At 43.6% G+C, this 121896-nt stretch overlaps 1 protein-coding gene, 1 long non-coding RNA gene and 1 other non-coding gene across 34 annotated transcripts; 2 read left to right on the top strand and 1 right to left on the bottom strand.

Annotated features, from left to right (window-relative positions):
* The first annotated feature begins 370 nt into the window (after window positions 1–370).
* LOC110509593 (formin-binding protein 1) lies at window positions 371–102540 on the top strand. Of its 29 annotated transcripts, none has more exons than XM_036967611.1 (19): window positions 371–659; window positions 40387–40502; window positions 48082–48138; window positions 48295–48442; window positions 68120–68182; window positions 69743–69847; window positions 76880–77008; window positions 77601–77747; window positions 79447–79650; window positions 82169–82357; window positions 90428–90436; window positions 91121–91135; window positions 91425–91460; window positions 94648–94757; window positions 95146–95278; window positions 95624–95754; window positions 95869–96041; window positions 96240–96398; window positions 98379–102540. In XM_036967611.1, exons 1-19 carry the CDS (start codon window positions 636–638, stop codon window positions 98384–98386), a joined length of 1956 nt encoding a protein of 651 aa, XP_036823506.1. In that variant the 5' UTR covers window positions 371–635; the 3' UTR covers window positions 98387–102540. The 29 variants fall into 29 exon arrangements, with proteins under 29 accessions (XP_036823506.1, XP_036823514.1, XP_036823497.1 ...); XM_036967619.1 differs by lacking the exon at window positions 371–659 and adding an exon at window positions 8270–8384 and having other exon boundaries at window positions 82262–82357; XM_036967602.1 differs by lacking the exon at window positions 371–659 and adding an exon at window positions 8270–8384.
* On the bottom strand, window positions 100849–106059 carry LOC118945282. 4 transcript variants are annotated; one of them, XR_005040402.1, is made up of 4 exons: window positions 105846–106059; window positions 103695–104182; window positions 102945–103590; window positions 100849–102215 (listed from the first exon to the last, which is right to left on the bottom strand). It is a non-coding gene; the product is annotated as an uncharacterized LOC118945282 (long non-coding RNA). The 4 variants fall into 4 exon arrangements; XR_005040403.1 differs by having other exon boundaries at window positions 102945–103165; window positions 103478–104182; window positions 105846–106057; XR_005040401.1 differs by having other exon boundaries at window positions 102945–103165; window positions 105846–106053.
* A 704-nt stretch (window positions 106060–106763) lies between these two features.
* On the top strand, window positions 106764–106891 carry LOC118945710. Its single transcript, XR_005040825.1, has one exon. It is a non-coding gene; the product is annotated as a U6atac minor spliceosomal RNA (small nuclear RNA).
* The last annotated feature ends 15005 nt before the right edge of the window (window positions 106892–121896 follow it).

The following is a 121896-nucleotide window of genomic DNA, read 5'->3' as shown; positions in this document are numbered from 1 at the left end:
ATAATATGACATGGCCCATTATTAATAGGATGATTTGTTATTAGCGTTACTCCATGTGTGTTAGCGTTAGCGTTACTCCATGGTTAATTAATTCAAAACACGGACGGTTGAGGAGCAAATCGGTGGCAGTCACCGCAGTGTAAAAATACATATCATAATGTGATTATCAATTGTCACACGAATCAATCCAATTCAATTCAAGGGGCTTTATTGGCATGGGAAACATGTGTTAACACTGCCAAAGCAAGTGAGGTAGATAATATACAAAAGTTATACACACACACACACACACACACACAACTACGTAAACTCTCGTGCGTTTTTCCTGAGTGCACGCGCCTCCGCCGCTGTCATTGCTGTTCCCGCCCTCAGCACGGAACAGCAGCACCACATTCTCCGTTTGAAGATTATGCTGCGGCTTCTGGCCATTTTGTAGAAGGCAGAATGAGGAGGTGAAGAAGAAAAAAATAACGCACTAGGAGGGAAGGACAAATTCGGAGGGCGCTCACGAAGAGACAGTCAGCCTGAAAGCAAGATAAAAAAAAAGATATAGATATATATACCCGCCTCAGTGGTTTACCATCGGTACACCCCGTCTGAATCGTGGATTATTACGAGGAAAGCGCATTGGAACCATGAGCTGGGGGTCAGAGCTATGGGTAAGTACCAGCGCAGATAACGGTCTATCAGTGGCTATCAATAGTAGGAAATATCCCGAAGACTGCTTGCAAACCAAGCCTGAATGTTTATTAGCTACATTGCAACAACTGCTATAAAAGCCATACCATCTTTCCCAGTAGTCAATCAGCTCATTCCAACGAAGGCGAATTGAAATTGATCATGTTCCCTGCCTTGACTGACATGTAGCCTAGGCTATTGTATAGATGTGGTCAATATGTCCAGTTCTAACTGAGGCAGTTAGGTTTTCCAGACCGCTGTGCATGTGGCTGTTGTAGATTGTACATCATAATGATGATCTTCACTGAGCTATTTCACAATGCATCCAATTCAACACAATTCAACATAACACTAACATGCGTATCTGAAACACACCCCTTTCTTCGGGTTTCCAGGCAGTGCTTCGGCTATTTCACCGCTATTCCATTCCTGACCATATGAATTGGTCTCTCTTGTTATGAGAAAGCTGAACACACTGTAATAGCCTACATATTGACACGGACTACACATTATTCTATGTAAATTAATGTTTGGTGGATGTGGGGTACCTGTAAACTCTGAAAATATGAGTTTGCCTACATTGTGTGAATATTTAACAAAAAAAGAGCAGCAGGTATATGATGGATTCTTATCAGTGCTTATGGATTTTGTTTTAGATTTAAGCGGCCTACACATTTCCTATATATGGTTTGTCTTGGCAACAGAGGAGAGTCTGAGTTGACGGTTGGAAGTTGAACAGGATATACCAGGGCTGCGGTTTCTCAGAACCGACACTGACACAACTCACTCACTCACTGGGCTGTATGACAGTTAGTTCTCCTCTCATGTCTCACACATAGAACCAACAATCAAGCAAGCACCATAATCAAAACTGGTTGTGCAATGCTGGATCGTCAAAACTCACTTGATTTAGCGAAACCAAACCGTGTGATTGCCCTCTGTTCAACTTTATTTTAAATAAAGAGGAGGAGGAAGAGGGTGAGGAAGTCAAATAGAAGTAGGGGGAAGAGCTGAATACCACTGCAAATTCCACAGCTATGATCCCACATTTCATCCACCCACTCATGTGCCCTGATACCAGAATTTGAAGAAAAATGTAAGCTGTAAGTTGACCTACAACAGACATCAATCCCTGTATAATAGCCTTGAAGAAAGGCTCTCACTTATTTCAGCTTGTCTGCTTTTGGTGCCCAAAAGAAAGCAACTTAATTCTATATTCGAAGAGGTGCTTCAGATGTGATGGATTCCAAGATACAGGCCTACAACAGACCACACACACAAAACCCAAATCCCACATAATGTGTCATAAACTCCGGCATGAGAATGAAGAAGATTACAGGACTGCCACAGCTATTTTTACGGAGCCCTAATAAGCAGTCACAGCCTGTGGAATTCCTCTTGTTTGCCTTTTGTTTCAGAAGTTGTTGTTGTGCTGTAAAATGAGACACTGGTTCCAAAGTTACAGTGTGGGATGCCATGAGAACCTGCTTGATTGCCTGTTGCGTACTTCACATCTGAAACATGCTTCAATTTCAGTGATAGGAACAAGTGGGAAATCTTGTGTGTGCTAAGTTCCCTGCCTCCTACAGATGAAGTCAGTTTTAGCAGATGGAGAAACAGCGGGGTCTGGAGATGGTTAAATCTGGTACGTGTTTCTCCTCATGAGAGAGACGGAGGTAGAGAGAGAGGTGGGGAGAAGGAGAGGGCTACAAACGGGTCAGTTCTCCTGAATTCTTCTCCAATAATTTCCCTGGTCCAAGTTTATGGAGAACACTTAGTGCTTCTGAGGCCTCGTATTTGTGCCATGACATCAGCCCTATTTTTCTTACTACAGTTTAGTCATTTAGCAGACTGACGCTCTTATCCAGAGCATCCTACAGGAGAAATTAGGGTCAAGTAACTTGCTCAAGGGCACATCAACAGATTTCTCACCTAGTCGGCTCAGGGATTCGAACCAGCGACCTTTCGTTACAGGTCCAACGCTCTTAACCGCTAGCTTATTGCCGAACCAAGATGCAGTGCTCTGCTGGCCAGATAATGGTGATAGATAATTGCCCCAGGGTGTTCCAAAACGCTTTCCTGTCTGCTTTCTTTCAGAAAAGCATACAGTGGTAGTGTTCACAGTGGAGGTGGACCGTTTGCAAATAATGCATTGCAACTAGATGCTCAGTGCTTTGATGGGGCTGAATAAGAACCAGACACTCTTTAAACATTTTTTTTTACAACCAAACAGACTTCTACAGGTGTGAGCTGGGGATGTACTGTAGTGTAACAGTATAAGTTTAGACCGTCCCCTCGCCCATACCCGGGCGCAAACCAGGGACTCTCTGCACACATCAACAACAGTCACCCACGAAGCATCGTTACCCATCGCTCCACAAAAGCCACGGCCCTTGCAGAGCAAGGGGAACCACTACTTCAAGGTCTCAGAGCAAGTGACGTCACCGATTGAAACGCTATTTAGCGCTAACTAGCTAGCCATTTCACATCCGTTACCCTCACCCCCCTTTTGACCTCCTCCTTTTCTGCAGCAACCAGTGATCCGGGTCACGGCACCAATGTAACAGTATAAGTTTAGACCGTCCCCTCGCCCATACCCGGGCGCAAACCAGGGACTCTCTGCACACATCAACAACAGTCACCCACAAAGCATCGTTACCCATCGCTCCACAAAAGCCGCGGCCCTTGCAGAGCAAGGGGAACCACTGCTTCAAGGTCTCAGAGCAAGTGACGTCACCGATTGAAACGCTATTTAGCGCTAACACCGCTAACTAGCTAGCCATTTCACATCCGTTACAGTAGCCTAGTAGTAGTAAAGCTGCTAGTGTGTTTGGTGTCCCTTGCTGTCATGCAAAACCCAATTTAAGATTGGGGTAGGCACTGTCTTCACCCTTTGTCCTGTGGTGACATCTCTATGCTGTCATTTGTAGAACAAGTGAAGAGTTTATTTCCAAAACGCTATATGCACCAATTTTTCACAGCTCTTTCTTTCTTCTGAAATGATTGCTTATGGGTACCCTCATGTGTGTTTAAAATATTAGTGTTCTAGGATTTTTCATTCATAGATTTTAGATACAAAACACTATGTCAATTGTTTATCTAGAATGGAATGTTCATATCCTGTATATTTGATTGTGATATGTGGTTGTCTCACCTAGCTATTTTAAGATGAATGCCCTTAGTGTACGTCGCTCTGGATAAGAGCGTCTGTTAAATGACTGAAATGTCAAATGTAAATAAATGTTTTACATACATATCTCATATTACTGTAGTGAATAAAAACATTTTTTTTCTAAATATTGATGTCACAAATGCATTATTTATACATTTCGTTATAAAATGTTTTGTCATTTGTTACATTTGATTTTATAAAACCTAGCAGTGCTACTTATATCTCTGAGAGTGAGGCGGATATATAGCATTTAGCAAAAAAAAACATCATTATTTGTCTCTCGAAATTAAACCATCAAGTGATAGATTTTAAACATTTAACAACCCCATGCCATGATTAGATAGTGGGGAAAATACACCAATCTCTTTCATAATTTCTTTAAAACAATAAAATATTAATTCACCAGCATTTCTGAAAATTATTATATAGCGTTTTGGAATGAAACTCTTCAAGTGCATCTTAACTTACGTTTGTAGGCCTATGGAATGGTGTGTTGCCCCATGGGTCTTATCAAGCTCAGCTCGTGGTGTTTTCGGCCTGAGCACACACAGAGAGTGAGGAAGTGATATTTCAGGAAGTGAAGTCAGTGTCACAGTTAACAAGCCGTGTTTCTCAACCACTAGAGAAGAACATCACTGGAGAGAGTTATAGACCAAGTGGACAGACTTCTTGTGATGTGACGCTCTCAGATGCTTCTGCTGGTCTTGAAAAGAAAAGGCAGGGAAAGACCAGGTTACCCGTCGTTAGAGAGAGAATGTTCCATTTAGGTAGTAATGGTACAGTTTTGGTTAGTTGCTCTTTTCTGTTTAATTGAAAATCGTTCTTAGTTACTATCTGTTTTCAACTCTGGCTTCATTGTAACAAAGCAGCAGCTCCCCAATGCTTTTTTTGGAGTGGTTGTGAGAGAGAATTTGACACACAACTGTGGTCAACAAGAGTTGCTGTAGGCCTATGTGGTCATTCAACTTATTTATGTTTCTCATCAAACAGATACCTTTGGTGAGGTACTTGTGTGTGTGTCTGCGTGTGCGAGCCTTTGCGAGTGAATAATACCAGTAATAGGCTACCGATGGGCTGACATAACAGGCTTAGAGTTATTGCATTCCATATGAGTAGAATCACTTGTGGTAGTGTATCGCCTACCCCCACGTAATGATACTGGGGATGAATCTTGTCATGTCTAAATGAAAAGGAATAGGTCCATGGCCGCATTCCTTCAGCTAGTAGTGATGTCGTCCATAGGCTACTCCTACACTGCACACAGCCTTCCACTGAGGTAAAGGGAGTCTCAGTTAGACAGTTTATTGGAAAATCCATTCGGGTTCTCTCTCTCCTCTTGCATGAGGTTGACTTCAGAAATAATCTGATTTCTATTGACCTGCAGACAGGCATTTTCCACTTGACACAGAGAGCAGAAAGTTCTGAACAGTGTAGACCGAACTCAGAAGTGACTCGGTAAATCTAACTCGCATTCTATTGGCTCTTAGTTCTTTTGGACAAATCCTTTCTCTTGGCCTTGCAGCTCCGAATTCAGTGTTCTTATATAGTAGGCCTAGCTGTCGTTCCTCATTGTTATAATTGATGATGCAAAATTACATTCAAATAAATAGGCAGATTACTCCTACCTGTTCACTAGGTTTGTTTTGTTTTTGTTATGAATACCTTTTCTCGGAGCTAGTACTAAATATAGGCCCACTGGTGCCATATTTAATATGTCATGTGTAGGCCTAATCTCTGTGGATCATTCTCTGGTCCAGAGGGCATGTAGTCTCTCCTGAGGTGTCTGTGTCCCTCTTGTAACCCATCAGGAGGTATGAACACTGGACCTCTCCCTGCCTCTCTCTCTCTCTCTTTGTTTGCATAAGTTGAGTAAGGAAACCAGTATCTTGTGTATGCACAGCTTTAGTCTCACCGAGCACCCCCTCTCTCTTCCTTCTCTGAAGCTCTGCTGCGTACAAATGCTGCTATTGACGGAGAAAGTCAAGGGTGGTGAACCGTGATTGGTTCGCAGTGGGGACCGGGCCAGGAAAACATTTTGTAACTACAGAAGCACTGAACTCTACACTGTAACACATTGCAGCAAGTTTGTTACAGTTACCGACTGTAATTCTATATTACAGTACAGTACTGTAAAAAGCAATGCATCATGGGGGCTCAATGGCATTCAGTTACACTGCTGTAGAATTACAATGAAACCTTGATAGAGGCTATATTTGTTGCCCCCTTACAGTACCATACTGTTTTGTTTTGTATTTTTGAATCTAAAAACATTTTCCCGTAAGTCTACAGTATTTTCCTGGCTATTGTGCTGCCAGTAATTTACTGTAATTCAGTACCACCCCCACAGAATACAGTACCATACTGTAATTTTGGAACACTTGGTATTGTTGTGGCTCATCAACACATTTGGAGGCGTGCCTTCTAAGAGGCTATACTTGTTGCACCCGTTCGTGAGAGTGCTGTACCAATTGACGTGATATGTGGTAGTAGTTCTACCTATTAATATTAGGACCCAAACAACATCTCATGACCATCGGGGTGGTAGGGTATCCTAGTGGTTAGAGCGTTGGACTAGTAACTGGATGGTTGCAAGTTCAAATCCCCGAGCTGACAAGGTACAAATCTGTCGTTCTGCCCCTGAACAGGCAGTTAACCCACTGTTCCTAGGCCGTCATTGAAAATAAGAATGTGTTCTTAACCGACTTGCTTAGTTAAATAAAGATAAAAAATAAAAATCTCTCAATTTCTAAATGTAGGTGTGTAAGATCTTCACTGAACTAATTCTGCTTTGGCTCTGGGAGTGTTTCCTTTGTTTAGACTATATGTAATTATGTATTACAGCATACCAATTAATAGTTGGTGTTTTATATCACTTGCACTTGTAGAGACCTTAACAAAGGCTTCTAAATTGGCAGTGAGTGCAGGACAAAACCAATCAAAAGGACATGGCTAAACACTCAACCATTAAAGGTTTGATACTTGCTGCCACTCTGATCTATATGCATTATTTTATTTAAGTTACTATTTTCTACATTGTAGAATAATAGTGAAGACCTCAAAACTATGAAATAACAAAGATGGAATCATGTAGTAACCAAAAAAAGTGTTAAACAAATCACAATATATTTTATATTTGAGGTTCTTCAAAGTAGCCACCCTTTGCCTTGATGACAGCTTTGCACACTCTTGGCATTTTCTCAACCAACTTCATGAGGTAGTCACCTGGAATGCATTTCAATTAACAGGTGTGCCTTGTTAAAAGTTAATTTGTGGAATTTCTTTCCTTCGTAATGCGTTCGAGCCAATCAGTTGTGTTGTGACAATGTAGGGGTGGTATACAGATGATAGCCCTATTTGGTAAAAGACCAAGTCCATATTATGTCAAGAATAAGTCAAATAAGCAAAGGGAAACGACAGTCCAGCATTACTTTAAGACATAAAGGTCAGTCAATTTGGAACATTTCAGTGCAGTCGCAAAAACCATCAAGCACTATGATGAAACTACCCATAACATTTATCTAAAACAGGCTATAGGCTACATGTGCACCACCAAGTCAGAACAGTAGGCTAAGTTATGAAGGGGAAAGGGACAAAATTATTAGGGTGAGGCACATGGGCTACTAACAGCTTACTACACAACATACACTCAGTATTACTTTCTTAGCTACAGTGTGCATATCTCCCTGGCATATTACATCATTTATACAGCAGCATGCAAGACATTTTTGAAATCACTATTATGCTGTGGTCACTTGAACAGGAAGATGGCGCGGCGGTCCTTCTTGTGGGCAAATTTGGTCATAAAATGGTGTCATCAAAGCCTGGCATTCTCTGGATGTATGCTGCTTTCACGACAACTGGGAACAAGGTTGAATCCTGACATCAGTGATCTTCAGGTCGGAGCTCTGCTCCACCTGCCCCGAGCGACGGATCGCCACTCAGCATGGCAACATTCCATGACAGAGGGAAGCCTAATCATTTACGTTCCTATAATCTTAACAAAGCTCTTAATTCAGTTACGCTAGAGGGATCATAGCAAGTAGACCGTACACATACTACACAGTACACTGCTCAAATCCCGGCTCTGAAAGGGAAGAACGTTTTCGGGGTTATTACTTTAACAAGTTCAACACTCCGTTTAGTTTTTCACTTCTCATAGGAGTTTGGCCAGGGTTAGCATGAGAAGGAGACAGACAAACACACACAGACATACAGTACCAGTCAAAAGGTTGAACTATTTGAACTATTTGTACTATTTTCTACATTGTCGAATAATAGCGAAGACCTCAAAACGACGAAATATCACATATGGAATCACGCAGTAACCAAAAAAGTGTTGGAGATTCTTCAAAGTAGCCACCCTTTGCCTTAATGACAGCTTTGAGTAGGTGTGTCCAAACGTTTCACTGACGCTGTAGATACTCTCACTTATACTCACACATTCCCATACACACATTGAGGCAGCTCTCACTCTCTCATTGACCGGCCGATGGAATCAGGGAGGGCGACACTGCTCAGAGAGCAGCAACTGAAAGTGAGTTTTTTTTGTTGGCTCAACCACAACTCCACAACAAGAAATTGAACACATTTCTGTGCCAGTCTTGGCCCTTAATAGCTGCATGTTTAGCTGACAGGTTCGATGGGGACAGCAGCAGCGGGGGAGTAGAGGGAGGAATGTTAGCCTGGGTCTAGTGGTTTAATTGTAGCCACATGCCTGTCTGTTGGCCCGACACCCGTTAATTTAATAAAAAAGGGGAAAGTGGTTTGTCGGGGACTCGAGGAGGCCCTTTGAAAGTACCTCAAGTTGCTTTTCTCTCACACTGTTTTAGTGTAGTGTAGTGGAGGGTTCCAGACTGCAGCCACAGGGCAGGGCTGGAGTCCCAGACTCACTGAGATTAATCTAAACCTCATGGGCTTTGTTTGTTTGACTGGCGCTCATGCATCGATAGTTGTAATAGATACAGACAATGCCGAGCTCTTGTTAGATAAGTACTGAGTACAGTACTGGGCTGTGAATGGCCTAGGGTTTTAAAGTTTGAGATGTGGCTTTCCTCTCTAGTTTCCTGAGTTCCTTCTCCTCCGCTGTTCCGATCCACACCTCTGGTCTGGCCCTGGATTCCCCCAGGGTCCCTGTCCCTTGCAATGTACCCCATGCTGTTCACTTGACATTCAGGTCACTTCCAGGGCTGAAACCCAAGCCTGCTTGTTTCCTCTCAGTGAGAGAGTCTTAATGGAAAAATCCACCCTCATTCCTTTAATTTACAGTGTTAAATAACACTCATTTTTGAGAACAATATTCTTTGTGAACAAATGTTTAATTTTGGCATTATAATAAAGTTGGTAGCAACATGTAAAATCATTGTGGCTCAAGTTCACTACAAAATCCACAATGCAATGTTCTCTCTATGGGCTGGATAGCTAGCTATCTAGCAAATGTAGCTACACTACATGACGAAAAGTATGTGGACACCTGCTCATCGAAAATCTCATTACAAAATAATGGCCATTAATATGGACTTGGTCCTGTCTTTGCTGCTATAACAACCTCTACTGTTCTGGGAAGGATTTCCACTAGATGTTGGAACATGCTGCAGGGACTTCCTTCTATTCAGCCACAAGAGCATTAGTGAGGCCAGTCAAGTTCTTCCACAGTTACAGTTGACCAGGGCAGCGGTAGCAGGGCAGAAATTTGCCGAACTGACTTGTTGGAAAGGTGGCATCCTATGACAGTGCCACATTGAAAGTCACTGAGTTCTTCAGTAAGGCCATTCTACTGCTGATTTTCTATGGAGATTGCATGGCTGTGTGCACGCGATTGGTCGACAGTCTGCTGGGGGGAGGGGGTGTGTGATACGCTCCTTCATTCATTGGATTCCTATCTCCTTTCTATAATATCTCTGGCAACTGCACCATGATATGCACCCTGGGCTAAAGAGGCAGACAAATAGGAGAAATGTGCTAGAGCCTCCGTTAAATTAAACATTTCTCGAGGTAGGAATTTCGTAAAAACATGATCAATGGCTCATTCGAGAGCAATATTAACATTCCTAATGGGTGAACCTTTCCTTTAATGAAGTGGGAGGTCAGGGGACTGGGACCCTAGTGGGGGAGATAGGCCCAATGTCCCCTTTCCCTGTTGGGACAGAGGGGGTCCCATACTCCTCTTCCTCCTCCTCCTTTTCCTCCCTCTTTTCACAACTCCTTCACCCACCTGCCGAGTGGCAGTGTTATTAATGTCTCCCCCTCCCCCTAACTCCCTCTCTGACCCTCAAGGACGCCTGAATAGGTTCACCGCCTGAATAGGTTCACCTCTAATTCTTCCACATGACTCCAAGGATGGAAGGAGGGACAAAGGAGAAAGAGCTCAGGAGCATTGAAAGAGATAAGGAGAACCAATTTTCTCCACAGGGGAGGAGGAGGAGGAGGAGAGAAGGAGAAGAGTGAAGGGTGAAGGGGAGAAGGAAAGAGCGAAGGCATTAAAGGGTGTGCTGTGTTTTAGGGAAATAAGGGAAAGTGTGAGAAAGACAGGGAGAGAGATGTAGGGATATGCAGATTTTCTCCAGGCATGATAGCAGTAGCCTAATGATTTGCATGATATGATGTGTTGCTTTTCACATTGCTTCTGCCTTTCTGTCATTGTGTGGTTTCACGGGATGTGCCTCCTCAGTTTCTCAGTCTCTTTCCCTAAAGGGAACTGCTCTCCTGAAACCGGTAGCCAAATCAACGACAGGCTACACTAAAAGTAAACTTTCATTTAACTAGGCAAGTCAGTTAAGAACAAATTCTTATTTACCATGACGGTCGACACCAGCCAAACGACGCTGGGCCAATTGTGCACTGCCCTATTGGACTCCCAATCACGGCCGGTTGTGATACAGCCTGGATTTGAACCAGAGTGTCTGTAGTGATGCTTCTAGCACTGAGATGCAATGCCTTAGACCGCTGTGCCACTCAAGAGCTCCACAGGGGAGGAGGAGGAGGAGGAGATAAGGAGAAGAGTGAAACGTTAAGGGGGAGAAGGAAACTACTCAACCACATTTTCAATGACAAATAGCAGAACCTTGGCTCTATGATTCAAATGGGTTCTGTTTAATCTGGTTTAGTCTACCACACACACTAAGCTTGTTTAGGACAGGTGACGGAGTGTCTGGTCTCCCCCCACTCTCCCCTACTACTGTTGGGGACATGATTTTGTGTGGCTCCCATCCCTGTGTTCCTATGGGAAGGACTGAGGTCTTCCTTCTCACTGTGCTGTAGGACCTGTAATCGTCAGGAGACGTCTCTGTCTTTGTAACCCTCTCATCAACACCGTGAGAGAACACGAGTGGAGCCTAATCACAGTAGCCCTGGCCACCTGTGTGAATCACCTGTGTGAATCAGTGTGTCACCTGAACCTGGTCCCACCCCCCCCCCCCCCCCCTCTCCGCACCTAATGCTGTCTGCTATTTGATCCACAGTAAACAATAATGGGGAACAAATGACTGTCATTTGTCATGTTTTGTGTCGGCTCCCTGCATACCTTGCTGTGCCAGAGAAGACAAAACGCAATGATCGCTCTCTTCCTTAACTTGTCACACACATCTCAAGGCTCATGAAACAACAACTCAGATTGTAAATTAGCTACTGTATGTAGCCCAATCAAAACCTTAGATCCAGTCCAGTTAAGTTTTTGGCTAATGGTCTCCTTTAAATGGTTATCTTACTGTACTTTCAGTAGGGGATGAAAAGAAAACACGTCTTGATTAATGCATTATATCCTGATATTTTCACTTGCATTTCATAGTTGGGGTGAGTTGAAGATAGGTGTAGGCCGGACTATGTGCTTATTAATAGCTTGCACATCTCTCGAGTCAAGTGGGTGTGCTCTACAGTCAGTGTTTTGTCTGTGACTGTTTGAAGCTACAGGCTTCAATAGTTAAAATTAAATTGAAACATTCACCACAGGTTTCCACAGTTTAATCAGTGATGTAGGCCTACACACGATGAGCCTAGATCACAAGCGCAGAGAGAGAAGTCCGAACAAGTGAGTGCTACCAATGTTTCTCTGAAGCAGAAGTCGACCCTGGGCCTCCCTCATGCAGATTATTGGCTCTTGCACCACACATGTTGCTTAGCAACCTAAAACATGAACTGAATAAATATTTATCTGGTTTGAGATTGACTCTTGAGATGCAGGCAAGAAGAAAACACAAACAAACCAAGATGTTGTTGACTTCACCGTTGATAGAAAGTTGAGATGAACAGATTTTTGGGAACAATATAAAATATAAATCTAGCAATTTCTTCTTGCAAACGGTGTATGTTTGCTTGTCATATGAGAACAGGATTTCCTCCAATGTTCCAACTCATCTCTGCGTCAGACCACAGAATGTCTGTTCTCTCTCTCTCTCTCTCTCTCTCTCTCTCTCTCTCTCTCTCCCCCTCTCTCTCTCCCCCTCTCTCTCGGGTGGGGCAATGTGGAGGAACTAGCCCCAGCCCTATCCCCATGGGTAACGGTTTGTGACACGTGCCAGACGGGTCCCCTCTGTTCTCTCCGTCCCCTGTCTGACAATGATGATGTCACAGTGTGTGCCCCACTTGCCAGGTCCCGGGTTAAACTCATCCATTTAGTGATGATGACCCAGGATATCTATGTTTCCCCCAGGCCTAATGTGTGGTCTGTGGTGGAGTATATCTGCTGCTCTGGGTCAAGATATCTGACATGATAGATCTATGCTCATGTTGGAAACATTCGATTGCTCTTGCCTTGAGTGATGAGAGGCAAAACAGGCCTAGACTTTTTACTCGAGATCTCATATCCAAAATGAACTTAACCTGCACTGTATCTAGGCAATAATGGTGCGTGGTTGTTTATAAAGAGGATTGATCTGTAGCTAGTGCAGCCGTCATGGTTGATCACTCCTGACTCGTCATTGATTTTGCTCTCTCTCAGGGCAAAGGCAAATGACTGGCTGATGATTGCATCAGTCAGTTCTAGTGTGTCGTGCATCCAACAAGGACGATCGCCGCAAGGTCGACCTATCCTATCTCATGCTGTCAGATGCTCTGATGGAGGACTTCTTCTTTGGAAGACAGAGAGACCGCATCACCATCCTCTCACTAATGTAGTCAAATGGTCATGCAAGTACTAGAGGTCGACCGATTAATCGGTATGGCCGATTTAATTAGGGCCGATTTCAAGTTTTCATAACAATCGGAAATCTGTATTTTTTTTATACCTTTATTTTTAACTAGGCAAGTCAGTTAAGAACACATTCTTATTTTCAATGACGGCCTGGGAACGGTGGGTTATCTGCCTTGTTCAGGGGCAGAACGACAGATTTTCACCTTGTCAGCTCGGGGGATTCAATATTGCAACCTTACAGTTAACTAGTCCAACGCAATAACGACCTGCCTCTCTCTCGTTGCACTCCACAAGGAGACTGACTGTTAAGCGAATGCAGTAAGCCAAGGTAAGTTGCTAGCTAGCATTAAACTTATCTTATAAAAAACAATCAATCATAATCACTAGTTAACTACACATGGTTGATGATATTACTAGATATTATCTAGCGTGTCCTGCGTTACATATAATCTGACTGAGCATACAAGCATACAAGTATCTAAGTATCTGACTAAGCGGTGGTAGGCAGAAGCAGGTGCGTAAACATTCATTCAAACAGCACTTTCGTGCGTTTTGCCAGCAGCTCTTTGTTGTGCGTCAAGCATTGTGCTGTTTATGACTTCAAGCCTATCAACTCCTGAGATGAGGCTGGTGTAACCGAAGTGAAATGGCTAGCTAGTTAGCGCGCGCTAATAGCGTTTCAAACGTCACTCACTCTGAGCCTTGGGGTGGTTGTTTCCCTTGCTCTGCATGGGCAACGCTGCTTCGATGGTGGCTGTTGTCGTTGTGTTGCTGGTTTGAGCCCAGGGAGGAGCGAGGAGAGGGACGGAAGCTATACTGTTACACTGGCAATACTAAAGTGCCTATAAGAACATCCAATAGTCAAAGGTTAATGAGATACAAATGGTATAGAGGGAAATAGTCCTATAATTCCTATAATAACTACAACCTGTTAATATTGAAGACTCATGTTAAAAGGAACCACCAGCTTTCATATGTTCTCATGTTCTGAGCAAGGAACTGAAACATTAGTGTACTTACATAGTACATATTGCACTTTTACTTTCTTCTCCAACACTTTGTTTTTGCATTATTTAAACCAAATTGAACATGTGTCATTATTTACTTGAGGATAAATTGATTTTATTGATGTATTATATTAAGTTAAAATAAGTGTTCATTCAGTATTGTTGTAATTGTCATTATTATTATTTTTTTTAAATAAATCGTCCGATTAATCGGTATCTGCTTTTTTGGTCCTCCAATAATCGGTATCGGCGTTGAAAAATCATAATCGGTCGACCTCTAGTAAGTACCATACGTTTCAGTAATGTTTAATTTTTCTCCTGTCCAAATACTGAAAGGATGACGTGCCACTTTCCTTTTTCGCTTCACCTGGCTAACACGAGGAAGAAAACCGCCTCCCAGGTCTAGTAGGCATAGCTCCATGTTTCTTCCTCGTAGAACTTTGCATTATTTCCTCTTATGACATGAACAGTGTGCCTCTCGGCCTGTCTGTTTTCTTATATCTCCGCCATCAGGTATTCAAATCGTTCCTGTTTTTCAATCACCGTGGGACAGCAGTTCATTATGCCAGGTGTTGTGTGGATTTTTTTTTATTTTCAAAAGGAAACAGGTCCATTGATTGGTCCCCTGGGTAGAAGTAACTGTTGTTTCTTTGGAGAGGAAACAGACCTTTTGAAACAGGAAGTTGTTGCGATACCCTGATAGTTCTCCATCGTTTTGCACAGAGTCCTGCATTGAGTCCTACCTTGCAGTGTAGACTATGTGTCTATAAATGTATTGTGAAGGATGTTAGGAAAACAGAGAGAGAATCAAACTGGCCACAGTATAATATGACAAATCCGTCCACCACGTTGTCCTCCCTATCCAGTGATACAAAATGCAGGGAAGTGGTCCGAAAGCTATTGACAAACCTCCAGAAACAAATTAGTCTCAGGGACCAGATCGAGAGGGTATGCCACAAGTCACTCTCAACAGACGTGTTTGTAAAGGGCTCTACGGCTGGCAAGCATGCAGCGTTCCACTGATTTCACAGTAGAGATCCCCCCCCTTTTATTTTGTCTTTTCAATTCCAACTGCACGGATTGTTGTTGAAAAATATGACCCGTAACCTAAAGCAACAAATGCATACAAGAAAATTAAAGTAGAAAAATAGAAGTCGTAACAACAAAAACAATAAAACGTTAGATTTTTGGGGGGGAGATAATATGCAGACCAGATGTGCTTACACAGTACATGAAAGAGCGAGGACTCTGTGCTTTGGAAGGCAGGTACTTTTAATGGCCGTTTGATGTCAAGTGATTTTGATGATTTAACTGATTGGCCCAGGCCTATCTCTTGTGTCAGTTAAATGAGTATGTATCTCACTGGCTGCTAGCCTAAGTAGCGGAGTAAGAATGAACTATAGCCTTTTAGGCAGATCCAGCCTACATTGCTTCACTCGCTCACTCAGTCACTCACTCACTCACTCACTCACTCACTCACTCACTCACTCACTCACTCACTCACTCACTCACTCACTCAAACTGTCATGGATCTAATCCTCTGAAGAACCGAAGAGATCGTGTGGTTCAGGGGGTTCACTAACAGCAATGCAGGGATTCTTTTTGTTTTGTGAGGCGAGTCTGAATGTTGGTGAGGACATTCTAACGCTTGTCTCCTCAAATCCGTAAATTCATCACATTAACTTTCAATTGCTGAATCAAAACTAATATCCAGATGTTTGTCCATGTTAGATTGTACAGCAATGTAGAAGCCACCCCATCTCCCCAAAGTGCAGTCTCTGTAACCCCATGTGGCCCTAAGCTTTCATGTCATCGTCACTGCAGAACATCTTTGCTCTTCCATCCATAGCAGACTAATTAACCAGTATGTCCCCGACAACATCCATTCCCCCAGAAGGACCATCTGCAAGGGCATACCATTTCATCACCGTCCACAGGCACATTCTCAGTCCGGGTGATAGATCTGTGAAGTGTCATACCTTCTATTTTCGGGTTTGAAATGAGAGGAAGGTGCATAAGTAGGCTGACGTGTCTCTCTCTCTCTCTCTCTCTCTCTCTCTCTCTCTTACGTAAAACCTGGTTCTCATTTCCACAATGGCCTACTTTGATACGTACTCATGCATGCAGCTCGCCTCCGACTAGCCCCATGGAGGTACAGTAGAGTTGGACCACACAAACATAATGGAATCTTATCCCTCACTCCACATACCCACCATGCCTCAAACCATATATGGATAGACACGGTGTACTGCCAGATCATCCAAAAGAACTTGCCAGAGTGACAGCCAGGAGCCAGAGCAGTAGACGCAACCAAAACAGCATTCCTTTATTTGGTGGTTTAGGAAATATCTCTAATCACAACTGACTAAATGACTAATAAAATAGAAATGTCTCCAGTCCAGACTGCATGAAACCCTCTCTGATGATTGGAGAGAGAGAGAAAGGGTCACTTCACAAAAGGCTTTACGGTTGTTTCCTACTTCACACAGAGTATGTCTATACTGCCCCATCTCGACACTTTAACCTTTACGGCCAAATTGTTGCCCTTGCCATTTCTGTCTGTGTTTATGTCTGTACAGACCATGAGGTCACGGCCTTTCCGGGCCTCTACGTGATGTAGAGAGAGGTACTATGTCATTAGTCAAAGATTTATGTACGATGTTGGAGTGTTGACTAAACGAAAACACGGGAACAGACACCATACACTGTTGTGTTTACCTGGAGGGTGCGTGCCTGCTTAAAAGACATGCGGTACAGGCAATCTGAGCCCCCCAAAATAGAGCGTTGGGTGTATAGTGGCTGGCAGGAGGTTGTGTTGAGGTGGATTCCTACTTGGGGGTGATGTGATCCTCCCCCTTGTGGTGTGAACTGACCCTGCTGGTCTTCCTGGACTGCGATATGAAGCAGTGCTAACTAAGATTGGGAGGGCCACGGTAAAACGAGAAGCCCTTCTACTAGAGTTACACTACCCTCCTTCCTTTAGCCTTCAGTGAAAGGCTATGGGCTATTTATGAACAGAGGTCTTTGGTGAGTCGTTCCGTGTCATTTCAGCAAGCCATGACACCCACCATCTCAGATTGTTCTGAAATTGTTTCTGGAGTTAGAAACAGGTACGATTGGCATTCCTGAACAATTATTTTGTAGAAATGTAATTGTATCTCAGCTAAACTAATTGATTGCACCCAAATTGATCATTTCTTTCAATAAATATGGTATCCAACATCCAATTTGGACCAAACTTCTTCTTACCAATGAGAAAGACATGAGAAATCTTTCTTTTTTTAAGCCACCCACGGAACCCACACCCATGCCAACCCCACCCCGACAACCAGTATACAGTATCATCAGTTCTCTATGTTTGACAAGTAGTAGGAAGCTGCAGCCTGAAGTATTGCTTACATAGCCCATACTATGTAACGTATTCCCTGTGAATCTAGTGATGTTTCCCCCCCCCCCCTGTTCAGAGCAATTAGTTATTGAAGCCGGTTGCATTATTTACCGTAAAGTAGTGTGAAAGTAACAGGTTCTGACCAATAGATGCCGCTGTTCATGCTATACCAGCACACTTGTTTATCCATTTTTGCATGTCTCTTGTGTTTATTAAATAGATCACAACATTTCCTTTGCAACTTTGGGTAGAAACCAATAGATTTGGCTCATGATGACAATAAATTGTGTGGTCATGCTCACAATTCTAGGCAGTCCTCCAAAGCAAATGTTTTGTTTAATGTTTTTCTGTAATATTCATATTTGGAAAAACTCACAGGATGGTTTTTCAATACCGTCAATACCAATAACTATTTATTAGATTTTTTTAAATGTCATTTATAGATTTGAATATCTGTAGCTACTTTTGAAGTAAATACCTGCAGTCACCTTGTGCAGTACGTTAGGAGATGAAGAACATTGCGCTCTTCATTTCATCCGTCACATTATTATGTAGCTTATGGTCGTCCCCAGTCACGTGGTGTTTGTTTACACGCAAAAGAGACCAACGAAAAGAGACCGGCGCCTTTTGTCACTCACTGTCGTGCAGAGTGTACCAGGTGATCTAATTACAGTATGGAATGCCAAAATAAATGTTTGCCAGCTAGATATCTTATAACTAACTATCTGGTCCCTGAGACTAATGTGTTTCTGGAGGTGTGTCAATAACTGTCTGAAATGTGCTAGATGCTCTGCAATTGTGCATTTGGTTTTCTAATTTAGTAGCTAGTTAGCTATCTAGCTAAGTGGTGAGCATCTTCAAAATGTTTGCAATACACTCGTTAGCATTTATGTTGCTCTCTCTATGGAGTCCTTAGTACACTATAACGTAAACTCACCCCATTCCGTACAAATGTGCGCAACCGCAACATTCAAATGAGGCTACAAAGAAAACTAATGGGACTGTAGCGACTGTGTTGACTTCAAAACCGGGGGTGTGAACTAGGTTTCCATTCAAGCGTTGATCGACATGGTAAGGGCTCTATAGTATTGGATAAAAGTTGAAAAAACGGACCCTCCGTTACGTCATGTCGTAACGTACAGCACGCATAAAGCAACTATTTCTGTCTTACAATCTCTCTCCACCAGGTGTAGAACTTCCCTCATCATTTAAAAACAAGAAATGGACAGAAATGGGGTAAGGGGGGACACCTAGTCATTTTTTGCGTCATCATTGCATGCCATCATCATTCTCAAAGCCGCTGTTCAAATTCGACACAAACCTTCAAATAGCTATGTAATGACACATTATATAAACTCTTTATAGTGTTTTATTTACATCTTAGAGGCGATAAGGTGATAAGTTGGACAGAATGAGTGAAACAAAGCAATTTTTCACACAACATCTCTCCTTCTCACTATCACGCATTAGTTTCGCTTCCCCACCCTCCATTTAAAAAAAAGACCCGACAGGGCTCATTGTCTTCTTGAATTATGCAGAAAAGGGCAGCGTTTAGGTCATGTAATTGATTCTGTTGGAAAGGGGAGAAATTGTGCTTTACAATGGTATTGACATTACAGTTGATCTGGAAGTATTACGTTTTTGGGGCGCTAAAATAAGGCGTTGTACAAAAGTGAGTGAGTTTACGTTATATACAAGAGTATGTGGACACCCCTTCAAATTAGTGGATTTGGTTATTTCAGTCACACCCATTGCTGATAGGTGTATAAAATCAAGTGCACAGCCATGCAATATCCATAGCAAAAACATTGGCAGTTGAATGGCTTTACTGAAGAGCTCAGTGACTTTCAACGTAGCACCCTCAGGATGCCACCTTTCCAACAAGTCAGTTCGTCAAATTTCTGCCCTGCTAGAGCTGCCCCGGTAGAGCTGCCCCGGTCAACTGTAAGTCGTGTTAATGTGAACTGGAAACGTCTAGGAGCAACAACAGCTCAGCTGCGAAATGGTAGGCCACACAAGCTCACAGAATGCGATCACCAGGTGTTGAAGCGCGTAGCGCCCACTACCGAGTTCCAAACTGCCTCTGGAAGCAATGTCAACACAATAACTGTTTTCGTCGGGAGCTTCATGAAATGGGTTTCCATGGCCGAGCAGCCACACACAAGCCTAAGTGCTATGCCAAGCGTCAACTGCAGTGGTGTAAAGCTCTCTGCCATTAAACTCTGGAGCAGTGGAAATGCGTTCTCTGGAGTGATGAATCACGCTTCACCATCTGGCAGTCCGACGGACAAATCTGGGATTGGTGGATGCCAAGAGAACGCTACCTTCTTGAATGCATAGTGCCAACTATAAAAGTTTGTTGGAGGAGGAATAATGGTCAGGGGCTGTTTTTCATGGTTTGCGCTATGCCCCTTAGTTCCTGTGAAGGGAAATATTAACGCTACAGCATTCAATGACATTCTAGAAGATTCTGTGCTTCCAACTTTGTGACAGTTTGGGGAAGGCCCTGTCCTGTTTCAGCATGACAATGCCCTCGTGCACAAAGCGAGGTCCATACAGAAATGGTTTGTCGAGATCGGTATGGAAGAACTAGACTGGCCTGCACAGAGCCCTGACCTCAACCCCATCGAACACCTTTGGTATGAATTGGGACTACTAGCCAGGCCTAATTGACTACTAGCCAGGCCTAATTGCCCAACATCAGTGCCCAACCTCATTAATGTTATTTTGGCTGAAGGGAAGCAAGTCCCCACAGCAATGTTACAAAATCTAAAGCTTTCCCAGAAGAGTGGAGGCTGTTATAGCAGCAAAGGGGGGACCAACTCCATATTAATGTCCATGATTTTGGAATGAGATATTCGACAAGCAGTTGTACACATACTTTTGGTCATGTAGTGTACTTGTTAGCATTTTGTTAGCATTCTGGTAAGTTCTTTTTTTGGGGCTTTGAATATTAGTTTATTTTTAAATAAATACCTGCAGTCAACTTGTGCACTAGGTAATAGATAAAGCAGATCGCATTCATAATTTCGCCCCTTAGATAATTTTTCATTATGAAGCTTTTTCATCATGAAGCTTTTCCGGTACTAGTTTCCCAAAACAGGTTTGAGCCAGTCACTTGTGTTTGTTTACAAAGAAGCACAACAGGCAAAGTGGGAGCTTCGTGAGGTGAGTCACTCCTGCAGCTCAATTTAAGTGCGGTGATCAATTTACACTTGTATGAAATTCACTACTGTTTGCCATCTATATATCTTAGAACTATTGAATTATAACTGCACATTCTCTCCAGCTGGGTTTTGCAAACTAAGTGGCTAACAATAGCTTGCAAGATCAAGCTTCTTAGTAACAGCAGCAGAGACACTCCCCTCCTGGAATAAATACATGTTAATCTAACTGCAGTGTCCAATTAACAGTAGCTATTACAGTGAAAAAATACCATGCTATTGTTTGAGGAGAGTGCACAACAACAAAACATTTTTTACCACGGCAACTGGTTTGATACATTCACCTATGAAGGTAAATGAAGTACTTACATTCAGTAATCTTGCTCTGATTTGTCATCCTGAGGGTCCCAGATGTAGGCATAGTTTTGTTTTGATAAAATAATTGTTTATATTCAAATGTAGAAACTGGGTTCTACAGTTTGAACCACTGCTGTCTCCGGCCATCTAGATGTGTGAAGGTTAGTGTATTTTCCTGTAGGGAAGCTAATTATTCATCATGTATGACATTCCTGGGGTGTGTAAAATTACATTTTTTATTATCATAGCATTTTTGTATGTTCCATATAGTTATGTACTTCAAAATGTATCAATTGACCAATTCGGCACATCTTTTAAAAAGGTATTTACTTTTATTTCACCTTTATTTAACCAGGCAGGCTAGTTGAGAACAAGTTTTCACTTTCAACTGCGACCTGGCCAAGATAAAGCAAAGCAGTGCGACACAAACAACAGCACAGAGTTACACATGGAATAAACAAAACATACAGTCAATTCACAATAGAAAAAAGTCTATATACAGTGTGTGCAAATGAGGTAAGATAAGGGAGGTAAGGCAATAACTAAGGCCATAGTGGCAAAATAATTACAATTTAGCAATTACACATTGGAGTGATAGACGTGCAGAAGATGAATGCGCAAGTTGTGATACTGGGTTGCAAAGGAGCAACAACAACAAAAATAAGAGTATGGGGATGAGATAGTTGGATGGGCTATTTACAGATGGGCTATTTACAGATGGGCTATGTACAGGTGCAGTGATCTGTGAGCTGCTCTGACAGCTGCTGCTTAAAGTTAATGAGGGAGATAGGAGTCTCCAGCTTCAGTGATTTTTGCAATTTGTTCCAGTCATTGGCAGCAGAGAACTGGAAGAAAAGGCGGCCAAAGTAGGAATTGGCTTTGGGGGTGACCAGTGAAATATACCTGCTGGAGCACGTGCTACGGGTGGGTGCTGCTATGGTGACCAGTGAGCTGAGATGAGGCGGGGCTTTAGATGAGGCGGGGCTTTAGATGAGGCAAAGACTTATAGATGACCTGGAGCCAGTGGGTTTGGCGACGAATATGAAGCGAGGGCCAGCCAACGAGAGCATACAGATCACAGTGGTGGGTAGTATATGGGGCTTTGGTGACAAAATGAATGGCACTGTGATAGACTGCATCCAATTTGCTGAGTAGAGTGTTGGGGAATATTTTGTAAATATACAGAGAAATATAGTATACAGAGAAAAGTATACAGAGAAAAGAGTCGGCCCGAGAATTGAACCCTGTGGCACCCCTATAGAGAGGTCCGGACAAAATGATCGGTGATCTGTTTGTTAACTTGGCTTTCGAAGACCTTAGAAAGGCAGGGTAGGATAGATATAGGTCTGTAGCAGTTTGGGTCTAGAGTGTCTCCCCCTTTGAAGAGGGGGATGACCACAGCAGCTTTCCAATCCTTTGGGATCTCAGACGATACGAAAGAGAGGTTGAACAGGCTAGTAATAGGGGTTGCAACAATTTCAGCGGATAATTTTAGAAAGAGAGGTTCCAGATTGTCTAGTCCTGCTGATTTGTAGGGGTCCAGATTTTGCAGCTCTTTCAGAACATCAGCTATCTGGATTAGGTTGAAGGAGAAATGGGGGAGGATTGGACAAGTTGCTGTGGGGGTGCAGGCCTGTTGACCAGGGCAGAGGTGGCCAAGTGGAAAGCATGGCCAGATGTAGAAAAATGCTTATTGAAATTCTCAATTATCGTGGATTTATTGGTGGTGCTCTTGTTTTCTAGCCTCAGTGCAGTGGTCAGCTGGGAGGAGCTGCTCTTATTCTTCATGGACTTTAGTGTCCCAGATCTTTTTGGATTTGTGCTGCAGGATGCAAATGTCTGTTTGAAAAAGCTAGCCTTTGCTTTCCTAACTGCCTGTTTATATTGGTTCCTAACTTCCCTGAAAATGTGCATATCACGGGGGCTATTCGATGCTAATGCAGCACGCTACAGGTTGTTTTTGTGCTGGTTAAGGGCAGTCAGGTCTGGAGTGAACCACAGGCTTTATCTGTTCCTGGTTGTACATTTTTTTAATGGGGCATGCTTATTTAAGATGGTGAGCAAAGCACTTTTAAAGAATAACCAGGCATCTTCTACTGACGGAATGAGTTCAATGTCTTTCCAGGCTACCCGGGTCAGGTCGATTAGAAAGGCCTGCTCGCTGAAGTGTTTTAGGGAGCGTTTGACAGTGATGAGGGGTGGTCGTTTGACCGCAGACCCATTACAGATGCAATCAATGAGGCAGTGATCGCTGAGATCCTAGTTGAAGACAGCAGAGGTGTATTTGGAGGGTAGGTTGGTTAGGATGATATCGATGAGGGTGCCTGTGTCTACGGATTTGGGGTTGTACCTGGTAGGTTCATTGATAATTTGTGTGAGATTGAGGGCATTCAAGCTTAGATTGTAGTATGCCCGGGGTGTTAAGCATGTCCCAGTTTAGGTCACCTAACAGCACGAGCTCTGAAGATAGATGGGGGCAATCAATCCCCATATGGTGTTCAGGGCACAGCTGGGGGCAGAAGGTGGTCTATAGCAAGCGGCAACGGTGAGAGACTTGTTTCTGGAAAGTTGGATTTTTAAAAGTAGAGCTCATATTGTTTGGGAAAACTCCTGGCAGACTTATTATGTAGTGATGTAATTCTTCACTGGATTTGTCTGAAACTCTGCACACACACTGATGCCATCTGGTGGCCAAAATCTAAATTACACCTATACTCCTATCTGAATGTATGGCCTTTCTCTTGCATTTCAAAGACGATACCAAAACAAAATGAAACTGCATGTTTTTTTGTTTGTATTATCTTTTACCAGATCTATTGTGTTATATTCTCCTACATTAGTTTCACATCAACACAAACTTCAAAGTGTTTCCTTTCAAATGGTATCAAGAATATGCATATCCTTGCTTCAGGTCCTGAGCTACAGGCAGTTAGATTTGGGTATGTCATTTTAGGCGGAAATATAAAAAAAGGGTCCGATCTTTTTTAACAGAATAACCACCATTCAGGAGGATACAGACAGATCAAGGTGCTATCTCAAACCTAAAAGGGTTCTTCAGCTGTCCCCATAGGAGTACTCGTTGAATAACCCTTTTTGGTTCCAGGTAGAGGGTTCTACATGACCCTTTTGGAACCCTTTTTTCTAACAATGTATGCTTAGATATGCAGAAAAATAAACATATTTTTGACATAGAACTAAGCATAATGACTATGGCTCATGTTTGCTGGAAATAGCCATCCTCACATCCTTTATGCCCCCTCAGATTTTGGGGGCGCATGACACCCCTGCACGTTACGATAGCTTATAACTGAAATGCTCTGAAGAGTTTCCCTTGCTTGCTGTGGTCTGGATCTGCATAAGCCTAGTGTTGGTGGCCTTGGAGAGGGATTGAGTCTTGCGTCTGAAATGGCAGCCTAGTATCTACTGTACTTAGTGCACTACTTTTGACCACTACTATGGTCTGAAGTAGTGCACTACATAGGGAATATGGTGCCAATTTGGATTCAACCACAGTGCTATCTCTGGACAGCTGGTCCTCTGGGCAGGGGTGCCATTGTCGTGACATTACATTTACTGTTAACTGCTCGCCCTTGCCCATTAAACACGCCGATGCTCAGCGTGAGTGCTAGTCTGCGGCAGGGCATGGAGGCTGCCAGTTGGCTGTATGTTTGGGACTTAAGGTTGATTCGTTGATGTAAAGTAGTAGGACCACTAGCTAGCATGGTAAGGCCTACAGTAACAACAACACAGGGCCTGCACTGTGCAGCTGGGAAGATGTGGACTAATCGGAATCACCCTTCCATGTCACCCAGCCACCCAATGTTATCAAGGTCTAGCACAGGGTTGGGCAACTTCTATCCTCGTGGGCCGGAGTGGTGTCACACTTTTTCCCCCCCATCCCTAGAAAATACAGCTGTTAAACTAATTGCGTTCTAAACTGAAGATCCTGATTCGATTATTGGAGTCGGGTGTGTATGCTGGGGCTGGGGCAAAAGTGTGACACCAATCAGGCCCTGAGGACTGGAGTTGCCCATCCCTGGTTCCAGACCAGATCAGATCCTGAACAGAGACCCTCTAGAGCAGAGGTGTTCAACTCTTACCCTACAAGGTCCAGAGCCTGCTGATTTTCTTTTCGACCTGATAATGAATTGCACCCACCGGGTGTCCCAGATCTAAATCAGAGGTCCATAGTTGAGTTTGAGGGCTCTAGAGTATTGGAAAGCTGTATGGGTTCCAATTTCCTTATACAGTATGGATGTGTTCCAATTCCCTAATATATTATACCAGCAAGAGCCTATAAGCCTATAGTTCAGTATGCTTTAGGCTATATGTTTTTCCACCCACTCTTCATCTGCATAGCTCTATCACATGGTTGGTTAAATCCTAGAAATCTCTCTTTATTTTCACCGTTTGCCTTTTATTCTAGACAAAATGTGATTATGTAAGAAATAAGACTTTGATCTCTTTCAAAAATAACAAACTCTGAAAAACAGCTCTAAGAACAATGGCTGACGTGTGTTCATTGGCCCGGTGTAGTAATCTCAGAGAGAACAGTGACATTTGATTGGGCGGTGGGGTAGCGGGGGGGTCGGGGTGAGGCGAAAGGGTTTGTAATCAGATTAATAACCACGTCAAAACCAGGTTTCTACTGAGTCATGTCATGAGTCGTGGGCATTCTGGGTAAAGGCTGGTAATGTTCTAGACTGGTTAGATTGGTTCTGGAAGTCTCTCTTCATCCTTGGTTTCTATCTTTGTCCCTTTTGGTTCTTTCATCCTTTTTTTGTTAGAATCTTTGGTCTGTTGGAGTTATTGTTGTGATCTACAAAGGCCATCTTGGTCAGAACGTGTATTATTTTCCTCCATTGTGTTTTTTCACCTTCTGAAATGGATTAAAGTCCTTGTCTGCCCTATACCATTCTCCTAAATTGGTGTGCAATGACCATGAGCATGTTGCGCAGGCGGAGTGAGTTCTTTGGACTCCTGGACACTGTGTGCTCGCCCAAAACAGACACGATGAAAACGGATGTGCTGAGAAGGGCCTCGGCGCCGAACCCGGGGATGGGTGCAGGGACGGGGTTGAGCCATGAGACCCAGCAGCTGACCCCGTCTGAGGAGTATCTGCAGACCCTACTGCAGATGAAGATTACCAGCTCTGTGAGTGTACATCAGTAACTGGTGATTCTATCCTCATCTTCAACATTACGCACCTGAGCGCCACAGTCTGTACAATACCGTTAGTAGGAATTTAATCTGCAATGCATTAATTAAAAAAAAATACATGATACAGTATCTGAAGGAACCTTACTTGGTTTAAATTAAATGTTGGCTATGTAACACTAGCACAAATCTACTGTCACTTGGTGTCAGTTGAACTTCGGAGCTCAGGGACAGGGCGTTTATTTGTCACATGGCGGCGGTTAGCCTAGTGGTTCGAGCGTTGCCAGTAACCGGAAGGTTGCTGGATCGAATCCCCGAGCTGACAAGGAATAAATATGTTGTTCTGAGCAAGGCAATTAACCCACTTTTCCCTGGGTGCCGTGGATGTTGATTAAGGCAGCCCCCCGCACCTCTCTGATTCAGAGGGGGTTGGGTTAAATGTGGAAGACACATTTCAGTTGAATACAATCAGTTGGACAACTGACAAGGACTTTCCCTGATGAGCAAAGCCTAAATGATTTCTGCTGTAAAGGCCTCAATGAATGAGTCATTACCACCCTTCCAGTTACAGTGACTCACAGCCAGGGATCTAAATCAACATGTTTTAATTGGTAGCACTGGTGCTCCTAACTAAAACAAGGCAACAATAAACATGTTGTCTCCCACGATTTAGGCAGCAACCCCCCCGCCCCAATTTGTGACAATTATTCAAACAATTAAGTATTTTTTTCCCTCGCCGGAAATCCGCACTGATAGCTCACAATGGATGGGACGTCAGAGAACGGACTCGACTGCTTGATAGAGAGATGCATTGAAGTTTTCAGTTATTACTATAGCGCCTCCCTTTCGCCAATCAGTGTAATTTTGTGAATGTCGGATCTCCGTGGCGAGACACATCATTCACCCAAGTTTCGTCAAAATAGGGCCAGTGGTGTCTGAGGTATCGTGTGTAACTAACGCACGGCGATAGATTCATAGTCCCACCCATTGCCAACGTTAATACATTGTTAGCTGCATCTGTATAGAATTACAGTGCCTGTAGATAGTCGACACACTCTTTCAAAATGTTCACCATTTGTGAATGGGCGGAGCTTCTAGATCCTTATGGGGAACTTATTTCTCATGAGGAGATGCATATATGTACAGTGGCTGGCGAAAGTATTCACCCCCCCCCCCCGGCATTTTTCCTATTTTGTTCCCTTACAACCTGGAATTAAAATAGATGTTTTGGGGGGAGTTTGTATCATTTGATTTACACAACATGCAACATTTTTTTTTTTATTGTGAAACAAACAAGAAATAAGACAACAAAAACTGAAAACATGAGCGTGCATAACTATTCACCCCCCCATTTTTGCCCATTCTTCAAGGAAAAACAGCAATTTTGAAGTCAGACCACAGATTCTCAATTGGATTGAGGTCTGGGCTTTGACTAGGCCACTCCAAGACTTTTAAGTGTTTCCCCTTAAACCACTCAAGTGTTGCTTTAGCAGTATGCTTAGGGTCATTGTCCTGCTGGAAGGTGAACCTCCGTCCCAGTCTCAAATCTCTGGAAGGCTGAAACAGGTTTTCATCTAGAATTTCCCTGTATTTAGCACCTTCCATCAATTCTGACCAGTTTCCCAGTCTCTGCCGATGAAGAACATCCCCATAGCATGATGCTGCTACCACCATGCTTCACTGTTCTCGGGGTGATGAGAGGTGTTAGGTTTGCAACAGACATAGCATTTTCCTTGATGCCAAAAAATATAAAGTTTAGTCTCATCTGACCAGAGTACCTTCTTCCATATGTTTTGGGAGTCTCCCACATGCCTTTTGGCAAACACCAAATGTGTTTGTTTCTTTTTTTTCTGGACACTCTTTCATAAAGCCCAGCTCTGTGGAGTGTACAGCTTAAAGTGGTCCTATGGACAGATGCTCCAATCTCTGCTGTGGAGCTTTGCAGCTCGTTCAGGGTTATCATTGGTCTCTTTGTTGCCTCTCTGGTTAATGCCTCTCTGGTGGGCGGCCCTATCTTGGCTGGTTTGTTGTGGTTCCATATTCTTTAAAAAATGTTAGGATGGATTTAATGGTGCTCCGTGGGAGGTTAAAAGTTTCAGATATTTTTTATAAACCAACCCTGATCTGAACTTCTCCACAACTTTGTCCCTGACCTGTTTAGAGAGCTCCTTGGTCTTCATGGTGCCGCTAGCTTGGTGGGCCTTACAGAACAGCTGTATATATACTGAGATCATGTGACACTTAGATTGCACACAGGTGGACTTTATTTAACTAATTATGTGACTTCTGAAGGTAATTGGTTGCACCAGATCTTATTTAGGGGCTTCATAGCAAAGGGGGTGAATACATATGCACGGACCAGTAAAACAATTTTTGGGAAACAAGTAATTTCACTTCACTAATTTGGACTATTTTGTGTATGTCCATTACATGAAATCCAAATATAAATCCATTTAAATTACTGGTTGTAATGCAACAAAAATAGGAAAAACACGAAGGGGGGTGAATACTTTTGCAAGGCACTGTACAAAATGTCATGACTGTAGCTCAAAAGGGACAGGATATATGCTTGTTCAAAGTTCGGTGGGGAACAAAAAAAATGCAGGAAATATAAGGAGCCGAGCTTATAGGTCCTTAAGAGGGTTGAATGTTTTTCCAGTATTTTACAGATGTTCCATCCCAAGAATAAATCACTGTTCTCTCGGGAAACCTGGTATTTCCCACCAAAACCGGAAGTCATTGAAAAGCATTATAAAGCATATAAAGTACATTCGGAAAGTATTCAGACTCCTTAACTCTTTCCACATTGTGTTAAGGTACAGCCTTATTCTAAAATTGATGCAATAGTTTGTTTTCCTCATCAATCTACACACAATACCCCATAACAACAAAGTGTAAACAGGTTTTTAGAAATGTTTGCAAATGTATAAAACATGTAAAACAGAAATACCTCACTTACAAAGTACCCTTTGCTATGAGAGTCGAAATTGAGCTCAGGTGCATCCTGTTTTCATTGATCATCCTTAAGATGTTTCTACAACTTGATTGGAGTCCACCTGTGCTAAATTCAGATTGGACATGATTTGGAAAGGCACACACCTGTCTATATAGGTCCCACAGTTGACAGTGCATGTCAGTGCAAAAACCAAGCCAGACGGAAGCCGCTCCTCAGTGAAAGGTCCGCTTGGAGTTTGCCAAATGGCACCTAAAGGACATTCAGCCCTAGTCCTTATGGGAAACATGTTGCTTAAGAGGAGATGCAAATACTGTATGCACAAAATGTCATGACTGTAGCTTGTTCAAAGTCTGGAATTTTAGTTGATTACTATAGCCTATAGGAAGGAGGTGAAATCTAGTTTTTTTGTTTATTATAAAAAGCTAAAATGTTGATACAAATACCTGCAAGCTGAGATCTACTGCTCAGATTTATTTTAAAGATGATTTAAAAATCTTAAGCCTATGCAACAATAACCTATTCAAAACAGTGATATTTCAAAACTTAAGGTTTATGATCACACCGGTAATAGATCAGTTGTTGTATTGCTTGTGAGGCACAGCTGAGTGGGCATAAACTTTTTTTATTTTATTTCAATTTACTGACGATGCCTGCATCTGATGATCAGTCTTAGTGGAGGGAGGGAGGGAGCAGCCCTCTGCTCTCTCACCGTCCGCTGAGACTGACCATGACCAAAAAGGGGACACCGTCTTCCAGCTGATGGCGAAACTTGAGTCACTCCGCATTATTTTGGCCTCATCCACAAATTCATGTTACTCCTATGACCAGAGAAAGTGAAGTATTTCCACTAAAAATAACAATGCAAGCCTTTTGATACACTCGTTCATTGCAGCTGCAGTGCTGGTTGAAGTGGAAGAAGGGAGAATCTCGTTTTATGGCGTATAAAAGTGTTGAATAAAAAGGGGGTTGACAGAGCTGAATGAAAACGTAAACATGAACAACTCACTCATAAAAACAGCAGCTCTTTGCTGTATTCGTCGACAGTCTCTCTTTTAAACGTTTGGAACTCTCACAGTATCCATTTTGCTGTCCTCTCGAGGAAGCTGCAGACACTGTAATCGTAGGGCCATCTGATTGACGAGCCTTAGGCCTATAGGTGCACTATAGGTGCCTGCGGGGTATGGCACTCGGAGGCAGCAGTACAGCAAAGCCTAGTCATAACAACAATTTATTTTTCTTCTCCCCTAGTCATATTGATGCTCCCAAAATAAAATTCCAATTAGCACAGCTAAATATTTAGGAGCATATGCGACCACAATGGCCTCACTTTAGAGCCCTGCTAACAGCAGAACGCACACACGTGTGGACAGACACCACGACTAGCCACGGTCATGTTGCTATAAATATGTGCGTGGCATGCAAACAACAGCACTAACACACATGCTGATGTCAGCACACTCAGACAGCTCCGTTTATGCAAAAAAAGGAGGTGTGTGTATACATATTTTTAGAGGGCCGCTTTGAATACTTTATCAACAGCTCAACTGGGTGGAGTAAAACTCTCCGACAGCTGAAACAAAAGTATGCTTATATGAGGCTAAATATTAAGGGAGAACTTACATTCTAAACGCCATATAGGCTTTTTATATTGCATGGGGAAGATCAGAGCTGGTTTTAGTCAGGGTGATGTGGAGTCATTGCTTGTGGTTCAGAACAGGCTGAAACGGCCACATCAAGAGAAGGGAAGGAAGGGAGAGGTCTAGGTTAATGATTACAGTCTTGTGTAAAGTCATTGTTTAGGGGGGAGTAGGGCAGGGGGGCAGTGGGGTTGAAGGGGGCACTTAAGGTGCTTTTGTGCCTTTTTAGTTCAGCAAGGCAAATGTTTGTGGTGATACTCACTGTCCAGTGGAGAGCTGTGTGTGTGTGTGTATGTGTATTTCTGTGTGGTGTGTGTGTCCCTTTGTGTGTGTGTGTGTCTGTCCCCTCCGCCTAGGGGTTACTGAGTCCTCCAGTGGAGATTATTATTCCTACCCAGTCCAATGGACAAAGCCTCTGTGTGCTCGGGACCCAGGTCGGCATCTCCCACTAAATATTTGCCCTGGTGGTCAGACGCCCAATACTCGTGAGACACACTGGAGTAGCCTAATGCATTGATAGGGCCGGGAGGAAACAAAACAACTATTTTGCAGAGTACAACTCTCCTCTCTGCTCTACTGTGCCTTTGTGTTGAGGTCAGACAGAGAGAGAGAGAGAGAGGGGAGATTGTTATATGTCATGACATTTGTTGGTTGTTTAGAATAGGAAAACTACTGAGCAATCATACATTTTCCTCTATGCTGCTGTAGTTTATTAGACAGGCAAGGACTAGAACTTCTGTCGGTGCATGTGGACTTGTTAGCACCAATTGGATATTCATCACAAAGAGCTAATGACCGATTGGGCGGCGGCGGCGGCGGCGGCGGGGGGGGGGGGGGCTTTTACACAACCAACCAACCGATCAGGGATTTATTGTTCATCAGAGTTTCTCGTTGAGAGATATTCTTAGGAAGACCTAATTGAAACCCCCCTTTCACCTCCCACTCTTGTGAAGTAGATATGACATACAGAGATCAAAGATAATGCCGTATTAGGAAAGTACTTTGTCCCTGTTAGCTAAACAACGGTGATGCTGATGACCGTTTGCTCTGTATGTTTAGTTTAAATAAGGAGTTGTAAGGACCACAAGTCCTAAGGACTTTAGGCTACATCATATGACTCGGTGCGTAGGTCCAGTAGTTCGGTATCTCAGCAACAAAAAGATAAATGCTAAGATCAGGATCGGATTCCTGATTATTATCCTGGTCTGTTATTTAGAAGAAACCAAATCACCCTAATTGCGCTACTGTTAATACTACGTGATACTTTTCAGTGGAATTACTTATTCCTCGTGACAAGGGCCGGGAGTTTGTCTCTGACCATGTGAACTGACCAGGAAAACCTCTGGGCCGTAGTTAGGCCTATAGCCAATCCATTTTTCCTTGTCAGGTCATGTGATCAGGAAAGTCTCCTCTGAGCCCTACTCATAACATCTGGTCCACACTTCTGTCCTACGACACACTTCTATTCTATTCTACTGTGATGTAAAGGATCTCTGACCGAGACAATGACTTTTGTGCCCTCATTAGTTATAGTCACATTGTCTATCCTGTCTATCCGCCCAGCAGAACATCTGTCCCCTCTGTCTCTCTGTGTCACCTCTGTTGGGACATCTGGTGTCCCCCTCTCTCTCTCTCCACGTGTGTCCTGTGGTATGACTATTATTTCTGGAGGAACAGTGGGAGACGATGCTACTTCTGAATGTTAATGTTTTCTGTCTGCATGATATTATGGGGCTCCAGAGTGGCGCAGCGGTCTAAGGCACTGCATCTCAGTGCTAGAGGCATCACTACAGACACCTTGGTTTGAATCCAGGCTGTATCACAACTTGCCGTGATTGGGAGTCCCATAGGGTGGTGCATAATTGGCCCAGCGTCATCCGGGTTTGGCCACTGTAGGCCGTCATTGTAAATTGTAAAATAAGAATTTGTTCTTAACTGACTTGCCTAGTTGAATAAAATAAAAATAAATTATTACTGGTGGTATTCATATTTTTTTTTATATAACTATGTAAATCAGTTATTAACAAATTCTTATTTACAATGACAGCCTCTATATATATATATATAGTAGAAATAAATAAAAACCCTTGAATGAGCAGGTGTATCCGGTACTGTGTGTGTATATATATATATACATTGTAGAACAGTCAACACATCAAAACTATGAATTAACATATAGAATCATGTAGTAACCAAAAAATAGTGTTAAACAAAACATTAGTTATTCTTCAAAGTAGCCACCCTTTGCCTTGATGACATGACGTGTTTGAAAGCATGGTGTTTTGTAGACTCACTCCCATTTATGACATTTCTGTGACTATGCGATAATAAGCTACCTATGTGTAGGCCTATCTTTAGCACCTGGTTGGTGCGTGTGTGTGTGCGTGTGTTTGTGTGCATGTATGTGTGTGTGTGTGTGCGTGCGTGTGTGCGTGCGTGCGTCCTTAAGATTTTGTGACCCACAGAAACATGTAGGTCCATGACTCTTGCTCACTTGGACAACTACTTAACAGGCTATTAGATAGCGTTCTCTTATTTCAGCTGACCTGTTCAACCTTAAACACAGACCCCTCTCCCCTCTCTCTCTCTCTTTCTAATGGCCTATTGAATGCCTCTTCCCACTGGGCACAGCTTTCCATTTATTGAGAACACTGACCTGTAAAGAAGGGTTGGAGGTAGTTGGTTGTGGATGGGCAGGCTACAACATTTGGATTGTAACTTATGATAAGGTATGAGACAGACTAGTCCTAGCCTGTAATGATCAGCAGGGTTTTTGAGTCTGAACGGTCTACTACAGTCTTTCATTGGTATGAAAGGAAAACAGCAAACCACCAACCTAGAGTTAGGTGCCAATAAAATAATGGGAATCGCAATCTAAAAAGCTTATAGAGGAGGTTTCTCTAGATCTGGCTTCCTTGTGTCCTCTCTCCCGTCAAGAAGAGAGGGCGCCGTGTCAAACGTTTCATCAGAAGTTGTTGTCTTCTTCCAAGGCCTGTCGTGGTGAATCATCCTATGTTGGAGCTTACGGGGCCGTTATTATACACGTCTTGTCTCTGGGAGATTGCGGCTCTTTGGTGTTCTGTTCTGAACAGAGATTAAACAGAAGCAACAACAGCAGTCTCTCTGGAGAGTTGAGCTGTCAAGGGAGGGAGGGAGGGAGGGAGGGAGGGAGGGAGGGAGGGAGGGAGGGAGGGAGGTTTGAGGGGGAGAGAGAGAGCCTTCCAAAATATTTGGCAGTAGTCAATGATTTACAGACCCTATCTAAGTGTTGTTGACCACCTTCGGGGGCCAGCATAATGGGGGCATTGTTACCCTCTGTAGTTGAAAAAAAAGTGTAGAAACTAGCCAGGTTATTGCCTAGGGGGCTTTATGCAAAGTCATTGCATTATTTTTCAGTGCCAACAGAAGTTATATTTTACCTTTCATTCTGTGTTAGATTACAGTAAGGGGCTAAGGAGAGAGGAGAAGGAAGAGGATGAGAAGAAGGAAGAGAGAGAGAGAGTGATACAGAAGGGTAGCAGAGAGAGAAGCCTGGATAATACCAGGCGTGACACAGAAGGGTAGCAGAGAGAGAGAAGCCTGGATAATACCAGGCATGACACAGAAGGGTAGCAGAGAGAGCGAAGCCTGGATAATAACAGGCTTGACACAGAAGGGTAGCAGAGAGAGAGAAGCCTGGATAATACCAGGCATGACACAGAAGGGTAGCAGAGAGAGAGAAGCCTGGATAATAACAGGCTTGACACAGAAGGGTAGCAGAGAGAGAGAAGCCTGGATAATAACAGGCTTGACACAGAAGGGTAGCAGAGAGAGAGAAGCCTGGATAATACCAGGCATGACACAGAAGGGTAGCAGAGAGAGAGAAGCCTGGATAATAACAGGCTTGACACAGAAGGGTAGCAGAGAGAGAAGCCTGGATAATACCAGGCATGACACAGAAGGGTAGCAGAGAGAGAGAAGCCTGGATAATAACAGGCTTGACACAGAAGGGTAGCAGATAGAGAGAAGCCTGGATAATAACAGGCTTGACACAGAAGGGTACCAGAGAGAGAAGCCTGGATAATACCAGGCGTGACACAGAAGGGTAGCAGAGAGAGAAGCCTGGTGCACTCTGAAGCTTCATCATGTATTAGCAGCCCTGGAGAGATGACCAAACCAAACTATGGGATTAAATATAAAATCAGATTGCATTCCCCTGCATGCTAATGCTTGTCAACTGGCCTACCTACACAGAGCCATATAGTAGTATAGAGATATATAGGTAAGCAAAGGCCTATATAGGTAGGCATAGGCCTTAAACAAAATCCTTTGCTAAGCTACTTTACCACAAACAAGCACATCTTTGTGCATTATTGTAACATACTGTATAGCATTAGCCTCCTTTGTTGTTCATTTCAAGCCTTCGCACATCTCATGGAGGAGTGGGGTGATATAGCCTACAGTACGGTATATTGATTTGACTAAATATAATTAAATGGGCCGATCCGATGTGCAGTACAATAGTGAATCGGATAAGGCCTGAAACAACAAGTGTAGGAACGGCTGTGCCTGTCCCAGATCGCTGTGGAAATGAGGTCAGAGGTTACAGCTGATACAGAAGTGGGGCACGAGCAGGGGGCCATGGGATAGGAGGGGGTGAGAGGAAAGAATGAATGGAGGGGATCAGAGGAGGGGGTGAGAGGAGAGAGAGGGACTGCGCCCCATAGTCAGGATGTTTTCCTCGGGAATGAAACAATGGGACAGCGTGAGGGGTTTTGAACACGAAGGCAGATGCCGACAGGGAATTTCTATAGATTTCAGATTCAGAAATAGATTGAAACAATGAAGATGGAGTGTCTCATGAAGCCGAGCGCACAAGTTTCTGATGAGCGAGACTACAAATGCTGTGACTGTCTGGTCCCCTGCCTCTTCCGGATTGTCTAAACACATTGTTTTGACGTGTCAAGGCAGTAGAGAATTGTGGTGATGGTTTTCTGTGATATCAGAGTGCACCTTTGACACAGATTCCTATACTCTCTGTCGTTTTCCTTGATATATTGTTCTGATATGCAGTGTTATTCATAATTTATTAGCACTTTTTCCGCCTGTGGGAATCGCCTGGCCAAGGTGTTTTTTTTCTCCCTTTCTAGTGGAAAGCCATTCGCTCCCTTTCTTCTCTCTCCTTTTTCTGAGATCTCTCTCTTTATGCGGTAGAACGTGTCTTCTTGGTCGTGTATTCAGACCACGTGTCACCATTGTGACACATCTTTTCCCAGAAGTGTCCCCCACTGTCCTGCCTTGGGTTGTCCAGCTAATGAATGAGGGGATGTCGGTCATCTGCATTATCTTTCATCAAAGTTACCCCTCCCTTTTTCTCCAGTCCAGTCCCTCTCAACCCATCCTTTTCTTTCTTCTCCACCTCTTTTACGCCCCTCCATCCCCCCCCCCCCCCCTCTCTGAATCATTCCTCCTCTGACATCCCACTGAGTTCATCTCACGCCTGACGGAGCATTTAGCTTGCATGCTCCCAGGCTACGGCTGGCCGCAGATGCAGAGTGTGTGTAGGAGGAGTGTGTGTATGTGTGTCTCAGTACTGTATCCCTCTCTCTTGCTCCGGGACCCCTTCCCTTCGTTCTCTCAGACACACCAGGGTAGATTTTGGTCTCCTTGGTGAAAATAGGGGATAGGAATAGTGCGCTTGACCCTTCGAATGGTCACTGGACTTCCTTGGTAACCCTTTCTGTGTACTTTCAATGGGACTGGATACCGTCAGTATTTTCTGGAGAATGATACCCTTTCCAACCGAACCACAGTGAGGCTTGACTGGCTGTTCCACTCTGGGCAGAGGAGAGTTGGACCTTGGTTGGATTTTGACGTTGGACAAGGGTGGATCCCCCCCCCCCCCTGCGACTATAGGATACCATGCTGCCTCAACTGCCTCAACTAAGAAGGGTAATGTGACTTAGCCTACGTATTTTGGGTCAAATAATACACTGGCAAGATATGCATTGGATCCCAGAGGGTCGAACTTGAAACATGAATTTCCAAAGTGGTCCTCCTACTTCTGTGGAGGGATGCGTGTGTGAGTGGGGGGGATGTTTGTGCGTGTTAGTGCGCGGCATGTTTGGATGCAGTGGGGGTGTGGAGAAGTTCCGTATTATAGCACATTTTAATTTGGAGGACGCTCATTATGTGGTTGTATGGTGAGATCCTGTCGAGTGGCTGCTATCCAGTGTTTTAATTAACCAAACCCTGTGAGGAGATCTGCTGAATCTATTTGGCACAGAGGCTGGCAATGAGTGGCGAGCACCGCTTCAGGGACGAAGGGATGAAGAAGGGAGCAGAGAGAGAGAGTGAGAAAGAAAGAGGAGAGCATGCTGCAGAGAGTGCGTGAGAGAGGGGGGAGTGAGGGATAAAGACAAAGAAAGAAAGAATATGATATGAGAGGAAGCTACACGGGCATGTCTTTTTATTTCAATAGAATAGCCAAATGTTTTATAATTCTCTTCACATGAGTGTTCACACTGAGGGATGTTCGTGTGTAAACCTTCAACCGAGTACGTATATGCCTGCTACATCAGGTTAGTGCGGGGAAGGGAGAGAAGATGGATGGAGAGGGATAGAGAGCAGTTGTTTCGCAAGCTATCTCTTCCTGAAAATCCATGATCTAAGTGATTGATAGCTGCTATTCTGCAGTCATAAAAGTATGCCTTGTTTACTTTGAAGAACTACTAAAATAGTGATTGTGTCAGACAGCATAGGCGGCAGCTCTATGGAGATGAGATGATAACTTGAAATGAAATAATAAAGTCGTCAAATTAAACACATTTTAATATACACTTCAACTGATGTATTTTTAAAAAGTAAAGCAATGTGAATAAATAAGCAGTAATGGGAAGTCACGACCATCATGGGACTTTTATTAATTGTTTTTTTATTTTAATTTTTTTGCAGCATTTTGCAACCCGCATAATGCATAGCGTTTACAAAAATAGTGAAGACTGAAATCGAAACTTGATTATTTGTTAATAATTTAACCCGAAACTGAACCAACCTAAAAAAAGCACTATTCGCTCAGCACTAATGATAGCCTACAGAAAAAAATAACTGTCCCCCAAAATCAAGCCCATATACTAAACTGCAGAACCCACATCCACTTCCTGTGGCAATGAGCTAGCTAGCTGTAGCAGGCTGGCTGCGTAAAACGATGGATTAAAGCAGCACAAAAGACACCCCCACTAAGAACACTGTATTGCTGACTGGGACGGTAGCTCGGTCGACAGTTGGGGAATATCCTGCACCGAGGGATTCTGCTTTGGTTGAGGTGGACTACAGATGATGGGGGACTGTTGGAGCTATACCAAGGTGAATTTGTTACTGTCAATACTGTAAGTGGACGGTAGCTGTAGAGAAGCATGATTGCGCAATGTTTTGTGGTGCACTGGAGTGTGTTATCCTCTACTACAGTAGGGATGTTTTTTTGTAAGCTACACACAAAAAATGTCAAACATCTAAATACTACCAGATGGGGGTTATTTGGCTTATAACTGTTGTTGAACCCTTTTTGGTGATACAGTAGAACCCTTTTTTGAAGGTTCAGTAAAGAACCATCCTCATAAGGTTCTAAATGGTGCTATAAGGAACCCTTTCCTAAGGTTCTATAAAGCGCCATTAAAAAAGGTTATGTATAGTGGCCGAGTGGCGCAGTGGTCTAAGGCAGTGCTAGCTGTGCCACTACAGATGCTGGTTCGAGTCCAGGCGCTGTTGCAGATGGCCATGACCGGGAAACCTATGGGGTGGCACACAATTGGCCCGGCGTCGTACGGGTTAGGCGATGTCTCAGCAATGTCGCCCGGGTTAGGGGAGGGTTTGGCTGGCCGGTTAGTCCTTGTCCTCTAGCGACTCCTAGTGACTCCGGGCCGGGGTGTACGGTGTTTCCTCTGACACATTGGTGTGGCTGGCTTCCGGGTTAAGCTGGGTTGTGTTTCAGAGGACACATGGCTCTTGCTTGACCTTTGCTTCTCCTGAGTCCGTACTAAAGGTTCTATATAGCACCAAAAAAGGGTTCCGCTATGGGTACAAATCTTTTTGGGGCTCTCTAGAACCATTTTTTTGGAATGACACCCTTACTCACTGTTGCACAAAAAGAACTAGGAGCAAACCACGCCCCAAAATATTCGAATGAGCTGCCTCCCCAGCATTTTAATTATCACTAAAAGAGCGGAGGATCATTTTGTGAACTGCAAAGAACCATTGAAGAGCTCAAATGGTTCTTTGAGTCATTATGAGTCATTATGGTTCCACGTAGAACCATCACCCTTCCAAAGGACTCTTGAGGAACTCACATAGTTTGGTGTGTATGTTCTTCTTGTATAGGGGCTACCCTGTTTGTATGGTATTTAGATGTTTTCCTGCCACGTGGTGATTTTGCTGATTTTCGCTTTAATAACATCATCAACTTTTTCTCTATTCTACACATACTTAGGCTATATGACAGAGGAGAGATGTTGCATGAAAAGGATTTGTGTGACTATCATGTACCTCATGCTTCCTGTTCAACTCCAAGGTACAGATGAGTACAGTTAGGTTGAATAACTGAACGAATCTATGAAGAATTTACAAGGCCATTGTGGGTTAGCCTTTCACAAGACACTGTCACTGGCCATAGTCATGCATTTCACTGTAGGCTAAAAGTAGCCTACAGTGAAAGTCATTTTACTTGGAAGTGAAGAGGAGGCTGAATGTGTTTTTGTAAATGGTGGGGTCAAGGAGTTCGTCAGTGGAGGTGTTTCTGCTTGTAACCACTAGTGTACAGCAATACTACGGGGCGCCAGTATCTCATTTAAGAGACTAGGAGGACCATGGATGTCGTACCCACACTATTAGCTGTTTAGAAGAAGAAAGAAAACCAAAACCCCACAACGGCACCCAATACATGAATTACACATATCAGACAGTCTATAAAGTAAGTCAAGCGTTGTGTCTGATTGGTGGCTTTGGCTGGTAAAAACAGTCTCTTTGGAATCGGTACCGCTAGCTCCAAGAAGTACCAGACCCATAAGACTTTTACTAACAGACAAACAACACTAAGTTAGAAAGGCTAGCTAGACCCACTGTTCAATTAAGTGACCTCAACTCTTTCTGTTTTACCCCGTTGCCTTATTAGACGGCAGGTGTGCCAAATAGACTTGGATAACAAGTTAAGTGGCAGCAGCAACGCGAGAGAGTAGGTCTAATTGTCGACTGTAAAACCCTTGGCCTTTTGAGAAGGGAAAATATTAGCACAAACAGTGTTGCCGTGAGTAATTTTGTGTAGGCAAGGTACAGCCATTATAATGGGGCGGCAGGGTAGCCTAGTGGTTAGAGCGTTGGACTAGTAACCGGAAGGTTGCGAGTTCAAACCCCCGAGCTGACAAGGTACTGTCGTTCTGCCCCTGAACAGGCAGTTGTTCCCAGGCCGTCATTGAAAATAAGAATTTGTTCTTAACTGGCTTGCCTGGTTAAATAAAGGTAAAAAAAATAATGGATACCTGGAACTGTTAAACCTCTTGACATTTCAAAGCTGCTGCCGCGTTATCAACACGCATGGAAAAGGTCATGTAGTCAACTTTTGGTCCTTGGCAACTACTGTACTGAGGTTTGTGTCACTGCAAGATGGCTGCCCTTAACCAAATCTCAGAATGCTGCGTCAAAAACGTTAGAACTGTATTGGGATGTTATATTCATTCTTGCATCGTTCTCTCTCTCTCTCTCTCCTCTGTTTACAGGATCAGTTTGATAACTTGGAGAAGCATACACAGTCGGGCATCGAGTTTGTGGAGAGGTACACCAAATTCGTCAAAGAGCGATCGGAGATTGAAATCAACTATGCAAAGCAGATTAAGTGAGTTCTGCTTCTTTATTGCCCAGTTATGACCTTAGTCTAGGCCTCTGTCTAGATGTTTCACGGGTGAATGAAATGGATAGTACTCTTTAATAATGTAATCATTTCAGTCTCAGCCTTCTTCAGCGTACAGAGTATATAATGATTATAACATATAAGATATTTCACTGCCATTAAAAACAAACATGTCATGCTTCCGCACAGGCAAAGTCAATGACAGTTTGACGGTGTTCATCTCATTCAGCCTGCAGTGAGCACATCACTACTGTGTTGGTTTTAGTGAGGTCGTATCAGAGAGCCTGGCAGACTCAGCGATGTTAGCTTTAGTCAGGTGGGGGGCTAAATAAACAGAAAAGGGATGCCTGGAGCGGTAGTCTCTCGCTTTCTTTCTTTCCATCTCTCTCTCTCTCTCTAGCTGTCTGTTTCTCTCTCGGTCTCTCTTTCTTTGTTTCTCTCTGCGTCTCACTCTCTCATTTCTCTCTCTCTCTCTCTCCCTCTGGCACGATAGTGTTTTTCTCTCGCTGTTTTCCGCTGGAGGCGAGAAGAAGTAAGGTGGGGGGCGGGTTGGGGGCATGTGTTGCCATAGTAACGCGGTATCATCATTATCAACCCCAGCCAGCGCTGACCCACATTTATTTTTTTCCAAACACGGGGGAGTGTCAGTCGTTTAGTCCCGCCCCCCTTTTAAACCTGCGCTCTTCCTCCCCTCAAATTCCATCAAACCACATTTTGGGATTTGGTTCCCCAGGAAGGAGGGTAGGGGTGAGGGGATATTCTTCCTAAGTCCTCTTACACCCCAACAACAAGCAGCAGGGATCTTCCCCCCAAATCCCTTATCTCGTTCCCTAGAGAGGGCCCATAAGAGGGCTAAACACTCTAAGTACTGACTACTGACCAACCCCCATCCAGCACCCCTCCTCTGCACCCCTAACCCCACCTCCTTCTCTTTCTAGATAAATCTTCCTTTACCAAGGAGATAATAGAACTATTAGTTCCTCACTCTCTGTTTGCATGCATAGCGCACACACACGCATGTTCGTACACACACACACACACACACACACACACCACATGCCCTAATTAGTTTCCATCTGTGTCGGACTTTGGTATCTGAGAGATAATATTATAATAACACAGAGATAATATTTTATGGAGCGATTTCAGTGCCAACTTGCCTACACCGCCATGTGTATGGCGTCGTGTGGACGAGCAGTTTGCTGATGTCATCGTTGTGAACAGAGTGCCCCATGGTGGTGGTGGGGTTATGATATGGGCAGGCATAAGCTATGAACAATGAACACAATTGCATTTTATCGAAGACAATTTGAATGCACAGAGATACCGTGGCGAGATCCTGAGGCCTATTGTTGTGCATTCATCCGCCACCATCACCTCGTGTTTCAGCATGATAACGCACGGCCCTATGTCGCAAGGATCTGTACACAATTCCTGGAAGCTGAACATGTTCCAGTTCTTCCATGGCCTTCATACTCACCAGACATGTCATCCATTGAGCATGTTTGGGATGCTCTGGATTGACGTCTACGACAGAGTGTTCCAGTTCCCGCCAATATCCAGCAACTTTGCACAGCCATTGAAGACGAGTGGGACAACATTCCACAGGCCACAGGTTTTCTGATCCACGCCCGTACCTTTAAAAAAAAAAGTATCTGTTCCAAAGATGCAAATCTGTATTCCCAGTCATGTGAAATCAATAGATTGGGGCCTAATGAATTTTTTTAAATTAACTGATTGACTTTATATAAACTGTAAAAAATCTTAGAAAATATTGCATTTTGCGTAAATATAGTTTTGTTCAGTATAGTTGAAATGCCCTGTCATAGCCCTTCTAGGGATAGCCTCTCCACTCTCCACTCCCTGGCTTTTGTGACTGACTGGGTTAGAACCCGTTCTCCTGCGTGTCACAAGACTGAGTTAGCCCACTTAGTTAAAGCCTATAAAGATAAGTTCATGTAAAGGACGACACAATGCTTGCTTAACGAGTACCCCTTCCCCCTGATTTTAGCTCATACCGAGACGCAAACTCAGGACCTCTGCCTCGCAAACACGTGACCGCTCACCTGAAGCACTCCAACCCACCGCGCTATTGAAAATTGTGCAAGGAGCGACACTTCAGGCTGATAAGTGAGTTTCACAGATCCCTATCTGCTACATTCACCTCCTTAACTCACTCCACAGCGACCCCAGCGGTTGAACCAGCGCTACTGTAGAGTCCAGTGGCACCATTGCAATGGACGTCACGCTGCCTGCTTAGCGAATACCGCTTCCCCCTGATTCAGCTCATATGGAGACTCGAACTTAGGACTTCTGCCTCGAAAACACATGTGACCGCCCTCCTGAAGCATTTCAACCCATCGTGCTATTTTTAAAAAAAAGGCCTACTTCAAATTGCGCAAGGGCCGATACTTTGAAATGATCTGCTACACTAATACAAGTCTTCGAAATCCAGCAAGGTGACTTGGCGTGGTTTGGAGATCCATGCTTATGTGATGAGAACCTTGCCTGAGACCTGAAGACGTGTTAGTTTGACATGTGTTTGTTTGTGTTAGACATAGTCTAGTTTCAAGCAGGGCAGACTGGCCACCTGGTATTTCGTGCAAATGCCAGATGGACTGGTACATTTTTTCGCCCATTGGGCCTGTCTAGCATGTTTTGGCTAAGTTATTTGGCTAATAATGGGGGCCGCATGGAAAAGAATGGGCCGGTGTGTTCAAAATGCCAGGGCTAGGTTTTGGTCCCAGTCTGCCCCTGGTTTCAAGTCTACAGCAAGGGTAGTCATTATAAGATTAACATTTGACTCGGTTGAGACTGTGTTAGCCTGTTGAGCTAAAGCCTAGGCTAAAGCCTAGCCATTGGTCCTGTGACTTGGATGGATCTCTTCAAATAGGTCAAAGGAGGGTGAAGTGTAACACAGGTGGTTCTGTGACCACGCTCGTGTGATAAGAAAGTTGCATTTTCTAGTGCACAGGAGACCTGTGTTATAACCCAGTCAGTCAAACTAACACGTCTTCATGTCTCAGCCAAGGTTGTTCATTACATGGCCTCGCGGGCAGTCTGATCCCACGAGCTTACATGAACGGTTCGCTACACGCGTTAATCAGTCTGGTATTTACGAGGTTACTCATCACATGGATGGATCACCAAACCGCCTCTGTTGCACTCATTAATTGGAGTGCAACAGATCCTTCTGCTTCTGTTTGCCACAGAAAGTGTTGTGGCTGTGCAGTAGGCCTGATTTCGAACCCAGTCAGTTATATTGGTGTCGTGATCTCTGAGTATGAGGTCAAAGAGGGGTGAAATGTAACCCGAGACTTGACGACTTGTGTTAGCTTCCTGGACTAATCCCTATGGGCTTCGTCTAAGTGGGCTAACACAGTCCTGTGACATGCAGGAGACCGGGTTTCTCACCCAGACGACCTACTGCTATCACAGAAAAATATGATTTGCAAGTGACAGAATAGATAGCCCTGTTTCTAAAGCTTTCAACAAGGTTATTCTGTTTTTTTTTTTTTTGACACAATGTGCATCATTGTATGTGCATCTTTGGACTAATTAGTCTCCAACCAATCAATTTAGCTCGTTAAAGCAGATCAAATGTACCTGGATCACTCCTAGATCTAATAAACGCTAATGAAATTGGCCCTTGGATCATCCGCCCCTCGTCACACCTCTATGCTGGAGGAAGTTAGATTTATAGATTTTTTTCTTCTCCTCGCTCTCTTTCCTGCCTCTCTTCTCCCCCGTATGTGTCTCTTTTTCCTCTCCTCCCTCTCTTGAACCTTTTTTGAGGTTTTTCCCCCTCGCTGCTGCAATTCTGCTGTAGCTTGACCTTGTCCGTGTGAGTTCTGATAGAGCTGCGATGTCTGTTGGATCTTTGATAGATCTGTTCTATGGTCTCTGGGCCTCTGGGCATTTTTGGGGGGGTATGATGTTTGTGCGGACAGTCTGTGCGTTAACCTCATAGTCATTGTATAATTTCAAATCCAAAGTGCTGGAGTACAGAGCCAAAACAACAACAAAATGGTCACTGTATTTAAACCGTGCATGATATAGTGTGTAGACAGGCGGCATGGCTGGCTGCACAATACACGGTGCACAGTACCATTAGACCTACCATTTCACCAAACCAAACAGCATGCGCTGGTATAATCTAGGTTAAATCCTCCTCCACTGTACCGAATGGATAAACACGCACAATGTTTCATTATAGTACAGAAGGCTACAGTGCATTACGTTTCCTCCCCCAAGCACAGTAACACACATTGGCATAATCCACAGTACAGTAGAGTACAGTAGGCTGAGGACTATCATTGTGCATACTACTAAGAAGAATGGGGGTGTGGGTGTTACAAACACACTGTCTAGAGAAAACGACACCGTATCACCCAATATGGGGCACACACACACGCGCACACACACACACACACACACACACTGGTCTAATCCTTGTTAAGTCCTATGAGCACCCCTGTCTGTCTGTGTGTTGGTTAAATACTCTATGGAGGAGGAGGAGGAAAGCCAAATGCATTTTGAAATGACATCTGGCCATGAGAGACAGGCAGGGTAAAAGCAAGAGAGAAAATGAAGAAGAGCGGGGGAAGAGATAGATCTGCCTGGCAACAGAGCAGACACCAGGGGAGAGTAGTAGGGGGTTGTGGTGGAGAGAGAGAGAGATAGAGAGAGAGTGACAGTGAACGAGCAGACATGCTGTAGTGTTTTTACCACATCCATGATTCGTTCATTCTTTTTTTTTTTTTAACACATCACATGCGTGGTATTTCAATGCTAGTACTGCCGAGGAGGAACACGTGCATGTCTCATTGGCAGAGTTAGGCCCACATGGTAGCCTAATAATGACCTTTGCTACTGTCAATGGCCATTACAGTTGTTGTACCAGTATTATTAATATTGCCTCTATTATATTGCCGCAGTAGCTTAGTCGTTGAAGAGGCAGCAGTCGTTTCGTATCCCCCCCCCCCCCCCCCCCCCCCCGCCATTGACCATTAATATTAATGACCACGTCGTCGCAGGGGTTCTGTTGATATTCTAGTGTTTCTATTGACCTTCATTGTGCTCACCATGTGCGACCTGACCTCCATTCCCCAAATGAGAGGGTTAATGGTCCAAACATCAGCATAGTAAACAGCACACCATGCATGAGTGAGAAGGCCTAGCTACAATATAGCAGGGTCCAAACACACCAGGAAAGTCGTGAAGAGGGCACGCCAAGAGAGCATCCTGACCGGTTGCATCACCGCCTGGTATGGCATATGCTCGGCATTCGGCTGTGGGGCGGCTGCAGAGGGTAGTGCGTACGGCCCAGTACATCACTGCGGCCAAGCGTCCTGCCATCGCAGGACCTATGTACTAGGCGGTGTCAGAGGATGGCCCCCAAAAAATTGTCAAAGACCCAAGACATAGACTGTTCTCTCTGCTACCGCACGGCAAGCGCTATCAGAGCGCCAAGTCTAGGTCCAAAAGGCCCTTTAACAGCTTCTAACCCCCAAGCCATAAGAGTGCTGAACAATTCATCAAATGGCCACCCGGACTATTTACATTGACCCCCCTCTCTTTGTTTTTACACTGCTGCTACTCGCTGTTTATTATCTATGCAGTCACTTTACACCTACCTACATGTACATATTACCTCGACTAACCTGTACCCCCTGTATATAGCCTCGTTATTTTATTGTGTTCGTTTTTATAAATGTTTTTACTTTAGTTTATTTAGTAAATATTTTCTTAACTCTGTTTCTTCAACTGCATTGTTGGTTAAGGGCTTGTAAAGTAAGCATTTCACGGTATATTCTACACCTGTTTACTCGGCGCATGTGACAAATAACATTTGATTTGATCTACGCTCTTTACAAGGAGCACATGTGCTCCGAAGTTGAAAGATGTAGGTAGCAGGGTCCAAACACACCAGGAAAGTCGTGAAGAGGGAGAGAGCATCCTGACCAGTTGCATCATCGCCTGGTATGGCAACTGCTCGGCATTCGGCTGTAAGGCGGCTGCAGAGGGTAGTGCGTATTTTGGAGCACAATTTTTTATTTTTTTTTAAGTAATAAAGATAGAATTCCTTCATTTTTCGAGGTGTACTGGTGCTCCTAAATAAAATAAAAAGTTCCAGGTGGCACAGCCAAATATTTTGGTGCGTATGCGAGTAAAATGGTGGCATAATGGAGCCCTGATATGACTCACCATTCGCTGCCTGGCTGCCATGCAGCACGCCTCATTGCTTCCTGATTCGCTCTGCATCTGTCTGCTGAAGTCTTATTGGCTTGTGTGGTGTGTTGCCGTTTCTAGGTGGATTCTTCTAATTGGTTTACCTGTTTTTATTGGCTGTCTGGTAGAGTCTACTGTACATACACTGAGTGTACAAAACACCTGCTCTTTCCATGACAATGACTGACCAGGTGAATCCAGGTGAAATCGATGATCTCTTCTTGATGTCACTTGTTACATCCACTTCAATCATTGTAGATGAAGGGGAGGAGACAGGTTAAATAAGTTTTTTTTTAGGCCTTGAGACAATTGAGACATGGATTGTGTATGTGTGCCATTCAGAGGGGGAATGGACAAGACAAAATAAGTGCCTTTTGAACGGTGTATGGTAGTAGGTGCTAGGCGCACCGGTTTGAGTGTGTCAAGAATTGCAAAACTTCTGGGTTTTTCTTGCTCAACAGTTTCCTGTGTGTATCAAGAATAGTCCACCACCCAAAGGACCTCCAGAAAACTTGAAACAACTGTGGGAAGTATTGGAGTCAACATGGGCCAGCATCCCTGTGAAAACCTTGTAGAGTCCATGCCGCGATGAATTGAGGCTGTTCTGAGGGCAAAATGGGCTGCAACTCAATATTAGGAAGGTGTTCCTAATGTTTTGTACACTCAGTGTAGATTGAGTAACCTACTGTGTGTGCGTGCATGTGACTGTTATTAAACTGTGTGACATATAGCAGGTACAGAGCGATAACCAGAAATAGGTAAGGAGTTGAGCCGACTATCGCTAGCAAACAGAGAGAGAGAGAGAGGCTGACAGAGAGAAAGAGACAGGGGAAATGAAGGAGACAGAGTGAGGGTTAAAGAGAGAAAGGAAGGAAGGAAGCGAGAGAGACAGAGATTTTGTCCTGGCCAGGTCACGTGGTCTGGAAAATCTTCTGGCCCTAACCATAACCCCACCCCCCCCTTTTCAGCATTTTACTAGTGCTGGCCTGTTCTATTCTACTCACTCGTCTCATGCATCTTCTTGGTGACTGATTGTGTGTTCGCGCTCCCGAGGCCATAAGCATTATTACTGGAAGAGGGGGATGGAGGATGGATGTGGGGAGGGGGGCGATGGCATAAAGCACTCTGGCAGATTGAACAGTAGTGGATGATCCATTGGCACAGTGACATGGACATCAGTAATGGAGGAGGCATTAGGGTATGTTCAGCCCGCCTGCTGTCCTATTGTATCAACCCAATTGGATAGTATACACATGCTTAAAATAGTAAAAAGAATCCAACATATTGTTACCCAGTACTGAAATAACAGACTACGGTTCTTCTCTCCTCACAGGAATCTATCAAAGAAGTATCAACCCAAGAAGAACTCAAAAGAGGAGGAGGAGAACAAGTGAGTTTGAGACTTTGCAATGCGACCATTGCAAATCATTGATGTTTATTTTTTCTTCAATGAATGACACGACTTGAGCATGTTGTCATGACCCATCAATTGCTGTGTCAGCCCCTCCTCCTCTGACATCTCTTTTTGTGACCTCTGACCTGTCAGGTACACGTCATGCCGGGCCTTCCTGTCGACACTGAATGAGCTGAACGACTACGCAGGTCAGCACGAAGTCATCGCTGAGAACCTGACCTCTCAGATCATCACAGAACTCTTGCGGTACCTCACGGAACTCAAGGCCGAGAGGAAATCGGTGAGACCACACTTCCTGTTTATATTCTGATGCCCTCCATGTACTGTATATTATTTTCTATTCTGTTCGACTCTATTATTTTATACGGTATGTGATATCTATCTTCTATTTATTTATACCCATCCATTGATCCATCCATCCATCCATCTCTCTGTTCTGTCTCTCAGTAGACTGGTCTGTCTCTCAGTAGACTGGTCTGTCTCTCAGTAGACTGGTCTGTCTCTCAATAGACTGTCGGTCAGTGAAGAGGCGACTCCGGGATGTTGACCTTCTAGGCAGTGTTGAAAAGAAAAATCCATATCTCAGACTGGTCAATAAAAATAAAAGATTAAGATGGGCAAAAGAACACAGACACTGGACAGATATATGCCTTTTTCTTTGCAACTCTGCCTAGAAGGCTAGCATCCCGGAGTCGCCTCTTCACTGTTGACGTTGAGACTGGTGTTTTGCGGATACTATTTAATGAAGCTGCCAGTTGAGGACTTGTGAGGCGTCTGTTTCTCAAACTAGACACTCTACTGTACTTGTCGTCTTGCTCAGTTGTGCACCGGGGCCTCCCACTCCTCTTTCTATTCTGGTTAGTGCCAGTTTGTGCTGTTCTGTGAAGGGAGTAGTACACAGCGTCGTACAAGATCTTCAGTTTCTTGGCAATTTGTCGCATGGAATAGCCTTAATTTTTCAGAACAAGAATAGACTGACGAATTTCAGTCTAAAAAAAGGCCAGTTTTATTGCTTCTTTAATCAGGACAACAGTTTTCAGCTGCGCTAACATAATAGCAAAAGGGTTTTCTAATGATCAATTAGCCATTTAAAATGATAAACTTGGATTAGCTCACACAATGTGCCATTGGAACACAGGAGTGACGGTTGCTGATAATGTGCCTTGTGCCTAAAGTGACTTGTGTTCCATTATTAAAGTGACCAGTGATTCTATGTCTATAAGGCAGCAGCCTCTAAGGTGCCTGGTTGAGTAACCGGGTGGTACCCGGCTAGTGATGGCTATTTAACAGTCTGATGGTCTTGAGATAGAAGCTGTTTTTCAGATGTCCTTGATGATCTTTTTGGCCTTCCTGTGACATTGGGTGCTGTAGGTGTCCTGGAGGGCAGTCAGTGTGCCAGTGTGATGGGTTGGGCAGACCGCACCACCCTCTGGAGAGCCCTGCAGTTGCGGGTTGTGCAGTTGCCGTACCATGCGGTGATACATCCCGACAGGATGCTCTCAATTGTGCATTTATAGAAGTTTGTGAGGGTCTTAGGGGCCAAGACAAATTTCTTCAGCCTCCTGAGGTTGATGAGGCGCTGTTGCGCCTCCTTCACCACACTGTGTGGGTGAACCATTTCATATTGTCAGTGATACAGTGGGGCAAAAAAGTATTTAGTCAGCCACCAATTGTGCAAGTTCTCCCACTTAAAAAGATGAGCGAGGCCTGTAATTGTCATCATAGATACACTTCAACTATGACAGACAAAACGAGAAAAAAAATTCCAGAAAATCACATTGTCTGATTTTTTATGAATTTATTTGCAAATTATGGTGGAAAATAAGTATTTGGTCAATAACAGAAGTTTATCTCAATGCTTTGTTATATACCTTTTGTTGGCAATGACAGAGGTCAAACGTTTTCTGTAAGTCTTCACAAGGTTTTCACACACTGTTGCTGGTATTTTGGCCCATTCCTCCATGCAGATCTCCTCTAGAGCAGTGATGTTTTGGGCTGTTGCTGGGCAACACGGACTTTCAACTCCCTCCAAAAATGTTCTATGGGGTTGAGATCTGGAGACTGGCTAGGCCACTCCAGGACCTTGAAATGCTTCTTACGAAGCCACTCCTTCGTTGCCCGGGCGGTGTGTTTGGGATGATTGTCATGCTGAAAGACCCAGCCACGTTTCATCTTCAATGCCCTTGCTGATGGTAGGAGGTTTTCACTCAAAATCTCACGATACATGGCCCCATTCATTCTTTCCTTTACACGGATCAGTCGTCCTGGTCCCTTTGCAGAAAAACAGCCCCAAAGCATTATGTTTCCACCCCCATGCTTCACAGTAGGTATGATGTTCTTTGGATGCAACTCAGCATTCTTTGTCCTCCAAACACGACAAGTTGAGTTTTTACCAAAAAGTTATATTTTGGTTTCATCTGACCATATGACATTCTCCCAATCTTCTTCTGGATCATCCAAATGCTCTCTAGCAAACTTCAGTCGGTCCTGGACATGTACTGGCTTAAGCAGGGGGACACGTCTGGCACTGCAGGATTTGAGTCCCTGGCGGCGTAGTGTGTTACTGATGGTAGGCTTTGTTACTTTGGTCCCAGCTCTCTGCAGGTCATTCACTAGGTCCCCCCGTGTGGTTCTGGGATTTTTGCTCACCGTTCTTGTGATCATTTGACCCCACGGGGTGAGATCTTGCGTGGAGCCCCAGATCGAGGGAGATTATCAGTGGTCTTGTATGTCTTCCATTTCCTAATAATTGCTCCCACAGTTGATTTCTTCAAACCAAGCTGCTTACCTATTGCAGATTCAGTCTTCCCAGCCTGGTGCAGGTCTACAATTTTGTTTCTGGTGTCCTTTGACAGCTCTTTGGTCTTGGCCATAGTGGAGTTTGGAGTGTGACTGTTTGAGGTTGTGGACAGGTGTCTTTTATACTGATAACAAGTTCAAACAGGTGCCATTAATACAGGTAACGAGTGGAGGACAGAGGAGCCTCTTAAAGAAGAAGTTCCAGGTCTGTGAGAGCCAGAAATCTTGCTTGTTTGTAGGTGACCAAATACTTATTTTCCACCATAATTTGCAAATAAATTCATTCAAATGTGATTTTCTGGATTTTTTTTCTCATTTTGTCTGTCATAGTTGAAGTGTACCTATGATGACAATTACAGGCCTCTCATCTTTTTAAGTGGGAGAACTTGCACAATTGGTGGCTGACTAATTGGTGGCTGACTAAATACTTTTTTGCCCCACTGTATGTAGGCCGAGGACCTTGAAGCTTTTTACCTTCTCCACTGCTGTCCCCTCGATGTGGACAGAGGCGTGCTGCCTCTGCTGTTTCCTGAAGCCCACGATCAGCTCCTTCATTTTGTTGACGTTGAGCGAGAGGTTATTTGCCTGGCACCACTCCGCCAAGGCCCTCATCTCTTCCCTGTAGGCTGTCACGTCATTGTTGCTAATCAGGCCTACTACCGTTGTGTCGTCTGCAAACTTGATGATTGAGTTGAAGGAGTGTGTGGCCATGTAGTCATGGGTGAACAGAGAGTACAGGAGAGGGCTGAGCACGCACCCTTGTGGAGCCCCTGTGTTGAGGATCAGTGAAGTGGAGGTGTTGTTTCCTACCTTCACCACCTGAGGGCAACGGTTCACCATCTATGCATGGTTTCTGGTTTGGGTAGGTTTTAATAGTCAACATGCCTTATACACTTCCTGTTGAACTCAGTCACTGTGTCCATGTATATGTCAATGTTAATCTCAGAGGCTACCCAGAACATATCCCAGTCAGCATGATCAAAGTAAACTTGAAGCATGGATTCCGATTGGTCAGATCAGTGTTGAGTAGATCTTAGCACAGGTACTTCCTGCTGGAGTTTCAGCCTATAGGAAGGGAGGAGCAAAATGGAGTCGTGATCTGATTGGCCGAAGGGAGGGCGGCGGAGGGCTTTGTAAGCATCCCGTAAGGGGGAGTTACATTGGTCGAGTGTTTTAGCAGCGTAGGTACTACAGCCAATGTGTTATAGAACTTCGGTAGTATTTTCCTCAAATTTGCATTGTTAAAATCCCCAGCTACAATAAATTCAGGCCTCAGGATATGTGGCTTCCAGTTTGCACAAAGTCCAGTGTATTTCCTTGAGGGCCGTCGTGGTATCGGCTTGAGGGGGAATATACACTGCTATGTCTATAACCGAAGAGAATTCTCTTGGGAGGTAATACGGTCAGCATTTGATCGTGAGGTATTCTAGGTCAGGTGAACAAAAGTACTTTAGTTTCTGTATGTTATCACAATCACACCATGACTAGTTAATCATGAAACATACACCAAAGGCTTTCTTCTTCCCGGAGAGTTCTTTATGCCTGTCTGTGCGATGTACTGAGAACCCAGCTGACAGTTTTTCCGGAGAGAGCCATGATTCCGTGAAATAGAGTATGTTACAGATGTCTCTCTGGAAGGATATCCTCGCCTTGAGCTTGTCTACTTTATTGTCCAGAGACTGGACATTACGGAATAATATACTCGGAAGTGGTGGATGGTGTGCACGCCTCCTGAGTCGGAATAGAAATCCACTCCGAATACCTCAGCCTCTGGGATAAGTTCAATTGCCCTGGGGGGTATAGACAAAGGATCCAATTCGGGAAAGTTGTATTCCTGGTCGTAATGCTGGTGAGTTACCGCCGCTCTGATATCGAAAAGTTATTTCCAGCTGTATGTAATAACACAAAAAAACATTCTGGGCTAATAATGTAAGATATAACACACAAAAAAACGAAATACTGCAAAGTTGCTTTGGAGCTAGAAGCAGGGCTGCCGTGTCTGTTGGCGCCATATCGGGTTGTCTATTGGTCTATGTTTGCGGTCAGTCTTGCTCTTCTACACTACTTACCCATAACCATACAGTTTATTTTATAGACAGTAAAACTTTCAAGCTTTATCCAGAAACCCAGACACACTTGCCCACAGGAAAGAGAGAGAGCGAGGCCTATCCCGTCCGCTTGCCCTATTCTGTACACTGAGGTCATAGTTGTGTCAAGATACTGTAGATACACCGCCCAAAGACTGGCCATTGGGCCAACACATGACTCTATGGGTGTGTCCCAAATGGCACCCTATTCCCTATATAGGGCACTACTTTTGACCAAACAGAATAGGTACCATTGGGGTTGCAGCCTATGACTTATATGGAACAAATCTTAGACTCATCTATCATTTAGAGGATATTTTTCTCTTATAAACTCCCTTTTAACACACTTGTCCTTCCCATTGTAAACATGCATTAACACAGTAGTAATATCTTAGTTAGGATTCAAGGAAAACAAAATAGAGGCCACCTTTTAGACATTAGTTTTGGTCAGAGGCAAGGAGAAACTACTCAACTAGAAAAAGAGCAGTTTGTCAGAAAAACTGTCACGGCCCATCATGTCACGGAAGCTCTGCTAGGGAATAATTCAGAGTTAAAAACTGTAAAGAGCTGCAGGGCGTCAGTGGCTGACATGACCTTTCCCACTGACCTCTCTAAGCATGTGTCTACACACCACACAGTCAAGGACAAGACACTGTATGCCCTCCCTCTTGAGCTTCCCTTAAAAGACCACAGCAGGAAAACAAGGAACCCCGAAGGACTATTGATTCAGCCATTTTTTTCCTAAAGCTCAGTTAGAACAACATAGAGATTGCGAACACAGAGATGGGGATTTCCAGGGGGCTCTTCTAAATGTCTCTTGAGTTTGTTTGAAGAGGAATCCTCAGGCCCTCAGGGTTTGCCCTGGTCTGTAGGCTTTGGGTCTGGTTTGGTCTAGCCGGGCTTGGCTCGGCCTGGGTCTGGCCTCAGGTCTGGGTCTCTGTCTGTCTATTGTCTTGTGTTTGGCCCCGCTCCCAAAGGATTGGCCCTCATGCACTAGAAATGTTCCCCTCAGACTGCCTGCAGGATGCTATTGCAACCAACCGGCACACTCGCGCACACCCTCCTTTTCCGCCTCCTCCGTCTCTCTGCTTTTCCCAGGGCAGTTTGCTCTCTTTTCTTATTCACCTCTCTTTTTTCCAGTCTTTAATTACATTTCTTACACTTACACACTCGTCACCTGGTAGTCCGTCATCCATCTTCCTGCTCAATTTAATAACGTTTGGCTACAATCACAATGTTGCCTTGAGGACTGCCAGCTAGCCTCGTATCTAACTCTAAACCAACAAATGCCCACATCCAGCGATAGTAGCCTCTCTTGTAAGCCAACATTGAAGGGGCTTTTCAAAAACATGGTTTTAAGGACAGTAAATTGTTTTTATCTGCATGATAGAGATGACTGATGTAACGTCTGCTTCCAAGTCACACTCTCAAATACATAGATCCCCTGAACTCAGCTCACTTTCCAGCTCACACTCTCAAACACATACAGTTGAAGTCGGAAGTTTACATACACTTAGGTTGGAGTCGTTAAAACTTGTTTTTCAACCATTCCACAAATTTCTTGTTAACAAACTATAGTTTTGGCAAGTCGGTTAGGACATCTACTTTGAGCATGACACAAGTCATTTTTCCAACAATTGTTTACAGACAGATTATTTCACTTATAATTCACTGTATCACAATTCCAGTGGGTCAGAAGTTTACATACACTAAGTTGACTGTGCCTTTAAACAGCTTGGAAAATTCCAGAAAATTATGTCATGGCTTTAGAAGCTTCTGATAGGCTAATTGACATCATTTGAGTCAATTGGAGGTGTGCCTGAGGATGTATTTCAAGGCCTACCTTCAAACTCAGTGCCTCTTTGCTTGACATCATGGGAAAATCAAAAGAAATCAGCCAAGACCTCAGAATAAATGGGAGACATCCACAAGTCTGGTTCATCCTTGGGAGCAATTTCCAAATGCCTGAAGGTACAAACAATAGTAAGCAAGTATAAACACCATGGGGACCACACAGCTGTCATACCCCTAAGGAAGGAGATGCGTTCTGTCTCCTAGAGATGAACGTACTTTGGTGCGAAAAGTGCAAATCAATGCCAGAACAACAGCAAAGGACCTTGTGAAGATTCTAGAGGAAACAGACACAAAAGTATCTATATCCACAGTAAAACGAGTCCTATATCGACACAACCTGAAAGGCCGCACGGGGAAAGGTAGGTCTAACGACACCAGGGGAATCCCTAGCTTTAACGCGAGCCCACGATCCATGAAATTCCCAGCTGCGCCTGAATCGACTAGCGCCTTATGCTGTAGAGAGGGGAAAAAGCCAGGGAAAGAAGTCAACACATACAGTACATATGACCGACAGGAAGCTCTGGGTGAGTCTGGTGCTTACTCACCTGGGGTGATCGAGTAGTGCTTCGCCTGCCCTCCCGACTCCCAGACGAGTTCCTCCAGCACCGGTCGGCCGTGTGCCCTGGTGCAGGAGGACACTCCTCCTCCGGTCCCCCTCGAAGCCGCCCCTCCTAATTCCATAGGGATAGGGGCAGGAGGGCTGGGAAGTGGAAACGACAGGACCTGATCCGAACGCCCGCGGGCAGCCAGCAGGTTGTCGAGACGGATAGCCAAGTCAATGAGTTCATCCAGTGTGAAGGTGGTGTCCCGACATGCCAGCTCCCTGCGGACGTCCTCCCTGAGACTGCAGCGGAAATGATCTATCAAGGCCCTGTCATTTCACCCTGCTCCTGCGGCCAAGGTCCTGAACTCCAGGGCAAAGTCCTGTATGCTCCTCGTCTCCTGACGCAGGTGGAACAGCCGTTCACCCGCCGCCCGACCCTCTGGTGGATGGTCAAACACAGCTCGGAATCAGCGGGTGAACTCTGGGTAATTATCCCTCGCCGAGTCCGGGCCATTCCACACTGCGTTGGCCCACTCGAGGGCTCGCCCAGTCAAACAGGAGACGAGGGCGCTCACGCTCTCCTCTCCGGAGAGAGCAGGACGCACGGTAGCCAGGTACAGTTCCAGTTGGAGTAGGAAACCCTGGCACCCAGCCGCCGTTCCGTCATACTCCCGTGGGAGCGTCAGCCGAAGAGCCCCGGAGCCAGATGTGGTTGCAGGAACAGGAGGTGCTGAAGGAGGGGGTGCTGGAGATGAGGTGGGAAGGCCTCTCCTCTCCCATCGATCCATCCTCTCCATCATTTGGTCCATGGCCGAACCAATCCTGTGAAGCACGCTGGTGTGATGGAGGACCCTCTCCTCCATCGATGGGAGAGGAGACGCGGCTGCTCCTGCTGATTCCATTATTCCGGTGCGGGATTCTGTCACAAAATACTAGGAGTGGTGGGTGGAATCAGCCCGAACAGGCAGGGGAGCCAACTTCGGCGGAAGTCATGACAACCTGACTCCGTTACACCAGCTCTGTCAGGAGGAATGGGCCAAAATTCACCCAACTTATTGTGGGAAGCGTGTGGAAGGCTACCTGAAATGTTTGACCCAAGTTAAACAATTTAAAGGCAATGCTACCAAATACTGGGTGAATGTAAACTTCTGACCCACTGGAAATGTGATGAAAGAAATAAAAGCTGAAATAAATCAACTATTATTCTGACATTTCACAATCTTAAAATAAAGTGGTGAACCTAACTGACCTAAGACAGGGAATTTCTACTATGATTAACTGTCAGGAATTGTAAAAAACTGAGTGTAAATGTATTTGGCCAGAGTGTATGTAAACTTCCTACTTCAACTGCAGATCCCCTGAACGCAGCTCACTCTCCAGATCCCAATCACCTGAATTCTGATCACCTGTTCACACACCTGTATATCATTTACACACACTATTCAGTTCAGTTCCTTTGCACCCCATCATTGTGAGGTATTGTTTTTTTTTTGTTACACGTTCTATTCAGAGCTCTGTTTATATCCATATTAGTCCTCACGTGTATCATAGTTCTTCTCCTCACTAACAACGACTGCCTGTCGTCAACCTCTTGCCTGATCTCAGAGACTACGTTATTAGCCCTTTTCCCTGCCTGTACTGTCGCCTTTTTGGAGCCCCTGTGTATGACCTTCTGCCTCTCCCCGGACCCAACTACCTGCCTCCTCCTGTGGTCCTTTGCAAATAAACACCTGCTGCACCCTGCGCTTGAAGCCAGCACTCTGTCTCCCATCGTATTCATTCCAACTGACTCTGTTCTCCAGTATTCAGCTATATTTTCTTATTATTCCCTCTGTAACTAACCCTAAGTCAGTCAAACCCTGGTTTATTGGCCCATAGAGACACTGTTTGGGGCTCGATTCTGGCCCTTTGTTCAATGTTGTCCTTATTTCCTTATTGGTAAGAATACCACAGCATTTGGAAGTGGTTGTTTGTTGTGCTACCAGGTTGTTAGCCTGTTTGTGGAGTGCTGTAACCTGGTGGTCAGTCTGTTTTTAGCTCTGTCTAGCAGCCAACTTCCTCGTCGTTGTCATGCCAAACACGCAGCAGAAACCGACTGGAACAGGTTGTTGTACAGAGCACCTGTGTTGTGACGGTGTTGTTGAAAATAGAACGTTATGTCTGTGCATGTCGATAACACGCGAAGCCCGAGAGCTACACATGCTTATTCATAATTTATGAGCGTATCTGTTTACTAGTTTGCTTGTAGTAACATAGCATTGGCTATATGAAGCATCAGAAGAAGCAGTCTAGAATAGAAATAGGTGGCCTTCTTCAGAGAGACCCTCTACGCTAAGCGTGTGGCCCAGAGTAAGTAGCCTAATATGTATAGATACTGGACTGTTATTTAGCAGTGGGAGAATGGGAGTAAGTTCTGCCTCTCTTTTAATCTTTTGGACACATGCAAGCATTAACACAGTCATCAGTATCTACTGTAGCCATTTGTTTTGCTGTAGAAACAGACCGATATCTGCAGACATAGACAGACAGAGGGATTATAGGATGGCTGAGTCAGTCTTGTCTACGGATGTCCCTTCTGGGGGCTTACAGTGGCCTACTGGCCTTTCAGTGGGACAGCACAGCGCAGGTGTAATCGATCTACAGCACAGAATGATAGGAGCATTAAATGAATACCTTAACCTCCATTAATTCCACAGTTATGGAGCTGGGTTTTGGACTGGAACCCCCCACCTCCTCTCCCCTCTCCCTCCCTGCCTCCCTCCCCCTCCTCTTCATCCTCCTTCTCCTTCCATTTCTCCCTGTTAGAACCCTCAGAAAGCCCAGCTCTGGGGGACAGGGGGAGGTGGGGAGGTGGGGAAGGGGGCAGATGATGTGAGAGGGGGGTCAGTCCTCCTCCTTCCCAGATGCTTCTGAGCTTACGGTATATGGCAGTCTCTCTGCTGGGAGTCAGGCCAGGTGGGTCTGGTTTATGGAAGTGGCTGTATCCCTCTTTTTGGTCTTAGTGCTGTAGTAGGCCCCTAGAGGTAAGAAGAGTCACTGCCGCCTGAAAGTAGGTGCTGCACACATACACATTTTTACATACAATTAGGCTAAATACATACATTGAAATATGTGTTCATTGAGTCATGTGGGAGATTTGAGTGACACATTAACATTAATGCTGCCATAAAAACACAGCACAGTCCATATCCAAGGGTGGATGAGGCTAGCCAGATGACAACACATGGTGTGTATAGAGCAGGCAGGGTTAATATGTGATGAGACGGCTAAGTCTCTGAGGCCTTAGTACAGTTGCTGAGTTTATGCTGAGGAATCATTAAGATGGTCACTCAGCAACAACACACAGCCTGCCCTGAGTAGCAGACCTGGGTTTAAATACTATTTCAGGTATTTCAATTAGTCTTCAATACATTTCAAAACAGGTTTATTCAGGTAGCCTTTATTTGAGAAAAACAAGTAGTTGAGTATTAGAATGCATTTGGAAAAACACTTGGAAAGTATTTTAAAATAGTAAAATGCTCTGACTCAAACATATCCCATACGTTTAACCCAGGTATTTGAAAATAGTATTTTAAACCGTTTTTGAAAAATACATTCAAGTACAATTTGGTTGACTTTTTTTTATTTTGTATTTTTTAAAATAAATAACCATTCAAAGGCTCAAATAAAAGTACTTCTTTTGGGCTGTGTATTTGAAAATACTCAATACACAGAACAAAGTATTTAAATAACAAATACTCAAATACACATGTATTTGAACACAGGTCTGCTGACTGTCCTCTATGGACCTCCATGCCCTGCCCCGCTCAGAAGGCTTTAGCTGCATGCTGTAGAAGGGCCTGGAAAGACCTCGTAACGTTAATCGCTGTTAAACGCTGTCGAGAGCATCTGGGATTGCTGATTAGTTGGACTACTTGTAGATGTCATGATGGGCGTCTGAATGGTATTTTCATGTATTTCTGTGTCGTTATATGAAGTAAACATGCTGGCAGTAGCGCTGGGATTAGATGATTAGTAAGTACGCTTGTAGAGGTCTTGATAATGGGTCTCTGATGATTTTATCAAATTAATTGCCTGATCTGTTTAGGCCTATTTTGAAAAAAACAACAACATTGCTCTAGCAGTGTGTTTGAGGATTAGGATTAGGTTGCCCAGAAGTTCTAACCAGACCACAATGTGACAACTGTCCACGTCGGCCATCAAATATAAACAAAACCAACTGTTAGAGATGTGAAAAAACGATTGAAAGAATCTGTTGAAAAACTAAAAGGGAAAAACAAAAGGGTCATAAATGTCCTTGGCTAGCTTGGCGAGGGATACAGCTCTCATTCATCATGGGAAGAACGGTGCAGCTGAGTCGTTGAGAATGTTTCGTATCTGGAGCTGGTCTGGAGGCTGGGACGGTCTGCTTTGCTCTGCCTGTTACATTTCTCTCCCGTTGTGTGGAAAGATAAATCAAAACCAAAGAGAGGAGGTGGAAGAGGAGGGGAGCAGAAGGAGGATGAGGATGAGGGGAGGGGAGGAGGAAGAGGTGGGGGGCCGAGGTCTCCTGTTCTCTCCCCCCAGACAGACCCAGACCCCAGTCATAAATGACCAGGAGCGGTCATTTATGACTGTGACTCTATACTGTCTGAAGTGTCCTTCAATGAGCTAAACACGAGGGTTAGTGTTTCGCTAGGTTTTCGTAGCGTCTCATATATGTCTGTGTCTGTGCAGACACACTGGTGGATAAATTGTGGGTCTTTATATCCGCCAGTCAGAGTTAGTGTGTATGTGTGTCTTCGATACGGTTAGCTGCACTCGGGTCACTAATTCTCCAGACCTGACAGTGAAAAATGTGCACCTGCGCACTGATCATAATAGCTGGTGCCAGAAAGACACAGATAACCCAATAATACACATCTGATCCCGGTCCATCTATTCCACTCCAGTCCCACAGCTCCCACCATAATACATATCACTCCGAGAGAATGATGATTGGACTCATGAGCCTGGCATGGTGTGTGTGTATGTGTACACGTGAGAGAGAACCAGGGAGGGAGAGAGAGAGAGAGATAGTGTGTGTGTGTGTGTGTGTGTGTGTATGTGTGTGTGTTTGAGAGAGAGACTTTTTAAAATCATTTTTAAATCCCCTTTATTGGGTCAAGACCGTACAGTGCTTGAATATTCAATCTGAAATCATGCACCACCGCACTCATGTGTACCAGCCTGTGAAAAAAACAGCAGTTTGAGAGAGTTTAAGAGAACAACTCCAGATCCCACTCATTGCCCAATGTATAATCCTCCATTGGAGGTCAGCTGTCCATTTGTCGATTGGCCGCTTGTATAGCGATCACCAACAGCCTTTTGGGGAAGTGCCTGAACCAAACAACTCAGCCCACCTCATTGACTTCACCCCTTCCAGAGTACGTGCATTCACACATGTTGTGTACATCATATTCTTTCCAACTGCCTTGAACTCCCCAGTTCTGGGGTCATGAATGACAGCAGCAGACCCTCGCCCTCCTGCACTGCCCACGCAACAGCAGCAGTGACATTCAGGGCGGGGAGGACTCTTGGCCCTCAGTCCACTGGTCAGAATGTGTGCTGTGGAACGCAAAACCTTGATAGATTGCTGGAAAGGAATCACAGACCACCTTTCTAATCTGCTTTAGCAGGCGGAATGATGACCGGCTTAGATATGAAATATGATCTTATATTCTGCACACAACAATGCTACAGGTCTACCATAAAAATAAAGATAACTTTTTCAAATCTCTCTCTCTCGAACTGGCATGGATCTAATCCTCTGAAGAACTAAAGAGATTGTGTGGTTCAGGGGGTTCACTAATTTTTTGTAAGGTGAGTCCTAAATGTTGGTGTGTGAGAGAGAGAGTATTTTATTTTCTGTACCAGGAGCATAGTGCACAATTCCTTTGTCTGGGAGAAGAACACGTGTCCAAGTAAAAGGCTACCAACTGAACCTGGCATCACATGAGACACTTCATCTTACCGATCTTTTCAAAATCTCTTCTACCTGACTTGGACTCAACCCGCATTCTTAATCATTATCCCAAAATCTAGGCAACCATCAAAGATTTTGGAGAAAGTCAAGAACATGGTAAATTAGACAGAGGGGAATTACAAGCCAAAGTGCATGTTTGGAACATTAATCAGCCTTTCAATAATGCATGTCTCTCTGCGAGTCTCCCGTCCTCTGAATGTGAGAGCCTTCAGAGCTTCAGGTCATTGACCTGTTGAAATGCCAGCGGGCTCCTTGGCAGCCCCAAGCCCCGGCAGTTAACATGTTGCTGTTCTGAAGAGTGGAGGAGAGGGGAAGGAGAAGGGGAGGCTATGTGAGAGGGGAGATAAGAGGTGTGTTCCCCTCCCCTGGTGTGGACCATACGTTCTGTATGGACCGGGGCCAAGTGGATCACTGCAAGGCAGTCCAGTAATTTTAAATGGCCAGTTAGACTGGCAGACACTGAGAAGCACTGTCTGTAGACTATGTTGCCCACACAGATGCACATGTACAATCTTATGGGGAAAAAGGTGCTATCTAGAACCTAAAAGGGTTCTTTGGCTGTCCCCATAGGATAACCCTTTGAAGACCTCCTTTTGGTTCCAGGTAGAACCCTTTTGGTTCCATGAAGAACTCTTCCCATAGAGGAACCCTTGGAAAAAAAAGTGTAGTATATGTTCTCATCAGACTAGACCTGCAGCATCTTTATTATAGATGGGTCTGAATCAGAAACATGAGGCAGACTCTTTTAGTTTTAGATGGTGCCCATGCCTCGTAAAGATGTCCAGGTCAGAATCATACACTTAGAAAACTCGTTTTACTTTAGACTCGCTAATGTTTTCATATGGCGTCCATGCATCGTATGGATCGTATGCATCGTATGGCATATACAGTGCCTTGCGAAAGTATTCGGCCCCCTTGAACTTTGCGACCTTTTGCCACATTTCAGGCTTCAAACATAAAGATATAAAACTTTTTTTTTTGTGAAGAATCAACAACAAGTGGGACACAATCATGAAGTGGAACGACATTTATTGGATATTTCAAACCTTTTTAACAAATCAAAAACTGAAAAATTGGGCGTGCAAAATTATTCAGCCCCTTTACTTTCAGTGCAGCAAACTCTCTACAGAAGTTCAGTGAGGATCTCTGAATGATCCAATGTTGACCTAAATGACTAATGATGATAAATACAATCCACCTGTGTGTAATCAAGTCTCCGTATAAATGCACCTGCACTGTGATTGTCTCAGAGGTCCGTTAAAAGCGCAGAGAGCATCTTGAAGAACAAGGAACACACCAGTTAGGTCCGAGATACTGTTGTGAAGAAGTTTAAAGCCGGATTTGGATACAAAAAGATTTCCCAAGCTTTAAACATCCCAAGGAGCACTGTGCAAGCGATAATATTGAAATGGAAGGAGTATCAGACCACTGCAAATCTACCAAGACCTGGCCGTCCCTCTAAACTTTCAGCTCATACAAGGAGAAGACTGATCAGAGATGCAGCCAAGAGGCCCATGATCACTCTGGATGAACTGCAGAGATCTACAGCTGAGGTGGGAGACTCTGTCCATAGGACAACAATCAGTCGTATATTGCACAAATCTGGCCTTTATGGAAGAGTGGCAAGAAGAAAGCCATTTCTTAAAGATATCCATAAAAAGTGTCGTTTAAAGTTTGCCACAAGCCACCTGGGAGACACACCAAACATGTGGAAGAAGGTGCTCTGGTCAGATGAAACCAAAATTGAACTTTTTGGCAACAATGCAAAACGTTATGTTTGGCGTAAAAGCAACACAGCTGAACACACCATCCCCACTGTCAAACATGGTGGTGGCAGCATCATGGTTTGGGCCTGCTTTTCTTCAGCAGGGACAGGGAAGATGGTTAAAATTGATGGGAAGATGGATGGAGCCAAATACAGGACCATTCTGGAAGAAAACCTGATGGAGTCTGCAAAAGACCTGAGACTGGGACGGAGATTTGTATTCCAACAAGACAATGATCCAAAACATAAAGCAAAATCTACAATGTAATGGTTCAAAAATAAACATATCCAGGTGTTAGAATGGCCAAGTCAAAGTCCAGACCTGAATCCAATCGAGAATCTGTGGAAAGAACTGAAAACTGCTGTTCACAAATGCTCTCCATCCAACCTCACTGAGCTCGAGCTGTTTTGCAAGGAGGAATGGGAAAAATGTTCAGTCTCTCGATGTGCAAAACTGATAGAGACATACCCCAAGCGACTTACAGCTGTAATCGCAGCAAAAGGTGGCGCTACAAAGTATTAACTTAAGGGGGCTGAATAATTTTGCACACCCAATTTTTCAGTTTTTGATTTGTTAAAAAAGTTTGAAATATCCAATAAATGTTGTTCCACTTCATGATTGTGTCCCACTTGTTGTTGATTCTTCACAAAAAAATAAAGTTTTATATCTTTATGTTTGAAGCCTGAAATGTGGCAAAAGGTCGCAAAGTTCAAGGGGGCCGAATACTTTCGCAAGGCACTGTATCTCTGCCACATACTGTAGGACTATATATTCCATCACAGCCCTCCGTACTACAGTACTGAAGCATTGGTTGTTCTCAAGAGTAGCTTGTTTGGGGAGGAGTGTTAGTGTCTCAGTTTGTGTCCCATATGGCACCCTATTCCCTATGAGCCCTGGTCAAAAGAAGTGTACTATATAAATGGAATAGGGCGTAATTTGGAACACAGCCTCAGTGTGGTTTGTTTATCTTTGATGTGATGGAAGAAGGGTTGATTTGAAACGACATGGAGAGTTGGCTGTCTTCCCCCTAAAACACAGTCTCCGTTGCCTTTGCTTTCGTAAACTTCCCTCAGAAATGTTGTCATGGAGAAACAAATATTTGCTTCACGGAGAGAGTTGGACATTAACAATGTCACTTGATCCGGTCCTTTCAGTGTCTTGTGTCTTGTGAAATGACTTGTCGCCTGCCTCTCTGTGTGGCGACCTGAGGAAGTAAATATTATTCTGTCAGTTATGATACATTTACAGACATGTTACATTTTAAAGGGGAGTTTGGGGAGCGACCCTTTAGTATATTTTCAGTTAAAGAGCTGAGACACTTGACTACACCACTGGACTCCCCAATGCATTTTAAAGGGTAGGAAGCATGTAACACCACAGTGTGGTCAAAGATGTATGAACTTAGTTGTAGTCACGGTCTGGTTACCTGTAAGTACAAACATAGTTACCTTTTTGGGTTGTTACAAATGTATATAACGGGTGGCTGTAATCCTGAATGCTGATTGATTAAAACCGCATTCCAGCCCGTGTCTATTCCACAAGTTACCACCGGCTAAATCTATGAAGTTAAAATGCCTATTTACTCTGTTCCATCTGACTGCGCAATCCACTGTCCGATCAGCCCAGCCAGGCAATTTATAAACTTGATCTCCACTATAAAAAGCATCTTGTCACGTCTACTCCCGCTCCCCCTCTCCAGCCCTCGATGTTGCCAGTTTACTCATTTTTACGCACACCTGCCACCGTCGTTACGCGCACCTGCACCTCATGAGACTCACCTGGACTCCATCACCTTCCTGATTACCTCCCCTATATCTGTCACTCCCTTTGGTTATTTCCCCAGGTGTTATTGATTCTGTTTCTTTGTTTCATGTCTGTATGCTACTTGTGTTTCTTGTTTTGTTCCGGTATTTACTAAATTCACTCCCTGTTCTTGCTTCCCCATTCTTAGCGTACACTTTACACATCTAGACATTTTCTCACAATTCTTTTAGACTAAGATTTAGTTTTCAACAGCGGAGATTTGTATAAACATTGTTGTCTGTCTCTCCGACATTTGCAACATTGTTTCAATATTCAAATTCGATCTCCACCTGTCCCATAGTAATGAATGTGTCGGGAGTCGGGACGAGACAGACAGACTGACAGACAGGCAGGCAGGATGGCAGGCAGGCAGCATCTCTCAACCAGTTGAAATCATGAATCAGTTGGCCACATTTTTATGGATATATACAAAGATATGTCAATTGAAAAAAGGTCAAACTAAACTAAGTGCAGCTAGTTTACAGTCTTTCCAGATTCAGTTTGAAGTGATTGTGTTAGCTGTGTTGTTGGCTAGCTCCTCTGAACAACAGTGTCCTGACGAGAGAGCACATTTTCTATACCAGGCAAAATCGCTCCTCATTAGCTCATTGTTATGGATGTATCCAAATAAATGTCACCTGAAAACAGCTTAAAATGATCGCAAATGCAAATGCAACTACTGTTGTTATTCTGGCTGCGCTGTTTGACGTGACTGTAAATTAGCCGAAGTTGGCTAGCTAGCAAGCAAGAGATAAGAACGCTCCCAGCCAGGCAATGGAGCATTTAGAACAAACAACTGGGTCGCATCCATAGAAAGATACAGGACAAAGAAACTGCATTGGGACTTTTGATGTGTATCGTAATACAAATCCATATGTTACATGTGGTTACGTTTATGCTACATACCCTTTAAAGTGGCTCACACCATTGTGTGGGTGAGCCATTCCCTTTAAGAACTAAAGGACTTCCTCTGAAACAGTTTGAGGACTTCTTCCTTTGACAGCTTCCCCAAAGATAGTCATGGTTTTACCAGGGAGATAGGGAAGTGAGAATTGAGATTCCCAAGGTCAACCCAGTTCATTCATAAAGCCTAGACATTGATAGACATGTACTGTAACTATTTAATTGGGGAGACGTTAATTCTTTGTTAATTTCTTGTCATGTGTGTTTGTATGTGTGTTTGTGTGTGTGTGTGTGTATGTGTGCGTGTGTAAGTACGTGTGTCTGTGTGTGTGTGCGCGTGTTTGTTGTGTGCGACATGCATGCATTTGTGCCTGTCGACGTGTGTGTGTGTGTGTGTATGTGTGTGTGTGTGTGTGTGTGTGTGTGTGTGTGTGTGTGTGTGTGTGCGCGTGTGCTGAGTACAAGAGTTACTGGCAGAGGCCATTTAGATTAGAAGCACTGACACGTCACTGAAATACAATCGCTGGGATTTTCATTCTGTGTAATAGCCTGTGTCCTTTATTGAATGCCTGGGGTAGATATTCAACACAGCTACTGAGGCTGAGACCAGCACAGACTGGTGCCTGCTGGGTAAAGCTCTCTTTCATTCGTTGTTGGTTTCAACTGCTTCAGGAGCGATATATTATTAGACCTTTATAACTGATAACGCAGATTTTTATGTCCGTTTTTTAGTCTCTCTTTTTAACATGTTCAATGACAATCCAGAGAAGAAGTACTCGCTTTTGTGTATACCAGTATACATTTTTTTCCACTAAGATGGCTGCAGAGAAACGTGCTCTGTCTTTTGGCCACGTGTGGTCTCAGTCATCTCCTTCTCTCATTCTTTCCCTGGAGGGGGGAGGCCAAATGGGGCCTGTTAGAAAAACACCCAGCGTGTTTACTGAGCGTGCCCAGACCAACAGCTGCCATGTCCTCCGTGCGCAATATGCCACGCTTGGCAAGGCTGGCACTGGCAGCCATCTTAGAATATCTCTCTCTGTATCAATCTCTATCTGTGTTTGTCTGGGTATGTCTATGTCCTTTCCTGCTGCCCTTTTATATCTCCCTGTCTTTCCTGTCTATGCCAACATTTTCTCTCTCACTATCTTTCCTTTTCCCCCTCCATTTCTCTTTCTTTTCTCTCTCGCTCTCTTTCTCTCCCCCCCTCTCTAAATTCCTCTTCCTCTGTTTCTGTTTCTCTCTCTCTCTCTCTCTCTCTCTCTCTCTCTCTCTCTCTCTCTCTCTCTCTCTCTCTCTCTCTCTCTCTCTCTCACACACACAGACACACACACATACATACACACACACACACACAAACATAGAGCCATACACACCGTCCATGGTCATGCCTCAGTACAGCCTAATTGTTTTCTGGTCCTCTGGGCTCTGGCCACCCGTGTTACATTGGGGGGGGGGGGGGGGGGGGGGGATGAAGATGGGTGTCCTATCCCCAGGCATGGTAATCATCAGTAGCTTGCTCTCACCTACCTGTAATATGTCACTAGTGTCAGAGCATGTGACTCTGCAGTGCAACACTCTAATCCCCGTTGTTTCCCTGCCCGGGTCCTCGAGTACTCCCAGACAAACACACCTCGTTCAACTCATTGAGGGCTTGATGATTGGTTGACAAGTTGAATCAGGTGTGCTTGTTGTCCATGGTTACAATACAAAATGTGTACTGTTGGGTGTACTGGAGGACCGGTGGTTGGGAAACACTGCTCTAATTTACCAACCAGCTTCTGTTTTGTTCTGCATTTTTTCATTTTTAAAGTAACATTATGTTGGATGTTGTAATGAGAATCTCCTGGTGTTTCACGGCATGCGTCCTGACAGAAACGTCAACCACCCCTCATTTCATCTACCTTCCTTCTCTTTCATCAAGGGCAAACTCTGCGTTTCTCTCCCTCTATGTCTTTACCCCCCTCCCTTGATTTCTTGATCCACTGCCCGTGTAGATATGATTTATAAGCAGACATTGTAATAATAATAATAATAATCTCTCTCTCTCTCTCTCTCTCTCTCTCTCTCTCTCTCTCTCTCTCTCTCTCTCTCTCTCTCTCTCTCTCTCTCTCTCTCTCTCTCTCTCTCTCTCTCTCTCTCTCTCTCTCTCTCTCTCTCTCTCTCTCTCTCTCGCTCTCTCGCTCTCTCTTTCTCTCAGCATTTCCATGATGGACGTAAAGCACAGCAACACATTGAATGCTCGTGGAAACAGCTGGAGTCGGTGAGTACTGTGTGCAGTGTAGTATTACCGACTAGAGTATTATAGTCAGAGTACTACTACAGTTATGACATCGCAGTAGTCATAGTGTGCATGCAGTTGCTACATTGCAGTATGGTAGGTGGAAATATTGAAGCCCATTACCTGGCAGTGAGAATGGCAGCTAGTCAAGTTTAGTGGGTATTGAACTGTTGAATAAAAATCACTAGGCAGGAATTTACACAGGAGTATACTCATAAAATACAGCCGTAATACAGCCTTCCTCCCGAAGCCATTCCATCCCAATGAGAAACTAAACCGAAACAATGGCCCTTTTATTGGGAATGAGAAAGAGTGTCGAGACTAGAACGGCAGAGCTCAAAGTTTATCAACGGTCATAACTGCATCTCAGATTGAGATTGAGATTAGATCAGATTGAGAAGTGAAGTGCAGGTGGGGAAATTGTGTGGTGCCCTATGCTTCCTGGACAAGTAGATTTGTATCAAAGGTTTCATTTATAATAACATTTGACCATTAGCCTTGTTAAATGCACTGCCAGAGACTGGTCAGAATGCATGGAAGCAGATTAAGATATTCCCTCATTAACAGGTTAACAGGTCCGACTGAGGTTCTCAGAAACACGGACGCTTTGTTATCGAGAACCTCTGATCTCAGAACAGCTGTGTTGAGTAGAGTTTCAAGGACACTGCAGCAAGTATTGTGCATTCCTGAAGCATTTTTCCTGGACAAGCCTAGAATAAAGGGTTCTCTCCAAGCTGATCTCAAGTCGTGAAGCAGGAGAGGCCAACAAAATGAAGGCGTGGAAGAAAGGAGTGGAAGGAGTGTCTATGTGTTTGTTTTCTCTGTAAAGAAGAGCCTATCCCTGTGATTTTTTTTTTATAGCCTGTGCAGGGCATTCCCTATCACGGTGTGGTTGTCCTTTGAGGGAGTGAGAGGAAGAGAGAGAAAACAGAGAGAGGAAAACAGATGGAGAGAGAAGGAGTGAGGGAGAGAAAGAGGGAGAAAACATAGAGAGAGGAAAAAATATACTGTATATAGAGAGAGAGAACATGGCAGCTCTCCTCCCGCTCTCTGTCCTCAATGTCCCCATTGTGCTTGGAGCAGCTAGGCAGGGATCAGAGTGCACCCTCACAGAACAAACACTAATTGTTCAGAGCAAGGGATGGAAGAAGGGATGGTTTTGCGCACAAACGGCCACCATGAACATTTATTTAATCTTCAGACAGACTTGACTTTGAGAGAGAGAGCCTCTGGCTGTGTCAGAAGCCGCATGTCCAATGTAGGATAACTGACGTCTATGGCACACAATGTCTCATTTGCAACTATATGACGTCCACTCTGTGTGACGTCAAATCCCTCTCCATTCTCCCAAGTTTCCAAAGGGCAAATGTATATTAGCCTATATTATTAGTGAGCATGTCTAGGCCATACTGTATATGAGTGAATATAATATACTACAGTAGATATATTGCACCGACTGAGGTAATGTTATATTAGTGAGCTTATCTAGACCATAATATGTATGAGTGACATCTAAATGAACTGTGTGACTTCTCCCCTCAGAGTAAACGGCGGTTCGAGAGGGACTGTAAAGAGGCGGACAGGGCGCAGCAGTACTTTGAGAGAATGGACGCCGACATCAATGTGACGAAGGCAGACGTGGAGAAGGTATGTTCTGTCACTGCTCTCCCGCTTACCACAAACCAATCACAGACTCTCCTGCTTAAAACCAACCAATCACAAACTCTCCTGCTTAACACTAACCAAACAAATGCAGATGCTCACTGCTCTCCTGCTCTACACCCGACCAATCCCTCTCTTTGTACTGTACCACGCCCCCCCCTCTCTCCCTCTCTCTTGCTCTCTCTCTCCCTCTCTCCCTCTCTCACCCACCCCATGAGGGTGAGGCATCAGTAACAGTTTGTTTCGCTGCAGGGCTTTCTGTACAGGCTGGCACTGTCTCTCTCAGTCAGCAGCAGCACAATGACAGTGATCTCCCACTTCTCACCATGGCTGATAGCAGAACTGACTGAGTCCCCATTATCACTGCTGGCCAGGCCAGAAGCAGAGTAGCCAGTCACTGTGGCCTGCCTGTCTACCGTGTCGCTTGGCAGCACAACCAGCTTTGTGTCCTTGTGTGGGTTGAGGGAGGGGGGGTTGTGTGTGTGTTTGTGTGTGTGCGTGTACATTGTTGTCTCTATCCAAGCCTCCATCCATGCGTGCTGGGAAAAGTAGTATTTGAGTCGTGTGAATGTGTTGTCTGTTTATCTGTGTTTCTGCTCTCCCTGGCCAATCTCACCAGTCACCTCAATTGTGGCCTTTTTATAAAAAAGCTTTTGGGGCCTTGTGTCGATGCCACCTCATGTGTCCCGAATCATCGGTCGGGAATCGGGATAGCCTCTGACGTCCTTGCCTTTAACCCACACAGTGCCGCCCACGCCATGCCATGCTGCAAGGCATCATGGGTCACCACCGCCAGCATCCCGGCGTGTTGCTTCATCAGCAGTCCGCCCAGCAGCGACCCAGGCTCAGAGCTCAGAGCTGACATGGCTCAGATCCGATTATGATGCTAATACAGGCCTGAACAAGAAGCCTCTATGTCCCCACTGAGACTGACTCACAGCCAAACAGCCACAATGGGTGGGCTCAGACCATTGGCTCGGACCAGAGCAGCACTGTACAGAACTGGACTGACAGGAACTGAACTGAGATACAATATCAGCCCTGATTCTCCCTCAACAACAAAAACAGACCACATAACCAAGTCTGGGAAACAAGAGTGGCACTGTGTATGAGTCCCCTATGTTTTTGGAAATGATCTCTCAAGTAATTCCCTGCTTGGTTATGAGAAACCAACAAGTCTTTAGTAATAACATGGATGTTTTTACTGCATGTGAAGATTGATGTTAGTCAACGTAAAATTGGTGACACTCTATATATAATGTTATGGTAAGGGAAGGCAACATAGCTCTTGGGAGTCTTGTATGTAGAGCTTATCATTGCCAGTGGATTGTCTGATACATTAACATTCCACTTGTGGTAAACAGGCCCAGTCATAGATAAGCACGAGTCTGTAAGTACTCACACTCTACCCCCACACACAGTACACACATTGCTGTGTTCTCCAGTTGTGTGTTTTTTTATCTAACGGAACACTGCAGCAGTGTTAACAGTTCCTACATTATTCGTACATAGTATCTGTTGCATGGGTGTTTTTGACTCTGACCTCACTCTCCTCCTTTAACATTCTCCGATTCGCTTTCTCTTCCGAAGACATGGAGAAAAATAAAACGCAGAAATCGATAACGCTTTCATTTCCTCTTTTATAATACACCAAGCTGACTTTGGGAAGTTCATTTTCAATTTTTCCCTTCCTTTTTATTATTTTTGTGACATAATTTCCCGGCATCTGCTCTTTTACTCTGTGCCGTCTTCTTTCCAACAGTTACTCAGCCTTTGTCTCGTTGCTGTTGTCGTGGCAGACCATAAGCGGCCCGCTATCGCTCTGATCATAGTGTCAGATGGGGAAAATGTGTGTCTTTCTGTTTCGGTCTGGGAATCGGAGAGCTGGGGTGGAATGGTGCCTTACTATTTTAACGTGACCTGTGTTCCTCAACTCTCTCTCTCACACTGGCACATAATATCATCATGGACACAGCATTGCAAACACGCTGAGATCACTAGTACAAAGTCGTGTACCAAATCCATCACTTTCTATCACACACAGAGCGATTCTTGTTATCCTTGAACAAATCTACTCTGAAACAAAAGGTGCACATCTCACACACGTGCTTATGGGTTTAGAAAGGAGAGGGCGCCTGTACCACGTCAGATTGAAATGTGTTCCGTTTTAAGGTTGCATCCCAACATTACACTTCATACACATCCCTGAAGACTGAAATAGAACGAAACTGTTTGACATAGAAACACTGGATTCTCATCAGCTTTTCTTTACGAAACATATTAATAACGTTCCACCCGCGAGGCCAAAGAGGGCGCTTTTGGTCACTGACTTAGGAAAGGGCTACCCCAGGCCACGTAAGAGGTCTGCTCGATGATCCTGGCAGACAGTTCAGCCGTGTGAAACCAAAACTCCTCCATGTGTTCTTGCTCCTACTCTGTCTGAAGAGACCGATTCCCTCCCTCGGTCATTTTCGAAGACCTTGGGAGTGTTACGAAGGCACGACATGTCACCACCCCAACCATGAATACGTTGATTTGAGTTATGGTGATGGTTGGATCACTCAGTGTTGGATTGTGTTTTTATGTGTTTATCTTGTGGTATGTTATCACAAGCACTGCCGAGAGAATTCGATAATGCGGAAACTATTGTAAATCTTAACCTTAATACACTCCTAACTATGTTTAAGATAATAGCAGTATTCCACATGGGATATATTTGGACTAGGGAAATCCAAGGCTGTGTAGTCTCAGTTAGGACCATATCTCAGAGCGGTCGGTAATAATCAGAGAGACTGGAGTTTGTTGAGCTGGGGTTCTTGTGGTTTTAGTAAGCAGCTGGCGCAAACCTCACAGCTTCCTGTCTTCCACTGATGGGGAAAAAAATACCACAATTACGGTTTGGCTGCTTCACGGCTTAGATTTAGACAGGTATGGCTCTGTGTGGATCCCGCACTTTCACTGAGTCTCCTATGCCTATGACTCCTAGTCTTAGTTGGAAAGCACTGACGATGGTAGAAAATAAGTTCTACTGCTCGGTGCCCCTCACACCTCAGTTGTAAAGTACTCTAGAAAGGCACGATAGAGGCCTACCACTTGTAAATTATGGACATTTCAGTGGGAATTACAAACATTTAGAAGCCTTTTTAAAACTCCAATACACTGCTTTGCAGGAAAAATTCTCAGCAACAAAAGAGTGATTCTGTATTTGTTTAGCTACTGTGGTTAACAATACCAGTGATAAAGTAGCCCTAACGTGATGTTGTTACCCTGTTCTGGCACAGCTTTGTGTTGATTTACCCATCATCCACGTACTTCCCCCTTCTCTGGATGAACTCGTCCTCATTGGTCGAGGAGATGTAGCAATGACTCAGTGGTGGAAAAAGTTGACAATTGTCATACTTGAGCAAAAGTAATAATAGGAAATGACAGGAAATAGGAAATGACTCAAGCAAAAGTGAAAGTCACCCAGTAAAATACTACTTGAGTAAAAGTTTTTAAGTATTTGGTTTTAAAATATACTTAAGTATCAAAAGTAAATGTAACTGCTAAAATATACTTTATATACTATAAATCATTTCAAATTCCTTTCCTTTCAAGAATTAAGCAAACCAGACGGCACCATTTTCTTGTTTTTTAAATTTACGGAGAGCCAGGTGTACACTCAAACGCTCGCGCAACACAAGTGAAGCATTTGCGTTTGGTGAGTAGGGATGACCAGGGATGTTCTCTTGATAAGTGCATGAATTTGACCATTTTAATGTCTTGCTAAGCATTCAACATGTAATGAATACTTTTGGGTGTCAGGGAAAATGTATGGAGTAAAAAGTACATCATTGTCTTTAGGGATGTAATGAAGTAAAAATTCAAGTTGTCAAAAAATATAAATAGTAAAGTAAAGACACCCCCAAAAAACTACTTAAGTAGTACTTTAAAGTATTTTTACTTCCGTTTTTTTACCCCTCTGCTAGGACTAAACTGGGTCCTGTTCAGCAGGAAGTGGCTAACACTTTTGTGTGTATTTTTGTTGTTGTTATTTATTTTCCTGCCATACCTTGAAGCGAAGTTCCCACAAGGTAGGTCCACACTGGGCAGAGCATGTGTTTATATCTGTGGGAACGCACACACACAAACACACACACACCGTCTCGAGTCTCGACCTTGTTTCTCAACACACAGGTCACCCCCAAAAACACAATCACCTGTTCAAGCCTTGCTAGTGACCACACCGACTCTCATTGAGCACTGTCCTATATCTGTACTCTGTCCAGTACTGGACAATGTCCATATGTCCTCTCAGGTATATCTGTATAGCTCTGTATTGTAGTTTTTATTTTATTTTTACCTTTTAATAACTTATCTTTGGTGTCTTTGTACCGTTTTCTTTTTTTTCTGTGTAAGAACAGAGAATTGACATCTCAGTCACTCGATGTGTGTAAACTTCTGCTTTGCTTTATCCTCATACCGTTCACATGAATCCACATCTTGCTCGGCTTATGGAACTATGCAAGCAAAAGCATCTATAAGTTATCTCCATTTTCTTCTTTTCCCAAAACACTCACACTACCATTACCACATTTTCGCCTGTAAGGTACATTGATGTGTGTAAGACATTTCAGTCTCGGAATAGCTTTGAAGCTTTCAGTTTTGTTTTCGAGATTGAAGCGTCTTCTACAGAAGAGGTGGGAGTGGCGTGTGTGTGTATCACAGAGGAACGTAGGTTAGCTGCTGTTTGCTTCCTAGAGCGTCGACAGGATGTGAAAGGGGCTGAGAGGTTTTGTCATCAGTCGTGTTGCCATGGTGGTGTGTGCCTGTCCTTCCGCACACCTGCCTCTCTCTTACACGCATTCACAGGTCTTCTGTATAGGTGTGGTAGTGAAGTGGTTGTGTCCTTCCCCATTAGCTGGCTGTGTGTGTACCTCTGGTTAATGTGTGGGTGGAGAAGTCTGGGCTAGACTGTGTCTCTGTCCTCCAAGATGTGTAGGAGGAGGAATGGGGAGATGAAACCTCTCCCACCTGTCTGTCCCTCTGTCTCTGTGTGTGGGGGGTGGGGGGTGAAACTGGACGCTGTCCTTCTAATGCTCCTGCTAGGACTCTGAGATGCAGAAGACTTTGGCCATGTCCCTTGACATGTTTGTTTTGTCGATGTTGGTGGTTTATCAATGACAGATGGCATGATAATCAACATGACAGATGACATGACATAGCTTTTTAGTCTGTGGTGAATTCCAATCCTCCCATTCAAGGGTTAACCTTTCTGATCTCCCCATCCCGGATCCGGGATCGTGAATACAGACTCAAGCTCATTACCATAACGCAACGTTAACTATTCATGAAAATCGCAAATGAAATGAAATAAATATGCTAGCTCTCAAGCTTAGCCTTTTGTTAACAACACTGTCATCTCAGATTTTCAAAATATGCTTCTCAACCATTGCAAAACAAGCATTTGTGTAACAGTATTGATGGCTAACGTAGCATTTAGCATTAGCATTCAGCTGGCAACATTTACACAAAAAAACAGAAAAGCATTCAAATAAAATCATTTACCTTTGAAGAACTTCAGATGTTTTCAATGAGGAGACTCTCAGATAGCAAATGTTCAGTTTTTCCTGAAAGATTATTTGTTTAGGACAAATCGCTCCGTTTTCTGCGTCACGTTTAGCTATGAAAAAACCCCTGTATCCAGGATTGTGTAAATCTATCAGCAAGCTCATTAGCATAACACAACGTTAACTATTTATGAAAATCGCAAATGAAATGAAATAAATATGCCATCTCTCAAGCTTAGCCTTTTGTAAACAACACTGTCATCTCAGATTTTCAAAATATGCTTCTCAACCATAGGAAAACAATCATTTGTGTAAAAGTAGCTAGCTAGCGTTAGCATTTCGCGTTAGCATTTAGCGTTAGCATTAGCGTTAGCATCCAGCACGCAACATTAACAAAAACATAAAAGCCTTCAAATAAAATCATTTACCTTTGAAGAACTTCTGATGTTTTCAATGAGGATACTCTCAGTTAGATAGCAGATGCTCAGTTTTTCCAAAAAGATTCCTTGTGTATTAGAAATAGCTCCGTTTTATACATCACATTTGGCTACCAAAAAAAATCCGAAAATTCAGTCCTCAAAACGCGAACTTTTTTCCAAATTAACTCCATAATATCGACTGAAAACATGGCAAACGTTGTTTAGAATCAATCATCAAGGTGTTTTTCACATATCTCTTCATTGATACATCGTTCTTGGACACATGCTTTCTCCCCTGAATCAAATGGTAAAGTAGAAGCAGCTGGCAATTGCGCACCGAATTCGACGCAGGACACCAGGCGGACACTTGGAAAATGTAGTCTCTTATGGTCAATCTTCCAATGATATGCCTACAAATACGTCACAATGCTGCTAAGACCTTGGGCGAACGACAGAAAGTGTAGGCTCATTCGTTGCGCAATCACAGCCATATAAGGAGAGAATGGAAAACAGAGCTTCAGAAATTCTGCTAATTCCTGGGTGATGCATCATCTTGGTTTCGCCTGTAGAATGAGTTCTGGGGCACTTACAGACAAAATCTTTGCAGATTCTGAAACTCCAGAGTGTTTTCTTTCCAAAACTGTCAAGAATATGCATAGTCGAGCATCTTTTCGTGACAAAATATCGCGCTTAAAACGGGAACGTTTTTTATCCAAAAATGAAATAGCGCCCCTAGAGCTCTAACTGGTTAAGTTGGGAGTATTTGTCGCCCCTACGGTTCTTTCCTGTTCATGTGTGTGTTTCTCACTCATCCCCAATGGCTGCTGCCGCTACTGCTACTCCCTCCACAGACCTGCACCTGTAATAGTGTGTGTGCGTTTATGCTTGTGCGTATGTGTGAGTAATCTCTCTGTATGTGTGTGTGTGTGTGTGTGTGTCATGAGGCCACCAAGTTCATTAAGTGTGTGTGTGTGTGTGTGTGTGTGTGTGTGTGTGTGTGTGTGTGTGTGTGTGTGTGTGTTTGTGTTTGTGTTTGTTGTCCTCCTCAGGCACGGCAGCAGGCTCAGATGAGACACCAGATGGCTGCTGACAGTAAGAGTGAATACTCCAACTTCCTGACCAAGTTCAACCAGGAACAGAACGAGCATTACTACACTCTCATCCCCAATATATTCCAGGTAATTCATTACAACACTCTCATCCCCAATATATTCCAGGTAATTCATTACTACACTCTCATCCCCAATATATTCCAGGTAATTCATTACTACACTCTCATCCCCAATATATTCCATGTAATTCATTACTTCACTCTCATCCCCAATATATCACACACACACACACACACACACACACACACACACACACACACACACACACACACACACACACACACACACACACACACACAGGTCCAGAGTAGCTCCGAGTGGAAGAAGAAAGTATTTCAATTCTCGTATGTCTCCCTGAGAGCCAATGGAAAAACGTGGAGCACCTCTAAAACCACAGTCCTTATCACTGGATAGAGAACAATAGAGAGACAGAGAGTACATTTTCAGACCTATGGAAGGTTCTTGAAACCACTGCGCTCAGAACTTTTGGTGGGGCATTGACCCAGCGTCTTCTGACCTATATGTCTTTATATATCAGTCTGTTTAGTCCTACCCCCTCAGCAGCGTAGTGTGGGACAACTTCAGGGCCACTGTGAGCAGGTGTTTGTAATAGCATTGTCATGCGTGCTGAACATGACGTGTTTGTGGGGGTGTGTAGAAACTCCAGGAGATGGAGGAGAGGCGGATCGAGAGGGTGGGTGTGTCCATGAAGACGTACGCGGAGGTGGACCGCGAGGTGCTGCCTATCGTAGGGAAATGTCTAGACGGAATGACTAAGGCTGCCGAGTCCATTGAGCCTAAGACTGTGAGTACACACACACACACACACACACACACACACACACACACACACACACACACACACACACACACACACACACACACACACACACAATTGTGAGTTTAGTACTGTACCAAGTCACAACCATGTGGGTGCTATGTGTTGTTGATGGTATTTGCTCCTCACCAGAGTCCATGCTCTTTGTATGACTAAATTCAAAAACACTGGAGGTATGTGCCTCGCCCATCTGCCTCAAATGCTCATCTGCTCGGTCGTAGTAGAGCCTGGGATTACAACTGGTGTGACTCTTTTCCCTGGAGCCCTGTCACTCACTCACTCAGCCACCTGACTCAATCAATCACCACTGAGCTAATTTAGACCCCGTCTCCTGACACTCCTAAAGTTAATGGTTTCAGAGAGCGAGCTGGGAAAACAGCAGGGAAGCAGGAGCAATAATGAGAGAAAGTGGGAAGCGAGAGCGAGTGAGTGAGTGAGTGAGTGAGTGAGTGAGTGATGTGAAGGAGAGAGAGAGAGATGTGAAGGAGAGAGAGAGATGTGAAGGAGTGAGTGAGTGATGTGAAGGAGAGAGAGAGATGTGAAGGAGGGAGAGAGAGAGATGTGAAGGAGAGAGAGAGAGATGTGAAGGAGAGAGAGAGATGTGAAGGAGAGAGAGAGATGTGAAGGAGAGAGAGAGAAAGATGTGGAGAGAGAGAGCGATAAGGTTCGCTTTGAGAGCGGAAATTCACAATTACACTCACAATTAAACAACTGTCTTTGCCAACCTCCTGTCTTCGCCAAGGGGCTCTCTCTCTCCTCTGCCGGATGGAGAATGTTGCTAAATTAAGTATCACACTACATCATGGCAGGAGGGAGCAGCTTTTCTGGATCTGGCCAGTTTATTGTCTGCACACTCAAAGTTAACTAGCAGTTCCCTACAAAACTGGGAGAAGATGAACTGATGCACTTAACCAGATAACAAACACCCATGTTGTTATTTTATCTCAAGTCATTGATGCATGAGTCATTGATATTGGCCAAAACAATCCGATTTTTCAAGCATTCAATCCAGTATGCTAAGATGGCGGACCATATCTTAGTGCAAGCAATAGAAAATCATCAGCTTTTGATGTGTTTGTGTGTGGGTTAGAGAAGGAAGGGGAGATGACTAAGCTAAGGCCTGTGCTTTTGCCTGTTCCAGGAAACAAAATAGGGATAACAGAGGCTGATGACCTCTAACCTTTGACCTTATCAGTATAGATAGGATAGAGATCAAGACCTCACAGCCTGCTGATTAACGAGCTGCTTCCTGACTGTCAGTCCCTGACGTCTGGTGTTTTCACCATAGCTCCTGTGTGACAGTTCCAGGTCGTTCCCCTCTTCCTCAGTTCAGGCTGTGGAGCCTCCCCGACCTCCGGTCACCCCCTGCATCCATCTTGATTGAGCCGAAGTAATGAACTGATAACAACAACTGGAAATAGTACAATAACAAATCAAGTCTTCCTGGTCTAGGACATTTCTGTCCTATGCTATTTCTGGACTTGGTTGAGGAAAACACAATCTGGTTTTAGGAATAGAAATAGAGTGAACAGAATTGTTTCTTTTAGATCAGTGTTTCAATCCTGTCTATATCTTTTCTCCATCCAGTCATATTCAAATGTTTGCTTAGCCATAAGATCTGAATTCCCCCTACTATCTGTCTCCCCACTTGATCCCACCCCACCAGGACTCGAAGCAGGTGGTGGAGTCGTATAAGTCTGGGTTCGAGCCCCCGGGGGACGTAGAATTTGAGGACTATGGGCCAGGCCAGTCCATGAAGAGGACGGTCTCCGAAACCAGCCTGTCCAACTCACGAGGAGAGGTCAAGGAACGACCCAGCGGGGGCAAGAGCAAGGGCAAATTGTGGCCTTTCATTAAGAACAAGAACAAGGTAACACACACACACACACTCTCTCACACACCTACTCGAAGGTCAAGCCTAAATTTGGGGGGGAGTTTTTTTTGGCCTCACTTCATTCTCCCTGTACAAGAATAAAGGACAAGAATGTGCATTGTTTTTGGCCATACTGTCTTTAACAGGGCTTCGATAATTGTCAGAGACTTCAGGGGACATTGTTGTAGGTCTTGGTGTTACTGTGTAGTAAATAACAGTAAAATGTGACTTTAATGTTTCATTTGGGTTGTCATTATAGTTCTGTTGGGTTGTTATTTATTGTTCTGGTCATTTTGTGATTACAGTACGTTAGTAGTGTTGTCAGTGTTATTATTTGCCACCCTTTACCCCCCCCCATACCCCTGCTGGTTACTCACTGGTCATCAACATCATCCTCACTGTCGTTGAGCCACCAACCAACTCTTAACTTTAACGTGTTAACATAACAACAACAACAACAACCAACTAATGCATCCTCAATAACTGAGTCCTCCCCCTCCTCCCTTCCACTCCCTCTCTCTGGGCCGGACAGATTAACTCACTCCCCTGCACACTGTCCTGTAGCCTAATAACAGTCTCCTTCATTGACCCTCCTCTTACACCGGGGGTGGGGTCTGTCTGGAATGGCCTCTTCTCCCACAGCACGGCCCCTTGGTTCTGTATGGCTAGGCTGTCTAACACGGGGCCATTTGGGATGAGGGTCTAAGGTTGGAAGTGGCACCATTCGTACCTAATGGTGTCACTTCGTGATAGAGCTAGGGTGTGTGTGAGCGTCTGTGGCGTGTGGGTGTGCATGTCACTCACTAGCGCCGACTCCCTGCGGTTTGAGCATGATGTGTGTTGTCTGTTTGGTGTTCGTCCTGTTATATTGTAAGTGTGTTATATTTATGAGACTCTAAAGCGTAAGGGACAACTAATGACAGGGTGTTTGTCCTTACCTTTTTTTGTAAGGCCATGCACGTACTGTACCCCGAGAGTGTTAAGGCGTCCAGATGCTTCCCATCCAAAACAGTTTGAGCGTATATTACGATAACATTTTGTGACGTTTTTTGTTTGTTTTTGGTCTTCGGCTGTTCGTGCACACAATATTTTTTCTTGAGGCAAGCCCAAGTTCGGAAGGCGATGTCAACGCCCCTTTTCCGGTGATTGGTCAACAGTAGGGATTCTTCAATTAAGTCATTCAAGGAGAGACACCTCGTTTTCGTGCACATTTTTTCACTCGAGAAATACTGCACCAAACATCTGAGATGTAAAATTGCGCGACCAGGAGCTCCTCTGCAAAAACGTCAAAATTAATGACAGATTTCTTTCAGTTATCTTCGATTAATTCTGACTATTTTGAGAAAGTGTATACTGGCTACAGCATCCCAAGAGGGACAAACAGTCCTATTGTTTTTCAAGCCAAGGTCTTCGTCTTCGTTCAAACCAAAGCATCCTGACGCCTTTAGGGGAACAGAATGTCCTGGAAGGACACAGACACACACATACAGGGAATCAGAGAGGTGCGGGTGGCTGTCATAATCGACCTCTACGTCTTTGGCGCCCGGGGAACAGTGGGAAAACTGCGTTGCTGAGGGGGCAGAACAACATATCTTTACCTTGTCAGCTCGCGGATTCGATCTAGGGACTTTCCAGTTACTGGCCCAACGCTCTAACAAGTAGGCTACCTGCACAGTGAAAACATGTGAGACTTGTATCAGAGCAGAGCCGATACGGAAGACACGTGTTAGATCCTAGCCCTTTGCTATCTATAGAATGTCTATGTCCAACTAGAACTCCTCTCTGAATTAAAAGAGCAGCAAACCATTTACTTGATTTATTTACGTTTCGTTAACTTTGGTTTTAAAAGATGGGTATCCAAAGCGCTTTCATGCATGTTCTCTCACTGAGTATCAAAGCAATCTGTCAGTACAAATGGCAGATCTCTCTCTAGCTCCCAAAGGGCTGATAGCTCATTAATTGAGCGTTAAGTGGTTTGGGATTGCAGGAGTTCGGTTTCTGTGATTGAAATTCAGCCACTGTCACATCTCGGAGGATATGGTGAATTTCTAGTCCAAGAGCTTGCATGTGATGACGTTTCCCCCCCCCAAAAAACCACTTGCTACAAAATGGAAGCTTGCATGTGCTTCCTGTAAAGCTGTCTGTTTAAATGTGTGGCAGCTGCAGCACCTTGCAATAACACTCTATTAACACTTCTGACTCACTCTGTTTAGAAATGTTACGGCCGTCGCTTGACAAGTTGTTTTTACTTCACGTTTGTTTGTCTGACAAGATTATACCACATAACAGCTGGTTACTTATGACACTGGGTTTGTTTGTGTTTGATATCTATTTTGGTTGTCTTTGTTCCCGTTGGGTTTTTCTGTTACCTGTTTTTAACATTATTTGGGCCTTTATTTATCTCGTTTTGTGTTCCTCCCTCCTTCCTTTTTTGTCCTCTTGTTTTGATTCTGCCCCTTTTCCTCCTCCTCCTCTTCTTCTTGTCCTCCGTCACGGCTCCCTCTCATACTGGTAGCTTATGTCCCTGTTAACGTCCCCGCACCAGCCCCCCCCTGCCCCCCCAGCCTCCAGCCCCCCCTCACCCTCTGCTGTTCCCAACGACCCCCAGTCTCCCAAGCAGAACAAGGAGCCCCTCTCCAATCGCTTCAATGAGTTCATGGCCTCCAAACCCAAAATGACTTGCCTCCGGAGCCTGAGGCGAGGGGTAAGTGTGTGTGTGTCGTGCTGTGAGTGTTTGTGGTTGTGTGTCTGTGAGAGTGTGGTGAGTGTGTGCGTGTGCGTGCGTGCATGTGTGTGTGCTCGCCTGTCTCTGAGCTCTGTGGCGTCGCTGTATGGGGGAGGTTATACTCCAGTTGGCATCAGGCCTAAATTCTTCAGGTATCTCTTAATAATCTGTAATTGGCTATCGATTAGATCTTCATGATTTCCCAGTGTGCCAGAGATAACATCTCAACCTTACAATGAAATTTGCTGGTCCAAATCTATTTAGGACAACTCTGTCTATCCTCCAGCCTCCTCCATACGGCGTTCTGCCTGTGTCTGTATCTGTGTTACGCTTCTCTAGCATGCTTCCATAGTTCTGCGCTAGCGGAATCACATATTCAGTCGTCTGTCTGTCTGTCTTTCCAGACATAAACTCATGAACTCTCCAACCTGTTTCCTCAGTCTCCACTTTGAACTCTAAAACTGCTTCACACACAATGACAGTGTCACCAGAGCTCCCTCCCAATGACAGACATGTGTACAGTGCCTTGCGAAAGTATTCGGCCCCCTTGAACTTTGCGACCTTTTGCCACATTTCAGGCATCTAACATAAAGATATAAAACTGTATTTTTTTGTGAAGAATCAACAACAAGTGGGACACAATCATAAAGTGGAACGACATTTATTGGATATTTCAAACTTTTTTAACAAATCAAAAACTGAAAAATTGGGCGTGCAAAATTATTCAGCCCCTTTACTTTCAGTGCAGCAAACTCTCTCCAGAAGTTCAGTGAGGATCTCTGAATGATCCAATGTTGACCTAAATGACTAATGATGATAAATACAATCCACCTGTGTGTAATCAAGTCTCCGTATAAATGCACCTGCACTGTGATAGTCTCAGAGGTCCGTTAAAAGCGCAGAGAGCATCATGAAGAACAAGGAACACACCAGGCAGGTCCGAGATACTGTTGTGAAGAAGTTTAAAGCCGGATTTGGATACAAAAAGATTTCCCAAGCTTTAAACATCCCAAGGAGCACTGTGCAAGTGATAATATTGAAATGGAAGGAGTATCAGACCACTGCAAATCTACCAAGACCTGGCCGTCCCTCTACACTTTCAGCTCATACAAGGAGAAGACTGATCAGAGATGCAGCCAAGAGGCCCATGATCACTCTGGATGAACTGCAGAGATCTACAGCTGAGGTGGGAGACTCTGTCCATAGGACAACAATCAGTCGTATATTGCACAAATCTGGCCTTTATGGAAGAGTGGCAAGAAGAAAGCCATTTCTTAAAGATATCCATAAAAAGTGTCGTTTAAAGTTTGCCACAAGCCACCTGGGAGACACACCAAACATGTGGAAGCAGGTACTCTGGTCAGATGAAACCAAAATTGAACTTTTTGGCAACAATGCAAAACGTTATGTTTGGCGTAAAAGCAACACAGCTGAACACACCATCCCCACTGTCAAACATGGTGGTGGCAGCATCATGGTTTAGGCCTTCTTTTCTTCAGCAGGGACAGGGAAGATGGTTAAAATTGATGGGAAGATGGATAGAGCCAAATACAGGACGATTCTGGAAGAAAACCTGATGGAGTCTGCAAAAGACCTGAGACTGGGACGGAGATTTGTCTTCCAACAAGACAATGATCCAAAACATAAAGCAAAATCTACAATGGAATGGTTCAAAAATAAACATATCCAGGTGTTAGAATGGCCAAGTCAAAGTCCAGACCTGAATCTAATTGAGAATCTGTGGAAAGAACTGAAAACTGCTGTTCACAAATGCTCTCCATCCAACCTCACTGAGCTCGAGCTGTTTTGCAAGGAAGAATAGGAAAAAATTTCAGTCTCTCGATGTGCAAAACTGATAGAGACATACCCCAAGCGACTTACAGCTGTAATCGCAGCAAAAGGTGGCGCTACAAAGTATTAACTTAAGGGGGCTGAATAATTTTGCACGCCCAATTTTTCAGTTTTTGATTTGTTAAAAAAGTTTGAAATATAATTCTGTAATGTAATTCCACTTCACTTCATGATTGTGTCCCACTTGTTGTTGATTCTTCACAAAAAAATACAGTTTTATATCTTTATGTTTGAAGCCTGAAATGTGGCAAAAGGTCGCAAAGTTCAAGGGGGCCGAATACTTTCGCAAGGCACTGTAGGTATCCTACCACATTGTAGCTCTCCTTGGAGAGTCGCCATGATGATGCAATGAAAGAAAGCACAAGTAGTACATTTGCTAGGTGTAGTAATAGGGAGAGTATAAGCAACTGGAAGAAGTTTTGTTTTTTAGTCAAGAACTACTTCCTTCCTTCCGCCTATCTGGGTCAAACTGAAAATCAGTAACAGTATAACGTGTTAAGATTATGCATGAAGTCAAAAGTCACAGTATATTGATTAGGACGTTGCGCTGGCCGCTATTGGCTGATTGAGTCACTGAGTCTGTCGGGCCGGGCCTGGCCTGGCTTGCAAGCAGGGCTTTTTTAGACGACCGTGGGGTTCGACACACCCTCTTTATCTGCAGGCACACACACACGCTGCAGCTATGTGGTGTCATGGCGAGTTTCTATTCCTAAATCAGCCAGAACCGTGATCCCTGTCCAAGTCACACCCACGGGGCCGACAGAGCTCCCTCCTGAGGTCAAGAACGTGCTTAGCTGCTCACGTGTTCCTTCCGGCCTCAACTAATACAGTTTGTTTATGTTCGTATCTTTTGAAGGGCAACAGTTAGAATGCAGTAGAGCCATATATTTCTCATAGCCCGGCCCACAATCTATGATGTCTGTGAAATCAAAGGAACAATAGTAGTAGTAGTGTAATTAAAACAATGTTCTCCTGTGATAAATTATTGAAGGTCAGGAGAAGGAGGAAGTAGGGCAAATCTATCAGGAAGTGAACATTTCCCAAACAGGAAGTGGAGCAATGACCATCTTCTAAACTGGCAGGCCAGGGTAGGTCTATATCTGAAGCATTGTTTTCTGTTAATGTTGCAGATTCAAATGAGTTCATTCCTGTATGACCTTTCTGTAACATTTGAATGAAGTGAAGGGAAAGAAAGGAAAAAGGTCAGGTTTTTGTTTTGGTCGGGCAGGGCGATGTATTGAGCACGAGATTGCCTATGTTTTAAGATTAATAGTGCTAAATATGAATCTCTCAACATTCTCTTCACTCCTTTTCATTATCCATATGGATGAAGTATTTCTGTTGTTTTTGTATGTGTATATTAACGTTGTTAAGAATACTCGTAGACATCAGTTTTGTGTTAAACTTTCTTTTCTTTTAGGAACTCATTTTAAAAGCAGTAGAGAAGTCACTTCAAACATGAGCCGTCTGCTCTGCACAAGCTGGAACGGGCGGCCATATTGCCTGCCCTGCTTAAACAGCTGCTGTGCAACTGCACAGCACCTCAGTGTCATAGTAATCCACAAGGCCTCTTAAAGAAGCCCTCTATCACTGGTCACACGCATAGAGATCCTATTAAATGACTAGAGGTGCTATGTCAAACCCCTCAAATTTCCAGCATGGTATGAAAATGGCAGCCATACATGCGGTAAAGAGGTGAATCGTACTCGACCAAAACAATGGAAATGCCATGGTAATGCATGGGGGAAGATCCTGAATCTCCTCATTGCCCCACAGGAAAATGAACCTACAGTTAGACTATTGTTTATATGTGTATTTCACACTATGTTGAAGTAAAAATTGGAGTAAATTGCTTGTATGGATGTCAACCCCAACACATGTTCATGCCATTGTCACCAATCAACTGCATTACAGTTAAAAAATACCACCACTGGTTTCTGTAGGGAAAGGGGGATACCTAGTCAGTCAACTGAATGCATTCACCCGAAATGTGTCTTCCGCATTTAACCCAACCCCTCTGAATCAGAGAGGTGCAGGGGGGGGCTGCCTTAATCAACGTCAGCGCCCAAGGAGCAGTTGTTGTTGGGGGTTAACTGCCTTGCTCAAAGGGCAGATGGGCACATTTTCCCACCTTGCCGGCTCAGGGAATTGAACCAGCAACCTTTTGGTTACTGACCCAACATTTTTAACCTCCAGGCTACCTGCCGCTCAGGTATGCTAGCTATGCTACCAGCTTATACGAATGGGAGTTAGCATTTAACAGTCATGTCTTTCGAAGCCTGAAAAGGGACAGCTTCTAAATGCTATGCAGCGAAAACTGCCCAAAATCTAAAAATCTATCTGAAGTCAGCACATTGTGGGCCTGTTACAATACATAAAATCCGGACGGATTTGACATATATCCACTTTGTTAGATCAGATTTGTTGAATGTGGGCCAATCCGGCGTCCTTCTTCTACCACCCATTGACCTCTTTATGGCATCCATTGTGGTCAGGGAGAAATCCAAACCAGTCTAATTGGAATGAATGGCATTAGAGGGATAGGTGATGCATTTCCTGCTTTTACTGATGAAGGAAATTTAAAGTAAGGCAGGTGATAAATCAGTAATTGTGTAATAGAATTATTGTCAACCTAAAATATTGTCATCAAATTAGAAATACAATTTACACAGGTTTCTAAAAATTGCCTGTATGAATAGCCTCTAAAATATATATGTAAATAGACCATAAATGTCCCAATGTTTGTTTTCTTGGAAAGCTTTGTCATATTATGATACAGTACTTGTTGCAATTACAACTTGTCTATGTCCTATCATCAAATTATTTCAGCCTGGGTATGGCTGTAGGTTGACTGCATTGTTTGTATGGAATGTTATATTGACAGGTAATTTGAAACTTTATTGAAATCATTCCACTTAAACTGGCTGGCTGGCTAGCTAACAAACATACTGGGCAGATAATCTTCAAATTCATTGTTTTACACATATCTCATCACAGCATTGGCTGACCAACTCCCTTACCAACATGGCTGACCTTTTGTACCGTCATAAGAAGATTCATGTCCGTTGTAGTATTCTAATTCCTAATTCTAACCAAGTTATTTGTCAATCGTAGTACAGCACTACACTGCACAGGTGCTATTAGTGAGTGAAAATATGAATATTATCATTTCAATAAACCTCAGTATTGACTGAGCAAAATATTAGTTATGAAATGTGATATCTTTGACAGGGCCAATGGCTTTGAGATAGCCAATGTCCGTTTTCTTTCCTTATGACAGGTTATATAACATGTGATATGAGTGTGTATTTTAATGTCATGCTAGTTGTGTCTGTAGGTTGGGTTCTGGGTTCAGTCTTTGGCCAACAGCTGCACAGCAGAGGTATGCTTTACCCAGCATCCCCCAGTGGGAGGGCTTGTCATTCCTCAGCCCTCTGGGGCCAGCCCTCTGATCCAACGCCAGATATACAGAGAGAGAGAGAGAGAGAGAGAGAGAGAGAGAGAGAGAGAGAGAGTGTGTGTGGTGGATATAGCAAGGATAAATGATGACAGCATCATCAGAGTGAGTCAGAGAGTGTTTCTGTGAGAAAACACAGAAAGAAAGAGAGATGGATGATGTGTGTGTGTGTGTGTGTGTGTGTGCGTACGTGCGTACGTGCGTGCGTGCATGCGGGGGAGAGTGAAAACCCATTAGCCTCATTAGTAGCCCTGTGCTAATTGATGAAGCTGTGTTGTTCTCTCTCATAACCATGGCAGCAGCCTCCTACTCGCCCTCTCTCGCTCTGTTATCACAAAGACTGGAGGACTCAGGGCATACCCACGTACGCTTTCGAGGCCAGACAATATGTTGTAAGTGTGTATGTTGGCCGATGCGTGCGTGCGTGCCTTAATTAGGAAATATGTGTGTGTGTCTCAGCCATGTGCAGCACAGACAGTAGTCTCATATCATGATGCATTGACAGTATATACACTACCGTTCAAAAGTTTGGGGTCACTTTGAAATGTCCTTGTTTTTGAAAGGACATAAAATAACATCAAATTGATCAGAAATACAGTGTGGACATTGTTAATGTTGTAAATGACTATTGCTGGAAACGGCAGATTTCGCATGGAATAGCCTTCATTTCTCAGAACAAGAATAGACTGATGAGTTTCAGAAGAAAGGTCTTTGTTTCTGGCCATTTTGAGTCTATAATCGAACCCACAAATGCTCATGCTCCAGATACTCAACTAGTCTGAAGAAGGCCCGTTTTATTGCTTTTTAATCAGCACAACAGTTTTCAGTGCTAACATAATTGCAAAAGGGTTTTCTAATGATCAATTAGCCATTTAAAATGATCAACTTGGATTAGCTAGCACAACGTGCCAGTGGATCACAGGAGTGATGGTTGCTGATTATGGTCCTCTGTACGCCTATGTAGATATTCCATAAAAAAATTGTCTGTTTCCAGCTACAATAGTCATTTACAACATTAACAATGACTACACTGTATTTCTGATCAATTTGATGCTCATTTTATGGACAAAAAAAAAGTGATTTTCTTTCAAACACAAGGACAATACATAGAAATAATAATTTATTTCCAGTAAGACACTGTTGCCATTTTAGATATTTTTGTTTCCTTCTAAATGAGGCTAGTGTCTGTGACTGCCTCACTGTATTTCACATGGCCCTTCTGCCCTGTTGTAAGACCACACTATCCAAATGATCAGAACCAGGGATGACCTCATTTCCTGTCCCACATCTCAGCTTGTGGCGCTTTCTGTTGCAACACCACCAACCCCAGTATTGCATTGGACTCCTGCTGCAGTGCACATTTTTGGTAGGGGTCAATTCTCAAAGTGTCACAAGCACGACCCTTAAACTAAGGAAGTGGGATTGGAGCGTGGTGAATGATGGGTCTCCCCACCATTTGCTCCTTCATCTTGTTTTCTGGGGTTCACAACATTGGGTTGTGGTGCTCATAACACTTTTTTTTGGTAGGGTTTAATCTACCCAGAATTCACCCCTCCAGCGCATCCTTCTATGTGCTGGCACCATGGCACCATAGCCTATCTGTATACCATGTACCTATATCTACCCATCTGTCTGAGACGTCTGACACGTCACGTTTTGACCCTATACACTCAGCTACAACAGATACTGGGGAACAACAGACCTCCCCTGTCTATTACACCAGCAAGTTCTTAACGGAAATACCACAGTGAGAACAATTGTCAATGTCGAGAGGGATAATTAGGCACGATGGGGAGGCTGATGGAAGGCCCATTCCAGGTGAATGACTTGATTACAGGACCAAAGGGAGTATGGCCTGGCCTCATCATGGCCCCCCCGAGTGCGGCCTTTGAGCTGGATTACAGGTCGTTCGCTGTAGCTGGAGCGACCCAGTGTGTCAAAAGTATCTCTTTCCTTTGTTTCCTACAAACTACCCCCCAATAGTAAGTCATTACAGGGATTAAAGCTGGAGTGACCCAGTGGGTGTTAAAAGTATCTCTCCTCTCTATAACCATGGAGCTCACAATAGGCTCTAACGATCTTTAATAGTGCAATCCCTGTATGTGCAATTAAACCGAAGCAACCTCTTACATTATGATTTTTCCAGTTCTCTTTTTCTTCTTCTATCATTTGCCTTAATTGTCCTTTAAATCAAACAAATATAATTAATAATGAATCTTTGATGAACCAAGTGGTTATGGTTGTAGTTCGACCTTACTGAACTCATTGATAAAGAAGGCTGCTACTAGTTCCTGATTACTTGTGCTCATGGGCATGTATCCTGCCTGCTATAGCTTTGAATCTATGAGCAACTTCTCCCTAGTCTGAGTGCCAGTCTGTTTGTGCTTTCTTGACAACTCAGACTGGCCCAAACAGACTGGCACTTAGGCTCACCTCTCCCATGAGTGAATGTCACTGTTTGAAACATATCGTCTCTATGTGAACATGCAAACTGTCATCATGCTTTACTGTGACACACGTAGCCACCTGTTAAATGCTGTCATTGTGTGTGTGTGTGTGTGTGTGTGTGTGTGTGTGTGTGGGGGGAGGGGGGGGGGGGGGTACAGGGAGAACAGAGAGGGGGGTGTTATCATCCATCCTCTGTCCTCCTGTTTTCCTGCAGTGGGTGTCTCGACTCACCTCTCTCTCTCTCTGTCTCTCCTTCTCTCACTTTGCTCGCTCTCATTCGCCGTCCTGTGCAGTCTAGACTTGTGAGTTGGCTTCCTTGTCATCACCTCAAGTCATTTTAAAACCCAACTCTTATTTTGTCATTCATCCCTGAAACCTGACGTTGAACTTCACCAGACGAGAGAAGAGTTAACTAGAGCCATACGTTATATCGGGAGATAGTCCTGAGAATGACCGGTTATTGTCTTGGAATAGCGTCTCGCTGAGGTATTGCAGACTTTGTTTTTTCCATTGTAATTAGAACAAACTGTGGGAGCGTCCAAACGAACCAGCATCTGCAAAGAGCCTCAGACCTGTTGCACCTCACGTATCTGATCTGCCGTTTTTCACAAATGATGATGGGTCTATGCATTTGCTGTTCAGTTTGTGAAAGCTCTGGTTATCACCTTGGTCAAGACGAACATCTTCGAATCCAATGACCGCAGCAATCTACCATATACAAAGCATCCAAGACTTCTACCTTGCACTTTCCAGGTTTTGAAACACCCAATTATTTTCCTCATATGGTGAAGTTTGGCTAAGGAACTGCTTTTTCTTCTCAATATCCATGTCAACAACTAACGACATGCTGTGCATGTGCATGCAGTACCAGGAGGAACCGAAATGGACAATTGCTATGTGTTATTCTGCTGTTGTCTGACTTTTATCTGTTCTCTTTCTCTCCTGCTCCTCCTGCCGTTTCTCTCGCCTCTCTTCTACCCATGAAGCTTTCTCTCAAGCTGGTAAGCATGACCGTAACACTGCATGACCGTAGTGGCGTGAACCGCATTCTGAGCGTCGTGTGCACGTCCACCTAGCACCACGACGTGGTTGAGAATTCTTGTGTGGCCGCTGTTTGTTGGCGTTTGGTTCCTGTCGTCCGTTGTCTTTCATTTATTTAGTCATTTTGTTGTGACATGAGGATGGATTTTGCCGATGCAGACCCGTGTTGTTGTCTCATAATTTTTGTTTTTGTGTGTATTATTATTGTTTGTTGTGTCTCTCCCCACTGTGCCTGTGTGCTCTGTGCAGATCACACTCAATTCCCACGTCCGGAATCTTATTGAGGTGATCAGAATTACAGTTAATGTTTTGTTTGTCAGTCAGACCTGGGTTTTCGAATACTATTTGAAATCGTTGAAGTCATTTTCTTTTCATTTCATCGCAACAGACAAGCTCGGTCAAGTATTTGAAAGGATTTCAAATAGTATTTGAACTTAGGTCCGTCTGTCTGTCTGCTAGTTCCATCCCCTTTGATTTGTCCTCATACTCGTTAGATGCAAAGATGGATGATTCCAATAGATGCATAATAATCAAAGCTGGTAGATGGGTAGATACTGTAAAATCAAAGATGTGATACATGCTGATTTTGATAAATAGTCATTAACAGTGTTCTTAGTATGCACTTTGCAAGCCTCTAAAGATGATGTTTTTCAGCCTTCGCTGCCAAGCTCAGAGTGGTTTTGATGTAGAAATTAATGGCCCAAAAAGAGCTAAACTAAAATGTCCAGACGATGCCGAGCCTTCCAGGAATACCAAGTATTTTCCACTGAAATGCAGAACAGATGGGAACAAATGAAATTTAGCTTTTTTTTTTGTCTCAGTCAGGTAGAAACTCAGAGATCCTATTACATTACTAGAGGGGCTATGTCATAAACCCTCAACGTTCCGGAATGGGGTGAAAATGGCATCCATATTGGTCAGAGAGAAATAATCAAAACCAGTCTTATTGGAATGAGAGGCATAATCCTGGAAAATAAAAGTAAGGCATATATCAGTAATTGTGTACTAGAATTATTGTCAACCTAAAATATTGTCATATAAATACAGTTTAAACAGGTTTTATACCAATTGTATGTATGAAATATATGTAAACAGGCCATAAATATCTGAATTTTGGTTTTCAATATCAATACTTGTTGCATTTACAACTTGTCAAAGTCTTATCGTCAACTGATTTCAGCCAGTGTACTGTATTGGCTGTGGGTTGACCACATTGTTTGAATGGAATGTTGGCATATTGGCTGTTTAATTTGGAAACATTTATGGAATCATTCCTCTCAAAGATCAATTCTGTAAATGCATTATTTTACTTTACTTTATTTTACACAATATCCTATTACAGCACTGGCAAACCATGGTTGACCAACTCCCTGACCAAAATGGCTAATTCCTAATTCTATGTAGAAACGAACCTCTTCCCCAGGCTCAATTGCTGCAGAGAGAGAGAGAGAGAGAGAGTTGGTGGTGGAGGAGATTAGGTAGAATCTTATTTCAAATTCCATCTTTGGCAGTCTTCAAGTCCTCTGCATCAGACTTCTACATTGGAGCCCTGTGGGAATTTTGATTTGATAAATCATAAACTACAGAATACACTGCCTCAAAATAATTGCTGTAAATCTCCTTAGTCAACCCCAATAACATAAGCCACGTGATGATCATTAGTTCATTACTTTGTGTGTAGTAGTAATTATTGAGTGGTCAACATTGACAAATGCATGTCAAACAAATCCTTTGGCAAGAGATTAGAAAGGATCGAGATCAGTTGACCAGTGGTTAAATGTAATCAAGTAGATATGCAAATGTATATCTGAGTGTGAAATGTATGTTGAACAGGTAAGTTTCTGGGTAAAGATACACAACATGACCAAAGGTATGTGGACACCTACTTGTCGAACACCTCATTCCAAAGTCAATGGAGTTGGTCTCCCCCCCCCCCCCCTTTGCTTTGCTGCTATAACAGCCTCCACTCTCCTGGGAAGGTTTTCCACTAGATGTTGGAACGTTGCTGCGGGGGAATTGCTTCCATTCAGCCACAAGAGCATTAGTGAGGTCGGGCACTTATGTTCGGCGATTAGGCTTGGCTCGCAGTCGGTGTTCCAATTCATCCCAAAGGTGTTCGATGGGGTTGAGGTCAAGGCTCTGTGCAGGCCAGTCAAGTTCTTCCACACCGATCTTGACAAACCATTTCTATATGGAGCTTGCTACGGGTGTGGCTGCAATAACCGAATCCACTAATTTGAAGGGGTGTCCACATAATTTTGTATATATTGTGTCTCACCTGTATAGCACCTTGTCTCATGAAATAATTATCGCCTGTGTGGAGTATTTTGTTTTTACATCAATCAACAGCAAGCAGGCTGTTCTTTATTCTAGTGATCAACCATTTGTATAAATCATGTAAGTATGAATTTGAGCATGAACCAGACAATGTTGCATGTTTTCTGGTTGGTAAGTGTTGCACGCAGTGCAGCTAATGAGGTAAGGAAGGTCATCGCCATGGTAGCCTGGCCTGCTACTGTGCTTATATTGGCTTTCTCACCAGTAAACCCCAGTGACCTCTGACCCTTGACGCCTGGCGAAGTAGGACGTTGACCTTTGTCCCTTTTATGATACAAGTATTGTTGTCTGAGCCTTAACATATCCAGTCCAAGCACATGATCAGATAAATACCATGAATACTATGGCTAGTCAAATAAGCCAATCTGAAAGCAATATATAAAATGTGAGGAAAGCAACAATGAATATCATTTGAATTGCTAACAATACAATGACAGTTAATTAATGTATAATTATCCATTGTATTGTATTGCTTTACAGGGATTTGTGACACAATAATTACCTGTGTATGTAAGAAATATAACCAAATAGTACCACCAAGTGGTGTATCTATGAACTGCAGTATATACAGGACATATACAGGCAGCTTACTTGGGAAAGTAGAGCAGGCCCAATTGAACACAGAAAACAGAGTGAATGACTCATCATCAGAGATGATCGATATTTATTCTATCCAGGAAGCTCCTTCATTAGGAAATGTGATCCTCTGCCCTTAAATGGCCCCACAGTTTCCATTTCAGATACACTACCTCCTTTTACGCTTCTCTCTTGGCAGTTATGGTGATACTGAAATATGAACACCGAAAATGTGATTTGACTGGATAAGAAGTAATGTGATACATCCTAATATCTTTTCAGGCTTGGGACTGAATAGGTTATAGGTGGTTGAATGGCTCACAAGTACACAGAGAAACCCCCTAAGGATTCTGAAGGATTCTAAGCACCTGAAGGATTATGGTGTTACATAGAGATACTGAACATCTGAGAGGGGTGTTAGAATATGTTATACTGTATATTCATCCGTTTAGAGACACAATGTAGAATGCTCCTGAAACTCACTTTGTCCACAACTTTTCTTCCTCTCTTCCACTATCTCTCTCTCTTTTTAATTTTTGTATTTATCTCTCTCCATAAGGGCTCTGGACCAGAGGACTTCAGCCACCTGCCCCCAGAGCAGAGAAGAAAGAAGCTTCAGGCCAAGATAGACGACTTAAACAAGGACATCCAGAAAGAGATGGACCAGAAGTAAGTGTGTGTGTGTGTGTGTGTGTGTGTGTGTGTGTGTGTGTGTGTGTGTGTGTGTGTGTGTGTGTGTGTGTGTGTGTGTGTGTGTGTGTGTGTGTGTGTGTGTGTGTGTGTGTGTGTGTGTGTGTGTGTCTGCAACATAAGCCTCAGCCATATTTGTATGGAAATGATGTCCTAACTCCTCCATAAAAGCTCCCCCAAGTCTTTACTGTCAGCCAGACTTTTTATGGACCAAAATTTGCCCAGTAAAACTTTGGGATGGATATTAATACTCAGGGGTAGATTTAGGGGAAATGTGGTTGTCTTGATCAGCTTTAGACTAAGCTATCTATTTGTCGGAGCATGTCTTGAGTATTCATGTGTCACTCTCTCTTCCTCTGTCCGTCAGAGATGCCCTAACTAAGATGAAGGGGGTGTATGAGAAGAACCCTCAGATGGGTGACCCTGCCAGTGTGGACCCCCGCCTAGTAGAGATGGCAATGAACATTGAGAAACTGCAGTCCGAGGTGCAGAAATTCGAGGTGAGTCTTGAGTAACTAATCTCAAACTATCCCAGATAGGAATGTACTGTATTTCTAGATGCTGGATGTACTCAGTGTTGTTAGTAGCATAGTTATCTTGTTTGGCTTTGCTAAGGCAGTACCTCATTAGATCAAACAGTAAAGTGCTCCAGAGTCTCTCCTCTTCCTTATTTGGAAATGATGCACTGCCTTGGCGGCCTCTATTTGTTCTGGCTTGGTGTAATAGAGAAAGGAGCCTTAGTAAGAAGGCTATATCTGACTCTGGACTGCACTGCACTAGCAAATCTCATCTCACAATCCTAACGTAAGTGTGTGTGTGTGCGCGCGCGCGCGCATCTGTACCAGGGATGGCTAGCTGAGGTGGAGGGGAGGTTACCATCGAAGAGCGATCCTCCCAGGAGACAGAGTGGTCTGTACGAGACACAGAACAGCAACAGCAGCACGGTTGCCAACAACTGTGCACAGGACAGAGAGAGGTACAGTAAACACACACACACACACTCCATTAATCAACACTTTGTAGTTTGTTACTGTAATGTTGTGTTGTGAGGTTGCTATAGTTACTGTGTGTGTGTGTGTTGGTCCTTGAGCAGCCCGGATGGCAGTTACACAGAGGAGCAGAGTTCAGAGACTCAGGTCAAGGTGGCCATAGCCAACACTCCAGAGTTTGATGATGAGTTTGACGATGGGGATGAGGAGACGCTGCCCACTATCGGCACCTGTAAAGCCATCTACCAATTTGAAGGTAATACACCTTTAACAGGTAATACACCAATCAGAGACAACAACACGGGTAATGTGGGCTTGAACATCTATTTGACTATTTGAGAGATATGCAACAATAACACTCTTCCACCTTGTTTTGACACTTTACTGCCTTTCTCTCTCTCCCCCCCCCCCTCTCCTTCTCACTTTCTCTCTTTCTTATTCCACCTATTTTCCTCCTCCTCCCCTCCACTAGGTCATAATGAGGGGACTATATCAGTGACAGAGGGAGAGCTGTTGTATGTGATAGAGGAGGATAAAGGTGATGGCTGGACACGCGTCCGCAGAAACGAAGAGGAGGAAGGCTACGTGCCCACGTCTTATGTCGAGGTCCTTTTGGAAACAAACGCCAAAGGTGCTATGACGTACATTTAACTGAAGGGGTTTTCTTTTGGGGCCGAGGGCATTTTGTTTTTTTCGTTTTCAGGGGGGGGCACTCGGGGAGTCGAGTACACTCCTCCCACTCTCTTTCACTCTGAATGATGGACCAACCAGAAGTCTCCATGTGCCTCTGTCATGATTACCATGTAGCTGAGACCGGTCCCATGCACTGTGGTGTTGTATGTGATGGGTATCTCAATGCATTTGGGAGACAGGATAGTTTTAAAAGAGGTATTGGCTATTTTTGGTGTAGGGCGAAGTTATCCCTAGACACTGATCTTGGGTCGTTTTTTTACATTTCCCACAATAATGGTTAAGATCATGATTGGGGGTGGGGAAGCTGATCCTAGATCTGTACCAAGGGGGAAACTTGACCTCGGAGCGTTCTTTTCCCACCGGTTCTGAGAGAATTCTCTCCTCGTTACCTCTTGTTTGCCAGGAGAACTTTCTGTCGTTACTTCCAGTCAACTCGATGGGAATCAGGGCCGGTTGTACGGACGATATCAATGAGTGCTGCTGTCTTTTTTGTTCTTGACATGCTAGCAGTCATATTTCCCCCAAAATGTTCTTATCACCTGACAAAGGTGTATTTTATCATATAGAAACTGGCCTCAAAGGTAGACTAGAGTTGTGGTCAGGATGAAAATCAAAAGGCAAAATGTAAGTGTGTGTTTGACTACAAATGTTGATGGTCTTAACCACTGAATCATATTCCCACAGAGGCCAGTATCGAGGTGATATTTGGAGAGAACAAAATATTATAATACACTTTTTTTTAGGTTAAACCACGGGATCGTGTGTGTGGGGAAAAAACTGCTTGCTGTCCCCAGTAGTAAAGCATGCTAGATTGTACAATGTAGAAATATGCAAATTATTATTTGATTCTGCTGTAAAAAAAAACAAAAAAAAACAAACATATGCAATCATATTTGTTTTGTACTGTGACAAATGAATGTACCGAATCACAACGCTTCACCCCCATACATAGGACTGCATTCTGTAGCTCAGGAGGCTATTATAGTGCTCAGTGAATATCAACTCCTCTATCCTGGATTGTCTCACTCCTCTACTGTTAAAGATGCACGATTGTCACAGACTAAAAGGTCCAAGGAAGGGGCTATTTTTTTTTTCTTTCTGGGCCTTTATTTTCCAGAACGGTTGTAGAGGAATTCAGGATTGAGAATGAGCTGTACCATTATTCTCTCCCTCATTCTTGGTGAGAACATTGTGAGAACGGATTTTTTGTTGTTGTGTGGCTGATTGTAACATCGGTGCTTGGTTGCCAGATCATGCATGGGTTTTGATTAGCACCTCGGTGCAGATAAGTCCATTTGAGAAGCATGGTCTGTGCTACAGTATGGTGTTGAAACTGTTTTATGCCACTAAAACATCCAGCCATTTCTCTTTTAAACATTACTGAAGTGTGCAAACGTAGGGCCAAAAGGCATGCTGGAAGAGACTCCAACTTTGTTGTCAAATCTCAAAAAGCTCAACAAATATGCTTCCGCAACTCTTTCTCCTATACCGGTGAAAGTAATCCCGTCTCTGACAGTGCTATTAACACAACCATTTCATCACCCTGCTAAATGGGGGTCCAAATGAAATGTGAGGCATGTTATGGTCATTTTCTCCCCCCCCCCCCCCCCCCCCCCCCTTTTTTTTTGTGCATGTTACAAGCTTAAGTGTCTCTTATCGTTTTTGGGAATGATAGATTCACACCAGACTTAACATTTAGAAACAGTATCATAAAAAATATTTTTAAGGTACAGCAACTGATATTAACGACAGAGAACAGTATTATTTCCTTTCAAAGGAAATTGCAAAGAATAGTTCTTCTTCCACCTCATTTAGTATGTGAACTACATTTTCTTTCCCTGAGATCTCTCTCTCTAACGTGTTCTTTTTTTTCCTTCATTTTTTGTTTGTTTGTTGTTTTTTTTCTTTCAAATTGCAGATTCCTAAAAGTGTGAGAGGCTGGCTCAGAAATGGCAGGGCAAGCAGCCTCGGAGACAGAGCAACCACATTCACGTTCCTTTTATTGTCATAGAGTCAGAAAGAGAGAGAGACATGACCGAGACAAAAACGGGAGATCGATAATGATGCATCTCAATTTCCAACCCGATACATACGTAGAGTTCTCTTCTTTTGCAACAGTTTCTGACCAGAAGCAACAATAATAAGCATCACAATTTTGCACCCGTAAATCTTTTAATAGTCCATTACACATTTATAATTTTGCTTCCGTTGTCGCTGCAAAGCTTTGCCTCTCGATGTACTAACTCAGCTTCCGCTACGCGGCGTTACCATGGCGGCTGTTAGCTCTCTCGCCTCAAATCCCAACCCGCTCCCATGCCACCCCTCCCCAAACCCCTTCCTAAAGCACAGCAGGGTGTGGTCAGAGGCAAGACCAGCTCCCCCTCATGGAAGGGGGGAAGAAGCAACACAATCTCCCCCCACAAACCCGCTTACACCCCACCCATACCATCTCACCTGACCAGACCATCAGACAGGAAGGCTGGAGAGGAAGCCAAACCGTGTCCCTCCAGTCCACCCTTGCATTCAAACCAATCAGGTGGATACAGTTGCCGTATCTCTCTCTCTCACTCATTGACTCAGAGCCATCATCATAGAAGGAACCGTCCAGATTCAGCATCACTTGGAGAGCCGTGGAGTACCCATGGAAACAACGCAGTCATTCCACTCTCTCAGACCGCAGCTCCATATTTTGCAGGTTTCAAATGGACTAAAACATGGACCGATTGGTCATCTTACTGTATGTGTGTATGAAAAAGCTTCATTTATGGTGTGTGTCTTCTGTGGTGTTTGTCAGTATCATGTACATCCTCCATACGTGACTGGGGAGGGGACAGGACTAGGAGCTCCAGGACCGAGAGGGGTTGGGGTGGGAAAGGGGACAGGTTCACTTTACTTCATCTCACCTGCACTCTCTCCCTACCATACTATCATGTGTTGTTACTGGCATCCACTCAAAGTGGTGGAAAAAGTATCCAATTGTCATACTTGAGTAAAAGTAAAGATACCTTAATAGAAAATTACTAAATTAAAAGTTGAAGTCACCCAGTAAAATATTACTTGAGTAAAAGTATATAAGCATTTGGTTTTAAATATACTTAAGTATCAAAAGTAAATGTCATTGCTAAAATATACTTACGTATCAAAAGTAAAAGTACAAATGATTTCACATTCCTTATATTAAGCAAACTAGGAGGCACTATTGTCTTGTTTTTTAAATAAACAGATAGCCAGGGGCACACTCCAACACTCAGGCAACACTCAAACAAATATCAAACGAAGCATTCTTGTTTAATGAGTCTGCCAGATCAGAAGCAGTAAGGATGACCAGGGATGGTCTCTTGATAAGTGAGTGAATTGCAACATTTTCCTGTCCTGCTAAGTATTCAAAATGTAACGAGTACTTTTGGGTGTCAGGTAAAATGTATGGAGTAGAAAGTACACTATTTTCTTTAGGAATGTAGTGAAGTAAAATTTGTCCAAAATATGAATAGTAAATTCAATTACAGATATCCCAAAAAATGACTTAAAAATATTTTTACTTTGAAGTACTATACACCACTGATCTCGTCTGCTCCTCTCTCTGGCCACACCCCTCCCCTCCTCAAACCCCAGATGCTGGTCATTGGCTGCGTTGATGGCCATGTCACAGCTTAGGATGGGGCTCCTCTCGGGCAGTGCGTGCAGTATGCATGCATGCCCTGTCTCCTCTTTGACTCGCCACCCTACAGCTCTGCTCCGGGGGGGGGGGGGGGGGGTATTGCCCATGTCGCTTTTTATTTCAGTTAACTTGCCTGTTACGCTTCTTAACCTATTTGTCACCTTCTGGGTTCTGTGCCTGGGGATCCTCTACTAGCGCTTCCGTATTTTGTTTTGTTGTTGTTTGACTGTTCCTCGTCTCTGAAAGCATGTTCACCTACCTGTGTTTTTTTTAACAGTGAGTGTGTGCTCTCCCTCACAGTAACTCCTCCTGCTCAAAATCTCAGCTAAGAACGTTTTGGATTCCCGAAACTTCTGTTTCTGAATGATTTTATGCAAACAGTACATGGTTATAAAATGTAATTTGTCAATTTGTTATACTGTATGTAATGTTGTTTGCTGACATTGTACATGTTTGAGAAGTGTGTCGAAGGCAAGTGGTCGTTAGCTTCCACTAGCCTCATCCTGTGGATACATACTGTGCTGTGTAACGTCTCCACTGTATATCCTACCCAACAGACAGAATGTCCCCGGAAGAAAACTTGAGCATTAGTTAAATGTCTCATGTAATTTGCATGGTCCACTTACTACTGTATATGGAAGTATTGTAATACTGTGATCCACACACACACTTTCTTTCCCACAAGGTTGTGTGCGACTGAATATGAGACGAGACAGACTTCATTTTGGGCCTTAACTAGTTTAATCCATAGTCTTAGATAGACATCGCATCATTGTATCTGTCCCATTATGGCATCTGTGAGGGCATGGGCAGCCCATTGAGTCCATCTCCATTTTGAAGTAGTCAATTTTCTTCTACCATGAGTTGGCAAACAAACTGAAAGGGTGTATATTGACAGCTGGAGTGTGTATGAACAGGTTTAAACAGGTTTAAAGCCAAGGTTGGCAATTTACCTGCAGTTTACCTGCAGTTCTGGAATGTTTGCTCATGCGTATACTTCATTGGCTGATCCCTCCTGGTGACCTGGATGGAATTATGTGATCCTTCCTTAACCCATAGGAAGTCCCACCCAGTTGACTACTTCAAAATGGTAAAAGTCCTCAATGGCACTGCCCATGATAAAATGGGCTTTTAGGCACTAAAGTCCTCTATCTCTCACTATGGATGTATCCTACCACTTAGTGTAAAGACAGATGTCATTCTATTATCTGTGGTATGTTGAATAGGTAAAGACGTCTCTTGTTTTCTTTTTTATAAAGGTTTTAGGGGGTTTTGTACGTGGCAGTCAAGGTAGATTATCCATAACATCTACAGAGATGATGATGTCCACTGTTTCCCTCACTCAAAGGCACATACATTTTTTATTTTGTTCATCTTATTTATCATTATTTTTTTACCAATTTTGGGTCGATGAGATTTTAGCTTTTTATTTTGTAGCTAGTTGTTTCTTTAGCTGGAAAACTGTTGCACCTGAACTACAAACCACCTATAATGATGAAACCAGTTGTTTGATCTGCCTGAAGTCACTGCAGACGAAGTAATGAATAACAAATATTTGTTTTGTCTAATGAAGCCGTTAGTGATGGCACTCTATTCCCTATTTCGTGCACTACTTTGACCAGGCTCAAGAGTGTCTTGAAACTTTTTTTTATTACAATATTAGTACTCAAGCAACATTTCAAAGGGCAGCAACTGAAATTGTATCAATGCAAACTGTGTATATTATCATTAGAACAACAAACGAACAGTGATCCATCATCATTTGGAGTCCCCGTTACTTGTCATAATTTAAAAGCAGCGCAAATCTATAAGTTCTTTGGCCGAGGATCAGGTCAGGTCAAAGTCTCCTTTTGCTATTCCCATCCGTCCATCTCTTATTTTGATTATTGTGGATATTGATTTGGCAGATGTTTTGTTTGTGAGAAGTGAAAAGGCAAAACTGATTCCCATGCAGACCGTCAGAAGGTGCATATCTGTAGTGCGCCGACAGACAGAGCCACTCAGAAGTGAGCCAGTATAGAGTGGAATCTGCTTATCTCCTCTCCTGCTAATACTGGACTCGGATCATCCTAGATCTTCAGCCTGGCCCCAGTGCACCTGTACAGAAGAAATGGCTTGTTGGAATTAGAGAGAATATATATATAAATATATAAATAAATATTGATTCAACTAAGACAAAAAAAAAAAGGAAATAAACAGTCTATTTTTTAAGGTTTTAACGATTAAAAGGACCTACCGTTACTTTTTTTCTCTCTCGCTTTGCTAAGACTTTGTTTTATTGTTTTTGTTTTGTAAAGTCTGCCAAATGGTGTGTTTCGCACTTTTTTGTTGTTTGTGTTCCATTCGGTATATGCTTGCATTTCGGAGCACTGAATACTTTGTATTGTGTTAACTGTGCCAATTAAATACATGTTGAAAATAACTGGTCTTCGCTGTGGTCCGGAGAACAACACTGCCACATTGTGCAAGGACAATTTGAGGGGGGAAATTCCATTATCCATCATTTGTTGAACTTCTGATGCTCTCCAAGTCTAAGACTGGTGTTCGTTCTGCTGTCAAATAGCCCCACAAATGCTCCTCTTTCCATCATGTTTGGAAATGCTGATGGTCCCTGACTGTCTACCTTTTGTTTCAGTGATTATTAGCAGGCTAATGTTGACACTTTGTCATTTCTGCCCAGTTTAGTAGTTTAGTCATTCAAGTAAGTTTTTTCCAAGAACAAACAACCTGGGTTAGAGGTTAAAATGGAATAAACTTGACTACAACTGAATACAATTGTGACAATACCAGGTGAATCACCTGAGAATGGGGAGGGTGTTAGCTTACCTCAGCGAGGTCCAGTATAACCACAGGTTGCACAAGTCCACGATCCACCACAGACGACTGATTAAACTCAAGTCCCACACTGTCCACTGGGGGAGAACGGGGGAAGGTGGGAAAGGCGAGGAACGTGTTGGTCAGAAGAAAAGTAAAAATATTGACAGTGAAATCGTCAGATGACTGGCGTATTACTTGCCTGGTATCATCACCTGTCGTAGTGAAACCATCTGGGAAAAAAACAGAACCCTACCAGTGAGAAAGATTAGATAACCAATACATGCAGTATAAACCCTTGCATACAATCAAATGTATTTATAAAGCCCTTTTACATCAGTTGTCGGGCACACTTTAAAATACTTGCGTATCAGTGAAGATAAACATTAGAGAAAGAGGAGATGACAACAATGCCGTTACACAAACGGAGCATCCATACACCTACTACATGAAGTAGCAGCAGTTCAGAGCGAGAATAAAACAAGACTACAAGCAAGAAACCGATAGAGAGTTGACGGAGTCGCTGTTCAGGCCTCTGACTGTACCTCCACCTGCCAGCGGTCTAAGCACAGGCCCCAGTCTCTCCAGGGTGAAGTAGGGATGGTTGGACAACTTAGGGTTGGAGAGGCTCTGTCTTGGGGCTTGCCTAAACATCAGACTGTTATCATGGTTACTCCATGGATTTTCTGTCTGACTGAAGTCGCACTAAAAAAGACAGTCTCTACAAGACAGAATGTGGAATAAAATGGTATTTACACTTACTTTACCGGTTGTACATGCTGCTGGTCCTTTTGGCGGTAGGAGTTGGAGATATCCACAGGAAAGTGTTGCTAGGTTCTGTCGCTTGTATTTTCATTCTCTTGGCCCATTGAACATGACGCACAATATGTAAACAATAGTAGAATGTAACCGAATGTAGTATGAGTCGTTATATTTGAGGTGATACACGTATCTGTTATGAGGAGTTGTAGTGTCGTCCAATAATCACTCTATTGAGGCATTCTAGACCTCAGCTGAATCTGGTATTGACTGGTGTGGCTGTTGAACAAGTTGAGGAGACTAAATTACTTGGTGTTACCTTAGATTGTAAACTGTCATGGTCAAAACATAACGATTCAATGGTTGTAAAGATTTAGGAGAGGTCTGTCTGTAATAAAGAGATGCTCTGCTTTTTTGACACCACACTCCAAAAAACAAGTCCTGCAGGCTCTAGTCTTCTCTTGATTATTGTCCAGCTGTGTGGTTGAGAGCTGCAAGGAAAGACCTAGTTAAGCTGCAGCTGGCCCAGAACAAAGCGGGACGTCTTTCTCTTCATTGTAGTCAGAGGGCTTTTATACAGTTGAAGTCGGAAGTTTACATACACCTTAGCCAAATAAATTTCAACTCAGTTTTTCACAATTACTGACATTTAATTCTAGTAAAAATGCCCTGTCTTAGGTCAGTTAGGATCACCACTTTATTTTAAGAATGTGAAATGTCAGAATAATAGTAGCGAGACTGATTTATTTCATCTTTTATTTCTTTCATCACATTCCCAGTGGGTCAGAAGTTTACATACACTCAATTAGTATTCGGTAGCATTGCCTATAACTTGGGTCAAACGTTTCTATAGGTTTGAAGTCAGGGCTTTGTGATGGCCACTCCAATACCTTGACTTTGTTGTCCTTATTAATCCATTTTGCTACAACTTTGGAAGTATGCTTTGGGTCATTGTCCATTTGGAAGACCCATTTGCGACCAAGCTTTAACTTCCTGACTGATGTCTTGAGATGTTGCTTCAATACATCCACATAATTTTCCTCCCTCATGATGCCATCTATTTTGTGAAGTGCACCAGTCCCTCCTGCAGCAAAGCACCCCCACAACATGATGCTGCCACCCCCGTGCTTCACGGTTGGGATGGTGTTCTTCAGCTTGCAAGCCTCCCTCTTTTTCCTCCAAATATAACGATGGTCTTTATGTCCAAACAGTTCTATTTTTGTTTCATCAGACCAGAGGATATTTCTATATATCTTTGTCCCCATGTGCAGTTGCAAACCGTAGTCTGGCTTTTTTATGACGGTTTTGGAGCAGCGGCTTCTTCCTTGCTGAGCGGCCTTTCAGGTTACGCCGATGTAGGACTCGTTTTACTGTGGATATGTATACCTTTGTACCGATTTTCTCCAGCATCTTCACAAGGTCCTTTGCTGTTGTTCTGGTATTGATTTGCACTTTTTGCACCAAAGCACGTTCATCTCTTGGAGATAGAGCGTGTCTCCTTCCTGAGCGGTATAACGGCTGCGTGGTCCCATGGTGTTTATACTTGCTTACTATTGTTTGTACAGATGAACATGGTACCATCAGGCATTTGGAAATTGCTCCAAAAGATGAACCAGACTTGTGGATGTCTACAATTTTTTTCTGAGGTCTTGGCTGATTTATTTTGATTTTCCCATGATGTCAAGCAAAGAGGCACTGAGATTGAAGGTAGGCCTTGAAATACATCCACAAGGACACCTCCAATTGACTCAAATGATGTCAAATAGCCTATCAGAAGCTTCTAAAGCCATGACATCATTTTCTGGAATTTTCCAAACGGTTTAAAGGCACAGTCAACTTCTTACCCACTGGAATTGTGATAAGTGAAATAATCTGTCTGTAAACATTTGTTGGAAAAATTACTTTTGTCATGCACAAAGTAGACGTCCTAACTGACTTGTCAAAACTATAGTTTGTTAACAAGAAATTTGTGGAGTGGTTGAAAAATGAGTTTTAATGACTTCAACCTTAGTGTATGTAAACTTCCGACTTCAACTGTAAATACTATGCATGCCAGTCTCTCTTGGCTAAGAGTTGAAGAGAGACTGACTGCATCACTTCTTATTTATAAGAAACATTAATGTGTTGAAAATCCCAAATTGTTTACACACTTACCCCACCAGACATGCCACCAGGACCACCAGTCTTTTCACAGTCCCTAAATCCAGAATAAATGCAAGAAAGCGTAGTTTTATATAGAGCCATTATTGCATGGAACTCCATTCCATCTCATATTTCTCAAATAAACAGCAAACCTGGTTTAAACAACAGATAAAGCAACACCTCTCCCCTATTTGACCTAGATAGTTTCTGTATGTATTGATATGTAGGCTACGTGTGCCTTAAAAAAAATTATGCAGTTCGGTCCTTGTCTATTAATGTTATTTCTGTATTATCTAATGTGTCATGTTTTGTGTGGACCACAGGAAGAGTAGCTGCTGCTTTTGCTACAGCTAATGGGGATCCTAATAAAATACAAAATGTACAAAAAAATACCAGTTAGTTGAATATTACATTTTACAATCGAGTCTCATATGTAACGCTTCATACTATACACATCATTGCTATCAGCTGACAGAGGCTGGAGGGGAGAAAACCACAGCGAACTACTACCAAACAACATTGTTAGTCTTCGAGACAAGGGCGAAAGTAGGTAGACAACTAACGAAAATCAGACACCTAGTTGTTTCATAGCGTATCGTTTTGTTTTAAAACGATCTGGCTCCAATTCGAAAATATTTTGTTGACTTCCTGGATTGAAAAACGTGGTATCTATAACTCAATGTCATTGGCCCACACTAAAAATATGTAAATAAAATACAATGCATTCTGGGACATCTATATTAATACAACGAATAAAACTTATATAACCACTGATTTGGATGTTAGAAAATATTACACGTATGGGGACATAATACGTTTTACTGTTATTGTATATTTTCCCAAAATGTCAGATTCAATTTTACTAACCGTGAACGAGAAGTTGATATTCTAGCAGTGGCTTATATAGCAATCATTTCCACACTGGTTGTTGTGTTGTATGAAAGGAGAGAAGGTTAGCACTCCCCTTGACAAGGATGGAAGAGGCCCTAGTGGCCTTCAACACACATATGGTTAAGGCATTGCCACTTACTTCGTGGCATCTTCAACCAAGTTTTTAATTGATACATCTCCTTGAAATTGATTTCATTCTCACAGAAATATGTACTTCACACACAAAAAGACATTATAAGAATTATGAACCATTATGCTTACTAGGACTGTTATTTCATTGGCTGCTTTTGGTTTGAAGAATTATCAATTTGCATTAATATTCACAAAATGAAGTTGCTACTCATGCCCCAAAACAGATAACAGCACGTAACACTGTACTGCAGATGAGAATGCTTCTTAATTACATACTGAAATCTTTGTGTAGGTTTTTTCAATTTATTTATCTACCAGGTAAGTTGACTGAGAACACATTCTCATTTGCAGCGACCTGGGGAATAGTTACAGGGGATGAATAAGGCAATTGTAAACTGGGGATTATTAGGTGACCGTGATGGTTTGATGGCCAGATTGGGAATTTAGCCAGGACACCGAGGTTAACACCCCTACTCTTACAATAAATGCCATGGGATCTTTAATGACAGAGAGTCAGGGGAATTGGGATATTTTTTAGACCAGAGGAAAGAGTGCCTCCTACTGGCCCTCCAACACCACTTCCAGCAGCATCTGGTCTCCCATCCAGGAACTGACCAGTACCAACCCTGCTTAGCTTCAGAAGCAAGCCAGCAGTGGTATGCAGGGTGGTTTGCTGCTGGCCAATGACCAGAAGAGACCAGAAGAGGGCAGTCATGTTCTACCAAAGACAGAACAAGATCAATTCCTGCCTCAAACCATATCCCTCATAAAGGTATGCCTGGCCAGCGGGTGAAGTGTCTGTAATAAAGATTGCTAAAATATTTGTCTCTGTCTCTGTGTAAGACATCAGGGCCCTCTGCCCAGACCACAGACCACAGCAGGACACCTCGGTGTGTGTGTGTGTCTGTGGCTCCTCCATCAGGCAGGCAGACTGGTGAGATAGGTATTGCAGCAGTGTATGACTGGGTTTCTCTACTGCTCTAGCTCTATCTAATATGTGCACCCTGCTGAAACCAGTATCAAACCTTTGTCATCAATGACTTTGATAATATTTTGATGTTGTAGCCAGCAGGCCTGGAGGCGGGTAGTAGCCTGGACTGAACTGAGAGAGTTCCGGGCTACTGAGATATTAAAGTCTGTGCCAGTATAGAGGTGAACAAGTTCTTTAGGCTTTGTTATATTAGGTTTTTGTCATGTTCAATTTCAGCTCTAGAGGAAGACATGAGGGGCCCGTAACTCTAACACCCTGCACCGCAGAGCTCAACCGTGTTGTGTGTCATCAGTTCCAGTCCCTCCTCAGTAATTCTCGATCATGGGAGCCCTTTTTCACAGCCAAGACTGTTTGCATGATTTCCATTGAAATGAGTATGTGCACTTCATGAGAACCGGATGAAAGGAAACGCAGTCAAAACACAGACAGCATCGGTGAAGAGTCAGGAGTCAAGAGTCCCTGGACCACTGACAACAAACCCCACGCTGTCAGGTAGGCTAGCCTAAACAAAATTACAAATGTGGATATCCACATTAAATAAAAAAAATTAAAAAAACACTTCAAATCCATGGTGTTTGTTCTATTTGTTTTTGTTTTTGCTTTGTTTTCATTAAATTAGTGAAAGAACGGCAATTTTTTAACCATCTGTATTTCATGGTAAAAAAAGAAGAAGGGGGGATTCATTTTGAAAAGCAGGGGGCGAAAAGGGAAAGATGTGAAACGTAGGTCAGCAGCAGCTGGGTCTGTTGGTCGATCGGTCCTCTTCTCCATCTGGAATAAATATGTCGTCACCGCCGCTCTGCTCCCCTCCACGCAGCTAGCTGAGGCTGAACTGAGCGCTGAGGTACTCCTTGAACCAGGGCTGTCTGCAGCCCAGTGGAGCTCCATGGCTTATTCAGTGCTGTGCTGGTCCCAACAAAAAGCCCCAAACGCTGGTCAACTCCCCTGCATCAACATCATGACCATGGTCAACTGCCAGCTGGCTTTAAGACCTTTACATGGTCAACAACAGTCTATTAAAAAAGGTTATTGGGGATAAGGCCTACAAGGTTACAGAGAAGCAGTATAGAATAATAGACTCATTATTTAGATGAATTATATCTGCCTCCCCTTGCATCCATTTGTAGACAGATAGGCCTACAGTATGTGTGTGGACAATACATGAACACGCCCTTTAGGTGCTTTCACAGCTACAGTAGCCTGGCTGGTGGTCGTAAGCCATCTCTTGATGATGTTATCCATTTACAATGCAGGCCTGCCTATGTTTTATGACATAAAGTTTAGGATCAACTTTTCACTTTCCTGCAGGCAGTGGGCAGTCACTCCGCTGACTAGCCTATAATTTTGCCTCTCTCATTTGCTGGGTGCTTATTAGTAGGGGAAGGAAAGGTGGAAGCAGAGTTGATCTGGGGAGAAGGAGACTGAAATCTGTGTGTCACAAAGTTTAAACCCCCAAGCGCCCAGAGAGATATTTATTCTCTCTCTCTCTCTCGCTCTCTCTCTCTCTCCTGCATGCATTCTTGTGGGATCGAATGAACTTTGCGGGTGTAAAGAGTAGAGTTTCCTGTCATAGTATTTTCACATGAATAGGATACATGGGGTCATGTTTGGTTGCGCAGCCTAGCCATGCAACGCCAGCTCCTTGTCTGAACAGTTTCCTCATAGTTGTTCTATTTCACAAAAACATTTCTGTATAGATTCACTGGAAGTTCATTGATAAACCTTTGAAAAATCCTGTCATAAGAGAGAGAGAGGGAAAGAGAGAGAAGAAAAAAGATGGAGAGAGGGAAAGACTTGCAGAGGTGCAGTGTTAGAATTTGGTGATCTAATTTTGTCCAACTATACTGAACAAATATATAAACGCAACATGCAAAGTGTATATTCTGTCAAATATTTTGCACAAATTTGTTTACATGCCTGTTAGTAAGAATTTCTCTTTTGCTAAAATAATCCATCCACCTGACAGGTGTGGCATATCAAGAAGTTGATTAAACAGTATGATTAGTATACAGGTGCACCTTGTGTTAGGGACAATACAAGGCCACTCTACATTGCGCACAGATGCCTCAAGTTTTGCTGACTGCCAGAATGGCCACCAAAGCTGTTGCCAGAGAATTGAATGTTCATATCTCTACCATAAGCCTCCTCCTAAGTCATTTTAGGGAATTTGGCAGTATGTCCAACCGGCCTCACTACTGCAGACGAATGGCGTCATGTAGTAAAGCAGTTTACTGATGTCGACGCTGTCAACAAAGTGCCTCATGGTGGCTGTGGTGTTATGGTATGGGTAGGCATAAACTATGGACAACAAACGCAATTGCATTTTATCGATGGCAATTTGAATGCACAGACATACTGTGATGAGCTCCTTAGGCCCATTGTGAGGCCCAATTCCCAGTCATGTGAAATCCATAGATTAGGGCTTAATGAATTAATTTAAATTGACTGATTTTCTCACAGTAAAATATAAAAAATTGTTGCATGTACCATTTATATTTTTGTTCAGTATATTTGAAAATATCCCCAATGTTAAACCAGTTGGGGAACGTTCTTAGAACATTACCAAATTTGATTTGAAACGTAACTATGTTAGAACCTTTAGAATACGTTCTGTTCCATAGGGCCTCACACAATTGGCCCAGTGTTGTCTGGGTTAGGGGAGGGTTTGGCCTGGGGGGCTTTACTTGTCTCATTGCACTCTAGCGGCTCCTTGTGGCAGGCCGGGCGCCTGCAGGCTAACTCTAGTTGTCAGTTGAACGGTGTTTCCTCCGACACATTGGTGCAGCTGGCTTCCGGGTTAAGCGGGCGGATGTTAGGGAGTGTGGTTTGGCGGGTCATGTTTCGGAGGACGCATGACTCAACCTTCGCCTCTCTCGAGGCCGTTGGGGAGTTGCAGTGATGAGGTAAGATCGTAATTGAAATTGGGAGAAAAAAATGGGGTAAAATAATAAAATACAAAAAAAATAACATTCTGTTAAAGTAATGAAATACCAAGAATATTACTTTTTTTTTTGTTCCTTAAATGTGCTGAGAATGTTTCATAGCCAACCAACTTTCTTGCACCATTCCCAGAAAGTTGTGGTAAAGTTGTATGCAAAATAACCATAGGACAAACACCCTCTCACCAAGCTCTAAGACACATATGGTTCTCGGGGTGTTATGTGCCTGCAGTGGAGAGCTATGTCCTGCCAAGAAATGTGCTTATTTCCTGAGAAACATCTGGAAATTCTAAGAAAAATATATTGATGAAAAAATAGAAAAGGGTACAATGTAAAAATTATTCATTTGGATTTAATTCTTCTCAAAAATCACCTCTTGCTGGGCCAAAGATCAGCAGCTGGCATTTGGCTTGTGAGAGGGGTAGGATTATTGACTGAAAGTGACCATGGGGTTATAGCCCAGACAGACTGATCCAAGAGAACTGATGCCAACTCATCCCCTCTCCTTTTCTTTCTTGATCACTTTTCATTTTCTAGTCTCCTTTCTCCTAGTCTTGTAATCATTACCCAGCTAGCACATTTGGTTCCTTGGAAGTTGTGGGAATGTATGTTTTTTGGTTTCACAATAATTGTGGGAACAGAGTCATATATTTTCTGAGTTCCTGAGTTCGAGTCCAGGCTCTGTCAAAGCTTTACCATTGAATGCTTACTTTACAAGCCCTTATCCAACAATGCAGTTTTAAGAAAAATAATAGTGAAGAAAAATAAATAAATAAATAAACTGAAGTTAAAAAGAAAAGAGCAACAATAAAATAACAATAACGAGGCTATATACAGGGGGTACTGGTACAGAGTCAATGTGCGGGGGTAAAGGTTAGTTGAGGTATTTAAGGTCATATGTACATGTAGGTAGGGGTAAAGTGATTATGTGTAGACAATAGATAATAAACAACGAGTAGCAGCAGCGTAAAAAAAGGGCCCCCCTTTTTTTACGCTGTTCAATGAAAATAGTCCGTGTAGCCATTTGATTAGCTGTTCAGCAGTCTTATGGCTTGGGGATAGAAGCTGTTAAGAAGCCTTTTGGACCTAGACTTGTAGCTCCAGTACCGCTTGAGAGAACAGTCTATGACTAGGATGGCTGGAGTCACAGCCTGGTATAGAGGTCCTGGATGGCAGGAAGCTTGGCCCCAGTGATGTACTGGGCCATACGCACTATACCCTCTGTAGCGCCTTGCGGTCGGAGGCCAAGCAGTTGCCATACCAGGCGGTGATGCAACCAGTCAGGATGCTCTCGATGGTGCAGCTGTACAGCTTTGTGAAGATCTGAGGACCCATGTCAAGTATTTTTAGTCTCGTGAGGGGGAGTAGGCGTTGTCGTTCCCTCTTCATGACTGTCTTGGTGTGTGGACCAAGATAGTTTGTTGGTGATGTGGACACCAAGGGACTTGAAGCTCTCAACCTGCTCCACTACAGCCCCATTGATGAGAATGGGGGCATGCTCTGCCTTCCTTTTCCTGTAGTCCACAATCATCCCCTTCATCTTGATCACGTTGAAGGAGAGGTTGTTGTCCCTGCAACACACTTCCAGGTCTCTGACCTCCTCCCTATAGGCTGTCTCATCGTTGTTGGTGATCAGGCCTACCACCATTGGAGTCGTGCTTGGCCACACAGTCATGGATGAACAGGGAGTATAGGAGTGAACTAAGCACGCACCCCTGAGGGGCCCCCATGTTGAGGATCAGCGTGGCAGATCTGATGTTACTTACCCGTACCACCTTGATGAAGTCGGTGATTGATGTGGTATACTCCCCAATGCCATTGGATGAGTCCAGGAACATATTCCAGTCTGTGCTAGCAATACTGTCCTGTAACTTAGCATCTGCGTCATCTGACCACTTCCTTATTGAGCGAGACACTGGTACTCCCTGCTTTAGTTTTTACTTGTAAGCAGGAATTAGGAGGATAGAATTATGTTCAGATTTTTTTCCCTTTGTTGCACATAGAAATGAGGTAAAATGGATTTAAGTTTCCCTGCATTAAAGTCCCTGGCCGCTAGGAGCGCAGGCTCTGGATGAGTATTCTCTTATGGCTTGTTACAGCTCGTTGGGTGCGATTTTAGTGCCAGCATTGGTTTGTGGTGGTAAATAGACAGCTACAAAAATATAGATGAAAACTCTTGGTAAATAGCGCTAAACAGCTTATCATGAGATACTCTACCTCAGATGTGCAAAACCTTGACACTTCCTTAATATTTGATTACGTTTTTGACAAATAGACACAGACCCCTTGTCTTACCAGAGGCAGCTGTTCTGTCTTGCCGATGCATGGAAAAAGCAGCCAACAGTATATTTTCCATGTTGTCTTTCAGCCACAACTAGGTGAACCATAAGATATTACAGTTTTTAATGTCCCTTTGGTAGGATAATCTTGAACAGAACTCACCCAGTTTATTCTCCAATGATTGCACGTTGGCCAATAGGACAGATGGTAGAGGCGGGTTACTCACTCACCGACTAATTCTCATAAGGCGCCCCAACCTAAGTCCCCTGTATTGGCATCTTCTCTTCATGCGAATGATGACTCGTTAAAGAAAAACCTTTGTCCAGTTCGAGGTGAATAATCACTGATATCCAGAAGCTCTTTTCGGTCATAAGATATGGTGGCAGAAACATTATGTACAAAAAATGTTACAAACAACACAACAAAACACACAAAATAGCACAATTGGTTAGGAGCCAGCTAAAAGGCAGCCTTCTCCCCCGGCGCCATTCTTATATCCTTCCTGTTTGGCCCTGTCCGGGGGTGTCCTCGGATGGGGCCACAGTGTCTCCTGACCCATCCTGTCTCAGCCTCCAGTATTTATGTTGCAGTAGTTTATGTGTCGGGGGGCTAGGGTCAGTTTGTTATATCTGGAGTACTTCTCCTGTCCTAATCGGTGTCCTGTGTGAATCTAAGTGTGCGTTCTCTAATTCTCTCCTTCTCTCTTTCTTTCTCTCTCTCGGAGGACCTGAGCCCTAGGACCATGCCCCAGGACTACCTGACATGATGACTCCTTGCTGTCCCCAGTCCACCTGGCCGTGCTGCTGCTCCAGTTTCAACTGACCTGAGCCCTAGGACCATGCCCCAGGAATACCTGACATGATGACTCCTTGCTGTCCCCAGTCCACCTGACTGTGCTGCTGCTCCAGTTTCAACTGTTCTGCCTTATTATTATTCGACCATGCTGGTCATTTATGAACATTTGAACATCTTGGCCATGTTCTGTTATAATCTCCACCCGGCACAGCCAGAAGAGGACTGGCCACCCCACATAGCCTGGTTCCTCTCTAGGTTTATTCCTAGGTTTTGGCCTTTCTAGGGAGTTTTTCCTGGCCACCGTGCTTCTACACCTGCATTGCTTGCTGTTTGGGGTTTTTAGGCTAGGTTTCTGTACAGCACTTTGAGATATCAGCTGATGTACGAAGGGCTATATAAATAAATACATTTGATTTGATTTGATTTGATATAAAGTATTTTAGGAAACTTTCTGTTAAAGTAATGAAATACATTTTTTTTGTCAAGTTTCTTATATGTACTGAGAATATACCAAAGCCAAGTAACTATCCTGCACCATTCCCAGAAAGGTGCAGGAAGGTTGTATGCAAAATATCCGTAGGACAACCACACTCTCACCAAGCTCTAAGAAACATATGGTTCTCAGAACATTATGTGCTAGCTGGGTAAGTAGTGTTTTCTAATTATGAATTTCCCATGTTCCTATTACAATTAACACGTTCTCTTTCAGGCCAAACATGGGCTGGCTAACCATTTTGAGTCTGGGGTTGCATTCAAGCCATCGAACTGTCTCGTTTTGTGCAATGTAATGATACTTATTGAATAGAAGGCCTTTTAATTTGTCTCAATCAAATCAGTGTCATATGTCATGATTTGACTTACAACGTTAATCTGAAGACTGTTATTTATCTAATCAACTAAATATGTTTAATTGTTACCCAATTAAATTAATCATGTAACAATTAACTCATTAGGATCTGGGGCACCAAGAGAGTGGTTCTATAAAGAGTTACCATCTCCCAAATTAAACTCCAACGGTTGTTACCTATCACATCTACAAACAGTCAACGTATTAATCATAACCTTGTATCATATCATCATTCTGAACAGTCGTGACCTCCTTGCATCTGCAAAAACCTGATTCAGTACTACACAAATTGGTTTCATTATTTGTTTACTAGCTAACGAAATGGTAACACAGGATAGACATACACACTTAATACGTTAAAAACAGGTCCCTAGCGGACTGACAACCTATATGGCTGCTTGTTACAAAAGACATGGAGAAGGGGGCAAAGAGGTACAGAGACACTTGAAAGGAAACACTTTGAAGTTTGTGGAAATTTGAAAGGAATGTAGGATAATATAACACAGTAGATCTGGTAAAAGATAATATAAAGAAAAACCAACCGTTCTTTTGTATTTTTTTGTATCATCATCTTTGAAATGCAAGAGAAATGCCATAATGTATTATTCCAGCCCAGTTGCAATTTAGATTTTGGCCACTAGATGGCAGCAGTGTATGTGCAATGGTTCATACTGATCCAATGAACCATTGCATTTCTGTTCCAAATGTTGTATCAAGACTGCCCAAATGTGCCTAATATGTTCATTAATAACTTCATGTTCAAAATTGTGCACTCTCCTCAAACAAAAGCATGGTAATATTTCACTGTAATAGCTACTGCAAATTGGACTTTAAGCTTTAAGAATTTAAGCTTTCTGCCAATATCAGATATGTCTATGTCCTGGGAAATTGTCTTGTTATTTACAACCTCATGCTAATCCCATTAGCCTACGTTAGCTCAACCATCCCATGGAAGGGACACCTATCCCAAAGAATTTTTAAAACACACTGTTTTGCAATGAAGGTGTACAGTAGCCTCACCTGCACTCTGTAGGGTAGCACCATGCCATAGCCGGAGGACAGCTAGTTTCCATCCTCCTCTGGGTACAATGACCTCAATACAAAACCTAGGAGGCTAGTGGTTCTCAACACTTTCCATGGAGTTAGAGTAATTATGACAACTTCCGAAGAATGTCCTCCAACCTATCAGAGCTCTTGCTGCATGAACTGACATGTTGTCCACCCAATGAAAGGATCAGAAAATTAATCTAGTACTGAAAGAATAAGCTACAGCTAGCTAGCACTGCAGAGCATGAAATGTGGTGAGTAGTTGACTCAGAGAGAGAGACAATAGTTGAACAGTTTTGAACAAATACATTTCTTCAAAAATAGAAGCAAGAGAGAGAAAGAGAGAGAGAGAGCTACATATATTTTGCTGTATTTTTCCCCTTACGTAGCTAGCAAATGCAGCTAGCTGGTTTAGCCTACTCAAACACCCGGCTCAAACAGGGATGCCATGTTAACTAGCTGGCTATGGTTATCCAACTCTTGAACTTTTCCAAGTCATGGTAAGCTTTTGGTTGTATTCATTTTTTTGCCACCAGGGCCCGTTGGTGTAACTGCTAAACTGCTTGCTGACTGTACACTGTACTGCATGATAGTAGCTGGTTTACTAATGCCTTAGTTCTAGTAGCTAGCTATGTTGACTATGACGTTAGCTAATATGGTGACAACGATGTAGGCTGTTTGTAGAGGTTAGCAGTTACGATATGAAGGTTTGGCTTGGAAAGGTTTTTTCACCTGGTCACAGACAGCTGATGTGTTATTCACTAAAGTCCGAAAACGTGAGAGGAGAGCGAGTAGATGCAAGAAGGAAACTGTGTCAGGGGTGTAATCATTCCATCGATTCTGTTGAAAAATTTTTCATAACTGGAATCAAACGGAATGAAATTGGGATAAACATATCTGAATTTGTCCAATAGAAACTCTCGTTTGCAACTGTTTGACTAATGATTACACATTAGATAATCTAGATGCAGGTAAGAGTGTGCAAGGCGGCATTGCATGTGTCAATGCCTGTCACCTTGATTACTCAAATTTCTCTCGACCTGTGCACCTATGCTGTAAACTTTCGTTAATAATAGGCTAGGTTGTACTGTAGCAACCTCCTGATGGGTATAGGTAATTTTGACCTATCTATGTTACATTGAACTTTGGTAAATGGAATATGAAAGTCATCCAATATGCTTTAATAAGAAATAAGGCCATGCTCCAAAAAATAATAATCGTCCTCCCTCATCTTAAACGGCACCGACCGCCACTGGTACGTACGCTCAAATGCAATAACACATGGGCACACACACTCTTATTCCATTCCGTAAGCCATACAGTGCATGTGCCAGTATGGAACATGACATTGGGGAAATGAATGCCTGCTGCGTTTTCCGTCGGGTACAATGAATGCCAGAACGTTGAGTGAAAGGAATATGTTTGCCACAGCACAAAGGAACCCTTGTTTGCCTAACCACTCTTTGTGGTCTTAATGGACATTTTTGGAAGGGCCTGCTTTTTTTTTGCTCCTCATAAACTGTGAGTTTCTACCATGTGTGACTGCAGCAAGATGGACCGAGAGGACGGACGCTTCGGATCATTTGACTATCTCTGACTCTTCAACAGCCAGACCACCCCACAGGACTCTCATACTGGGAACACCAGAGATGGGTAAACCAATCACGTGGAGCCAGTATGACCAAAGCTGAACCTAGGATGACATAGTGCCTAACCTACCAAAATCCCCAACAGACACAGCCCCACTCACACACAAATTTGCGTGTACATACACAGACACATGCACACTCGCATACACGCACACACACGTACACCTATATAAAGCAAAACCATGATACAAATACTGTATGTGCCCCCACAGCAGCACTTCGTACAAATCAAGATATATTGCTTCCTGTTCCCTAACGCTCCCCATGTATGTACTGTCTTTACCCACTCTTCATTCTGTCTCTTTCTCTCTCCCCTCTCTACCATCAACTATCTTCTGTTCTATATGTTCTCTCACTTTCTCTATTTCACTCTCACTCAAGAGAAGATCGCCAAAGATCACAATTGGCTTTAAGAAAAACCTCTTATTTTCACAATGTCTCCTTTTCTTTCTTTCTGTCTTTCCCTTGTGTATTCTGTTACTGGCATGATTCCTAGTTAACCCCTGACAAGGCCCTGATTGGCCAAATACACTTTGTGTCCAGGATGTGTCCTCCAACCAGATCCCCCCAGCCCTGACCCTACGGTGATGGAGGGAGCCAGGAACCACTGATCCTCATTGGTTAGATCCCAAATGGAAGTTCAGGTAGAACTTTGGACTCCAAATGTGTTGTCTTGGGCTGTGTTTTTGAATGTAATACTATAGCAAAGCAAATATACTGTAGGTCTGAACTCTATCAATCATATTTTCACTCATCAAAGGAAACTGGGATTGCTGACAGCCTGTTTGACTTGACTATTGCATTATTAACAGTGTAACAGATGTAGTTTTTATAATGAAGCCATCACATTGATTGCTTCAGCTGACATTGAATTATATCAACATTTCCTCCCTTCAGCACTAGAGACCTAAAAGTAGTGTTGGACATAGTTCGGTTACTGTCCGTTTTCCAGGAGGGCGGAGGCTAGGGTGGAGAGTGGAGGGAGGCTGTGCATGCTGTGTAGTTGTGCATAGTGGATCCTAGTTGTGGATAGTGGAGATCCTATGGGAAATCATGGTTTAGACCCCAGCCAAATGGGTCAGCATTACAAACAAGCAGGCTGTTTATGAAAGGCAGCTGCTAGGGCGGTTTCTTTATTAGCATCACAGACATGGATGGAGAAACAGCTAGCATCCTCAGTGGACATTCCTCCCCTGAGCTGGTGCTGGAACTGTAAACGTATAATATATATCTTACTGTCCAGGGGAGGATGCTGCATTCCCATGTTCTTAAGGTCCATGTAGGGCTGGGCCTAAAAATCGCTAGGCTACACAGCAAATTTACAAGCGTTAAAATCTTGGTGTTTAAGGTACCAAGTGTTGTGAGTGTTATATCTGAGTGTTGATTCTAGTGGGGTTAACAGGAGTGGGATGGAAATTGACACCGCATGCAGTGAATAAATTAAGTGCTACTTTAATCACAGTGGCATCAACACTGCATGGTGTTGTTGTTAATCGACTGTGTTGACTTAATTTTGGTTAACCTGCTGAGTGAAAAATATGTGGGAGGGACCTCATTATCATTCTTCCCAGAAGGCTCCGTTGAAGGTTGATTTTTAGAAGTTTGTTTAATATCTATGTTTCCGCCTTCACATTGGTTGATTCGTTGATCTTATGCTATACAAAAATAACTTACATTTTTCTAACCTAATCCACTCTGTAAGGGGATGGATTTACTGCACCCGTAACTGAAATGGTTGTTCCAGTTTAGATGGTTTAGGTAGTCTAATACTGCAATTATTTTGCCATAGTAGTCACTCTGAACACAGGTTGTGGGTAATAGACTATTTCAATTGTTGTATTCTGATAGGAATTACGATCAAATTGTATTTGTCATATGTGCTGAATACATTAGGTGTTGATTTTACCATGAAATGCTTACTTACAGGCCCTTTCCCAACAATGCAGAGTTAAAAAGTAAGAAAATATTAAAATACAAATAAAGAAAGGACATAGTAACACAATAACATAATAACGAGGCTCTACCCAAGAAGTACCGGTACCGAGCCAATGTCTAGGGGTAGGAGTGCCTTCAGAAAGTATTCATACCCTTTAACTGTCTTCAACATTTTGTTGCGCTACAGCTTGAATTTAAAATTGAGTAAATGTTTTTCTTTTATTCACTGGCCTACACACAATAAAATATAATGCTAAAGTGGAACAATGTATTTCTACATTTTTACAAATGAATTAATAATGAGTAATAGTCAATAATCAATAAGTATTGATTATCAATAAGTATTCAACCCCTGCATGGCCTTCAGCCGAAACGTGTTGGTTTTTAAAAACGTTGTTTCCATTGAACATGCCATACTAATAAAGTCATTTTAATTAATTATATGAAGAGTGCCTTGGTCCTCCTTTCTTTTTGATGACCAATTTACCCCTTTTACCATAGAGCACCTTCTATCTACCAAAATGTACTATTGTGTACCTTAGTAGTGCTTCCCTTCCTCCTCTTTCTACAAGTATTCAACCCCTTTCTTATGGCAAGCCTAAATAAGCTCAGGAGTAAATATTTGCTATAAAATAAATTGCATGGATTCACTCTGTGTACAATAACAGTGTTTAACATGAATTCAAAGTTATTGACCGTCTCCACAGTGGCCCCTTTGATGAGGATGGATTCGTGTCCAGCCTGGTTCCTCCTGAAGTCCAAATTCAGCTCCTTTATTTTGCTAACGTTGTGGGAGAGGTTGTTTACCTGGCACCATGCCATCAAAGTGCCTACCTCCTCCCTGTAGGCTGTCTTGTCGTTTTTGGTAATCAGGCCTAATACTGTTGTGTCGTCAGCTAACTTGATGATGGAGTTAGAACTATGTGAGGCCATGCAGTCGTGGGTATACAGGGAATACAGGAGGGGACTGAGCACGCACCCTTGTGGGGCCCCAATGTTGAGAATCATTGTTGAGGAGGTAATGTTGCCTACTTTCACCACCTGGGGTGGATTAACTGTTCAGCAGTCTTATGGCTTGGGGGTAGAAGCTGTTCAGTAGCCTTTTGGTTCCAGACTTGGCGCTCCGATACTGTTTACCTTGAGGTAGCAGAGACAACAGTCTATGAATTGGGTGGCTGGAGTCCTTGATGATTTTTAGATTCTTCCTCTGACAAAGCCTGGTAAAGAGGTCCTGGATGACAGGGAGCTCATCCCCAGTGATGTATTGGGCCGTTGACACTACCCTATGTTGTGTCTTGCGGTCGGATGCTGAGCAGTTGCCATACCAAGCGGTGATGCAGCCAGTTAAGATGCTTTTCATGGTGCAGCTGCATAACTTTTTGAGGATCTGAGGGCCCATGCCAAATCTTATCAGCCTCCTGAGGGGGAAGAGGCGTTGTCGTGCCATCTTTCATAACTGTGTTGGTGTGTCTGGATCATGATAGGTCCTTAGTGATGTGTACACCTAGGAACTCAAAACTCTTGACACGCTCCACTACAGCCCCATCGATGTGGATGGGGGTATGCTCGGCCCTCGGCCCTCCTTGCAGGAGAGGTTGTTGTCCTGGCACCACACTGCCAGATCTCTGACCTCCTCCCTATATGCTGTCTCATTGTTATTGGTGATCAGGCCTACCACCATTGTGTCGTCGGCAAACTTAATGATGGTGTTGGAGTCGTGTGTAGCCATGCAGATGTGTGTGAACAGGGAGTACAGGATTGGACTAAGCGTGCACCCCTGAGGGGCCACCGTTTTAAGGATCAGCGTGGCGGATATGTTGTTGCCTACCCTCACCACCTGGGGGCGACTTATCAGGAAGTCCAGGATCCAGTTGCAGAGGGAGGTGTTCAGTCCCAGTGTCCTTCCTTCATGATGCACTTGAAGGGGACTATGGTGTTGAACGCTGGATCTTGGTTGAGATGGGGTTTTTGGGGCGAGGTTGGTCTGGTGGAGTGCTTGATGGTCTGTCTGTGTCCTTCTGTTGGGGGAGGGGTCTAGGCTGGCAGCAATTGGATGGAGTGGCAGTTTTGGTGGCCGCTGCTGTATCCAGTGTTGGCGAAGGGGTTGGTGCTGGGACTGAAAACTGTGAACTGTGCTGGGACTGGAAGCCATGGGTTGGATCTCGGTCTGGTGTTGGAGGTGCTGGTTCAGGATCTGGGACTTAGGTTGGTGCTGAGTCTGGTGCTTGGACTGAGGGGTGGGAACCAGGAACCGGGAGCCGGGAGCCAGGAACTGGGGATGGTACAGGTGCTGGGTCTGTAGAGGGGAGGAAGGACAATCTGAGGAGCATGCAGACCCACCAAGGAGCCCTAGACCCAGAGGTCAAAGGTAGTACTCGCCTGTGGCCTGCTCGCTCCAGGGGAAGGTCGTGCTGGATCTGCAGAGGGGAGGAAGGACAACCTGAGGAGCGTACAGACACAGAAGGAAGCCCTAGACCCGGAGGTAAGTGGTGGCACACCCCTATGGACTGCTTTCTCCGGGTGAAGGTTAAATCTTTGGTCCCTCCTCTGTGCCTCT

The sequence above is a fragment of the Oncorhynchus mykiss genome, chromosome Y (assembly GCF_013265735.2).
Source record: "Oncorhynchus mykiss isolate Arlee chromosome Y, USDA_OmykA_1.1, whole genome shotgun sequence".
NCBI classification, from domain to species: Eukaryota; Metazoa; Chordata; class Actinopteri; order Salmoniformes; family Salmonidae; genus Oncorhynchus; species Oncorhynchus mykiss.
This window is presented reverse-complemented; position numbering and strand designations above follow the sequence as displayed.

Bases quoted from the DNA above. Each gene is read 5' to 3' on its own strand.
- LOC110509593 (XM_036967602.1), top strand. From the start codon at position 8,340: ATGGAATCAGGGAGGGCGACACTGCTCAGAGAGCAGCAACTGAAA. The intron at 68,183-69,742 runs GTGAGTACTGTG...TTCTCCCCTCAG, and splicing joins CGTGGAAACAGCTGGAGTCG to AGTAAACGGCGGTTCGAGAG. The intron at 96,042-96,239 runs GTAATACACCAA...CCCCTCCACTAG, and splicing joins AGGTAATACACCTTTAACAG to GTCATAATGAGGGGACTATA.